The sequence below is a fragment of the Polypterus senegalus genome, chromosome 6, assembly GCF_016835505.1.
Source record: "Polypterus senegalus isolate Bchr_013 chromosome 6, ASM1683550v1, whole genome shotgun sequence".
NCBI lineage: Eukaryota > Metazoa > Chordata > Cladistia > Polypteriformes > Polypteridae > Polypterus > Polypterus senegalus.
This window is the reverse complement of record NC_053159.1, coordinates 14,571,771-14,715,949: the sequence shown is the minus strand read 5'-3', so window position 1 is coordinate 14,715,949 and position 144,179 is coordinate 14,571,771. Positions and strand designations below refer to the sequence as shown.

The 144,179-nt window shown below is 42.0% G+C and overlaps 1 protein-coding gene across 1 annotated transcript; it reads right to left on the bottom strand.

Moving 5' to 3' along the window:
* Positions 1 to 43,667: 43,667 nt before the first annotated feature.
* Positions 43,668 to 140,388, bottom strand: marco (macrophage receptor with collagenous structure). Its single transcript, XM_039755411.1, has 23 exons — positions 140,207 to 140,388; positions 124,653 to 124,754; positions 120,132 to 120,302; positions 120,003 to 120,047; positions 118,594 to 118,656; positions 116,275 to 116,346; positions 113,347 to 113,382; positions 108,497 to 108,595; positions 107,952 to 108,005; positions 96,554 to 96,607; positions 95,124 to 95,222; positions 94,688 to 94,741; positions 91,659 to 91,757; positions 91,503 to 91,556; positions 80,019 to 80,072; positions 74,487 to 74,585; positions 72,064 to 72,117; positions 69,810 to 69,908; positions 69,662 to 69,715; positions 67,506 to 67,550; positions 56,765 to 56,821; positions 46,285 to 46,449; positions 43,668 to 44,063 (listed from the first exon to the last, which is right to left on the bottom strand). Exons 1-23 carry the CDS (start codon positions 140,301 to 140,303, stop codon positions 43,933 to 43,935), a joined length of 1,857 nt encoding a protein of 618 aa, XP_039611345.1. The 5' UTR covers positions 140,304 to 140,388; the 3' UTR covers positions 43,668 to 43,932.
* Between the last annotated feature and the right edge of the window lie 3,791 nt (positions 140,389 to 144,179).

Genomic DNA, 144,179 nt, shown 5'->3' with positions numbered 1-144,179 from the left:
TAGTGTAGATAGATAGATAGATAGATAGATATGTGAGGCACTATATGATAGATAGATAGATAGATAGATAGATAGATAGATAGATAGATAGATAGATAGATAGATATGTGAGGCACTATATGATAGATAGATAGATAGATAGATAGATAGATATGAAAGGAACTATAAAATTGATAGATAGATAGATAGATAGATAGATAGAGACTTTAACCAAATGTTTGTGATGCACCATCTGTTGGAATGACAAATGCAAAGCATGTCTTGGTTATATGCCTTTTGGTATGTGATTAGTAAAAGCAGTATTAATGTTTTTAAGCAATCTTTTGGAATAAACAGAAACAGCAACTGGAGAGACACACGGACGGAAACACAAGCACTTATATTAATGGGGACAATTCTTATAAAACCACACCTTTTATTAAAGCAGAAAAGGAAAAAAATAATCAACAAAGCTCAACTCCATTACAGTTTTCTCAGGCAATAAAATCCTAGAACATTTTCTTCAGAGTTGCTCCGTTAGAGGGGTATGGGGACACCATGTTTGAGACTGATCAGAAAGACAGAAGCCCTGTAAATGTATCATAAGGCTCTGAAAAGTGGGCACTGCAACCTTGTGCGGGACCCTCATTTCAAATCGCATTCAATGAGTCACCAAGCAGAGTTCGTAACTGTGGCAAATTCATAAAGTTCCCTCATGAAATGACCTCTCCCAAAAAATGATAAAACTGTCCAGTTCACTTTTACTGTTTTTTTTTTTATAACTAAAATGAAAATTGACACTATGCAGGTTGAACAAGTCACGCAATGCCCTTCTCTCCTTCCTGTCACTAATGGACCTGTCTTTAATATACGGAGTCAAACATACTCAAAATGAAACTGTTAAAGAAGGCCACATTACACTGCAACGTTGTGTCATAAAACGGCACAAGGCAGATAAATGAATGCATATTTCAAAGTGCTGTCACTGCACAATATGAAATGTAACCGCTGCAGATAGTCACTCGGTTTAATCCTACACGGTACGTTCTCTACATCGCTCCTCGGAGAGTCAGCTATGATGACTTGTTCTTGCTTAAATTTCAGAAATTAAAATTGACATTCAGGACCATTACTTGGGGCAACGTGGAATTCCATGAAGACTGCGCTTTGCTTTATCCTGGCGCATTAGGAAGCTATTTGTACTTCTAACAAAGAACCAGATGTCCCCCTCCCTTGGTGAAAGGGCAATGAGGATGCCTTGCAAGGGAATTGGTGTTCACATTAAATATACAAATGGGCCTCTTAGATTCTTCAATCTGTATTCCCCGTTGCCGCCTGCTCTTTCCAATTCAGATTCAAGGCTGCCTCCGAGTGTCACTGGAGGTGTCAGGCGCTAAGAGGATGATGGATTGATGAGGCTTTGTGAAGGCACAGGCTTGCAGGACTGGTTTGCCCTGACAATGATCTATGCATCTACACATTATCATTGCGAGGACACAGATTTCTGCATCTCAGCAAAGCACTCTTTTCTATTCAAGCTGTCATGTTCCTAATTATCAAGTTGGATTACTCACTCGAAAAGCTTTCTGCTTATGTCAGTTGTATCGTTCACAGGAAATGGGAGGAAAAAAAAAAAACATTTTATTTGTCATGTTGGAAAACAGCCACAGAATTCCTTCACGAAAAAAAAAAGTTGATGAGAAATAACAACAATGGATGTCAAAGACAATAGGGGTAATTTTAAACCCAGTAGGAAAATGCCTTGCAGATTAAGGTTGATCCATTGAAACTTCAGAAATTACTTTTGGTTGTATGTTAGCCACACTTTTTTTGCCCGCTTCAAGTATCGTAATCACGGTTGGTGCATTAAAAAATGTCACCTGAGGAATGGCACATTTTTGCCACCACCCTATGAGACGATACATGTAATCCACATCAACTATGGCTTCACAACGCACAGTAGTCCTTGGCACAATTTACACCGGCGGTTCTCAAAAAAGGGGCCGCAAAGATGTGAAAAAAAGAAAACAAGAATCGAAAATATGAAAAAATACAGTGGTGTGAAAAACTATTTGCCCCCTTCCTGATTTCTTATTCTTTTGCATGTTTGTCACACAAAATGTTTCTGATCATCAAACACATTTAACCATTAGTCAAATATAACACAAGTAAACACAAAATGCAGTTTTTAAATGATGGTTTTATTATTTAGGGAGAAAAAATCCAAACCTACATGGCCCTGTGTGAAAAAGTAATTGCCCCCGTGTTAAAAATAACCTAACTGTGGTGTATCACACCTGAGTTCAATTTCCGTAGCCACCCCCAGGCCCGATTACTGCCACACCTGTTTCAATCAAGAAATCACTTCAATAGGAGCTGCCTGACACAGAGAAGTCGACCAAAAGCACCTCAAAAGCTAGACATCATGCCAAGATCTAAAGAAATTCAGGAACAAATGAGAACAGAAGTCATTGAGATCTATCAGTCTGGTAAAGGTTATAAAGCCATTTCTAAAGCTTTGGGACTCCAGCGAACCACAGTGAGAGCCATTATCCACAAATGGCAAAAACATGGAACAGTGGTGAACCTTCCCAGGAGTGGCCGGCCGACCAAAATTACCCCAAGAGCGCAGAGACGACTCATCCGAGAGGTCACAAAAGACCCCAGGACAACGTCTAAAGAACTGCAGGCCTCACTTGCCTCAATTAAGGTCAGTGTTCACGACTCCACCATAAGAAAGAGACTGGGCAAAACGGCCTGCATGGCAGATTTCCAAGAAGCAAACCACTGTTGAGCAAAAAGAACATTAGGGCTCGTCTCAATTTTGCTAAGAAACATCTCAATGATTGCCAAGACTTTTGGGAAAATACCTTGTGGACTGATGAGACAAAAGTTGAACTTTTTGGAAGGCAAATGTCCCGTTACATCTGGCGTAAAAGGAACACAGCATTTCAGAAAAAGAACATCATACCAACAGTGAAATATGGTGGTGGTAGTGTGATGGTCTGGGGTTGTTTTGCTGCTTCAGGACCTGGAAGGCTTGCTGTGATAGATGGAACCATGAATTCTACTGTCTACCAAAAACCTGAAGGAGAATGTCCGCCATCTGTTCGTCAACTCAAGCTGAAGCGATCTTGGGTGCTGCAACAGGACAATGACCCAAAACACACCAGCAAATCCACCTCTGAATGGCTGAAGAAAAACAAAATGAAGACTTTGGAGTGGCCTAGTCAAAGTCCTGACCTGAATCCAATTGAGATGCTATGGCATGACCTTAAAAAGGCAGTTCATGCTAGAAAACCCTCAAATAAAGCTGAATTACAACAATTCTGCAAAGATTAGTGGGCCAAAATTCCTCCAGAGCTGTAAAAGACTCATTGCAAGTTATCGCAAACGCTTGATTGCAGTTATTGCTGCTAAGGGTGGCCCAACCAGTTATTAGGTTCAGGGGGCAATTACTTTTTCACACAGGGCCATGTAGGTTTGGATTTTTTTCTCCTAAATAATAAAACCATCATTTAAAAACTGCATTTTGTGTTTACTTGTGTTATATTTGACTAATGGTTAAATGTGTTTGATAATCAGAAACATTTTGTGTGACAAACATGCAAAAGAATAAGAAATCAGGAAGGGGGCAAATAGTTTTTCACACCACTGTACATCTATTGAAACCAAAACAAATTAACTTATACTACATTTTGATGCTGGAAAAATAAATCTAGAGTTAGATAAATGTCGATAAAAGTTAAGTAGTGTCACGCACGTGCGCATGGGAGGCAGCTAAATGGCTCGAGTGAAGGCAGTTCTGAGGCATGCTGGGATGTAGCAGAGTACACTGACTCTCTTTCTCACTTCCCTGTAGACCAAACCCGGGAGGCTCCACCTGGCTCTCTTGACATCACTTCTGGGACCGAACCAATGGAAACAGACCTTACCAGCTCCGGCCCCCCTGATGTCACATCCAGGCCTGAACCAATGAATAATGAACACGTGCCCGATCCTTATGACCTCACTTCCTGTCTTCCCCTTTAAAAGCCTACCCTTTTCCCTTCTCCCGCAGTCTGGTTTTGGACTCCATTGTATGCACTTCAGTGCTAGTTGCTTTAAAAAAAAACGACTTTTGCAGCCAGGATACCAAATTATATGGGTGGCTGCCCCAAACCTTTATCTGTCTTTGTCTCGTTTTGTGACAGTAGGTATAATAAAACTTGTACCGGTGTATCGGCAGCAAAAAAAATAGGAATACATTTTATTAGGGTTTCAAAAAAACGTTAGGGGGGGGCTCGATTAAAACTTTTATGAAAACTCAGGTCGCAAATGCTGATTTACACTAACTACTGTAAATGGTGTAATTGCAACAAAGAGATTTTTTCGGTATGTTAGTAGTAAAAGAACAGTCAAGGAGGAGGTGAAGTGTATCAGGAATAGTAAAGGGAAATTAAATATACAGACAGTGAAATAGCAGATGCTCTAAACTCGCATTTTTCACATGTGATGAAGTACATAACCTCCCATCATTGTTAGGGATTACTAAGAAGGTGCTGAGGTATTTGAAAATTGTAGAGAGAGAAGAGCTGTATAGATTAAAAAGCTTGAAATCAAATAAACCACCAGGGAGACTCACTCGAAAGAGGCCCCGAACATTCTGTAATTACTCTGGCTAAGACAAAGCAATCCGAACGAAACAACGTGCAATGTGCTCCTCAGTATATGGAGCTTCAAACAAGCCAGGATGCCCCTGTGTTGGAGCGATGAGGTAGGCGCCGGACAGCCGTCGCGATGTTTAACCTCCATTTGCAACTTCTGGATGCATCCCGCCCATACCCCTTCACCCAGTCACTTAACTTCTCATCAGGATGGTGGTGTACAGTATTGAGCAGCGCGTCTTCGTGGTGCAAAACTATTGGGTCACCAATTTCTTTAAGCAATGTCAGAATCAACTGGATGATCACAAGTTAGCAGAAGGTTACTTCCAGCAAGATAGAGCGACGTGTCACACATTGGCAAGGAGCATGGCAGAAATCGAGTCCTTCTTTGACAACAGGCTCATTTCAAAGGGGCTTTCGTCACCACGGTCGCCAGATCTGACACCACCAGACATCTTCCTTTTTGGTTATGCTCAAAGAAAATGTCTATTGGAACAAGCCTCGCACTGTGGAAGACTTGAAGGAAAACATCCAACATGAAATTGCTGCAATTCCCCCCAAGACGCCTGCCGATACGTTCAGGAACATGGAGTACCGCGTCGAAATGTGTCTGGCAGAATGCAGAAACCACTTCCAGCATCGCATGTAATACAATCGATTACACATACGTCAAGGTATATATCATATTTTTTGGTTCAGATTGCTTCATCCTAACGGGAGTTACAACAGAATATTCTTTTGAATGAATCTCCCTGTATTTATCCTTGAGTTCTTAAGGAGGTTATTGAATATGTTGTGACAAAACGAGACTCCAGACATGATAAAAGGTTTGGGGCAGTCACCCATATAATATGTTCCTGGCTGCAAAGATAAAGAATTGTAAAGCAGGAGTGAACTGAAATCCAGAGGAGGGGAGTGAGGCTTTATAGGGAGTCTGGGAGAAGTGATGTCATCCTCAGAGCTTGGACTGGAAGTGATGTCGTCCTCGGCATAGACATATATTGGTAGACTCTGCATTCACCGTGTTGCCCAGTCGACATGATATGTCAGCACGTCCGCCATATTGCAAGTGGCAAAAGTGCCATTTAAACTAATACAGGTAGATGTGGAAACCGGGTTTTCTGATGAAAAAACAATAACGTTTAAAACAGTATTGTTTACATAAAACAGATTTTGGCGAATCGTTTAAATGCAATTATTTATATCCATTTATACACTGATAATGGCAATTATTAAATAATAATAATAATTATTATTATTATTACATAATTCCTGCCATATAAGTAACATTTCCCGGACTGCCTTCTTCAATCTCCAAAACATTTCTAGACTTCGTCCTGTTCTTACGTAACACAGTACTGAAGTATCGGTTAATGCCCGAGTCACCTCACGTATAGATTACTGTAATGCTATTCTATCTGGCATCCCACAAAAATGTATTCATCACTTACATCCATCCATCCTCTTCCGCTTATCCAAGGTCGGGTCGCGGGGGTAGCAGCTTAAGCAGAGAAGCCCAGACTTCTCTCTCCCCGGCCACTTCTCCCAGCTCTTCCGGGAGAATCCCAAGGCGTTCCCAGGCCAGCCGGGAGACATAGTCCCTCCAGCGTGTCCTGGGTCTTCCCCGGGGCCTCCTCCCGGTTGGACGTGCCCGGAACACCTCACCAGGGAGGCGTCCAGGAGGCATCCTGATCAGATGCCCGAGCCACCTCATTTGACTCCTCTCGATGCGGAGGAGCAGCGGCACTACTCTGAGCCCCTCCCGGATGACTGAGCTCCTCACCCTATCCTTAAGGGAAAGCCCAGACACCCTGCGGAGGAAACTCATTTCAGCCGCTTGTATTCGCGATCTCGTTCTTTCGGTCACTACCCATAGCTCATGACCATAGGTGAGGGTAGGAGCGTAGATCGACTGGTAAATTGAGAGCTTTGCCTTACGGCTCAGCTCTTTTTTCACCACGAGAGACCGATGCAGTGCCCACATCACTGCGGATGCCGCACCGATCCGCCTGTCAATCTCACGATCCATTCTTCCCTCACTCGTGAACAATCACTTACAACTTCTTCAAAATTCTGCTGCCATGATAATAACCTGCTGCTCTAAATCCACTAAACATATTATACCGATTCTCTCTCAACTTCACTGGCTCCCTGTTGACTACAGAATACAATACAAAATCCCGCTCTGAACATTTAAAGCTCTCCACAGCCTCACTGATCTCCTACAGACTGGCACTCCTCTCGCTCACTCAGATCCTCTTCTGCAGCTCGACTTTCTGTATCACACGTCAGACTCTGTGCTGGGGAAGCTCGAGTGTCTCTCATTGTGCTCCTCAACTCGGGAATTCTCTTCCCTCTCATATACGTCAGCTCGATTCAATAACACAGTTTAAAACTACCTTCAAAACTTATCTTTTTAAACTGGCATACCAATTGTGAATTTTGCACTGTTACTGCCAGTTATCTTTGTTTGTTTGCTAATTATTGCTTTTTGATTTATCATTCTTTTGTTTTAATTTTACTAATGTTGTTTTAATTTATTGTAAGGTGACCTTGAGTGCTAAAATTATAAAACTGGATTTTCTAATGGCCAAATATAACCAAAACAATTGTTCAGCCTTATCTATGAAATGTAATCCCCAGGGATCTGGTTTGAAGTGTACAGCGGTTTGCACAATCCCAAGAAGCACATGCGTGAGACGTCTTTATCCATTACTTGACTCCACAGCAGTGCCACTCGCAATATGGCGGTGACATTGACGTATGATGCTGCTGGTCATGTGGTGTCTAGTAATTCTATGTCTATGGTCCTTGGGACCGGGGTCAGAAGCGATGTCGTCCTCGGGGCTTGGACCGGAAGTGACGTGCTCTGAGCTGAGGCACCGGCTCCTGGCAGGATTTCCCAGGAAAGGTCTGCAGGAGACTTAGAAAGAGAGTCAGTGCACCCTACCAACACCTGGGAGGACATGTTAACATTATTCTCTAAGCCCTTCAGCTGCCTCCTATTTGCACGTGTGTGACAATGTATATAGGCCAAAGGACTGGAAAATGGAAAATAATATACCGTTATAGAAAAAGGGTGACCAGGCAGATCCAAGCAACTATAGGCCAATAAACTTAACGTGCATCATAGGAAAATTAATGGGAAGGAATTATTAAGGGAAATATTGAGCAACACGTGGCAAGTACAGGAGTTTTACTGAACAGGCGGCATGGGTTCAGACGAGGGAGGTTGTGTTTTACTAACATGCTGGAATTCTATGAGGAAGCAAGAAAAGGATATGATCAAAGTGGAGCACATGATATCAGTTATCTTGACTTTCAGAAAGCATTTGATAAGGTGCCACATGAGAGTTTGGGCATCAAATTAAAAGAAGTTGGAGTTCAGTGTGAGGTGTGTAGATGGAGGCAGAATTGGCTCAGACACAGGAAGCAGAGAGTGATGGTGCGAGGAACCTCATCAGAATTGGGTGATGTTAAGTGTGGTGTCCAGCAGTGGTCAGTGCTGGGGCCGCTGCTGTTTTTAATATTTATGAATGATTTGGATAGGAATATGAGGGGCAGGCAAGAAGTTCCAGGAATTGTGATATAGCGGAGGATTGAGATATCTGATTACGCACACATTGTTGTGAAGGGGAGCACAGCACATCTGTAGACCAGGTCTGGATTGCTTTTGGCGTGTAATATTGTTTTAATTACCATTTGAGTTAAACGTATGTATAGTCATTCGGCGCAATGTCACAGTTCGACCAACATGCTAACATCAAGTTCGAGTGCAAATTGGAAAAATCAGCTTCAGATACGCTAGCAAGTGATGAACTCCATTGAATCGTTGCAGAAGGACTTGGACAGTATACAGACTTGGGCAGATTAAATTTAATGTAAGTAGATGTACACATAGGAAATCAAAATGTGAGGTTTGAATACACAATGGGCGGTCTGAAAATCGAGAGTGCCCCTTATGAGAAGAACTTAGGAGTTGTGGTGGACTCTAAACTATCGACTTCCCGACAGTGTTCAGAAGCCATTAAGAAGGCTAACAGAATGTCAGGTCATATTGCGCCCTCATGTGTGGAGTACAAGTCACAGGAGGTTCTGCTCAACCTTTATAACACTCTGGTGAGCCCTCATCTGGAGTACTGGGTGCAGTTTGGGTCTCCAGGCTACAAAAAGGACATAACAGCACTAGAGAAAGTCCAGAGAAGAGCAACTAGACTGATTCCAGGGCTACAAGGGATGAGTTATGAGGAAAGATTAAAAGAGCTGAGCCTTTACAGTTTAAGCAAAATGAGATTAAGAGGTGACATGATTGAATTGTTTCAAATTATGGAGGGATGTGCAGTGGATCGAGATGGTGACTTTAAAATGGGTTCATCAAGAACATGGGGTCACAGTTGGAAATTTGTTAAGGGTAAATTTCACACAAACATTATGAAGTTTTCCTTCACACAGAGAACCACAGACACGTTGAATAAGTGACCAACTAGTGTGGTGGACAGTAAGACTTTAGGGACTTGCAAAACTCAACTTGATGTCATTTTGGAGAATTAAGTGGCGACCTTTGTTGGGCTGAATGGCTTGTTCTCATCCAGATATTTCTGATGTAAATGCACATCGCAATAAAAATGAAGGACCTACCACTGTACCATTAATTCAGTTTTAATAAACAGACATTTCACTATGCTAATGTTATATTAGTCTACCAAAGCAGAAATGAGAGCTTTGCACAGAATTAAAATTTTACTGATTGCCAGATTTGTCATTCCAGTTTGAATAAATTTTGCTTCTTCCTTTGTCCAGCTCTGGATAGCAAACTGTGCAAAATATAAAACCACAAAGAGAGTTGAAGTCTGAAGTTAGATGTGCCCGTGGGTACATAAAGCAATATAAGACAGTACTACTAGGGATTACATTTTGCAGAAAGAAATAAAATTTAAGAGCTTTGGCCTCTGCTTTATTGCTCATAGGAGGCATGATCGATACTTGAAATGTGTTTTTCTCACAAACGTTAACCAAGTCGAGCTGGAAACTTCCAAAGATGTTCTGTAGGAGGAGGTATGAAATGTACTGTACCACTGAGAACGTGCGGACCTCCAGAGAGTAAAGGATGACACTAACTGGGATGGTGACTGGGACCCAAGAGTTGTTGCTACTAAAATTGTTGTAACCAGTTATTGAGCTTGAGGGAAAAATATTTTTTTTCACAGTGTTTGCTAGCTCTAACAAAATAATTTTATATAGTATGTTCACTCGGGACTCAGTCTGGTTAAAATTGTGTTGGTTGAAATTATTAGAGCATTCACTACAGAAAACACGTTATAATGTATGGACAGGAGATATTTTGAAATGTTCAGGTAAGAAGCCTTTTTGACTCCTTAGATTGAAGTCTTGTCAATGAACAGAATTGCAGTGCATGCTGGGAAAGCTGGGACACTTAGCAGGGCTTTAGAGGTATTCAATTTTTTCATCTTTTTGTTTGCTTACTGGCTGGGAATCTTAGAACTCTGACCGTGGGCCTTCTCATGATACCACGTAAGAATCACTTTAATGTGCTGCCAATGTGCTCTGCTCTTCTACAGGTGGTGGTATCCTGCAGTGCCAGTCAAAGCCCATATGGAGCCCTAGGCAGGGGAGCACATGCACCTTCAGTTACCAAAACATCGCCCTTCGATGTCCATAGCACAGTCGGGGGTGTGTGAAAAGGTCCAACGCACATGCTGTTTAAGTTTCACTGCCTGAAGACAGATTCACTTCATCATCCCTGCTGATGAGAGGCATTTCTTCCGAGATGCCATTATGAGGCTAGGAGAAGATGTGTCTACACCAGTAACGCTCGGGCCTGATGCTTACGCAAGACACACCAATAGTATTACCCAAGTAACACTCGGCACTAATGCTGTTGGCACTTTTACAGCCCGTGTAATCCTTAGGTCTTATGTGATACGTTTCTAAACAGTTGCTCAAGTGACACTCAGGACTAACGCATGGTTTTCACAGCCTGAGTGACGCTCGGGTCCAATGCTAAGGTGGTGTGGCAGACGACCAGAGACCTTGCCCCACTGGGACGCCTGGATCAGGGAAGGACCAGGAGAGGGGCAATCTCTTCCCTGGATGCAAGAGGGCAGCCCCCCTGATTTCCATCAAAGGCCTGCCTGGATGGTTCCTGAGTCCTGGAGGACAGCACTTCAGCCACACCAGGAAGTGCTGCAGGAAGACCATCACCAAGCACCTGGAGCACATCCTGGGTGGGATAAAAGGGGCCGCCTCACTCCCTTCGAGGAGCCGGAGTCGGGAGGAGGAAGACGGAGCTTGCGAGAGAGGAGTGGAAGCGGCAGAAGAGAGAAAGGACTGAAGAATAGTGTATGCGTAGGTGGAACCAAACTGTAAATAGCAGTGTAAATAAACCTGTGTGTTTTGGACATTGGTGTCGTATCTGTCTGTGGCCGGGCTATCTGTTACAGTGGTTAAATGAATGCAGTCTTCTAAGGAAGAACAGCCTGCACTGCCCTTTCTTCTATAGCTTCTCTGTGCTCCGAGACCAGTCCATTCTGTCATTAATGTGGACCCCCAAGTACGTGTAAGAGTGCACCACATCCACCGCTTAAATTGTGAAAATCCGCACCACTCATTTTTAAGCCTGTAAGGACCGTGTTCCAGTTATGGGATGCTTGATAAATACGGGCTCTGATCTCAGTCCAATTGGGAATTTGTGGCTGGAAGAATGAGCAGTCCTTCCACCCTTGAAGAGGTGGAGTAAAGAAGAAGGGAGAAGTGAAGAAAGTAAGGAAGTGAGTGAAGAGGGACATGAGCGCGGGGTGTCGTTAATGTATATATGCAGGGAGCCAATCACGTGGTAAGTGTGTAGACAGCAGCTGTGCGGAAAAAGGAAGGGGGACCAGGAGCGGACCCATGTGCGTCTCTGCCATGATATAAATCATCTGTGATAAGAAAATAAGGAATGAAACCGCCAAAAGGAGAGGTCAGTTTCGAAAGTTCCTTACGGCATAATGGTGAGAACCGCCATAAAGAAGTTATTTTCGAAAGTTCGTTATGGGGCATGGCATGAAATGAAACATACTTAACGTTTGTAAGTACAGTGTAAAAGATGAGCATGGGAAATTTGAGCTTCCTACGTACGTATATTGGAAGTCACAGAAATAGTGGGGGGGAGTTTCCCCTATACTGTATATACAGTGCATCCGGCAAGTATTGGCAGCGCATCACTTTTTCCACATTTTTCCACATGTGCTTTCTCAATTTTTTTTTTTTTTAATAATTTTGCAAAATCCTCAAGTAAACTTTTTTCACGTTGTCATTATGGGGTGTTGTGTGTAGAATTCTGAGGAAAAAAATGAATTTAATCCATTTTGGAATAAGGCTGTAACATAACAAAATGTAGAAAAAGTGATGCGCCCTGAATACTTTCTGGATGCACTGTATATACAGTTTAGGGGGTACACCCATTTTCCCCCCTTAGGTGTTGCAATAGGACATGAAACATGCCTAACTTTTGTAAGTACACTGCAAGGAATGAGCACGCAAAAATTCAGCTTCCCACCGATATGGAAAGTGGGAGAATTAGTGAGGAGTCAGTGAGGGCTTTGCCTTTTATATATACAGATTCATTTAGACCACTTTACAGAGGTCTGTTTTCACTTTTATGTTACAGGGGCTTTTTTCTGTTAATAAAAAGCCAAATGAAATTCAGTGTTGTCTAACATTAAAATGTGAAAACCTCTGATGGGGTGAATACTGATAGGCCCTGCCCGGGGTTTGTTCCTGCCTTGCGCCCTGTGCTGGCTGGGATTGGCTCCAGCAGACTCCCGTGACCCTGTGTTAGGATATAGCAGGTTGGACAATGACTGACTGACTGGCTATATATCTTTACATGTTGGTCATACTCCGTGTAATACTAAGCATGGCTCCCCCATTTCTGTTGAGGTTTAGATTAAGATTTGGTTTTAGAACTATTGACTATTAAGACATAAGAACAGTTTTTACCACCAGGCCATTCGACTCCTCAACAGCAACACCTGAACACTTACATTACACTTACATTACACCTACATTGAATTACATCTACATTGCACTACTCACACACAAACTGTACCTGCACACACTCGGAATACTCACTGGAACATGCATCTGTACTTTTAAAACATCATCTGTGCAATAACTGTCATTAGTACTTGCTGCTCATTCAACTCATATTGCTCTATAACTTCTTTTAAAATGTACACATTTTATTTTATATAGCTAGTCTATTTTTAACTTGTATTTTTTTTTTTATTATTTTTTAGCTTTATTGGATCTAGGCTGAGTGACTTGTTTTTCTCGTCATACACATTTCATTGTATAATGACCCTGTGTTAACCTATATATGACAAATAAACCTAAACCTATTAAAAGGAGTTGCTTGACATCTTTTTACGTGGCTTAGACAGGCACTACTATTTTACAGGCCGCTGCTTTTGTTTTTAATGTGGGCTGCTTGCTTTTCAATCGCCTTGGTTTTTAAGGACCAAGAATGCTGTGTTTTTGAGGGAACTGAGGAAACAAGTTTTTGTTTTGGGACATGGTGACTCTGCTGGGCCTTTTGACTTGACAAAATCTTTACAAGTTTTTGGAAAAACCTTCAACACCCCCAAACTTAAAAGAAACTAAGTAAACTTGCACACCAGTGCATAAACACTTTAAATACAGTATATAAGCATTTTAGCATTTAAATATATATACTCAGCAAAAAAAGAAACGTCCTCTGACTTTCAACTGTTTTTACTTTCAGTAAACTTAATGTGTAAATATTTGTATGAACACTAAAAGAGTCAACACCATAAGACATAAACTAAAAATGTTTCACAATGTGTCCCTGAATGAAGGGAGGCTCAAAATCAAAAGTACCAGTCAGTATGTGGTGTGGCCACCAGCTGCTTGAAGTACTGCAGTGCATCTCCTCCTCTTGGACTGGACCAGATTTGTCAGTTCTTGCTGTGAGATGTTACCCCACTCTTCCACCAAGGCACCTGCAATTTCCTGGACATTTCTGGGGGGAATGGCCCTAGCCCTCACCCTGCGATCCAACAGGTCCCAGACGTGCTCAATACCTTCGACGATAAACACAAATCCGTCCATCACCCCTGGTGAGACAAAACCGTGACTCATCAGTGAAGAGCACTTTTTGCCACTCCTGTCTGGTCTAGCGAAGGTGGGTTTGTGCACATAGGCGGCGTTGTTGCTGGTGATGTCTGGTAAGGAGCTGCCTTACAACAGGCCTACAAGCCCTCAGTCCAGCCTCTCTCAGCCTATTGCGGACAGTCTGAGCTCTGATGGAGGGATTGTGTGTTCCTGGTGTGACTCGGGCAGTTGTTGTGGCCATGCTGTACCTGTCACGCAGGTGTGATATTCGGATGTACCGATCCTGTGCAGGTGTTGTTACACGTGGTCTTCCACTGCGAGGATGATCAGCTGTCCTTCCTGTCTCCCTGTAGCGCTGTCTTAGGAGTCTCACAGTGCGGACATGTCAATTTATTGCCCTAGCCACATCAGCAGTCCTCATGCCTCCCTGCAGCATGCCTAATGCACGTTCACGCAGATGAGCAGGGACCCTGGACATCTTTCACAGTCGGTAGACAAGTCTCTTTAGTGTCCTGCGTTTTTAGAACTGTGACCTTAAATGCCTACTTTCTGTAAGCTGTTAAGGTCTTAATGACCATTCCACAGGTGCATGTTAATTAATTGATTATGGTTAATTGAACATGCATGGAAAACATTGTTTAAACCCTTTACAATGAAGATCTGTAAAGTTATTTGGATTTTTAAAACATTATTGTTGAAATACACAGTCCTGAAAAAGGGACATTTCTTTTTTTGCTGAGGATATATTAAGGCTCATGAACATTTCAGACGATCAGATTAAAAGTAAGCTGTATTGTGTTAGTTAGGTTGAATTATATAGAAGTTTTAAGAATTGATTATCAAGGTTAGCCCCTGTATTGGTAAGTCAATCAATCAATCAATCAACATTTATTTATATAGCACATATTCATACAAAAAAATGTAGCTCAAAGTGCTTTACAAAATGAATAGAGAAATAGAAGACACAATAAAAGATAAACATAAGTCAACATTAATTAACATAGAATAAGAGTAAGGTCCAATGGCCAGGGTGGACAGAAAAAACAAAAAAAAACTCCAAAGGCTGGAGAAAAAAATAAAATCTGTAGGGGTTCCAGACCAAGAGACCGCCCAGTCCCCTCTGGGCAATCTACCTAACATAAATCAAACAGTCCTCTTTGTTTTTAGCGTTTTCATCGAAGGACCTGATGATGATGGTCACGTAGACTTCTGGCTTTCAGTCCATCAATGTTGGTGCATCATGATGCTTTGAGTAGGTGGTGGCGCAGGCCGCCACCACAAAGAAACCGGAAAAAGAAACAGAAGAGAGAGTAGGGGTCAGTACGGATTTTAGAGCCACCATGAATAGTTATTATGAAGAATTGAACATACAGAGTATCAGGATTAAGATAAAGTGAAGTTATAAAAAGTCCATGTTAAAGTAATGTGTTTTCAGCAATGTTTTAAAGTGCTCTACTGTATTTGCCTGGCGAATTCCTATTGGCAGGCTATTCCAGATTTTGGGTGCATAACAGCAGAAGGCCGCCTCACCACTTCTTTTAAGTTTAGCTTTTGGAATTATAAGGAGACACTCATTTGAAGATCTAAGGTTACGATTTGGAATATAACGTGTCAGGCATTCCGATATATAAGATGGAGCGAGATTATTTAAGGCTTTATAAACCATAAGCAGTATTTTAAAGTCAATCCTGAATGACACAGGCAACCAGTGTAGTGACATCAAAACTGGTGTGATGTGTTCAGATTTTCTTTTCCTAGTTAGGATTCTAGCAGCTGCATTCTGCACTCGTTGCAAATGATTTATGTCTTTATTGGGTGGTCCTGAGAGGAGTGCGTTACAGTAATCTAGTCGACTGAAAACAAAAGCGTGAATTAATTTCTCAGCATCTTTCAATGATATAAGAGGTCTAACCTTTGCTATGTTTCTTAAGTGAAAAAATGCTGTCCTAGTGGTCTGATGAATATGCGATTTAAAATTCAGATTACAGTCAACGGTTACCCCTAAATTTTTTACTTCCGTCTTAACTTTTAAACCTAGTGCATTAAGTTTATTTCTGATAACCTCGCTGAATCCATTATTGCCGCCATTATTGCCATTATTACCGCATGTGGCCGGCAAGTCACTGGGTGATGACATAACTGCCTTAGCTAACAGGCTGCAACATAGGCATGTATATTGTGATGGAGGGCTGGACGTCCCTGAAAGACAAGAATGGAGGAAAGCAGCCTTTTCAGGGCACTGCCTCCCCTGGGACGCTAGGTGGCAGCTCCCCTGGATGACAACGGTTCCCCAGATTCCCTCAGGGCATCCTGGGACATGGAGTCCATTTCCTCAGCCATGTTGGGTGCCGTGGGTGCCGCCAGGGGGAGCTCACAAAGAACCTGGGGACTCCTACTGTTACTACAATCCGGAAGTACTTCAGAGTCACGAGGACGGAAGCCCGCAGTACTTCCGGGCTACTTGAGGGCCAAAGAAAAATAAGAGTCTTTATTTGACCCAGAAGTGCCATTAAATCACATGTACAGAAGGACAGAAGCACTTCCGGGTCAAGGACTATTTAAAGTACTATTCGAGTCCCAGCAAGCAGAGCCGGAGTTGGGAGGTAGGGTGACGAAGCTGCTGGGAGTGGAGGATTGTTGTATTGTTATTGACTATTATTATTATTATTATTGAGTATTGGAGAATTGTGGAGTGCGTGGTGCTTTGTACACTTTTTTGAAGAAAAACATTAAAAATTCTTCTTAGTGCTTTTATACGGGTGTTCTGGGCGTCTGTCTGTTGGGTTTTACGGGGCAACAACGACCCTAGCATCCACAATACATACATTCTAGATAGCATTTAAGTTCCTATGTCAATGCTTCCACATGAATCAATATCTTGATTAATCAAAGCAAAACAACACATATAATATCAGTTGGCTTTAAGCAATATAAAAATTGAAGGGTTCATTAATAAAGGTTTTAGCTCTGTGCTTGGTGAATCAAGGCCTCTCGCCTGCTTCCAACTCCAGCAGCTTAGCTTTTATCAGTAAAGTTGTGTGCTGCGCTTATCAGCATAGCTGCTTATGATTTAAGTTTTACTGGATGCTGGTGCAACAAGCGATTGTTAATTGAACAGTTCAGATTCTCATCCTGGTTCCAACCTAATGATGAGGACTGATCGATTAAAAGGCCTACAATTTTTATTAGCTCAAGATTGGGAATGTGAGGAATGTAAAACATGATCAGATGATGGTCATCTCCGGGCCTGGTGGCAATTATGAGCTTCGAGTCCTAATGATTGTTATGAAAAGACTGATTATTATTAGGGGAAAGAAGTTTACAAGGCGAGGTAATTGTTATGAAAATAGACACAATACGAGGTGTGAAAGACCAGCCTCGGCACAGACAGACACGAACTCCAAATCTTCAAAGCACGCACCCTTTATTGTGCGATACACAACACCAACACAGTGCACAAAAGGGTGCGATACACAACACCAACACAGTGCACAGATCACCACACTAAACTCACTCCTCTTCCACCGACTCCGGCTCCCGAATGGAGTGAGGCGGCCCCTTTTATCTCACCCCGTATGTGCTCCAGGTGCTCCGTGATGGTCTTCCGGCAGCACTTCCTTGCACCGGGAAGCACTCCGGGTGTACAATACAATACAATGCAGTTTATTTTTGTATAGCCCAAAATCACACAGGAAGTGCCGCAATGGGCTTTAACAGGCCCTGCCTTTTGACAGCCCCCCAGCCTTGACTCTCTGAGAAGACAAGGAAAAACTCCCAATAAAAACCTTGTAGGGAAAAATTGAAGAAACCTCGGGAAAGGCAGTTCAAAGAGAGACCCCTTTCCAGGTAGGTTGGGCGTGCAGTGGGTGTCAAAAGTAGGGGGTCAATACAATACAATACACAGAACAGAACAATTCCTTAATACAGCATAATAATAAAAATTTTAGAAGTACGGTTTAACAGTAGATGATATGACATAATTAGGTTTGGATATTTTTAGAGTCCTGGAGACCTCATCCATCTAGCTGCCTCCCCATTTGGCCATGCCACGGCTGAAACGTTGCTCCGATGAAAGGACCCTCTTTCCCATGATTCCTGTGATCCTCCATCAGGGATGACTTTACCATAGGCAGGCAAACAACTTGGCAGGTGGGCCGTGGCACCAATGGCCACATTTGGGTACCGAGAAAAGAAACGGAATAGGTGAGGGTTAGTATTCAATTATAATTATCATGTTACTTATGTTATAGTGCTAATGACTAACAACAGAGATGCAGTCTGTACAGTTAATCAGCAGCTCTAGTCAGGGTGTGCTAAACTGAAGTAGTGAGTCTTCAGCCGGGATTTAAAAGCTGAGACCGAAGGGGCATCTCTTATGGAAGCAGGAAGACCATTCCACAGTTTAGGGGCCCTGTAACTAAAAGCTCGACCTCCCACTGTTATTTTATTAATCCTTGGAATCCTAAGCAGACCGCCATCTTGAGATCTTAATGTGCGCTCAGGTCATGATAAGTTCAGATAAGTAAGCCGGACCTTGGCCATTTAATGCTCTATATGTTAAAAGGAGGATTTTGAAATCTGCCCTAAACAAGTGTACATAGTTCCTGGTTCGGCAGCACTTCCAGGTGTGGTGAAAGTGCTGCCCTCCAGGGCTCCTGGACCGTCCAGGTGCCCCCTTGTTGGTGGCCATGGGTCCCCATTGGGTTGAGCTTCCAAGCTCCATCTCCGTGGCCCTGATGGAATCCAGGGGGGCTGCCCTCTTACGCCCAGGGAAGATAGTGCCCCATCCTGCTCCGTCCTTCTTCCGGGCATCCTGGTGGGGCAGGATCTCTGGTCGTCTGCCGCAGAAGTCATTATTACGAAGATAACGTGTAAAGTGGATGATGAGAATTATGCACGAAATGGGGAGGTTTTGTGATTAGAGCTGAAATAAAAACGTACCGCTCCCAAACCAATGGGCTCACTCCGTAAACTGAGACGGCTTTAAAGTGCTCTGCAATCGTTTCGTATGCTGTGCAATAAAGTCTAAATTCTGAATGCCTTTCTGAAAACTCTCTGAAGATTTCTCCCCAACACTCCCCCCATCTTTAACGCTGTCTCAAAACTGTCAAATTGCTTTTTGCCAATCACCCTGTAGTACAACCTGTTCATCTTAAAGTCAGAGTCATTCTGCCTGTCCACTAAATTAAAGATCGCCATATTTATAGCAACTTATAAAGAACAATATAACAGCAAAGCCCCCACCTACTTTCATCCTGTCTAGCTTATTTGTTGGTTCCTTGGAGGAAATGGGATAAAGTATATTTATGTTTGCTGCCGACACCTGCGTGTTTGTTTGATAGACACTAAATCCCTTGGGGATTTGTTAATAAAACAGTAAGGTGCTTCAAGCCACAAATGTCCTTTGTGACCCTTAAGAATAAATAAGAAAAAAAAAAAAAAAACGCGTCTCATCCCTTGTTTGAATGCTTTTTCTTCAGTCGCTTTCTAAGATGTTAATGAGTGTTATCTATTGAAAAGGAACATTCTTTTTTCTCTTAACCAACGTGTTTTTAAGCGGATAATATGGGACTTCTAGTGTTAAACATGCTTGTCAGATTCTGTGTGCGTCTCATTATTTGAAAGAAACACAAGCATACAAAATGGGCTATTTCCAGATGAAGGCAATCAATGCAATTATAGGACACAAATTAACATCAGTTGATATTGCTAGCAGCTCAAGTGTAAAGCAGAGACGTACACACACATGTATGGGTGCCTCCATACGTCCATCTGTTTGTTTTTGGACCCGTTATCCTTGCCTAAACATGCAGCATACGATACTTGCCAAGAATAATCAGCCCTGCCAGTCCATCAGTCATCACTCTCAAGCAGTCACTCACACTTTAATAACCTGTTATTTAACTCATTTGTTACTTTTCTCAAGCCATTTCATCCAATACAGAGTTAAAGGGGTTAGGAACAACTGTGGCAGGTCTCACATCATAAAGACCTTTTAGAGACTCGTCCTGGACTATATGAGTCCTCAGGTGGTGGACCATCTGGCCCTGTCACAATTTACCAATCGGATAAAGATAGGAGTGAAGGATGCAATGGCTTATTGTCACTTAGGTAAAGCTGGCAACACTGTGAGCATCATGTTATTTGACTTCTCCAGAGCCTTCAATGCCATCCAGTAATCTCTGTTAAGGGGTAAACTCAGAGATATGCAGGTGGATGAGCCTGTGGTGTCCTGGATAATGGAACATCTGTCAGGCTGACCACAGTCTGGGAGACTCAAGGACTACAATATGTCTTTGATCCAAATGTGAGCAACACTGGAGCACCACAAGGCACAGTCTTGTCTCCTCTTCTCTTCACGCTGTACACCTCTGACTACAAATATAAGAGCAGTTCGTGTCACTTTCAGAAATTCTCGGATGATTCTGCACTTATAGGATGTATTGATAACTGGGATGAAACAGAGGAGAGGAGGCATGGGGAAAACTTTGGGAACTGTCAGCTACTCAATGTCAGCAAAACCAAGGAACTGCTTATTGACTTTTGCCATTCAAACAAGCCTCAATGTCCAATCACTATACAGGGACTGGATGTAGAGGTGATGCACTCCTACAAATACCTGGGGTTCCACATTAAAGACAGCTTGGACTGGTCTTGTAACAGAGGGCAGAGCAAGAAAGGACAAAGGAGGCTGTTTTCACTTAGGTGACTACGTTCCTTTAATATGAGTAATGGCATCCGCCACATATTTCACAACTCTGTGATGGCCACTTTTGTTTTCTTAGACAAAGTAGCAGTTTAGATAGATAGATAGATAGATAGATAAGGAACTATATAATAGATAGATAGATAGATAGGAAATGAACTATATAATAGATAGATAGATAGATAGATAGATAGATAGGAAAGGAACTATATAATAGATAGATAGATAGATAGATAGATAGATAGATAGATAGATAGATAGATAGATAGATATGAAAGTAACTATATAATACCTGTAGATAGATATTTTTTATTTTTAAAATGAGCTTTATTATGAAAAATAGAAAAAGAAAAATATTAACAATATACACAGTCAAAAGACAAACAAGCCCAATATTAAAACAAAAAGGTATATATCAGACAACCACCACTACTCCCCCTTTACACTCCTCTTACTCTGCACATAAATAATATAATCAAAAAGTTAACAATTCATTGTAACCCAAAGACCACCACTACTCCCACTTTACACTCCTTCTACTCCACACAAATATAATCAAAAAAAGTTAACAATTCATTATAATAAAAAGACCACCACTACTTCCCCTTTACACTCCTCTTACTCTGCACATAAATAATATAATCAAAAAGTTAACAATTCATTGTAACCCAAAGACCATCACTACTTCCCCTTTACACTCCTCCTACTCCACACATAAATAATATAATCAAAAAAAGTTAAAAATTCATTGTTACCCAAAGACCACCACTACTCCCCCTTTACACTCCTCCTACTCCGCACATTAATCATCAGGGTGCACCTGGAGCACATCCAGATGAACTATAAATGAGACTGCCTCATTCTATTTGAGGAGCCGGAGTCGGGAGGAGGGAGACAAAGCTTGTGAGAGAGGAGTGGTGGCAGAAGGAACGAAGAAGAGAGAAAAGTGAAGTATAAGGACTGAGTTGCTAGGACTATGTTGGGCACTGTGTTGTGTGCAAAAAAGAATGGCAAAATGAAAGAGTGTGCTTTTGGACATTTTGTGTCTTAGTGTCTGTCTGTAGCTATAGCAGTCCAGCAGACAGATCTGAATGTGTCCTAAAAAATAAGTTAAGGTGCCAGCGGGGCCAGGCAGTTTAATACACAAGACAAAGGTAGCTTGGATAAAAAAAGAAACAGGGGTTCAAGGGCGCCACAACAAAAGTCAGTCTCAAAGTTGCCCAGGTACTGGCACTTAATGGTTAGGTTGGGCTTTGGAGGAGCTCTGCACTTGTCATTTTTCTTGTCCAAAAAAGCAACAGCACCTTCCACAGACGTTTACTTTTATACAGTCTGGGCCAAAAGGGGTGGGACTTCTCTGTCTCATTTGTTGTCATTGGGTGTCTGTTCACCACTGTGAGGGATTCAAAAGGAGACAAGACTGTTAACGACAGCACCACTTTTCATCCCAGTGGGGTACTGCGTACCTCAGATTAGCCTGGAAGGTTCTGACATGTCATACTGTACATATTGACACATATGTGTGTTTCAGGGACAGATGAAGGGCTCTGGTTATGGTAAATCTCCCCTGGGCCAGGGGTCACCACTGTTGCTTAATGCCTTTTTCTTCTCCTACCTCTGCATGATGAACGATTAACTCCTGTTCCACCTCCATCACTTCCATCATACATCCTCCTGGACCCAAATCTTCCTGCATGGATTCCATAAAAGAACCTCCTACTCCACATCAATTCAGTCTGATCTTGGACTCCTATCTGAAAAGACATAACTCTTGTTTTTTTTTTTGCTTTCATGTAGGCCCTCCAACCTGCAGGGAAAAACTCCAGCCACCATAAAGAACCTTGCAATGTTTCATTCCATCTGAACTGTGTGGTGCTGAGGTATCACCCATTGCGTGGCTGCACTCAGGTCCAAATCTGGATCCTGAGTTGGTTTGTCGTGTGGTGGGTGCAGCAATGCGCTGTATCAGTGTGTGCTCCTAACCTCAACCTCTCTTAAAAATATATGGGAATCACTAAAGTGCCCTAAACCTTCCTTGTTATGTTACAGCCTTATTCTAAAATAGATTAAATTCATTTTTTTCCTCAGAATTCTACACACAACATCACATAATGAAAATGTGAAAAATGTTTACTTGAGGTTTTTGCAAATTTATTAAAAATAAAAAAACTGAGAAATCCCATGTAAATAAGTATTCACAGCCTTTGCTCAATACTTTGTTGATGCACCTTTGGCAGCAATTCCAGCCTCAAGTCTTTTTGAATATGATGCCACAAGCTTGGCACACCTATCCTTGGCCAGTTTCGCCCATTCCTCTTTGCAGCACCTCTCAAGCTCCATCAGGTTGGATGGGAAGCGTCGGTGCACAGCCATTTTAAGATCTCTCCAGAGATGTTTAATCAGATTTAAGTCTGGGCTCTGGCTGGGCCACTCAAGGACATTCACAGAGTTGTCCTGAAGCCACTCCTTTGATATCTTGGCTGTGTGCTTAGGGTCGTTGTCCTGCTGAAAGATGAACCGTTGCCCCAGTCTGAGGTCAAGAGCGCTCTGGAGCAGGTTTTCATCCAGGATGTCTTTCCCTTTATCCTGACTAGTCTCCCAGTTCCTGCCGCTGAGAAACATTCCCACAGCATGATGCTGCCACCACCATGCTTCACTGTAGGGATGGTATTAGCCTGGTGATGAGTGGTGCCTGGTTTCCACCAAACGTGACGCCTGGCATTCACACCAAAGAGTTCAATCTTTGTCTCATCAGACCAGAGAATTTTGTTTCTCATGGTCTGAGAGTCCTTCAGGTGCCTTTTGGCAAACTCCAGGTGGGCTGCATGTGCCTTTTACTTAGGAGTGGCTTCCGTCTGGCCACTCTACCATACAGGCCTGATTGGTGGATTGCTGCAGAGATGGTTGTCCTTCTGGAAGGTTCTCCTCTTTCCACTGAGGACCTCTGGAGCTCTGACAGAGTGACCATCGTGTTCTTGGTCACCTCCCTGACTAAGGTCCTTCTCCCCCGATCACTCAGTTTAGATGGCCGGCCAGCTCTAGGAAGACTCCTGGTGGTTTCGAACTTCTTCCACTTTTGGATGATGGAGGCCACTGTGCTCATCAGGACCTTCAAAGCAGCAGAAATTTTTCTGTAACCTTCCCCAGATTTGTGCCTCGAGACAATCCTGTCTCGGAGGTCCACAGACAATTCCTTTGACTTCATGCTTGGTTTGTGCTCTGTCGTGAACTGTCAACTGTGGGACCTTCTATAGACAGGTGTGTGCCTTTCCAAATCATGTCCAGTCAACTGAATTTACCACAGGTGGACTCCAATGAAGCTGCAGAAACATCTCAAGGATGATCAGGGGAAACAGGATGCACCTGAGCTCAATTTGGAGCTTCATGGCAAAGGCTGTGAATACATATGTACATGTGCTTTCTCAGCTTTTTTATTTTTAATAAATTTGCAAGAACCTCAAATAAAGTTTTTTCACATTGTCATTATGGGATGTTGTGTGTAGAACTCTGAGGAAAAAAATGAATTTAATCCATTTTGGAATAAGGTTATATCATAACAAAATGTGAAAAAAGTGATGTGCTGTGAATACTTTCTGAATGCACCGTATATATATTTTATATTTTACATTTTAAAAGATTCAAAAATTAAAGCCATAAAGTATTAAACCTGTCTAACATTTTTTTAACTAACTAAATTAGTCAAAATCAGTTTTATGCTCAATTAGTAAGTTTGGTCACAAAACTTTTCAAATTGTTGGGCCATGATGACATCATCTGTCACGTGACAGCTGGAGCTATATCATTAACCAGAAAATGGTCACAGCCGTTAACATAACAGACAAAACATAAAATGACATCAATATCACATTGCTAACATAACAATAAAATGTGTTACACTTGTCCATGGCTGACTCTGGACACAAAATAATTATAACAATTTGAGTTTAACAAGGACTACGTCAAAATCATCTTCCTGTGGCTCTGCTCTCCCTGTCATGTCTTCTCTTATATCTTCTCTTAATGTCAGTTCAGCTTTATTTGTATTAATTATTTAGTGTGACATTAAGTTAGGCCCATTTAGTGTAAAGTAATTCTGTTCTAAGAAATAATAAGATGGTGAATTGTGGGTAATTTATGCATTTCCCTCACCCATGCCCTCCATTGCATTGACTCCGATCTTGGAGGAGGCCTACTAGATTATCTGAGCACAACTATACACTCTGCATTTCTAGTAAGTTCATACGTGCCTTCATCTTCAGAACCAAATGTGTTTATTATCTTTAGTTTTAGCAAAACATCAAACATTTGTTTTTACTTCTCAGGTCATTTTGTTAATAACAAAGCATTTGTTAATATTCTAATTGTCACTAAGAAATCGTTCTCTGTGCTGACATTTTCTTCTCTACAAGACTGTTCAGAAGAGCCAGCCAAACAAATGCAACATACAGAATTTTGTTTGATTTTTTTTTATTAAGTTAAAATGACCCTATGCTGATGTTAATAATGTTAAGTTAACAAAAGATAAGTTCAAGTAAAGACAAAACACCCACCAGACATCAATTTGAAGATATCAAGAAGTGCATGTCAAAGGAGATTGAAGTGCATTGTAAGCCCAGCTATGTGGATGTTTGCCAACGACTTTAATAAAATTTACTGCTCTTTGTCACTTGGCTTCATTTAGTTTGAACAGTGTGTGGATGTTTTGCTGGATGACCACACAATAAAAGATAAAAGACATTGTCAGTTTAGCTTGTCCTCCAACAAATTTATTACTCCCTACAGAGCAAAAGCCTACTTTACATAGACATTTAAAGACTAGTAAATTGATTGTATCCGTACACCAACATGTACTGGCCAAAACTGAAACTAACATAGTGCACTTTATAGACTGGAATGTCACAGAGTGAGAGTGAAGGCAAATGGCGCCTGCAAAATGTATAATGCTCTCCAAGGAATGGAAAAGAGAGAGAAAGACAAAAAAACAGGGAATTGTTAGCTAACAAATAATGTTTTCTGTGAATCCGATGCATTCTGCATTCGATGTTGTCCTTGCTCAGTGAGGACCCTTAGCTCCGCCCCTTCCTGTATTGGTGCTATAAAGAAGCCTGACCACTGGAGTCATCATTCACTCATGAGAGCAAACCACCAACTGTAATGTCGGACTTACTTTCCGGTTTTCGATTCTAATTCTTGTCTCTGTTTCCTTTTCCGGTTCTTTTGTGCTGCCACCGCCACTTGATCAAAGTTCTGTGCAGCCACCCGGGATGCTGCTTTGAATGAAAGTAGCTGCCCTAGCTGTCCACGAGACCTACTGGACGAGGCCTGGAAAAAATGAGGAATAATTTAAGCAGATTTATATTAGGTATAATGCTCGGTGGGGTGCAGGCCAGGTGGTCTTTTGCCCTTGAAACCCCTGCGGAGTTTGTTTTTTTTTTTTTCTTCACCAGATTAAATGGAGGTTTTCTTTTTCTGCCCCCCTGACTATCAGGCCTTATGAGTCATCTTTAGAGACTTACAATATGATATTGTATATAAGGATACTACTCTTCTACTAATTATCCATCCATCCATCCATTATCCAACCCGCTATATCCTAACTACAGGGTCACGGGGGTCTGCTGGAGCCAGTCCCAGCCAACACAGGGTGCAAGGCAGGAAACAAACCCTGGGCAGAGCACCACACACACCCACGCCAAGCACACACCAGGGACAATTTAGAATCACCAACGCACCTGACCTGCATGTCTTTGGACTGTGGGAGGAAACCTACACAGACACAGGAAGAACATGCAAACTCCACGCAGGGAGGACCCAGGAAGCAAACACGGGTCTCCTGTAATTATACATCTGTGTTCATAAAATTGTATATATAATTTTGTTCTTTCTTACTTATTCATTATTATTCTTAACTAATCTTATTTTCATTATTTTTAAATAACTTTCTCTTTGACGTCTTATAAAGCAGTTTGAGCTACAATCTGTGTATGGAAATGTGCTACATAAATAAATGTTGTTACTGTGGTTGTTCTGGTGTGGTGAAAGATTGGTTTATCTCTTTGGGTTTGCTTACTCTGTTTTGTCCTCGTTTCATCATCTGGCCCCATAATAAAATATCATTCTGCTTCGGCAGACCGCCTATGCTGCTTCGTTTTCGTCTCCTGGTTCCCCCATTGTTCAGAATGCCACTCGCACGACGCTTAACGTAATGTCCATTACAGTGTATTGGTAAACAGCTCAAAGTCAATGAGAAGTTGCAAAATTCCCTTGACTTTAGAAAACTCTGAACAAGAAGCACAAACACCAAAGCCTCCACCAGGCAGTGTATCACAGTGTCCTTGACTTAATCTGTTATTTTATAAAGATTAAACTTTGAGGGGTTCTGGCAATCTTGGGATTGTTTAGGAATATGTAGTTACAGAACAAGCTCACAAAATTGACCGTCACAAGTAAAGAGATTCAAACCAAACAGAATCAGGGCTGTCTTAACACATGGGCACGCTGGGCATTTGCCCGGGGGTCCCATGAGCCTAGGGGCCCACGTTTTGTTTTTCTGATGCCTAAGTATTTTTCTGTTTTGCTATCAAAACAGGGGCCCCTTTGCACTACTTTGCCTGAGGGGCCTGTGATGCTGTTAAGACGGGCCAGAACAGAATTGCATAAAATGGGTTACTCTTTTCTTAGCTACTAAGGACCTCACATTAAAGCCATAATCAACGAGATATTTACAGAAGAAGAGAATCTTTTAAATGCTTCTCAATCACACTGAGGGAGTCAGCAGCTCAGATGGAGTTGGGCAGATCATTCCTAGGGTTGCCAGATTGGAAAATTAGAAATATGGGACACTCTTAAAATATCTCTCTATATTACTATTAATATATAAATTCATACATGCCCTTTCTACACACCCAGACCAATATATTATATACAAGGAGAGACATAAGTTAAAAACATAAAGCAAGGATTTTAATGTACTGCACCCTCAACCCATCCTTCTGCTGATACCAGCATAGGAGAGCCATTCCCACCCACAATTACAACAGCCCAGGTGAGCAGAGACCTGAGGAGACTTTGTGCCAGCAAAGCAGTGGGTCCAGATGGAGTATCGCCACAACTGCTAAAGGCCTGTGCGTTGGAGCTGAGGAGTCTTCTACAGCGCATCTTCAACCTGAGCCTGGAACAGGGGAGAGTCCCGAGGCTTTGGAAAACATCTTGCATCACCCCAGTCCCAAAGGTATCATGTTCTAGTGAGCTGAATGACTTCCAGCCTGTCGCTCTGACGTCACACGTGATGAAGATCATGGAGCGGCTGCTGCTTCACCACCTGAGGCCACAGGTCCGCCACACCCTCAACCCTCTGCAGTTCGCATACCAGGAGAAGGTGGGAACGGTGGATGCTATCATCTACATGCTACACCGATCCCTCTCCCACTTGGACAGAGGCAGTGGTGCTGTAAGGATTATGTTTCTGGACTTCTCTAGCACCTTCAACACCATCCAACTTCTGTTCCTTAGGGACAAGCTGACAGAGATGGGAGTAGACTCACACCTGGTGGGATGGATCGTGGACTACCTTACAGACAGACCTCAGTACGTGCACCTCGGGAACTGCAGGTCTGACATTGTGGTCAGCAACACAGGAGCGCCACAGAGGACTGTACTTTCTCCGGCCCTGTTCAGCCTATATAGATCAGACTTCCAATACAACTCGGATTCCTGCCACGTGCAAAAATTTGCTGACGACACTGCTATCGTGGGCTGCATCAGGAGTGGGCAGGAGGAGGGGTACAGGAACCTAATCAAGAACTTTGTTAAATGGTGCGACTCAAACCACTTACACCTGAACACCAGCAAAACCAAGGAGCTGGTGGTGGATTTTAGGAGGCCCAGGCCCCTCATGGACCCCGTGATCATCAGAGGTGACTGTGCAGAGGGTTCAGACCTATAAATACCTGGGAGTGCAGCTGGATGATAAACTGGACTGGACTGCCAATACTGATGCTCTGTGAAAGAGAGGACAGAGCCGACTATACTTCCTTAGAACAATAAGATGCTGCAGATGTTCTATCAGACGGTTGTGGTGAGCGCCCTCTTCTACGCTGTGGTGTGCAGGGGAGGCAGCATAAAGAAGAGGGACGCCTCACGCCTGGACAAACTGGTGAGGAAGGCAGACTCTATCGTAGGCACGGAGCTGGACAGTTTGACATCTGTGGCAGAGCAACGGGCGCTGAGCAGGCTCCTGTCAATCATGGAGAATCCACTGCATCCACTGAACAGGATCATCTCCAGACAGAGAAGCAGCTTCAGCGACAGACTGCTGTCACCGTCCTGCTCCACTGACAGACTGAGGAGACCCCACACTATGCGACTCTTCAATTCCACCCGGGGGGTAAACGTTAACATTACACAAAGTTATTGTCTGTTATACCTGCATTGTTATTACTCTTTAATTTCATATTGTTTTTTTATCAGTTTGCTGCTGCTGGAGTAGGTGAATTTCCCCTTGGGATTAATAAAGTATCTATCTATCTATTGTGATGGACGGCTGGGTTCCATGCCCGGCCGGATCTCCCCTGCTACATATGTTCCAGGGGAGCAACTTTGGACAGCTCAATACCTCCCCCGGGTCACTTGGTGGCAGCCTCCCGGGCCGATGATGATTCCTCAGCCTCCCACCTGGCTCCATGGGAGATGGAGTCCTCCACAGCCTGGTTGGGAGCTGGGATGGCCGCTAGGGGGTGCTGCCGAGTCTCAAGAACGCGGCTGGACGAGTCATCAGCCCCACCCGGAGGTACAATTGGAACAAGGTGGTCAAGCACCTGGAACACTTCCGGGTGGGCTATAAAACGGGCCAGACCTCCACCACTCAAAGGCCAGAATCGGGAGGAAGAGGACGAGGTAGCCTGGGAGGAGTGGTGGTGCAAGGTGAGGAGCTGTTGCTATTGTGTATAAAGTGCTTTGGGACTGTGTTGGGCCTGTGGGAAGACGTGCCTCATGGCTGAAGAGAACATGAAAGCCTGTGTGATTTTACACGTGCCTCTGCGTCAGTCTGTGCCGGGTCGGGTGCCATATAGTGCCTTTATCACACTATCTATCTATCTATCTATCTAATGGGTTATGAGGAAAACAAAAGTAAAATCATTTGAAAATTATTTACTGAAAGTGCAATTACATACACGACAGTTTGCTTCAAAACAGCTTCAGCCTTGTTTGATAAATGTCCATTCGCTGGAATATTCATCACGAAATTTACACTTACATTTTGGCATCTTGGCATGGATGGATGGATGGATAGATTAATTTTTAAGTTAGAAAAAAAGTGGGCCGTGTCAAGTAGTAACAACCCACTTTGTTGACAGTTGCTGTAAGTTGCAATGCTGATCCAGAACTGCACAGCAGCGCGGCTGGAGAGCGAAATGGTAAGAGTGTCGCTGATCTCAGCCAACCGTTGCAACTGAACAAGCTGCAAACAGGCAGCAAACACGAGTTTCCTCATTACATATTTTCATCAAGAGAATCTGAGAAAAGAAAGTATAATTACTTATAAAGTTACAACTAAGTACCGTAAGAAGAAAATTGAAAATGAACGAAATGAACGAAATTTGAAAATGAACTAAATATGGGATGTTTGGGTGTCCCTGAAGGGTCAATCCAATCCAATTCAATCCAATTTTATTTATAAAGCACTTTAAAACAACCAGCATAGGACCAAAGTGCTGTACAATAAATAGTTGATAGGTAAAACAACACAACATTCTTGCACATAAATAAGAATAGAATAAAAATGGCATAATACATAAATAAAACAGCCCTACGATAAAACAATATAAAATGGGATAAAATCAGCTAAAAACAACAAAAGTAAAATGAGCTAAAACGAACTTCTCACAAGGTATCAAAGGCCAGGGTAAAGAGATGGGTTTTTAAAAGAGATTTAAAAACGGACAGAGAAGAGGCCTGTCTAATCTCTAGAGGCAAATCATTCCATAGCTTGGGAGCTGCTACAGCAAAAGCACGGTGGTCTCCTCTAAGTTAGTCCTCGGTACATTCAGGAGGAGCAGCTGATCAGCTGACCTGAGAGAGCGAGTGGGTGAATAAGGCTGTAGGAGCTCAGAGAGATAGGGTGGGGCAAGGCCATGAAGAGCTTTAAAAGCAAATAAAAGAATTTTAAAATGGATCCTAAAAGAAACGGGCAGCCAGTGAAGTGTAACTAAAACAGGGGAAATGTGCTCAAATTTCCGAGTGCCAGTTAAAAGACGAGCAGCAGCATTTTGGACCCTCTGGAGATGAGTAATCGATGAGGCACTGACTCCTACATAAAGTGCATTACAGTAGTCCAGCCGAGTAGTAACAAAGGCATGGATTACTGTTTCAAAATGGTGCCGGGAAAGAATTGGCTTTATTTTAGCCAACTGCCTCAAGTGGAAAAAGCTTGATTTAATGACCGACTTAATCTGGCTATCAAACTTAAGATCAGCATCCACCTTGACCCCAAGATTTGTGACAATTGGCTTATTGTACTGGGCCAAGGAACTTAAATACACTTTAGGGGTCTCAGTGGGGCCACCAAAAACGATCATCTCAGTCTTTTTTTTCCATTGAATTTTAAGAAATTAAAAGCCATCCAGGCTTTATCATCATCAAGGCACTGAAGTAATGGCTGTACAGAAAATGTGCCTTTTCTCTTTAGAGGAACATAGATCTGACAGTCATCCGCATAAAAGTGGAACCCAACACCATGTTTTCTAACAACAACAACAACATTTATTTATATAGCACATTTTCATACAAAAAAATGTAGCTCAAAGTGCTTTACATAATGAAGAATAGAAAAATAAGAGACACAGTAAGAAAATAAAATAAGTCAACATTAATTAACATAGAGGGCGGCACGGTGGCGCAGTGGTAGCACTGCTGCCTCGCAGTTAGGAGACCTGGGTTCGCTTCCCGGGTCCTCCCTGCGTGGAGTTTGCATGTTCTCCCCGTGTCTGCATGGGTTTCCTCCCACAATCCAAAGACATGCAGGTTAGGTGGATTGGTGATCCTACATTGGCCCTAGTGTGTGGGTGTGTTTGTGTGTGTCCTGCGGTGGGTTGGCACCCTGCCCAGGATTGGTTCCTGCCTTGTGCCCTGTGTTGGCTGGGATTGGCTCCAGCAGACCCCCGTGACCCTGTATTCGGATTCAGCGGGTTAGAAAATGGATGGATGGATAATTAACATAGAATAAGAGTAAGGTCCAATGGCCAGGGAGGACAGAAAAAACAAACAAAAAAAAAAACTCCAGAAGGCCGGAGAAAAAAAAAAAAAATAAATAAATAAATAAAGTATAAAACCAAGAGGGAGCAAATACAAAGAAAAAAGGAGGGGGCCTAAAACTGAGCCTTGTGGGACACCACACAAGAGGGGAGTGGAAGAGGACACATAGTCACCAAGACTGACACAAAAGGTTCGCTCAGCCAAGTAGGACCTGAACCACTCTAGTGCTATACCCTGGATGCCCACCCACTGCTCCAAACGAGAGAGTAAAATGGCGTGGTCCACTGTATCAAACGCAGCAGTCAAATCTAAAAGCACAAGAACAACACAGTCGCCAGAGTCAGTAGCTAAAAATATATCATTAAAAACTTTTAAAAGGGCTCATTCGGTGCTATGTTAAGTGTTTAAAACCAGATTGGAAAAGCTCTAAAATATTTTGTTTTTCCCAGAAAGGCCATCAATTGGTTATGAACTATCTTTTCAAGGATTTTAGAAAGAAAAGGTAGTTTGGAGATAGGCCTATAACTTGCAAGAGCTAAAGGATCTAGAGCCGTTTTTTTTAATCAGAGGTTGAACCACTGCATGTTTAAAATCCTTAGGGACCACACCTGATGACAAACCAGTTCAAGAACCAGCGGTCCAATTGTGGATAAAACCTCTTTAAAGAGTCGAGGCGGGACACCATCGTTTGGGGACCCTGCAGGTTTTAAATGACCAACAATATCTCCTGTAAAAATGGCAATGTCACAGGCTCAAACCTGTCGAAGACAGCAGAGCAGGGGACACGGACTAAGGGGTCATGAGCAAGAGGAGAGATTTGAGCCCTAGTAGAGGAAACCTTTTCAGTAAAAAAGTGTAGAAACTTTTCACAGGCAGTAAGAGAGGGCTCGATACAGTTAGTCTGTGGTACATTAAGAACAGAGTCAATGGTCTTAAACAAAACACGGGGATTGTGACAATTTGACACAACAATGTCAGAGAAGTGTTTTCTTTTTGGAACTTTTACAGTTGTTTGATAATGACGCCAACAGTCCTTCAACATCTGAAGTGACACTTGCAGTCTGTCTTTTTTCCACTTGCGCTCAGCTCGACGGCACTCGCGTCTAACAGCACGAGTCACCTCATTTAACCAGGGCTCAGATTTAGTTTTAGGTTGCCTGGTTTTCAATGCACCAACAATGTCCAATGCAGTCCGACAGGTGGAATAAAACCATGAGCTGAACTCCTCAGTCTGGCAGCACGAAAACTCTGGAGTGATACAGTTCTGCTTAAAAGCTGCTGAAAACTGCTCAGCAGTGGAAGAATTAAAAACACGACAGCGCCGAGCAGCAGCGCGAGGTTTAACCGCGGTCCAGGCAAGAGAAACTTCAAATATCACAGGCATATGGTCAGAAAACACAGCGTCACAAATCTCTAAGTTAAAAACAGGCAAACCGTGTGATAAGACAAGGTCAAGTGTGTGTCCACGTTCATGTGTGGGACCAGCCACATACTGCACAAGATTAAAAGAATCAATAAGGTTTAAAAAGCCCTTTACCATCAACATATCAGGGCAACAGACATGAATATTAAAATCTCCAACAATAAGAACACGATCATATTTTGGCAAATATTCCGCCAAGAAGTCAGCAAAATCGTTCACAAAGTCCTTGTTGTATTTTGGGGGGCGATAAAGCACCGCACACCACACTGTGTGAGAGCAGCCCAACTCAAACACACTCACTTCAAAACTGGTGAATAACGGCGATGGTGACAGCTGCTTACATTTAAAGTGACTTTTAAAAATCGTCGCTGTCCCTCCTCCTCGGCCCGACGTCCGCGGGGAATTAAAATAATAGCAATCATCCGGTAGCAGTTCTGAAAAGATGCTGGACTCACCATCGCTCAGCCACGTCTCACACACACAGAGAAAATCCAGTCCTCGGGACGAGAAAAAATCCTTCAGGACAAAAGTTTTATTTGCCAAGGATCGAGCGTTAACCAAGCCAATCCTGGCAGGAAGCGGAGCATCCACGTCGTTAGGCGTCCTGGAAGCCCGACACAGAGGCCGCAGGTTCCCCCCACGCCAGCGGGGAGTGGAAGAGCAGGGCCTGGAACGTCCCATCTAGACCGATGACAGGTACCAGCCAGGCTTCGACAGGATCCAGCGAACGCTGAGAGACAAGGAAACGGGACACCGCTCCGCACTCCCTGGATAAAGGTGTAGAAGGACACCCCAAAGAAGCTTTCAGCTTCACTAGCCAACCACTGCGGCGGCCGCGCCTACGCCGGCGAGGTGAAGCCGGGACACGCCACAGGTGGTACGGAATCCCCGACATGAACGTGGGAAAGGTTTCATGCTCAGCATAGTTCCAATTTGCCAAAATTTTGGCAGAAAGTTTGGTGATCATACACTAAGGGAGCGTTTACATTTATCATAACACCCAATAAAATCAACACAAACAAGCACAACACTGGCAGGGACAGACAGCAAGCCACACACACCGGCGCCATCTTTCACGATGCAATGACGTCTCGGTCACTCGGTACTGTACGGGTCAGTACAGGACAGGGGACAAAATGATCAAATATGGGACATGTCCCGTATATAAAGGACGTCTGGCAACCCTAGTCATTCCACCAACAAGGAGCTACACAAGAAAGGAGTCGTGACTGAGATGTAGAGGTGGTTTCTGTTCATTAGAAAACTTGAGTGGGAGAGAAGGGGCACAGGACCACATAAATAAAGGTGTTGACCCGTTGACTACTCTATAGGTAAGCGTCGAGGATTTGAATTTAATGTGTGCTGAAACAGGGAGCCAGTACTGTATGTGCTGTAGAACGGGCAGTTAACACCGAGATTTTTTCTTCCCTTTCTGTCTCGTATTCCTCAAGATAAATTTATTTGGGTCAGATTTACTCTTGTAATTTACGAGAGTCGGTGAGCTCCACAGAAGGCAGGGTTCTCGATCTCGTTAAAGAGTAATTGGCTGATGGAAACAGTCATTACACTGAGTGAAAAATTAGCAGACACTCGTTTCACGTTTTATTCTGATGATTATAGAAAATGTTGTTTGAGTGCTTTTTGAATAATTTCAAATCATAATGTAGCACCAGGAGGAGGTAAATCATGTATAATTTTCTCACAAAGCGCTCAAGTAATAAGGGATTGATTTACATCCGAGTGACTTTTTAAGCAAGGTATCTTTTCTGCTAGGAACCATCTGCACATTCTAATTCCATCCGCTTTAACTCCAATCTATTATTATTCAGAGGGTTATAGCAGATTAGGAAGCATTTGACACCACTTTTCTTAAATCGTTTAATGTTGCGTTTTCTGGTAAACCTTTTTCCCTTGTGCAGAAGCCGACCAGAATTAAAACGAGCCTCATCATGCATCGTGATGAAGGTGTATTTTCCATCCCGCGGTTATTGTACAGTAGATGTGACGATTCTTTCTTAACCCGACAACCTGTGCTGCGCATTATTGTTATTATTTATTTGAAAGCATTAAGCAGGATTCTCTTCAAAAGTGCACATTAAAGAAAACTAACGTTTTTTGTATATGTCACTAGATTATCTAAAAAGAGTGTGCAATTTGAATTTAATTAAGGTACAGGGAGCCCTGAATATTTTACCCAACTGATATTGCAGTTGATGTTCATGTTTCATAAAAAAGCATCCAGTGTATCCCGATCATAGCGCTGTTGCTTCACAGTTCTAGGGACGTGCCCAGTTACTATCTGTGTGGTGTACCTCATGCATTTTCACGCCATTCTCTCAGGTTAATGGCAGACTTTAATCTGGCCAGGTCTGTGTGAATGTGGTATATGAATGAGCTGTCATGGACACCAAGCACGGACTGGTATCCCAGCCGGGATGGTTCAAGGTTCCTTGCCTTGCTAGGAGGCTAGTTTAATGGAATGGAAGGCAGGTGACCGTCACCAGGAGCCATTTACTCACCCAGTCCAACAGGTGGCAGCAGTTCCTAGTGGGTCTCTGGTTTTCGACAAATTCTCTCCGACAAACTCGCCACGACAAAATCGCAAGAGAGGCCAAGAAAGTGGGACGCCCTTGCTGCAATTCGTCCTACATATTGTAGTGACCCGGCAGCCAGCGCTGGCGGCATGATGCATTGTGGGTAATTTATGTAAAGTTTACTGTTGTGTTAAATTAGCAAGGCAATCGAATTATTGTTCCTGTTGTAATTTGTTGTATGTGTTGTGTTCAACTGGTGGGATGGGTTTGGGTTATTGCCGTCCGGGGTTATTAAATTGTAAATAGTTACCATCAATGAGAAAGGTGGCTTCGTTAATGACCTTGGCAATGGCTATGTAATAGTGATGGGAAGTTCGGATCATTTTACCGACTCGGACGTTTGAGTCTCGTTCAGCAAAATGAACGAATCATTTTTCGAGTCATTTCGTTCAATTCTGTTTCTGGCTCAGACTGCATAGGTTAAGCCTATGGGGCTGTCACGTGATGAACGAACGACTCGAAAAACCCGGAGACTCGAAACAAGTGAATCAATTCCAATACAGAAACTATAGGAAGTTGCGCAAATGCGCATGCGCGACTGAACGAATCACTCCCACGAGACGACTCGTTCTTCCCGAGTCACATTAAAGATTCGTTCAAAATAAACGAATCGTTCAAGAACGACCCATCACTACTATGCAATGAGGTTGAGCTTTGTTTTCTGACTATCTGCTCTAATAAAGAGATACAACAGGACAGAGCTGTGTATTGCTAAGATTTCATCTAAGCAATGATTGCCGAGACACTCGGAGTCGTGCGGTGTATGGGACACGAGTGCTCGCTGGCTTAATGAGCTAGGTACAGCTGCGTGCATGGCGCTGGCATTCGGCTGGCCGACCAGCTTGGGGGAAGTGCACGGCTCTGAAAACTTTAAGACTCAACCACGGGTCGCTACAATATGCAGGGCGTGATCTTAAGGACTATCTGTGTGCCGTGCTGATGGCTTGCCGCGTCTCATAATATTGACTTCTAAAATAAACATTATTATATATGCTCTAAACTAGTAAATCATATTTCATGAAACTTTCACGATTTTGTCGGCACGATTTTGACGACGCATTTTAATTGGTGCTATTTTGTCGGCGAGCATATGTCTATCGCACAAATGTCGGGTCACAGGGTCTCCCACATATAGCCGTGGCCAAAGGTTTTGAGAATGACACAACTATTCATTTTCACAAAGTCTGTTGCCTCAGTTTTTATGATGGCAATTTGCATCTGCTCCGGAATGTTCTGAAGAGGGATCAGATGAATTACAATGAATTGCAAAGTCCCTCTTTGTCATGAAAATGAACTTAATCCCCAAAAACCCATTCCCACTTCATTTCAGTCCTGCCACAAAAGGACCTGCTGACGTCATTTCAGTGATCCTCTCGTTAACACGGTGAGAGTGTCAACGAGGAAGAGGCTGGAGATCACTCTGTTATGCTGATTTAGTTAGAATAGAAAGGATCAATTGCTGTGAAGGAGGCTTCAGGACGCCTAAGAAAGTCCAGCAAGCACCAGGATCTCCTAAAGTTGACTCAGATTATGGGGTCGGGGGGCACCACCAGTGAAGAGCATACTCAGGAACGGCAGCAGGCAGGTGTGCATGAGCCAATAGGGTGTAGGTGGCTTGTTGGCCGAGGTCTCCAGGACTCTGCCCGTGTCTGGCTTGTCTGACTCCTGTTCAACAATCTGGCTGTGGTTCTCCAATTAGCTGATGGACAGATATTGTTGGTTTTCATATTTGTTAATTAGTTTCTATCTTGTTTTTGATTTTTTAAACAAATCTCGATCCTTATATGTAATTGTTCTGTATGTAGCGAGTGCTATCATCTATTCTTGTATTTTGCCTTGAGAGTTGATGTGTTGCTCTGTGTCTGCACTTGGTGAGGACTGCTGTGCAAGAACAAAGCAGTTTGTACTGCTGCCTTGTATTTCTGGGGTGGCCATGATAGACTGGCCATCTAGCTCTGTGAAGAGGATTATTTGGGTTCTGTTTTGTGTGTTAAATTTACCCCATCTTTTGAGACCAATTGCATGCCAAACCTACTTGGAAGGGGGTCTCTCCCTAAACATTTTTTCCCCCATTTTTGGGAGTTTTTTCTTTTTTCTTCTTAGAGCATGGGTGTCGAATTCCGGTCCTGGTGGGGCCGCAGCGGCTGCAGGTTTTCATTCTAACCATCTTCTTAATTTGTGACCAGTTTTTGCTGCTAATTACCTTCTTTTGCCTTCATTTTAATTACTTTGACTCAGGCCTCTTAGTTGTTTCCTTTTTCTTAATTAGCAGCCAAACAATAATGAGACACAAAACAAGACTATGTTTGTGACCAGCTCACCGGTGCCCATCACAAAATATGTGAAAATACAGAAAGGTGGAGGTCTCAGTGAGGCTGATCTCTCAGTTCACCAAAACATTGTGAGGGTGGTCTTAGAAAAAACAGAAAAAATAACAGTTCTGGAAATGTCTGCTGTGGCAAAATGAGAGCACCAACAAGCCATGGAATTAAAAGAATGAGTTTAATGAACTCTTTGAGGGCTGAATATTTTCTCCAAAAATCAGTTTCTGAAACGCAACGGTTTTACACAGAAATCAACATAAAACGTCTGTTGCTGCATGCTGTGGCTGCCAGTTTGCAATGAATATGCAGCAGGTTTGCTGCCAGGCTGTCTTTGATAGATAGATAGATAGATAGATACTTTATTAATCCCAAGGGGAAATTCACATAATCCAGCAGCAGTATACTGATACAAAGAAACAATATTAAATTAAATAGTAATAAAAATGAAAAAAATTAAAATAAAATTAATGTTAGCATTTGCATGGCTGGGGCAGCAGCGGTCACGGTCGCAGTGTATTGCAATGTGGTTTGTACCTCTTATCATTGTTAAGTGGCAGTTCTACCTGGTTAACATTGTCAGTACCACGATTAGCTGGGGACCAATAAGCTGAAGCTGGAACCTCACATTTGTTTTCGATCACTTGTATCAAAATCAGAGTCCGACAAGTCATAGTCCAGTTCAGAGATACTAGGCAAAATGTCGTCTGCAGAGCTTTACGCATTCGCATTGATCTCTCACCAGATGTCAGTACCATTTTTGCCGTTGTTTGCGCCTTGCTACTCATGAAAGCGCAGGAACTCTCGGTTAGACCAATGAATCTAACGTTCCTTCAGATAACGAGAGTCCAACTAAAACAACAGTTGGTTTTGTCACAGTTTACAGTTGATAACCTTTCTTCTTTTTGACAAAAGTCGACATCAGCCCTGAAAGAGTTAACAGCAAGAATCTGCTTCTCATTGTGAAACTGGTTGGAGTCTGAAGCCCCAGTTTAGCTGGTCATCTGTTGGCTCGTTTCATGCCTCATTTCTGTTTGGCTGCCATTTAATGAAGAAAGGAATCAATTCAGAGGAATGAATCCTTAATAACAGGGCTATTAAAATGAAGGGAACATGAGTTAATTAGCAGTGAAAACTGGTCACTAATTAGGAAAAGGGTTAGAATGAAAACCTGCAGCCACTGCGGCCCTCCAGGCCTGGAGTTCGACACCCCTGTCTTAGAGAGTCAAGTCTGGTTGGGGGACTGTCAAAAACACAGCGTCTGTTAAAGTCCATTCAGGCATTCCTTGTGTGATTTTGGGTTATACAAGGAATAAATTGTTGTTGTGAAAATATGCGTTCTCCAAAAAATGCAAATCAGATTTATAAAACCCAGGCATACACACATTTCTGCCTCATTTGCCTTTATAAATCACAATCATCTTGTGAAGTTGAATACACACAGCACTAGGTTGTGTCACAGATGGCTGGGGGGGCGACCTGGCCGGGATGCCCCAGAGGACTGGAGGAGGGCTTAGGCCTCCCCCAGACCACGTGGGGGCATCCGCCCTGGTGACTATGGGGACCACGGGTACATAGCTTTGAAGCTCAGCCCTGTAGGGGCCCGTGGTCACCGACAGGGGGCGCCCCAATGCCTATGGAGCCCTGGACCACAGCACTTCCGCCACACCCAGAAGTGCTGGGGGGAAGAGGATCGGGGACACCCGGAGTGTCGGGAGGCACCTGGAGCACATCCGGGAGATTATAAAAGGGGCAGCCTCCCTCCGTTTGAGGGCTGGAGTCGGGAGCGAAGGAAGACAAGGTCTTGGAGGTGGAAAGGAGGAGGCCTGAAGCGTGAAAGAGGCATTGTGAGGCCTGGGGACTTTGGGGGACTTGGGGGTTGTGTGGCACCTGTAAATAGTGAATATGCAGATTAAATGTGTGTTGGGTGAACTGTTGGTGTCCGCCTGTCTGTGTCCGGGTCATGCTCATGATCCACAGTTGCTACTCTGGAATAGTCCAATAGAGTCCAGCTGCAGTCAGGACAGTTTTAGGCCTCGGACAGATTAAGCAACCTGAGACATTCTGAGGCCCGTAAGATGACGCCCCTGTCAGCTGCATCTCTTTTGACTCCACCCACTTTGCACACCCCCACCCCACCCCCATGTTTGTAGTACACTTTTGTGCTAAATGTACTATTATGGTAATTGGTGGCAAACTGAAAGTGTGTGCAAAAAAATATTTGTTATAAATAAAGAACATTTTCAATAGGATAAACTGTCGTGCTAATGTAATAAACGTCTCTTCATACCTTCTGCGAGGTCACAAGCCATCCCCAATGGGCACACAAAGCATTCTCGGCTAACAGAGAAGATCTTAGCTGGGTGACTCAGACGACTATTTTATATCTCTTTGTGCTTCTTAAGGCTAATACGTCATTCCTCTGGAGCATAAACTCTGGCACAATTAATGCATTGTTAATATAAATATTAAAATTTTGTACACCAGTAAAAATACAGTACTGATGATATGACACAGAGTGGACCACAAAGGCAGCATTCTAAAGAGCTCCTAAACGTCCAGCATGTAGTATAACATATTTTGACTATTTACTCAAATTATTGATTTATTCGATTCAGAGTCTATAAGAATATGTAGTGTTAATCGTAGCTGAGTGCAGCATATTATTTATTCTTCTTCGTCTTCTTCCTTATCTCCTATTTTTATATGTCAGCCTTCTGATTACCTGTGTAGATCTTTATCCACAGAGCCACTACTCCATTGAGTGCAGCATATACCGTATATATTCGTGTATAAGTTGGGTCTTCAAACCCGAAAAATCGATCATAAAAATCAGACCGAAATACGACAATTAATTTCTTTTTTTTCAAATCTTCTTACTTCCTCCAATCTCACAACAGTTTCTCAGACACATCGAATTTTGTTGCAGCAGCGTAGTTACCAATTTCTTTCATCACTTCAACGACATTTAATTTAAAACCAGCTTCATATTTTTTTCTGATCGAACGCTCCATCGGTGATAAGGGATGCTCTTACGATAAATGTGTATGAGGGTGTGAGAATCAAAAAACACAAAACTGTGCGAATGTCGCTGTAGAATAATTTGGGTATTACTGTGTGGGCACGTAGTCACAATACAATACAATACAAAACAAAAGGCCGTGTGCTCCATGGTTACTCTCTCAGGTGGGCGTTAGCATATCACAATCTCTTGGACCAATAGCGTGAGTTTTCCCTCATTTGACTTATACGACCGACATTATAAAATACCGGAAATTATACGGTAAAATCAAGCCCCAAGTTACCCACAGAAGAACTTAAAATGCACGTATATATGGTAACTGAAAAATTAAACATTGCAGTCTTATGAATAAGACGTGGCAAACGCAGATATACGAGGTGTGGCAGAAGAGTAATGAGAGTGGCAACACTGCAAGCGATCTGGCAACACTGCGCTGTTGTCCTTGATAGAGCACGTGTATCAGTACCCTCCCATAGCTCAGTGCGAGTTTCAACTCCTTCCGTTAACTACGTGATTTTTGTGACTGCTATTAGCGAAGTTGTGTTTTTGGTTGTGCGTCACGCAAAATGGAACAGCGGAATTTGGAGCAACGTTGTGCCATTAAACGGCAAGTGTGACGTTTGAAAAGTTAAAACAGGCCTATGGGGAACATTCTTTATCCCGAGCTCAAGTTTTTCAGGGAGGCCTTCAACTTCGAAAACCAATGAAAACATCGAACGTGTGAACACTCTTGTGAGATCAGACCGTCGTTTAACATTAAGAATGTTGAGTGAACAATTAAATTTGAACAGATTTACCGTTCATCAAATTTTGACTGAACATTTGCACATGCGAAAGGTCTGTGCCAAAATGGTGCCGAAAAACCTCACAATTGAGCAGAAGGACAATCGAAAAAACGCATTCCTGTGGTTCCCCAGCCCCCTTATTCACCTGACCTCAGTCCGTGTGACTTTTCCTTTTTCCTAAACTGAAAAATGTCCTCAAAGGACGTCATTTCGGGACTTTAGAAAACCTCCAAAAGAGTGTAACGGACATGCATAACAAGACCATACCGGTTGAAGACTTCCAGCAGTGGGAACAACGTCTCCATCAGTGTGTAGCTGCCCAAGGGAACTACTTTGAAGGGGATAACATTGATGTTTGAAAAAATTAAAAACTTTGGTAAATAAAAAATCAGTCTCATTACTTTTCTGCCACACCTCGTATATAGTACACAATTTAAAGATTGTTTTGTTCAATTTTTTTCTAATATATGACACCAAAAGAACTGCTCCGGATGCAGAACTAAAAGACCTCGATAGTTTAGAAGTTTAATAAATGCAGAATAAACATTTGAGTGTAGGAAGTTAAGGGAATTGAAATTGTCATGAAGGCCGTGTAATATGGGCGTAGTTAGTTCACCAGTGAAACACGGCAGGAGCTCCAAAAGGGAGGACGTCAATTTTTGGACCTTGTAGTGTCTTAAGTGCTCGGATCTGTCCGAGGCCTAAAACTGTCCTGACTGCAGCTGGACACTTCTCGAACAGCCATACATGGACTGTGCTAATCGGCCTCATGCACATGCAATCACGATGCTGACTCTTTTCTTGTGCAGCTCTTAACTGGTGGAATGAAGCGTTTGAAGACTATCATGTTTATTGTAACCTAAGAATTGTCACTCACTCGCATTTAGTACTGAGCTCCTCACTTGTGATGAACTATTTTATCCTGTAACACTTGTTCCCAGGCAGCCCCCCAGATTGAAGTTTATTCAATTATGCTGACCTTTTTTCATAAAAGCATTTGCTCATCAAATAATTGTAAATGAATATATAAATATAAGTAAGAGGACTTATTCTGGATTTGTTGGAGTTAAACTACCACCAGCATGTCTGATGTTACACACTATGTGAGAGGTATGGGTCCTTGAGTTCATTCATTTCCTTAACAGTCGTACCATACATTGCAAAAAGTAAAAAAAAAATACAACTTTATAGGAGCTGACACATCTACAAACAAAAAATTAATCTGACTCCACTTACCAATGTGATAATGTAAGCCTTAGATTATGAGAGTGTCATACATGTGTGAGCAGGAGGCAGCTAAAGGGCCTGAGTAATTGTGATTCCTCAACAGACCAGGGGGTGGCGGTGTGTGCTGACTATCTCTCTTAGTTCTTTGCAGGCCATTCTTGGGAATTCCTGCCAGGTTCCGGCACCTCTGATCCGGTCCCCGATGACATCACTTCCGGTTCCGGGGGCCAATGATGACATCACTTCAGGTCCCCGAAGACATCACTCCCTGTTCCGGCCCCAAATGATGATGTCACTTCTCATTCCGATGACATTACTTCTGGTTCCGGCCCCAATGATGACATCACTTCCTGAACTGGCCTTTAAAGCTGCTATCTTGCCTACATACAATCAGTTCTGTTTTGGAGTGAGATCAGTGAATACCTCTGTTCAGATTTAAACCATTCTGCAGCCGTGGAACAATATACGAGTGGCTGCCCCAAACCTTTATGACATCTTTGCCTCATCATTGTTACAAAAGTAACAGTTTAATAGATTGGATTCGCTTTGGAAAATGTAGCATATAAATGGCAAACGAACTGAATTTAATTTAATGGCAGTTCTTTTTTATTTAATATATTTTCTGCTTTATAAGATATTGGAGTAAGCACTTGCCATTCTATAAGCTTCATAAAGCCCACTCCCCACTTCCCACCACTTTGTCTGTGTCTTCAAATCAGACCTTAAGTTAGTTTGTTAAAAGGCAAGAGCAGAACATTTCTCTTGGATATACAGCATATGCAGAAGCAGATGATAAAATGTTCATTTGACGAAGATGTGAAATAACTGTACAGTTTCCGTTTCATTGACACTGAACCCCAGCGTCTTCACTGTGTTCACAGTTGTGCTTTTTCAAACCAGACGACTGGCAATCCAGAAGTGAGCTCTCTGTTCCCACGCAAGCTAAGTCATCTAGCAGGATGATCCCCGTTCCTGTTAAAAAAGGGCAAATAAAAGTTGAGGGATTAAATAACAAAGTATTATCCAAATGCCCTTTTGAGCACATTCATATTGTATGCCAGAGACTTCATGGTTCTGAGAAGGGCAAAATACCTAACATGGGAAAATGTGTACCCATCTACACAACAGACTTGACATCTATGGAAATCTTCAGATGACTCGTTCATCAAAGACTGCATTAATAATGCAGATGAGTCAGGAGACAGGAAAGTTGTGGAGGACTCCATCTTCTGGTGCAGGGACAACTCAACATCAGCGAGACAAAAGAGCTAGGGGTGGACTTCCGGTGTGCTAATGAGATTCTGAGATTCAGGTAGAGGACGTGGAAGTGGTGCAGAGCTACAAGAAGCTTGGGGATCATGGACTGGTCTGACAAGCACAGTAGTGCTAGACAAGAAGGGTCAGAGCAAATTGGACTTGCTAAGGAGACTCCGGTCTTCTGATGTGTGCAGCAAGCTGCTGGAATTGTTCTACCAGTCCATAGTAGCCCAGTGTGTTGTTCTACACCGCAGACTCCTGAAGAGCAACTTGAGCACAAAAGAAGCACAACGTCTGAACAAACTGATCAGGAAAGCCTCCTCCATCACAGTACCAACCCTGAACACACGAGAAGCTGCTGTGGAAAAGAGGATGGTGGCAAAATAGGATGCCATCATGAAAACTCCCCTCCAGGAGGCGCTGTCTTGGAGCAATTTAGGCTACAGGCACATTCCACAGCAGTGTGCTAAGAAGTGCCCCTGGGGGTCTTTTCTTGCCATTTCAATGCTTCCACCCAATATACTCGTTAAATTTATTTTGATAGATTGATTTACGATCTGTCTGTGAATCTGTATTCTCATTTTCCATGTTTTTGCTGCTTGTATGCCTTGGAATTTATAAAGTTTTTTCTAATCTATCTAATAGAGTATGATGTTAGTTTTGAAGACTATGGTTTCCCTAAAGTTTTGTGCTTTGAAGGCATTTTTGAACACTCCAGCTCGGGCCCTGGCTAAATCCTGGCCTTCTGGTTGCACGTTGTGTGACTCCTCTGTGACTCTTACGGCATTTGACTCTTTCTTGATTTTCATTTATCTTGCACCCCCTGGCCGAAAGATTACTGAGTCCTCCTAGTGGGCCACGGCCCCACTACATATCCTCTCCCAGGCATGCGCAACCTTTCCGCTATTGACGGCCGCACTACAGACTTTTTACTTTAATAACGGCCGCACTACAGACTTTTTACTTTAATAACGGACAAAAAACCGGTACCTGTTTTTCAGATATTTCATTCTGGAAAACGCTGCTTCGCACAAATAAGTGCTTCCGAAAAGAACGAGAATGTTCCTGGCCAGTTCTCGTAGTTGTGGGTATTCTACTGCTGATTTCCACGTATCCAGCAGGTCGCTTTCTTCCGTAAACTTTTCACAAGCTGCTCATTGTTCTTCAACTCTACTAGCTCCATTTGTAGATGTAACAGTGCACTCTCTGTCTCCACCAGATGAGGAGAAGCAACGAGTCTTATTGTTGCTGAAATCTTTTCGAAATCTTGAAAACGGTTAGCGAATTCCTGCAACAGCCCGTCTAAAGTGCCCGAAAAACGGACGGTAGGAATTTGGTCAGGCTTTACTTCTTTGCTGTCAATCAGAGCCGTCACTGGAGTCCAGAGACCCTACACCTGCACGGCCGCCATTACGTACACTTTTATATACACGCCCACGGCCGCCAAAGTCCTTGCCCACGGCCGCATGCGGCCGTACGGCCGCAGGTTGCGCACAGCTGAAGGAGTCTACTCTCTATTCTAAGCAGGGTCGTGGGGAAGCTGGAGCCTATTCCAGCTAGAATCAGGTGCCAGTCAATCACAGGGTGAACCCACAGCCATACTCACACACACGCACACATCAGGACCAATTCCCAACCCACCTAATCTCCCTGTCTTTGAATGGTGGGAGGAAACCCATACAGACCTGTGGAAGAACATGCAGACTTCACATAGGAAGACCCCAAGATATGGACCCGGTCTCCTTAATACCACTAGACCACTTTGGTGCCCCCTCTGTGCCTCCATGGCACTCGCAGTAAAGCCACATTCTATTTTATCAATTATTCTGCTCTCTGACTGCTTTCAAATTTACCAAATATTTCTTTTTCCATTTCTTTTTTTGTGATGATAGCCAACAAATGAATTAAAAAAGGAAACAAAAATGTTGGAACTTACCAGAACCTGCAGTATAAACACTGACTGCAGAAGTATAACCAGCCATTCGGCAGAAAACGGTTCCATCAGTTGTATCCCATGCATCATCACATATTGTTCCCCAAGCTCCTTCAATAAATAATTCAGCACGTCCTCTTGAGCCACCACCAGCAATTCTTGCAATAGCTCCATGAAAAGGAAAGAAACTAACATTATATTCCATTCTTCCACCACAAATAAGCAGGCTTATTATTTTAAAGAACGACACTCAACAATGTGGGGTGACTTTAAAAACTGGGCTGTGATGAGCCTTTCTCAAGGTTGCTTTGCCCCAACAGACTTTGCCCACCATACCCCTGGACTCTGCATGAATATCTGGCTATTTGGCATCTTTTTATCTTGCCCTTGTGAGTGTGGAGTGCTGGAGGGCCTGTTCTTGTCATGAAGTGCGTCTGCAACGTTGAATTTGGACAAATGGCTTTGAGAATGCATGTATTCACCATTAGGTTTATTGAGCATAATTCATTACACCGCACAGTTAAAATTACATCTGATGTTTTGCATTTGCCAGAAAAAAATAGTGTGCCTGAAAGCTATTTTAAAGTGGCATAAAGCATGCATCATATCATTCTTCACTGTTAAGAAACATAACTGAGTACACAAGAGACGTCAAGAGAAAAGAGCTTATTTTGGGGAGTCCCCTTTGAGGGAGCAACAATGGAGATGGCTTAGTTCCTCATATTTTATGGAATTTCAAATTTGAAATGACCTGCCTTTCTTAGACCTACAACATAAAGATGAAAGACGCCTCACACCTGGACAAACTGGTGAGGAAGGCAGGCTCTATTGTAGGCAAGGAGCTGGACAGTTTGACATTCGTGGCAGAGCGACGGGCACCGAGCAGGCTCCTGTGAATCGTGGAGAATCCACTGCATCCACTGAACAGGATCATCTCCAGACAGAGGAGCAGCTTCAGCCACAGACTGCTGTCACCATCCTGCTCCACTGACAGACTGAGGAGACCCCACACTATGTGACTCTTCAATTCCACCCGGCGGGGTAAACATTAACATTATACAAAGTTATTGTCCGTTTTACCTGCATTTTTATCACTCTTTAATTTAATATATATATATATATATATACTCAGCAAAAAAAGAAACGTCCCTTTTTCAGGACTGTGTATTTCAACAATAATGTTTTAAAAATCCAAATAACTTTACAGATCTTCATTGTAAAGGGTTTAAACAATGTTTTCCATGCATGTTCAATTAACCATAATCAATTAATTAACATGCACCTGTGGAATGGTCGTTAAGACCTTAACAGCTTACAGAAAGTAGGCATTTAAGGTCCCAGTTCTAAAAACGCAGGACACTAAAGAGACTTGTCAACCGACTGTGAAAAATGCCCAGGGTCCCTGCTCATCTGCGTGAACGTGCATTAGGCATGCTGCAGGGAGGCATGAGGACTGCTGATGTGGCTAGCTAGGGCAATAAATTGCCATGTCCGCACTGTGAGACGCCTAAGACAGCGTTACAGGGAGACAGGAAGGACAGCTGATCATCCTCGCAGTGGAAGAGCCCGGATCTCAATCCCATTGAGCACGTCTGGGACCTGTTGGATCGCAGGGTGAGGGCTAGGGCCATTCCCCCCCAGAAATGTCCAGGAACTTGCAGGTGCCTTGGTGGAAGAGTGGGGTAACATCTCACAGCAAGAACTGACAAATCTGGTCCAGTCCATGAGGAGGAGATGCACTGCAGTACTTCAAGCAGCTGGTGGCCACACCACATACTGACTGGTACTTTTGATTTTGAGCCTCCCTTCATTCAGGGACACATTGTGAACCATTTTTAGTTTATGTCTTATGGTGTTGACTCTTTTAGTGTTCATACAAATATTTACACATTAAGTTTACTGAAAGTAAAAAAAGTTGAAAGTCAGAGGACGTTTCTTTTTTTGCTGAGTATATATATATATTATCATCATCAGTATGCTGCTGCTGGAGTATGCCAAGCCTAGTATCTATCTATCTGTCTATTATATAGAGCCTTTCATATCTATCTATCTATCTATCTTATACTGCCTGTCATATCTATCTATCTATTATATAGTGCCTTTCATATCTATCTATCTATCTATCTATCTATCTATCTATCTATCTATCTATCTATCTATCTATCTATCTATCTATCTATCTATCTATCTATCTATCTAACGGCCATTTTGAAAAAGGCACAAGAGCGCTTTCACTTTTTGAGACTCCAGGGGAAATGCAGGGTGAGCAATCAGATACAATTAAACACAATTCCCTAACTGTTGTCAATGACAAGACAAGCAGTCACAAAAAGGTTTGGGGCAGCCACCCGTATATTCTTCCTAACTGCAAAATGTTTTGCACACCGATGTGTACAGGGTCAAGTCCAAAACAGAAATGATTTGATAGGAAAAAAGATGGTAGTTTTAAGGCAGATTAAAGGAAATGACATCATTGGGATCCGGAACCAGAAGTGCCGTCATCGGTGCCAGGCAGAATTTCCCATAACTGGTCTGCAGAGAAGTGAGAGAAAGAGTGCACATTGCCTCCCCCTGGTCTGGCATGGCATTACTTTCATTCAAGCTCTTTCACTGCCACCCATGCGCACGTGTGTGACACCATGCAGAGAGTAAGGGTATCATCTCAGAAAACCATTGGACTTACAGCCATGCTAAGATCTGTGAATCCAGGCCATGATTTTAGAGTGTCTGGTATTTTAACTATCTAATTTATTTTTAATCAAATATTTTGTAGGTAAACAATGAAAAATGGTTTTGATTGCTTCATGTGATTTTTATATATTCTTGGATACTGAAATACTGAATTGAATACTGAATGAACTGTAACATCATCCCAACTGACTGGAAAAACAGGACTTGTCATCCCTATCTGGAAAGGGAAGGGTGATCGCCTGGAATGCAGCAACTACAGGGGGATAACACTGCTCTCAATGCCAGGTAAGGTCCTTGCTAGGGCTGTCCTCAATAGGATTTGTGATCACTTGCTCACCTACCAGGGACCGGAACAGTCTGGTTTTACGCCTAAGAAGTCTACCATCGAACGCATCCTGGCACTGAGTGTTCTCATGAAGGGCAAATGCAGAGACTCGGTTGATTGAGCTGCCTAGTGGGACATCCTGAGGGTTCGCGGGATCCCCTCGAGGTTCCTGGATATCATGACAAGCCTGTACACTGGTACTGTGAGTGCTGTGCAGAGTGGAGGCTGAACCTCTGTTTTTTTCCCAGTTGATTCTGGAGCTCATCAGGGGTCTGTTCTGCTGCTACTCTGTTCAATGATTGTATGGACTGGGTGTTGGTCAGGGTCGTGGGGTCCAGCAGCTGTGGGGGCATCTGTTGGTGAAGAAAGATTCATGGATCTTGACTGTGCTGATGATGCTGTGATCTTCACGGAGTCAATGGAGGCTCCAATCAGGGCGCTCGAGAGACTGAGTGTCTGGGCTTGCGAGTGTCCTGATAAAAACCAAGATTCAGGCCTATAATGAGCTCCTGGGCACGGCCATCAGCAGTGTGTCTGTCTGCGGAAAGAGTGTCGACCTTGTCGAGCGGTTTACTTACCTTGGCAGTGACATTCATGTCTCTGGTGACTCTTCCTATGAAATCAGTCGACGGATTGGGAGAGCATGGGGGGTCATGAGGTCGGTGGAAAGGGGTGTGTGGCGCTCCTGATATCTATGCAAAAGGACAAAGGTCCAAGTCTTTAGAGTCCTGGTGCTTCCTGTCTTGCTATATGGTTACGAGACATGGATGCTATCCAGTGACCTGGACTCCTTTGGTACTGTGTCTCTTTGAAGAATCCTTGGGTATTGCTAGTTTGACTTTATGTCGAGTGCGTGGTTGCTCATGGAGCCCCGAACTCTTTCCTGCAGTGTGAGGGAGCGTCAGTTATGCCACTACAGCCATGTGGCACGTGTGGGTGACCCGGCTCGTTAGATCCTCATTGTTGTGGACCTGAGTGGCTGGACCAGGCCAAGGGGGCGCCCACATAACACCTGGCTGTGGCAGATAGAGGGTCATTTCTGGAGGGTGGGACTGGACCGCATGTCTGCCTGGGGGGTTGCAAACCGGGATCCCGAGTTGTTTCGTCGTCTAGTGGGTGCGGCAACGCACTGTACCAGTGCATGCTCCTCAACTTGACTTGACTTGAATTTGAAAATCGAAATCCATTTTCTCTATCATGTAAAATTAAACTCTTTTTTAGCTGTCAATTATCATTTTCATTAATTTCATTAATAATGTGTATCGGAGACCTACACCAGATCTACAGAGCCTCAATTGCAATGACCTGTACACTTTGTGACCGACATATGGCCAATTGGACATTAAGGCAAATGGTTGTTCCCAAATGAAGCAGCAAGTTGGCACAACAGTATTTTATTTCAATGATAATTTGTTTAAGTTGAATATTTTCTAATAATAAAATCTATGTTCGAAGCAAAGCAGTTATTTTATTTGGTAATAAGGTTAAACACATTGAACACTTGATGAGTTGTCAAGGCATAATACAAAAGCCCCAGGCTTTCTCTGTAAGTGAGAGAGCAGAGGCAAGAATTTCCATTGGTTTCATAAGGAATGGCCTGCAAGAAGAAAAAGATTCAGCTTGGTGCCAGCAACATCATCTGCCCACACTTAGTGGATCCATATAATGTGGTGCTACCACCGCTTCATATTCATTTTGGTTTAATGAAGCAGTTTATCAAAGCCCTATCAAAAGACGGATAGGGCTTGTTTGATGGATTTATGCTGGTGTTTTTCATGGCAGAAATTAAAAAACTGATTTCTGAGACAAATTTGAAGTTACAATAAACAACCTGGAATGAGAGGCTTGGGTATCATTCAAAAACGTAACTTCTAAAAAAGATCCAAATTATATAGAAATTGTAAAAAATATGTTAGCTACATTTAAGGAAGTGGGTGGCAACATGAACTTCAGAGTTCATTTTTTGGATTTGCATTTGGAATTTTTTTCCTAAAAAGGGGAACATAAGAAATTTGGCAAATGAGAGGAGAGCATTCTCTCCATCAAGCCTGTTTGTTTAGCTAATAACTATACCACTGGGTACTTAGTGAAGAGCAGGGTGAAAGACTCCATTAGGATTTGAAGGACATGGAAAGAAGATACCAGGGACATTGGGATGACAGTATGAAGGATGGATTACTACTGGATGATTCATAGGGACAAACCAGAAAAAAAGAAACTACAAGCCATCAAACCAAAAAAAACTAAGCAGTGAAAAAAACTAGAGAAGTTACACTTACGTCAGGGCTGTCAGGAATAAAGAACACAAAAATAAAGCTTTGTGGATCCACCCTGTATATTGTAAGAAGTTGTTGAGGAAAAGAGAGAGCTGTGTGATACTCCATCGACTAATCAATTGGGACTGAGTCACCAAAGAGGACTGAGTGCAGAGCAAAAGTGGAAGGTTTTTATAGCTGAGGGGAAGGAAGAGGCGGGTCGTCTGGAGGGAAAAGCAGAAGTGAGGTCATTGGAAGGCGTGTTCTGGAGGAGGAGGAGGAGGAAAAGGAGGAGGCCTAGGTCTTACTGCACCTGTAAGGGTGGGAGAAGAGGCATTAGTACCCCTGATTAGCTCCCAATACCGAAGTTTCAGCATTTGTCCCTGCTGCCTCCCATGCATCTGTGTGTGACAGCACATATGTGATTTCTTTACATATGTTTAAAAATTTTAGACTGAATAGATATTTTCCTGGGGCGGCACGGTGGCGCAGTGGTAGTGCTGCTGCCTCGCAGTTAGGAGACCCCGGGTCCTCCCTGTGTGGAGTTTGCATGTTCTCCCTGTGTCTGCGTGGGTTTCCTCCAGGCGCTCCGGTTTCCTCCCACAATCCAAAGACATGCCGGTTAGGTGGATTGGCAATTCTAAATCGGCCCTAGTGTCTGCTTGGTGTGTTTGTGTGTGTCCTGTGGTGGGTTGGCACCCTGCCCAGGATTGGTTCCTGCCTTGTGCCCTGTGTTAGCTGGGATTGGCTCCAGCAGACCCCCATGACCCTGTATTCGGATTCAGCGGGTTGGAAAATGGATGGATGGATATTTTCCTGTAAAATTAATTAAAAGTAATACTGTATACATGAGGGCGGCATGGTGGAGCAGCGGTAGAGGAGTTAGTTAGGAGACCTGGGTTCGGTCCTCCCTGCATGGAGTTTGCATGCTGTCCCCGTGTCTGTGTGGGTTTCCTCCAGCTACTCCAGTTTCCTCCCACAGTCCAAAGACATGCAGGTTAGGTGCATTGGTGATCCTAAATTGTCCCTATTGTGTGTGCCCTGCGGTGGGCTGGCACCCTGCCCGGGGTTTGTTTCCTGCCCTGCGTTGGCTGGGATTGGCTCCAGCTGACCCCCGTGACCCTGTAGTTAGGATATAGCGGGTTGGATGATGGATGGATGGATTGTATACATGAATAAACTGTGCAATTTGCCAAATTTTCTTTACATTTCTTTTCAGTTTTGAACTTAAACGTGACATGATGGGAACATTCTAATTATATTTTTGCCGTGTTCATGAATGCAATTAAAAATAACTATTCATTAAAAAAAACTGTTTTGCATGCTTGTGTTGGGCGGCACGGTGGCGCAGTGGTAGCGCTGCTGCCTTGCAGTTAGGAGACCCGGGTTCACTTCCCGGGACCTCCCTGCATGGAGTTTGCATGTTCTCTGCGTGGGTTTGCTCCGGTTTCCTCCCACAATCCAAAGACATGCAGGTTAGGTCGATTGGCGATTCTAAATTGGCCCTAGTGTGTGTTTGTGTGTGTCCTGCGGTGGGTTGGCACCCTGCCCAGGATTGGTTCCTGCCTTGTGCCCTGTGTTGGCTGGGATTGGCTCCAGCAGGCCCCCGTGACCCTATTTGGATTCAGCGGGTTGGAAAATGGATGGATGGATGCTTGTGTTATTATTCACCAATCTGAGCATTTTGAAATAAGATATCTATTCAACAAAGTAATCAACACAGTAATTGTGTAGGTGCAAAAATAAGTGCACCCCTTCTCTCTGTGAATTACATCAAGGTAAAACAGGATCAGGTGGGCCAGTTTGAGTGTTAGCCAATTAACTACACTAACCAATGAAATGAAAGATCTGAAATGATGCACTGGGGAGGAACAAACATAAATAACTGCAAGAAAGATGGTCAGTTACTCTTATGAGTTCAGGTTCAGGAATTGAACTAAAGGGAACATCAACATACCGCTTTGAACTACTGGATGCTCATCAATTGAGACAAAGTTATAAAGACATTTGAAAACGACTTAGATCCGATAAATCCACTGTGAGCATTTAACATGGAGGGCATTTAAAATAATTTCCACCATTCCAGGAAGTTGGGTTACAAAGGGAATAATACAAAATACAAAAGGCAATGCAAAAATAACAAGTAGAGATCTCCAAGCCTTCATTGCTGCCACTGGAGTGGTGTGGCAGAGATCAGCAAATATGAAGAACCCTGAACAGAAATGGCGTTTACTAAAAGGTCACCACGAAGAACAGAGCTGTCTGTTTGCCTCCTGGACAATCATGAAGAATTTTGGAAAAGTGTTCTGGATGCTGATGTGTTCTAAATTGAACTATAAGGGCACAACAAGACCCAAAACATCCTTTCACCAAAAAAAAAAAACCCTTACGCCTACTGTCAAACATGGTGATGGAAGTGTCATTATGCAAGGCTATCGTATCTAACTCTGAGCCATGGCAGCTTGATGTCACTAAGAGAATCATGAATTATGGAACTATCAAGGAACTGTTGAGAAGGATGCCAAACTCTCAGAGTTCCAAACTCTTCAACGTGATAGCGATCTTAAACAAGTCCAGCCAAGAATGGCTTAGGAGTAACGAAACAAAAATCCTTGACATGAATCCAATTGAAATGCCACGGTAGAACCTTCTCTGAACTTCTGATTTGCTCTCTGTCTCTTCTTTTTTTTTTGGATAATCTTTTGTTTACATTTATGTATGTATGTATGTATGTATGTATGTATGTACTGTATGTATGTATGTTGTCACACACGTGCGCATGGGAGGCAGCTAAAGGGCTTGAGTGAAGGCGGTTCTGACGCATGCCGGGATGTGGCAGAGTGCACTGACTCTTTTTCTCCCTTTCCTGTAGACCATTCCTGGAAGATTTCACCTGGCTCTCTTGACGTCACATCCCGGACCGAGCCAATGGAAGTAGACCTTACCAGCTCCGGCCCCTGTGATGTCACGTCCGGGCCCGATCCAATGATTGAAGAACACAGGCCCGATCCTTATGACCTCACTTCCTGTCTTCCCCTTTAAAAGCCTGCCCTTTTTCCCTTTTCCCTCAGTCTTGTTTTGGACTCAATGGTATGCACATCAGTGCTGTGTATTGTGATAAAAAAACGACTTTGCAGCCAGGATACCATATTATACGGGTGGCTGCCCCAAACCTTTATCAGAGTATGTCTCATTATTGTGACTATGTATGTATTGTTACAGCTTGTTACTATCAATACTTTAAATGGATTTTTAAAGTGAAGATATGCCACCATCATCACAGACGCAGACCTTTTCATTAGACCTTCTCAGCTCTTTTTTAGGACAAGCTGTGAACTTGAGAGATGTTATTGGGTTGAGCGTAAAGGATTTAATGTCTATTGCACCTTAAACACGTACAACAACTGAAGACTCTGAGGAATGTTAAGTGGGATATATTAAATATTCACAATCTCAGCTGGCAGCACTGCGATCACCACCACCTAAGGTGTTCTGTTTCAAAGATGAAAAGGATAAAAACAAGGTGGAAAGGATTTCAGACTAGCCTGCTCCATAAATGTGGTATGTTCTCCTATGGCATTTTAATGTACTGAGGAGAACCAGCTTAGAACTTTTATTTCAGTCACTGTTTTAATGCTGGACTGGTATCCTCTGATGCAGTCAGAAAGAGTGGAAATAGCAGGAGGAGGACTTGAGATTTATGTAAAAAATAATGGCAAAAACCAAGCAGATTACAATTAAAACCAAAATGTGTTATCCGGTGTCACATGCATGGGAGGCAGCAGCATAAGGGCTCTGGTGATAGCAATTACCCTCCGAACCAGGGGTTGGCGCTGTGTTCTAATGCCTTTTCTCTTTCTCCCTCTGCAGAAAATAGAAGACTGACGGCCGTTCCACCACTGAAGTCACTTCTGTTGTCCGTCCTCCTGACCTGCCTCTTCCTGCCTGGAGCCCATAAGTCCGGAAGTTCGGCCACTTTATATTCAGTTCAAATTCTAAGCTCCAGCCCAAAAAGACGTTATCCACAAGTTATTGCACGTTTTTCATTACTTTCTTATTTCACTTGTAATATTGTACACTTTCAAATTGTTTTGACTCTTCTTTACATCAGCTATTAAAATACTATTTGTGTACGTTACCACCTAGGGAGAAAGCTACATCACCCTTATTAATCTTTATTAGCTCAGCAACAGAAATGATTCACTCTGTTACCAACACTTAAATGATTGAATCATTCTTCACCTGGAATGACTTAATCAGGCGAACATCGGAGCAAACAAAATTCAATTAGTATGACATATTTGTGGAAACAATTTGTTGAAGCTGCTTTATCTAAATGTTAATGTCTTTAAACATAAACCTGAGTCCCTACTGGGCACATCCGACCTCATCTTACTACCATCTACAAGTCTGTTATCAGACGATGGCAGCTCTCTTATTATCCAAGCCAGAAGTTCTCTTGCGTGTTTGGTGCAGGTTGTTGTTTTTTATAATATTTATATTTTTCTTGAGCATCTGTAACTAAGTATTTCGCTACAATTTGCACTGTGTGTATAATTGTGCATGATAAATTGGTTTGAAAACTTGAAATTTTGCTTATACAAGATATCTCATTAACACCTCACAGAACTGGCAGAGTTTTCTATTGAGGAGTCTGAGCGAAAATCCCTTCAGCTAGATGTTACCAATGAATAATTAGTTATAAGAATATATAAGAACAGAATCTCATGTAGGGAAAGTTTTAATTTGGGATGTTCACTCTGCATGTCATTTCACCTTTAATATGGTCTGGTTTCAAGTACTAGGGGATCAGAGCTTCGATTTTAGCAGTTGTCTGTCACCTTGTCAGGGATGTATCTGTAGCCATTAGAACAAGGGCAGGCCAACAATAACATCGGTCCTACTCACCTCATTTGTCCAAAGCGTGTGGGTCCTCAAGCAGTACTCTCTGCAGACTGTGCGAAGTATAGCATTTATCATGTCTGTCACAATTGATTTCTGTTGTTCTTGTGGTTATTTTATCACCGTGGCTTTGAGGTGGCACTGTTAAGAGGAATGACCTTTCCACATGGCATTTCCCACCATTCATCCTGGTCCATCCTGGTTTAGCTAAAGTTCACCGTGCCACTTCTCTAGCATATCTATCAGTGGCAACCAATGTACAGTAGGGACGCCATCTTAAATATAAATACAATACAAACATGGGACTTACAGTTCCTTGATCCTTTCTCTCCACGCTCTCCTTTACTTCCCTTTAAACCAGTATCTCCTGAAATAAGCAATATGAAAAATACAATAATGTGACAAGACAATTCTGTTTACTTTTCTAGTTTCCAAATTACAACAGTCATTAAATGGTCCACTTGAAAATGCAATTAGATGAAGAGGCAAAGACCAGTGGGAATGAATTTACTGGTGTAACTCTCTTCATGTTATTTATCATAGCAGAATGTAGGGTGGCACGGTGTCGTGTTGGTTTATTGCCCCAGCACCCAGCAAGTGGAATCCCAGCCCAGTCCCTGTGTACCATTTTGTCTCCCTTTGGCGGTATGAGTTTTTTTCCCAGCATTCCAGTTTTTCTCCCACATTCTGAACATTAACTGTCACCAAAATAATTTCACTCGGTGGCTGGCTCGCCTCTTACCTTCTCACCCTCTTTGTTCTCCTCAAACTAGCAAGTAGGTTTCTGACATTTAGTTGTAATAGCGAGGGGGTCATATTATGTAGCGGGCTCTGGTTCTCTCAGCCTTAATACACCCACCCATCCTCTTAGTGATCCTGGACAAGCCCCCATTATCATGTCAAGAAATCACACGGAGATTTCTGTCCCACCCTGTTTTGCTCCAATGTCACCTAATGGATTGACCAGCTTTGAGTCCCAGACACTACTGTTTAATAATCTCACCCAAAGGGAAAAGACAAGTAAATAAATTCTGCCTTCTAACTGCAGCGGTGAGGGTGTCATATCACATAATGGATTCTCTCATCTTTTTCAGCCTCGCTACACTCATAACTCTTTGCAGCAACAACAACAACATTTATTTCTAAAGCACGTTTTCTTACAAATAATGTAGCTCAAAGTGCTTTACAGGATGAAGAAAGAGAAAAAAGAAAAAAATATAAAAATTAGGCAATGCAAGTGGAACCTTAGATTGCAAGCATAACTCGTTCCGGACACGTGCTTGTAATCCAAAGCACTCGTATATCAAAGCAAGTTTCCCCATAAGAAATAATGGAAACTCGGATGATTTGTTTCACAACCCACAAATATTTATATAAAAATGATTAATACAAAATATAAAGTAAAAATACATAAAACAAATTAACCTGCACTTTACCTTTGAAAAGAATCATGGCTGGTGTGAGTGAGTTTCTAAACTCTTTTGGGATTCCAAACAACGGGACGACACGCGGAAGAGCGTCCCGAAGGAACTGCAGACTCCCAGCGCTGTAGCAGTTTACCGTGAAAGCGAATCCGAAAAGATCATGGATATGCTATAAGTGCCTGCCGTCGATGGGTGATACAAGGAACATTATAAATGCACAGAGCGCAGTACTGCTTGGCCACGACCCTGCCTGACTGCTGTGTCTGAGTATAGCAGAGTGGCAGATCCCGCTACAATAAATAACCGTGCTGTTCCTGTATTCAAGCTAAATAAAGCTGGTGTTGCTAAAGTACTGAGTCTCAGCTTCGTGTTTTGGGGTGCATGACAGGGACTCGCATGTTACAACCCACACACGTGTCCACCATGCTATAGTATACAGTATACGCTCATATGGATGTTGACTATATGAGTGAGGCATGCCAGCTGAGCCCGAGAATGGGAGACGATTACCCACAATCACGCAGCGAGAGAAAGAAGGACCATCAGCTCAGTTGTGATCACGTGATGCTTGGCAGACAGAGTGTATACATACTACTCGTATTGCAAGACCTCGGTCATTTATCAAGTCAAAACGTATTAAAAATTTTAGCTCGTCTTGCAAAACACTCGCAAACCAAGTTCCTCGCAATCCAAGGTTCCACTGTACTAATTAACAAAGAATAAAGTAAGGTCTGATGGTGACAGAGGGCTGGAGAAAACAAACAAAATCTGCAGGGGTTCCAAGGCCATGAGACCACCCAGATCCCACTAGGCATTCTACCTAACATAAATGATCTCAATCAGTCCTCATGGTTTTCAGGTTTCACGTGGAAGAAGAAGACGATGATGGTCATGTGGACCTCAGGCCTTCAATCCATCATTATTAGGACAGCACAGTGCTTTGATCAGGTGGTGGTGGGGCAGATCGACACCACAGAAAACCAGTAAAAGAACAGCAGAGAAATGAGGGGTTGATGCAGAAATGAATTAAGTTACATGTCGACTATAACTGACTCTGTATTATAAGTATGATGTAACGTGCTATTCAGTCAGGAGCAGTTTTACTCCATGATTATTACCAGACAACCTTTGCTTTAGCCATATCCGAATCACTTATTGTCATTAACTGTGCGGGGCCGGTTATGTCAAACGCTGTTACCGGTATGTGTGGACTGTATAAACTTGCATGCAAATTTAATAAAAATAATGTTAACATACACCAGATTTTCTCATTACAGTATTCAGCTACATTTTTGCAAGATAACACGTGGACTTTATCAAAATATAACGATATAATCTATTAAAAGAGTGTGTGGGATATGGCCGGCCGTTCATCCCGACCAATACCCTCTGGCTGCCAGATGGAGTTCTCCCTGCAACATGGAGGTGCCCCGAATTCCAGCACAGCCTCATGGACATTGGAGTTTTACTGCACAGCCCTGCTGGATACCATGGGGACCACAAGGGGACGCTGCAGGGAGGTCCAGGGATTGCTATGTGCACTATAACCCGGAAGTACGTCCTAGTCAAAGGGACAGAAGAAGTGACGTACTTCCTGGGATGAAGAAAAGGAGTTTTCACCTGACCCGGAAGTGTTAAGAATCACATGGACTGAGGGACGGAAACAATTCTGGGTCAGCAAGTATAAAAGGACTGTGGGAAATCTCAGGAGCTGAGCTGAGTTGGGAGGCAGGGTGACTAAACGTCTGGGAGTGGAGGATTGTTATTTGATTGTGTATTGTTTATGAGTATTGTGGAGTGGAGAGTGCTTGGTGCACATTATTATAATAATAAAATCAATTCGTGGACTTTTATCTGGTGTCTGACATCTGATCCGAGGGTTCAAGGGAGCGATAGCGCCCCCTATCTGTCACAAGTGCAATTCATAATTCATGACAATACCACGACAGTGTGAAATGCGATGAGGTGCCATGTAAAAATTAGCAGGGCCTCTTCTAGAAAACGTACCCAAATTGCAAGTATACTCTGACATGTACAGTTAATTTGACCTTGAAGAGGGATTTTAAAAGGGTTCCTCTTAGAAGCATCTGAAATATATATATATATATATACTGGAGAATATAACTTGACAAATACGCTTGAATGAGACACATGGACCTCAAAAGCGGGGCCCCCTTAGGTGTGGGGCCTGGGGCAGTCTACCCACTTGCCACCTCCAAATGCTACTCTTGGTTTTACCTTCTGTAAAAAGTCCTTAAAAAGTACCCTGGGTTAAACTAGTACCGTGTGAATTGACAAGTCAGTGGTATTTTATCATTTGAGTGATTTGAACACAGCAAAAATTACAAAAGTCCTCCAGTAATAATTACTTCACCGCACCTCGTGGTGTAAAACTGATTCCGTCTGAATAGGGCTTATAAGTGCAAGATCTGGATCTGTGATGGACTAAGCCTTCATCCATGATGTTGAGTTCCTGCCTTGGACTGGGTTCTACTGGGACAGACTCCAAAAACTTTGAACTGCTTCAATCAAGTTTGATAATAAATGGGTCATTGGATAGTAATGCAAATACTAATGCAATACTGTAATATATTTGTGAAGAATCATAACTTAACCATTGCTAAGAGAAACAAGACAGAAGTTGTTTTGCAGGACAAAAAAAATGTCTTGTAAAGGCAGTTGAACTTAAATGTCAAGATGAGCAGACAATCTGACCAACAGTCCAAAATATGGAATACTCAGTCAAATGGGGATAAGCAGTGTGGCCGGAACGCCTTTACTGTGGAAGGACCAGGAGAAACACAATACCTCCCCCGGGACACAAGAGGGCAGTCCCCCTGGATTGCTTTGGGACCACAGGCTTGGAGCTTGGAAGGTCGACCTTGCTAGGGCCTTGGGCTGCCACCAGGAGGCGCCTGGACAGTTTTGGAGTCCTGGACTTCAGCACTTCCACCACACTCAGAAATGCAGACAGATGAGGATCTGGGTGCACCTGGGGTACTTCCGAGTGCCCATGCAGCACTTCCGCCACACCAGGAAGTTCTGCTGGATGATTCTTGGAGAACACCTGGAGCATTTCCGGGTGCAATATAAAAGAAGCCGCCTCACTCTGTTCAAAGAGCCAGAGTCGGGAGGAGGGAGATGAAGCTTGACCGGAGGAGTGGAGGAGGAAAAGGAGAAAGAAAAAGGAATAGATTTGTGTTGTATTTGTGGAAAATGTGGAAGGCGTTTCCCACGGGAAGAAAAATAAAAATAAAAGCGTGTGCTTCCACTTTTGCTTCCTGCGTCTGTCTGTGTCAGGTTGGGGTGGCAATGCCCATCTTGGTGGTCCACAGTAGGTATTATTCTGTAGCCTTATTCTCAGATGAACTCCAATCTTTGCTGTGGTCACATTATTATTGTCTCAGAAATTCCATAAAACGAAGATCGATCTCAGCCTGACTTCTTAATGTCCCAGGAGATCTAAACACAGAGCATTACAGATGATGTCATGTTTGCATGACTACCCCTGAGAGTAAAAGCTCGACATTCCAGATGCTGTTCTCTACTTGCCTTAGCAAAAATTGAAATATGCAGATATTCATGTGTGTCCTCACGTACATTTTGTATCCTTGCTAATCTTGTTTGGTGGCGTAACTAATTAGCGGTGGCCTCAGCTGTCTTTGTCACCTCAAGTACTTTGATCCGTAGCTCAATGAGTCTGTGTATCTGGTATCTCAGCATAGTGTTGGGCTGGGCTTCCTTTCAAAGTCCCATAGTTTCACAGTGGATTGGTAAATTTACCAGTATATGTATGTAGTATGAAATGAGCAGGTTAGAGTCTGCAGCTTCATACTGGGTTATAGAGTGTCCTTCATACTGGAGTACGATACATAGAGTGTCCTTCATACTGGGTTATAGAATGTCTTTCTGTGGTGTATGGCCGGCCATTTATCCCGGCCAATACCCCCAAGCCACCAGGTGGAGCCCTCCCTGCAGTATGGAGGTCCCCCGAAGAGCAGCAGGGCATCATGGACATTGCAGTTTTTATACGCAGCCCTGCTGGATGCCATGGGGGCCACTAGGAGACGCTGCAGGGGGGAAGAACGGTTATTTACCCTATGCCCCGGAAGTACGTCCAAGTCACATGGACAAGGGGAATGATGTGCTTCTGGGGTAAAGAAAAGGACTTTTACCTGACCCGGAAGAGATACAAGATCACATGGACTGGGGATTGGGAACACTTCCGGGTCAGGGATTGTGGGAGCTCCCAGACAGCGAGCTAAGCTGGGTGGTAGGAGGGCAATGCGTCTGGGAGTCAGAGGATTGTGTATTGTTAGTGATTTGTGATTATTGTATGAGTATAGTGGAGGAGAGGGTGCTTTGTGCACTGTGGCGATTTAATAAAGTCATCATTTGGACTTTAACCTGGTGTCTGGAATCGTGGACAGGGGTTCAAGGGAGCGATAGCGCCCCCTTATCAGCCACAGTGGCGTAGCCGGCAGGATACTCCAGCATCTATTGCGGAGGACCTGAACATAAATTTTCTGTGGACAGAGAACCCCGAGAAGACAACGGCGTCAGGCCTCACCACAACATCGCCAGAACCCGAATTTTCCAAGTCCAGAATGGGGAAGAAGAAGGGCAAACAGAGCGACGCCACACCTTCATACTGTAGTACATTTTTCTTTCCAGCAGCAATGACTGGAGTGATATGTGCTTTTTAAATAAATGGCTTTTGAGTGTCTGGTCACTATTTTTAATTTTGCCATGGTTAGTGGAGTGGTGACGCTGTGCAAAAAAAGTGACAGAAACATAATGGCTACCATCACAAGTAAGTGTACTGCTCGCTGTGCTCAGAGACGGTCTCTGCATGGTGGACTAATGGAGTTACTTCTTGAGCTTATGCTACGAAAGGCTCGCTTTTGAGCAGGATGGAGTGGGTTCACAGTGCACCACTGCCTTGCAATGCCTTTGAGGATTTTGAAGACCACGATTAGGTTCTTCCACATTCTCAAACAGGTTTAATTCCATGTCACAGCAGGACATGTCCTCAAGTGCTGGTGTGCACCTAGTTGTTCTCCTCTGCGACACTTCAAGTGCTGCTATATCTTTCTAGTAACATGATGGCCAGAACTGCACACAATACTCCACACACGGTCTTACTAGTAAATTATATAGTTTGAGCATAACATCCTTTGATTTATATCCAATTGTTTTATGATATAACATAACTTTTTATTCACTTTTTTACAATGACAATGAAAATGTTGTGTTAACACGTCCCCAACTCCGGTCCTGGAGGGCCCCAGTGGCTGCAGGTTTTCATTCTAACCCTTTTCTTAATTAGTGACCTGTTTGTGCTGCTAATTAACTTCTTTTGAATTCATTTTAATTGACTTGTTTTTTTTAAGATTTGTTAACCTAAATTTCTTCATCGTTCCTCTAAATTCTCTTAAATGGCACCCAAACAGAAATGAAATGTGAAGTGAGGGAGCCAACAGAAGACCAACTAAGTCAGAGCCTCAAACTCCAACCGGTTGCTTAATTAGGTGTCGAGTCTCATTGTTAATTAAACCCGTTCTTTAATTCCGTGGCTCATTGCTACTCTCATTGTGCAATAGCAGACATTTCCAAAATTGTTGATTTTCTTTTTTCTAAGAGTACTGTTAAAATGTTTTGGGGACTTGAGCAGAACCACATTCATGAGACTTCCACCCTTTTTATTTTCAGGTATTGTATGCTGGACACAGTTTGCTGGTTATGTTTTGGTTCATTTTGTATCTCATTATTATTTGATTGCTAATTAAGGAAAAAGAAACAATTAAGTGGTCTGAGTCTTCAAGAGCAAGTCAAATAAAATGAATTTAAAAGAAGTGAATTAGGAGCAAAAAAAGGTGACAATAAAAACCTGCAGCCACTGTGGCCCTCCAGGACTGGAGTTGGGGACCCCTGCCCTAAATCCTTTTCAGAGGTTGCTTCCTGTAGGACACTGCCCTCTCCCCATCTTGTGTTTATAAATGGTATTCCATTTGCCCCCGTGTAGCACTTTGCACTTTTCTACATTAAACTGCATTTTCCACATATTCGCCCAGTTCTGTCCACTTCTTTTTGAGTTCTTTTCGCTGCCTCCTTAGTGCCTACCATTCCATCCGTTTTTGTAACAAATTCCATAAGTTGACTGCGTCTCACCACCTAAGTTAATAAAGCAAAATACTAAAAGTCCATCCACGGCCTAAATAAAATAGCTGAGATGGAAGATTAGGAAATTTTGAAATTAAAATAACCATTTTTCAGATGCCAAACCACATTTTGTAAATTAAACGGGTCGTAATTTCGAGTCGTTACATTGATTTAATTTCAAATTTCAACCTAGAAAGAGAAAAAGTATACTTAAATGAATGTATAAGAAACAGCGTTGCTTTTATTGAAATGGAGTTCTTTATGTTTGCTACTGTGGACAACGAATGTTTTCTTTGTTCCCTTGTACTAATTCATTGTCTGAAAAGTCAGTTTCACAACACCTTGTAAAAGCCTGCTTTGTTTTAGCTAACAGAAAAATATTTGTGCTAAGGACTCAAGGTCCATGCCTTCCACACATGAGTCTGCCTTATCATTTTGTTCCTTAGCTTACATCTGAACGCCATAACAAAAGGAGCCAAGAAATCAGGTTTTGTAAGGGGCACAAGGATTGTGTATAATAAATGTGTTGACTGTTGCATTTTATAATGATAGTAACTCACGCATTCTAGGGGTATAAAACTGGACCCCACCTAACAGAGGGGGTTCAGAAGAGCCCTGACACTTTTATGTATTGATTGTCTGCTTTTCTGAAACTGTTCTCACTGTGCACCTAACTAATAAATAATAAAGTGCTTTATTGTTTCACCTGCTGTTTGGTTTGAAACCTTCGTCCGCACTACTAATTGTGAATTTTGCACCTCCTATTATTTCTGCGCCTGCTTATGCTGCTTAATGATTTTTCAATTGTAAATCTGATGACTTGTGCTAATAATTTTCAAATTCAGCCCCAAATTATAAAGCTGGTCATTTTGGTCAGATTAGTTGGTGCTCTTAATGCACAGAGGGAATAAGTTTTATTTTGTTCCAATGATAAAAGCATTAAAGAGCCTTCATGCATCCGGGGGTCCACAAATACAGGCTATAGAACACCCAAAAGTACGTATTGTACAGGAATTAAATTTGGCAACTTGTGACCAGTCATCAAAAGTACTTTTGTGTTTTCTTAAATGATGATCTTAGAGGGATGAACAAAATACAAATATGTTGAATCGTGAGTCGGCCCACTGATTATTGATCTGCTGAGTTAAAAAGATTCAGGCTTTATCTTAGACTGTCCTGCCCCTACCCCAGATCCTACACTTAAAAATAGTGGGTTTGGGCATTTATTTTTTTTTTACCCTAAATCTTTAAAATGACTTCTTCTTCCCTAATCTTAATAACCCTATTTTCTCTAATCTGAAAAAATTGTTTCCTAACCCTAATCTTAAAAGATGGAATTGGGGCCCTGAAGTTAATCAATGATCCTCGGGGTCACACTTAAATTTTGATATGCACCTTATAGAAATATTGTTTAATAACCCCAATTTAAGCAAATAGATATAGGCTTGGGCGGCACGGTGGCGCTGTGGTAGCGCTGCTGCCTCGCAGTTTGGAGACCCGAGTTCGCTTCCCGGGTCCTCCCTGCGTGGAGTTTCCATGTTCTCCCCGTATCTGCGTGAGTTTCCTCTGGGCGCTCCGGTTTCCTCCCGCAATCCAAAGACATGCAGGTTAGGTGGATTGGCGATTCTAACTTGGCCCTAGTGTGTGCTTGGTGTGTGGGTGTGTTTGTGTGTGTCCTGCGGTGGGTTGGCACCCTGCCCAGGATTGGTTCCTGCCTTGTGCCCTGTGTTGGCTGGGTTTGGCTCCAGCAGACCCCTGTGTTCGGATTCAGCGGGTTAGAGAATGGGTGGATATAGGCTTTTAAATACTTTATTTACTGTACTTGGTTGTTCTTAAACTTGTTTAAAGATTTATGGGGTGTGATCAAAAAGTATGGTGAATGTTGATGCAGACAATTCAATGCCGGTTCTGACAGGTCCATCCTAGAGCCAAGTTTGTGATACGGTTCAACGTGTTTGGTACTGTCAGTCGTTTGTAAGCCACTGTTGAGTTCAAGTGTGTTCTTTAAGTTTGTCGTTAATATTGGATATCGAGCAATGCCTTAACATGAAATTCTGTTTCAAATTGCAAAAAGCTTAAGAAACCCATCAGATGTTAAAATGGTGACACTGCACCGACAATTACGACTGTTTACAAGTGGTTTGATCGATTTCAAAATGGCTGAAGACGAGAAAAGATCAGAAAGTCCGTAAACATCAATAACCGAGGAAAATGTTGAAGCGGTTTCATTCTTCATCATGACAACGCTCCTTGTCACACATCCTTTCTAGTACGACAAGTCTGTCGAATAAAAACATTACGCTGTATCTGCATCTACCTTGTTCGCCGGATCTGGCACCGTGCAACTTCTGGCTGTTCTCTACATTGAAAATGACCACGAAAGGCAAAAGATTTCAATCTATTGAGGACATCCAGGCAGCCATGACAGGCCAACTAAAGACACACTCGAAAGAAAACTTCCAGAACAGCTTTGCAAAGTGGCAGGAGCGTTGGGATAAGTGCATTCAAAGTGGAGGAGAGTATTTTGAGGGTGACTCATAGTTGTAAATCTTTTACTGCAATAAACATTTCTTTTTTAAAACATTCACTGTATTTTTTGACTGCGGTGGGTTGGCACCCTGCCCAGGATTGGTTCCTGCCTTGTGCCCTGTGTTGGCTGGGATTGGCTCCGGCAGACCCCCGTGACCCTATTCGGATTCAGCGGGTTAGAAAATGGATGGATGGATGTATTTTTTTGATCACACCTTTTTCTAGCTGTCTTAGTTTTGCACCTTTCAGTAAATAATAAACTTCCTACAGAACCTTAATATAAAAAACAAATAAGATATTTTTCATGAAGGTTTTATTAACAACATATTTCAGTTTTTTAAGGTTATTATATGCCTTTATATTTTAGTGATGGAATTGGATGGTGCCCAGGGTTTGTCTCCTGCCTTTTGCCCTGTGTTGGCTGGGATTGGCTCCAGCAGACTCCCGTGACACTGTAGCTGGGATATAGTGGGTTGGATAATGGTTGGAAGGAAGTGGATGGTCATAGATACTTTGGATAATGTTGGTGGGCCTCATTCTTGGCTTTATTGAGGTATGCAAGAGGGGGCCACTATCATTAACAGTATCATCTTCTTCTCTTCCCCCATTGTGAAGAAACTCCCCAGTGAGGGCACCTGACTCCGCCCCTTCCAGATCAACCCCCATAAAATCCTGAACATCCCGGAAGGAGGAGTCATTTCTGGCAACAGCGACCCACCGAATGGAGCTCCTCTATTGAAGTGACCTCGCTACCGCCTAACCAGCCTGACTATTTTGTTCTGAGTTTATTGGCTGTTTTGCGGGACATGCATGTCAAAGAGCGTTGATTTTTGTTTTGTGTTGGCCAATAAACGGGAGGATCCAGTTGGTGCCCCAAACTTTCATGAACCTATCATTCCAGCACCCAGCCACAAGGATTAATAAAGTCAGCTTTACCTTTTTCCCCTTTGATTCCTGCGGCCCCAGCCGTTCCTTTCAAACCTTGAATAGAAAACAGAAGAGAAACAAAAAAATGAAGTCATGGATGACCAATCTGTCAGAAGATTATTAGCAAGCCAAAAAAATACACCATAGGCAGCAATGCAATCATGGCAGCATTAAGGATACCAAATGAAAATTAAAAGCTAGTTAAATGGATGGCGAGTGGGTTTGCGCTACTGCGTCACAGATTCAGTGTTCTGGTTCATGTCCTTCAATCAGATGTTGTCTGCATGGAGTTTAAACATTTTCCTCATGTCTGCATACTGTAGGTTTTCCCCAGTACTCCTTGTCACACTTCTGAGATCATCTTCTGGGCTCGACTGGGGTAAGCAATACCACCCTGTGATGTTAACAGTATCTTCTCTTTCCCCTACAGCTCCTAGAAGTTCTGAGCTACAAATATCTGGGGGTTCACATAAACAACAAACTGGACTTATCTGACAACACAGTGGACCTGGACAAGAAGAGCCAGAGCTCAATGAACTTGTGATGTGAGCCAACAAGCTGCTGGAAATGTTCTACCAGTCCATAGTAGCCAGTGTGGTGTTCTATGCTGTGGTCTCCTGGGAAAGCGAACTGAACTCAAACGAAGCACAATGCCTGAACAAACGTCTCGGGAAAGCCTGTGCAATCACACGGCCAACCCTGGACACACTGGAAGCTATTGTGGAGAAGAAGATCGGTGGCAAAGTTGGGTGCCATTATGAAAAACCCCTTCCAGGAGGAGCTCTCTTGGAGCATTTTTAGCCACAGGCTCATTCCATCATGGTGTGCTAAGAAGCACCTCTGGTGGTCTTTTCTGCCATACTTTTAGCATGAAATTCAATGCTTCCATCCAATGTGCAGTACTTGTTATATTTATTTATCTACCACTAACGGCGCGCTGCACAGTAACGTGCAGTGAATACACTTGACTTATAGTTTTCATCCTCTTTCTCTGTACGTTTACCATTCGTTCGCTCAGAGGTTGATACACTTGCTGCATCCTGAGCAGCTCTTCTTTTCTCCACCCTAGCGGCCCGATTCTTCTCTTCATTCGTCGGCATCTTTTCACGTTAAAACTGATTAAGTCAGTGTTTGAGTTGCAATTTCTTAATACGTTTTCCTTAATTTTTCACTTAAGCTGGCACTTAAGTCTTCAAGCTGCCTCAAGAATGATTTAAGATATGAGGAGGTAGAGGAAGTGACGGCAAAGGTGGTAGGGACGAAAACCCTGCCCTGCAGTCGAGTGTTGATTCTACAATAAGATAAAATAAAAATAAAAAGAGGAATAACCTTGGAAGTCAATCAACCCGAAGTTGGATAGTAGACGTCACATAGTATATGTGTACCCAATTTCAGGTCAATAGGCCAAACGGTTTGTGAGCTACAGGTGATTTAAAATCCTGGACAGACAAACAGACAGCCACGGCTGCGTATTATATAAGAAGACTAGCTGAACCCCGTGGATCTGCTCGCGTAGTAGTGAAACAGGACAAAGTTTAAAAATCAATGAACAAACAAGTATCACTAGCTAAGTGGAGGCAAGGTATACTCCAACACGTGATGAGAGGTAGACCGACTTGAACGGAGGCTGGCGCATAAGTGAGGAAGGCCCCGTCCGGCTCCCCACTCCTGACGTCACGCTTCACCCTCCCCTCAGCCCTCAGCCTCTGATTATCGCGAACAATATGCTACTCGATTAGCACGAATAAATCGTTCCTGCAAGCGAACTATGATACTCATCACGATTGACAGAAGTCGCAAAATCAACTGGAATGTTCAAGCACATTCTAGAAAAAAACACGATCTAAATCCATTAAGTAGTTCTTGTGTGAAAAGCAGGCAGACATACAGACAGACATTGGATTTTTTATACACTATATATATATATATATATATATATATATATATATATATATATATATATATATATATATATATACAGATTTATCAATCGATCAATTATTGATTGGCTGTATTACCTGACCTGTGAGTCTGTTTTTTTGCTTTTTATGTTTTTGCTGTTGTATGCATTTCAGTTTCCCCACTGGATTAATAAAGTTTATCTAATCTAATGTAACCTAATCTACTGGATGATCATGAAGATGGAAAACTAAAAAGTGGATTACCTGCCTCTCCTTTAGCACCCTTGTCACCAGTTCTTCCTTGTGCTCCTGGGTTTCCTTAATGAAAATAAAATGTACTTGTTAAAAAAACTGGGCAAAATAAACTATAAATGCAGACATGTATAACACTAAACACAACACGTTCTTCTACCTGGAAGCCCATTGACACCAGTGTCTCCTTTGCTGCCTTTCAATCCGCTTGTCCCAGGAGGACCTGGAAGCCCATTTGCTCCATTTGTTCCAGGAGTACCTGCACATATCAAGCAGTCATTTGGTAAGTTTGGACTGGAAACAGTGAGCACAAACGTGATGTAGGAGGGGTGACCCAAAATGATTATAGAAATTGACAGTAATTACCTTTTAGTGACATTCAAAATACTCTCTTTGATATGCAACTACAAAAATGTCCCAGCACTTCTCCCATTTCTGTTAACTATTCCTGTACTTGTTACTCTGTCTAAAACCTCCAGCGTTTTTTCCCTGGATTTCCTTCATGACAGCAAATCTTCTGCCTTTCAGTCTCAATTTTAATTTTGAAAACAAAAAGAAGTCACATGGAGCGAGATCCGGTGAATACAACCACATTATTTTTGGTCGAAAACTCTTTGACTAATACCACGGTGTGTTGTCAGGGTGCAAAATAAGGTTTTGGATGCATCACTTCTCCAGATATTGTTTTACCTGTTGCTTCCCATATACACCTACAGCATTTCTGTGTAATGTTGCTGATTAACATCTGCCCATGGAGGACAAAATTCTTTAGGAGCAAGTTCGAAAATGTTGAAAAACGTGATCATCATTGATTCTCGAAAATGTGTCATGCTGCCTGGGAGAAACAGATTGCCCAAGACACATGCATGATTATAGAATAAACGCCAGAAACACGCATTCAATCGACTCAGCATGATGCCACTCGGCAGACTGACTAACCAGACCATAGGCGTATGATACCTAGTGGCATATTTGAGAGCTAAACCCTACTCCTGTGCTCTACTGACCGATTACAGGAATTTTTGGGTCCCTCCTTGTAAATGATGCATAGATAAGTAACTGTATTAAGTGCCATTATTAGTACTATTAGTAGTAGTAATTATTAGATACTTTCAGTCTATCTATCATATAGTTCCTTTCCTATTTTATTATTAATGAAACATCATGTGTTTCCTATTTATTTATGAAATGGTATCTTATCTCTCTATCGGTCTATGATACAGTGCCATTACTACTTACCTATTAAATAAAAATGCCTTTATTTTTTATCTAACAATTATATAGTGTCTTTATTAAATGTGATCATGTGCTATGTGACACTCAGGGTGCGTACAGCCTCCCTACCTGCAACAGACAGATGTGACATCCCAGTTCTGTGCCGCACACACCTTTATTTCACGTGGGGAAGCGCCTTTCCTTTGCTCTCCACTACATGGCACAGTACACATACCACCAACGATAATTCATAGTCCCTTCTTCTCTCTCCTTCTCTTTTCTTCTGCCGCCCCCCACTCCTTTCCCACTCTCTCTTCGTCCTCCTTCTCCTGATTCTGGCTCCTTGAATGGAGTGAGGCAGCCCCTTTTATAGGGCATTCGGAAGTGCTCCAGGTGCTCCCAAACCTTCTTTCAGCAGCACTTCTGGGTGTGGTGGAAGTGTTGCAGCCCAGGGTTCAGGAACTATCCAGGCACCTCCTGAAGGTGGCCACAAGTCCCAGCAGGGTTGAACTTCTAAGCTCCAAACCCGTGGTCCCACTGTAAGCCAGGAGAGTGGCCCCCTCTCATGTTCCGGAGGAGGTATTGCCCCAAGAATGCCCTCTCCCGGCATGGTGGTGCAGTGGTAGCGCTGCTACCTCGCAGTTAGGAGACCCGGGTTCGCTTCCCGGGACCTACCTGCGTGGAGTTTGCATGTTCTCCCTGTGTCAGCGTGGGTTTCCTCCGGGTACTCTGGTTTCCTCCCACAGTCCAAAGACATGCAGGTTAGGTGGATTGGCGATTCTAAATTGGCCCTAGTGTGTGCTTGCTGTGTTTGTGTGTGTCCTGCGGTGGGTTGGCACCCTGCCCAGGATTGGTTCCTGCCTTGTGCCCTGTGTTGGCTGGGATTGGCCCCAGCAGACCCCCGTGACCCTGTGTTCGGATTCAGCGGGTTAGAAGATGGATGGATGCCCTCTCCCCCAGTCCACACATTAGTGGGAAGAACCGGCCGTGGCCCCAGCTGCCACTTCAGTCTTTATTCAGTATGCTGCATAGTAATCTACTGATCTTAAATCATCATTCTTTCCCTGCACAGTGTTGTTCTTGTCTTTTGCCCAGGGATGCCAGGAAAGTCCATGGCCGTTGTATCGTTAAATGAATTAAGCGGGTCTAAACATGGATTAATAGAATTGCATTATGTTTAAAATGTTAATGAATGTTACCTTTTTCACCTGGTATGCCCAGTTCTCCTTTTGATCCTTTGATTCCAGGCAACCCTTATAAAAATATAAAAGTGGTTATGAATAAACTTGAAGTAAATAGAGAGCCACTAAAAACAGGCCTGGATAGATGTGTTAAATTTATTGGGTAATTATTTTCACTCCAAAACTATACGTGAATTGTATAAGAGTTTAGATGGGTGATTATGGATATATTTATATATCATAAGGTGATGCTCAGAAAATAAAATCAATTCATTTTAATATAAGGGATTGAAAATCTCTGAACACAAAATAGAAATATAATAAAGTTTAACACAGTAAACACAAAATAATATTTAGTAGAATTAAATAAAAAATAGAAATCAACATAATTTGTCGTTTTAAAAAACACAATATAACAATGATGTGTTTATTATAAATAATATTGCACAATTGAGAGATAACTAGGGACAGCACACAAACTGAAATTAACTGAGGAAAGCTGCGAAAATTACAAAGCCAAAAATCACACCCAAAACCTCAAAACCTAAACAATAATCACAAATGTTAAATCCTTAGAGTTGAGTGGAAAGACCACACACTTACTAAATTAAAAAAGAAAAAAAAAAAGAATAAAGTAAGAGGAGCTGTTCTTTTATTCCTTCTCTATGTGTTCTCAGTACATGTTAGATATGGAATATGGGGTTTTAGATCTCAAGGAAGGAATGTGATCTGTACATCAGTTCCTTCCTTTATGTAATATTTAAAAAGTTTAATTTTCTTCTTCTTCTTTCAGTTACTCCTATTAGGGGTCGCCATAGCGGATTATCTTCTTTCATACCTTCCTGTCCTCATCATCTTGCTCCGTCACACCCATCACCTGCATGTCCTCTCTCACCACATCCATAAACCTTCTCTTAGGCCTTCCTCTTCTCCTCTTACCTTTCAGCTCTATCTTTAACATCCTCCTCCCAATATACCCAGTCTCTCTCCTCTGCACATGTCCAAACCAACGCAATCTCGCCTCTCTGACTTTGTCTCCCAACTGTCCAACCTGAGCTGACCCTCAAATGTCCTCATTTCTAATCCTGTCCATCCTCGTCACCCCCAATGCAAATCTTAGCATCTTCAACTCTGCCACCTCCAGCTCTGTCTCCTGTGCCACCGTCTCCAGCCCATATAACATAGCTGGTCTCACTACCATCCTGTAGACCTTCCCTTTCACTCTTGCTGATACCCGTCTGTCACAAATCACTCCTGACGCTCTTCCCCACCCACTCCACCCTGCCTGCAATCTTTTCTTCACTTCTCCTCCACAATCCCCATTACTCTGTACTGTTGATCCCAAGTATTTAAACTCATCCACCTTTGCCAACTCTACTCCTTGCATCCTCACCATTCCAAAAAAAAAGTTGAATTTTAATAACATCTTATCATGACACCATTTTGTTTTTGAGTAAAGCGTCACTATTTTTTAGTGACCACACTGGCTGTTGCCACGACCATCCTTCCCAGAATCACACATAATGGAGCACCTGCATAAAGGGTGCCACATTCTACATTCTAATGCAGAACATCCAGTACTGGGTGTGGGTTCCTTTATTTTGATGTCTCTGTTTCTGGTTATTGTGGTGGGCTGGCGCACCGTCCAGGGTTTGTTTCCTGCCGTGCGCCCTGTGTTGGCTGGGATTGGCTCCAGCAGACCCCCGTGACCCTGTAGTTAGGATATAACAGGTTAGATAATGGGTGGATGGATAATGGATGGATGGATGTTTCTGGTTACAAAGAAATATTTTTCTGGATTTCTAGACTTTGATTTTTGGTTTGTAACTTATATTTGACACCTGATCGTTTGTATTTTCTGGTTAGGACCTTTGCCTGTAATTATTTGTAACCTAATCTAATCTCCTGTTCCTGTCAATTTAAAACCTCTAGTGTCTCGTGCTGAGTCAGTACAATTAGTGGTACTGTAATTATTTAGCACAAAATCAAAAGGGTAAAAACAACAAAGCAAATGAATAACAAAACAAAACAACAGAAAACCCAAAGGAAGGACTCGGCTAAATCCTAACTCTATTTGGCTTTTCAACCACCTTGAGGTTTGCAATTCCAAACTAACAAACTCAATTCTTTGTTAAACTGCCCCGCTTGAATCCGGTGTGCTGTTAGTGGAGTTTAACAAATACATGAAATGGCTGGGGTGCCCCAAGACAAGAACTTGGAACCAAATCTGTGTTACTCTACCAGCCTCACAAGACATCAACGGAACAGACTAAAAATTCTTGTTACTTTTTATTGTCTATTTGTGGTTTATGTCATGTTACGTACTGTTTTAATTAGTGAATAAACACTAACTGCTCAACGAACTATACTTGTAATGGGTGGGCTTAGACTTCTGCACAGTTTTTTATCAATAAGTAATTCAAGTCTCAAATGAAAGCTACCTGTTAAGCCTTTCACTCCCAGGTCTCCTTTATCTCCTCGTTCTCCTTTGATTCCAGGGGGTCCACGTTCTCCGTTTGATCCAATATTCCCAGAATAACCTGTCAAATAGAAAAGACAGCAGTGAATCAGAAAGCTATATATGGCTCCTGTTTTTGATGTCATGTTTAATTAAAAGAAATAATATCCAGAAACATATAATGTGCTAAAAATATTAGGAACATTTTTGAATGTTTTAATGACGTGCTTATGGTCTGTTAGGTGCAAAACATTCTTTAATTAACGTAACACAAGTTGACTAACACTAAGAGATTGTGAATTGAGGAAATAACAGCCCTGCTGCTTAAAAGAGCTGGGACGCTGTGCAAAATGTAAAAATGATGATATGCAAATCATGTAAATCCTATATTTAATTGAAAACCGTACAAAGACAACATAGTACACGTTCAAACTGAGAAATCTGATTATTATTTTTTTTAATATATGCTCATTTTGAATTTAAGGCTAACAACAAATTTTGAAAAGAAGTTGTCACAGGGGCCCGTTACCCACGTCTTCTTTTAACAACACCTTGTAAACGTTTGGGAACTGAGGAGACCAGCAGCTGAATTGAAGTCCAGTTCTTGCCTGATGTAGGATTTTAGCTGCTCAACTGTTCAGGGTCTCCTTTGTCGGATTTTCCGTTTCATAATGGGCCAAATATGTTCAATGGGTGACAGGTCTGGACTGTAGGCAGGCCCTTTATGGATTAAAGGCCAGAAGTCCACGTGACCAGCATCATCAAGTCCTTCCATGTGAATCCTGAATACCATGAGGACTGATTGAGGTCATTCATGTTAGGTAGATTGCCTAGAGCAGGGGTGTCAGACTCTAGGCCTGGAGGGCCGCAGTGGCTGCAGGTTTTTTATTCTAACCCTTCTCCTTAATCAACAAGCAGTTTTCACTCCTAATGAACTCCTTTTCCCTTCATTTTCATAGGCCTGTTTTTAAGGATTCAGTCCTCTGAATTGATTTGTTTCTTCATGAAATGGCAGCCAAGCAGAAATGAGATGTGAAACGAGTCAACAGATGAGCAGCTAAACAGGGATTTCAAACTCGAACCAATTTCACTCCAACCAATCTATTAATGAAAAGCTGATTCTTGCTGTTAATTAATTAAGCCAGTTATTTAATTTTGTGGTTTGTTGCTGCTCTCATTCTGCCACAGCAGACATTTCCAAAACTGTTTGGAATTTCTGTTCGTCAAACGTTTTGGCGAAGACACATGATATCCAATATGGTGTTCCACAAGGCTCTATCCTGGTTCCGCTGCTCTTCTCAATCTACATGCTTCCGTTAGGTCAGATTATCTCAGGGCACAACGTGAGCTACCAGAGCTATGCTGATGACACACAGCTGTACTTATCAATAGCTCCTGATGACCCCGATTCTCTTGATTCACTAACACAATGTCTGACTGGTATCTCAGAATGGATGAATAGTAATTTTCTCAAGTTAAATAAAGAGAAAACTGAAATTTTAGTGATCAGCAATAATGGATACAATGAGGCTATTAGAAATAAACTGGATACATTAGGATTAAAAGTCAAGACGGAGGTAAAAAGCTTAGGGGTGATTGTTGACTGTAATCTGAATTTTAAATCACATATTAATCAGATCATTAGGACAGCATTTTTTCACTTAAGAAACATAAGTAAAGTTAGACCTCTTATATCACTGAAAGATGCTGAGAAATTAGTTCACGCTTTGTTTTCAGTCGACTAGATTACTGTAACGCACTCCTCTCAGGACTACCCAAAAAAGATATAAATCGTTTGCAACGAGTGCAGAATGCAGCTGCTAGAATCCTAACTAGGAAAAGAAAATCAGAACACATCACACCAGTCTTAGCGTCACTACACTGGTTACCTGTGTCATTCAGAATTGACTTTAAAATTCTGCTTATGGTTTATAAAGCCTTAAATAATCTCGCCCCATCTTATATATCGGAATGTCTGACACCTTATATTCCAAATCGTAACCTCAGATCCTCAAATGAGTGTCTCCTTAGAATTCCAAGAACAAAACTTAAAAGAAGTGGTGAGGCGGGCCGCCTTCTGCTGTTATGCACCTAAAATCTGGAATAGCCTGCCAATAGGAATTCGCCAGGCTGATACAGTAGAGCACTTTAAAACACTGCTGAAAACACATTACTTTAACATGGCCTTTTTATAACTTCATTTTAATCTTAATTTAACTTAATCCTGATACTCTGTATGTTCAATTCATCATAACAACTATTCATGGTGGCTCTAAAATCGGTACTGACCCCTACTCTCTTTTCTGTTTCTTTTTCCGTTTCTTTGTGGTGGTGGCCTGCGCCACCTCCACCTACTCAAAGCTTCATGATGCTCCAACAATGATGGACGGATTAAAAGGAAGAAGTCTACGTGACCATCATCATCATCAAGCCCTTCCGTGAGAACCCTAAATCCAAAGAGGACTGTTTCATTTATGTTAGGTAGAATGCCCAGAGGGGACTGGGCGGTATCATGGTCTGGAATCCCTACAGATTTTATTTTTCTCCAGCCGTCTGGAGTTTTTGTTTTTCTGTCCCCCCTGGCCATTGAACCTTACTCTTATTCGATGTTAATGTTGATTTATTTTTTATAATTATGTCTTTCATTTTTCTATTCTTTAATATGTAAAGCACTTTGAGCTACTGTTTGTATGAAAATGTGCTATATAAAATAAAAATAAATGTTGTTGTTGGTGACCTGAGAGATCAGCCTTACTGAGACCTTCACTTTTCTTTATTTTCAGATATTGTGTGACGGGCACAGGGGAGCTGGTCATGTGGCAGCTTGTTTTGTGTCTCATTATTGTTTGGCTGCTAATTAAAGAAAAAGAGACAACTAAGGGGCCTGAGTCAAGTGAATTAAAACTAAAGCAAAAGAAGTTAATTAGCAGCAAAAACTGGTCACTAATGAAGAAGATGGTTAGAATGAAAACCTGCAGCCACTGCTGTGGCCTAGAGGGAACCGGGTGGTCTCATGGCCTCTGAACCCCTGCAGATTTTATTTTTTGTTCTCCAGCCGTCTGGTGTTTTTTTTGCTTTTGCTGTCCTCCCTGGCCATTGGACTTTACTTTTTTTTCTATGTTAATTAGTGTTTCCTAATTTTATTTATTATATATTTTTTCTTTATCTCTTTCTTCGTCCTGTAAAGCACTTTGAGCTCCATCATTTGTATGAAAATGTGCTACATAAATAAATGTTGTTGTTGACTCTTTTACTACAGAGTAATACCTACAGAATACGGTTTGGTGTTGTTTTGCTGAAATAAGCAAGGCCTTCTCTTGTCTGGATGGCAGCATATGTTGCTCCAAAACCTGTAGGCCTATATATTGGTCAGCATCAACGGCGCCTTCCCACATATACAAACTGCCCATGCCAGGAAAACACTATTGCACTCCCATGCCATCACAGATGCTGGATTTTGAATTGTGTGCTGATAACAAGCCGGATGGTTTCTCTCCTCTTTATTTGAAATGTTGATTTGTCAGACCGCTGGACAGATTTCCACTTCACCTCAGTCCATTTTAAATGAGCTCAGGCCCATAGAAGGTGGTGGTGTTTCTTGATCACGTTTATTTATGGTTTCTTCTTTGCATGGTTGAATTTTTAACTTGAATTTGTGAATGAAGCAACAAATTGTATTCATAGACAATGGTTTTCAGAAGTGTTCTTGAACTCCTGCAGTGATTTCCACTGTAGAATGGTGTCTGCTTTTAATGCAGTGAAGTCTTGAAGATCACCCAGTATTGGCTTTCAGCCTTCTCTGTGTACACAGATTTCCCCAATTTCTCTGAGTCTTGTTAATGTACTGTAAGTGATGAAATCTCTCATTTAGTTTGCAATTTTAAGTTAAGTATTCTTAAATTATTTCACTATTTACACGCGCAGTCTGTCAGAGAGTGGTGAGCCCCTCCCTGTCTTTTCTTCTGAGAGACTCCGCCTCTCTTGGATGCTCTTTTTTTTTTTTACCCAATCACGTGACTGGCCTGTTGTCAATTTACTTAATTAGCTGTGAGATGTTCCACCAGCTCTTTTTTCTTACCATTGTCCAACATTTCCAGTCTTTTGTGGTCCCATGTCCCAACGTTTTTGAAACGTAGTGCTGGGATCAAATTCACTCTGAGCGTATATTTTTCATGAAACAATACAATTTCTCAGTTTCAACATTTGATATGTTGTCTTTGTTATTTTTTCAATTAAATAAGGGTTTCAATGATGTGTAAATCATCACATTCTGTTTCTATTTGCTTTTGAATACCTAGGCATTGTATATAATGCCTAAAACTAGCCGGCAAAGTATGAAACGATTCATATTTCACACATTTCCTAGGCATAGTATGAAATGCATCTCCGATTTGCTTCGAATATCACGTGACTTTTAACGCGCGCCTCAGGCTTAGAATTTGTCAGTTGCACTTTGCCGTTTGTTCGGCAATTTTACTTACTTTAATTTGTTCAACAAAAAATTAGTTTTTTACTGTGCTCCATGAAAATGGAGGAGCAAGCTGTAGTGCTGGAGAAGGAGTCACGGTCTATAGACATGAAACAATGATTTGACAATGAACTGTCCGAAATTCGAGTTAATGCTGCAAAAAACATTTTAAAACAAGTATATGCGAGATCACAATTCACTTTATGCCCTAAGAACTTGCTTAGAATTGAACATATTCCTGACCATGAAATTCCTTTCCGGTCAGTTGCAATTGCTCAGTCCAGTGGAAGTGGCCAAGGATTCGTCAAACGTTTGTGTAAAACAAAGTGCCAAAATATGAAATGTCTTTGCGTGAAAAATGTAATGAAATGTAATTCAAAATGTCATTCAAGCTTACCATGTTGCAACAAGTAGGTTAATTTTAATTTCTTATTTTTTATATGAAAATTTTGTTTCCCTTAATAAGAAAGGCATACATTTTGTTTTGTACTCCTTTCATTTTTCTTTACGTATTTTGAATACATTTTTTTAATGGCACTCTCATTATTTTTTCAGAATAACATTTGTATTTTTGAGGAATGCACGTCATTTATATAATAGCCTTATCAGGACCTTTTTTCATACTTTGCCTAAATAGCATTTGTCATTCTATACAATGCCTAGGGAAAGTGTGTAATAATTCTCATATTTCATACAATGCCTAAAAACGCCGGGCATTATATACAATGCCTAGGTATTCTATAGAATGCCGGCTTTCCATACATTGCCGGTAACATATATAATGAATTATCTTATATTCAGACAGCTGTAAACGGCAACTCGTGTGATTTAGAGACAATGGCCGCCACTCTCGGTCTCATTTCCAGCATCTCCTCCATTTCTTTTATTTCTGGCCACTTTTGCGCTCCACCGATAAACTTAAAGTAGGAAAATCAGAAGGACATGTGGTTCATTACGTGTTTTATATCCACCTAAGTACAACACAGAATGGAAAACCATGATATTTTTTTCTCATTTTTACATCTGTAAAAGTTAACGTGACATTACCTCTTTCTCCCTTATCTCCCTTTATGCCAGCCACACCTTGTGCTCCTGTGGACCCTGTAAAAACAGCATTATTTATTAAAAATTATGAATAGAGAAACAAGACAACAACATTTTGAACATTTGTTTGAACTTTTTTTAATGATTTCCCCCCCTAACCAATAGGGGGCTACACTACCTGCATACGAGAACTTTTCACAGGAACTTACTTTCTTTGTGTCTTTCTACACCGGGGCATTTGCACACTAAGTGACTCAGCAGCTCAGGGCAGCAGTTGCCCTAGATGACCTCTCAAGGGGCATCTTCGTTTAACAGCTGCCATGCCTGAGCCTGAGAATATGAGATTGATGGATATAAACTTTAAAATGTGTGTGTGAAAAATCCTTTCCCTGTCCTTCTGGTGTTTAGATTCTTTTCTTCTGTAATTTGTCCTTTGATTTTTGGTTTCCAATTTCAGCTTAGTCCTTCTGATTGGTTTGATTTCTGGCTTTGACCTCAGCTTGTTTTGACTATGTTTATTGTCCAGTCTTATTCCTCAGTAAATATTTAGCCAGGTGTTATCTCTGACTTATGTCAACTATTATTTTATATAATATGTTTTGCTTTACTATATACTAGGGGGAACCCAAAAATGAGACTTGTTTGGCTGGAGGTCCATTAGTTCCGATGCTTGCCGTCAGATGCGCCTGCTAGACTGCCCTCTGCATCATTTGGCCAAGTGGCCTCCTTAGGGAAAGAAAGGTCTGTAAGGTCAGTGTAATTTTTTTTCTTGAGCTTCTGTTACTGTCTTTGTCGATTTTGTGATGGCAGACTTGAAAGAATAACGTGTTTGCATCAAGCAGAAGCTGCCACGATGCTTTGGGAGGCTTTCAAAGTAGAAGCTTTGAGCCAGGTAAGCAACTGCGTGATGCAGTGTGGAGAAAATGACCCGAATTGCGGTGATCAGGCGAGTGGCTTCTGCATCACTACAACGCATTGAGTGTGCAGCAGTTTCTCATAAAAAAAAAACGGGATGACGATGGTTCCCCCCTACTCCCCGGACCTTGCATCCTGCGATTTATTCTTATTTCCAAGAATGAGGAGGGACCTTAAAGGAAATTGTTTTCAAGATGTAGAGGAGGTCAAAAAGCAAATGATGGAGGCACTGAAGGCTATCACTTTGCAACAATGGAAAAAGTGGTGTGACAAGTGTATTGTGTCTCTGGGAGAGGGTGATTAAATTTTGGAAATGTTCAGAGAAATATACAATTTTTTTCAAAAAACATTCTCGATATTTTTAGGTTCCCCCTCGCATTTTGTATATTGAATGTTGATTATCATTTACTTCGATCCTTATGTGTGGTTAATTATGTGTTGTCACGCATGCACGTCAGAGGGTCACCTTCCAAGTTCTTGCTTAGGTATGTGATACCAACCTAAGCTGAGAGGGGACGCTACCTGTGCTAACTACCTTCTCTTCCTTTTGTTTCAAAGCACAGAAAGACCATCCAGAAAGGGCAACTAACCCCACTTCTTCTAGTACCTGTGCTATAAAAACGAGACAGCGTGTAAGGAGGCATCACTTATGGCTTAAGAGACCCAAGGAGAGGAGCTCCACAGTTGGACAGAGAGTTGTTGTTCAAAGCCTTTGATTAACCCAATTGCTAAAAGACAACCTTGTTGGGTGTAAAACTTTCCTATATGCCATAGAGCATTATTTTTCTTTAAATTCCTATAAGTAAACGGGTACAGCTGGGTTGGCACCCCAATATTTTGCAGTTCTACCAGCCTGTTATTATTCGGATGACCACAGTATCCTGTACATTTAAAATTAAGATTTCATTTTGTCTTTCTAATGAAAAAATCCCTCTTGAGGACAAGAAAGTATAAAGTATGTTCTAATTTTGGGTAATGACTTTAAGCTGGGGCGGCGGCATGTTGGCGCAGTAGTAGTTATTCTACTTCACTGTAAGGAGACCAGGGTGTGTGTCCTGGGTCCTCACTCCGGGAGTTTGCATGTTCTCCACATGTCTGTGTGGGTTTCCTCCTGGTGCTCCAGTTTCTTCTCACTGTCCGAAGACATGCAGGTTTGTTGAACTGGTGATGGTAAATTGGCCCCAGTTTGTGATGTGTGTGTGTGTGTGTGTGTGTGTGATCACCCTGCAATGGGCTGGCACCCTGTCTGGGGTTTGATCCTGTGTTGTGCCCTATGCCAGCTGGAATAAGCTCCAAGGCCAATAACCCCTGGCGAACCAGGAGTGAATTAAGCAAGTTAGAAAATGACATGGCTTCAGGCTGGTTTTACCTAACAACTGTCATATTTCAACACAAAAGAGACGTAAATGTGATTACCAGCAATCTTGGGCCTTAATTCTTAAACAAGAACACATAAGGGTTATAAACAAACTATAAAAAGTAGATTTTAGAAGTGAAACTGGCAGGTGGGATAGACATTTTAAGGTATTGCAAGAATGTTACGATTGGATGACAAAAATAAAAAATGGAAAGTGACATTTGTTCACTTGGTGCAAGTGGATGTATAGGAAATAGCTTAGTACTGGTTAAAAGAAAATGTTCTGCTACTAAATCAAGCTTCCCTTATTGATGTCAACATTTTTTAGGGCAAAAATAACTGTTTAACTCCTGAACCCAAGGAATAATGGGAAATAGCAACTTCTGCCTCATTGTCAAGTTCCTGTTTAAACTCATGGGCTTCATAAATACGCTGTCAGAAATAACAGCCAGTTTTATTGTCAGCATCTTATAGATTTTCACAACCACATGCTTCCCAGCAGAAGATTCAACATATTAAATATGGAACACACCATTTCTTCTTTACAAATTAGAAACTTTCTAAGAAACAGTCTGCCTAACTTCTCAAAGCTTTTGTCAATACCTACGTTTGTACAGTGCATCCGGAAAGTATTCACAGCGCATCACTTTTTCCACATTTTGTTATGTTACAGCCTGTGTTGAGCACAGTGGCCTCCATCATCCGTAAGTGGAAGAAGTTCGAAACCACCAGGAGTCTTCCTAGAACTGGCCAGCCATCTAAACTGAGCAATCGGGGGAGAAGGGCCTTTGTCAGGGAGGTGACCAAGAACCCGATGGTCACTCTGTCAGAGCTCCAGAGGTCCTCTGTGGAGAGAGGAGAACCTTCCAGAAGGACAACCATCTCTGCAGCAAACCACCAATCAAGCCTGTATGGTAGAGTGGCCAGACGGAAGCCAGTCCTTAGTAAAAGGCACATGGCAGCCCGCCTGGAGTTTGTCAAAAGGCACCTGAAGGACTCTCAGACCATGAGAAACAAACTTCTCTGGTCTGATGAGACAAAGATTGAACTCTTTGGTGTGAATGCCAGGCGTCACGTTTGGAGGAAACCAGGCACTGCTCATCACCAGGCCAATACCATCCTTACAGTGAAGCATGGTTGTGGCAGCATCATGCTGTGGGGATGTTTTTCGGTGGCAGGATCTGGGAGACTAGTCAGGATAAAGGGAAAGATGACTGCAGCAATGTACAGAGACATCCTGGATGAAAACCTGCTCCAGAGCGCTCTTGACCTCAGACTGGGGCGACGGTTCATCTTTCAGCAGGACAACGACCCTAAGCACACAACCAAGATATCAAAGGAGTGGCTTCAGGACAACTCTGTGAATGTCCTTGAGTGGCCCAGCCAGAGCCCAGACTTGAATCCGATTGAACATCTCTGGAGAGATCTTAAAATGGCTGTGCACCGACGCTTCTCATCCAACCTGATGGAGCTTGAGAGGTGCTGCAAAGAGGAATGGGCCAAACTGGCCAAGGATAGGTGTGCCAAGCTTGTGGCATCATATTCAAAAAGACTTGAGGCTGGAATTGCTGCCAAAGGTGCATCGACAAAGTATTGAGCAAAGGCTGTGAATACTTATGTACATGGGATTTCTCAGTTTTTTATTTTTAATAAATTTACAAAAACCTCAAGTAAACTTTTTTCATGTTGTCATTATGGGGTGTTGTGTGTAGAATTCTAAAGGAAAAAAATTGAATTTAAGCCATTTTGGAATAAGGCTGTAACATAACAAAATGTGGAAAAAGTGATACGCCGTGAATACTTTCTTAATGCACTGTATGTATTTACTCAGTCATGAGAAGAATTTCGGTAGAACTTCTATACTTTATCAACTAATTTCACCATGTGAACCTATAGTCGGTCTTAAGAAATGTTGGGAAACGGAACTCTAAATCAATATACTGTAATAATAATAATAATAATAATAATAATAATAATAATAATAATAATAATAATTCATTTTATTTATAAGGCACTTTACATTTGTAGTAAACCTCAAAGTCACTCAGTCAGTCAGTCAGCCATTATCCTAACACAGGGTCATGGGGGTCTGCTGGAGCCAATCCCAGCCAACACAGGGCACAAGGTAGGAAACAAACCCCTGGGCAGGGCGCCTAAACCTCAAAGTGCTGCATAAAACAACTTAAACAAAGACACAACAAGATAAAAATAAAGATAAAACAATAATTAGAAGCAATTTTGTTAATATGCTTTCCTAAATAGCAAAGTCTTTAACTGTTTTATAAAACAGCCCACCATCTGCTGTGTTCTCAGGTTCTCTGGTAGGGCATTCCGGAGCTGTGGAGCAGCAACTGCAAAGGCTCGGTCAACTATTGTGCGAAGTTTGGTCATGGGGGGGGGCGAAGGTTTTTGCAAGATGGAGGTTTCTTGCAGTGGATTGTAATATAAGAAGTTCCTTAAGATATTGTGGAGTATTTCCATGGATACACTGGTGAGTAAACAAACAGAATTTGTATTCGATACGGAGGTGAATGAAGTGACCAAAGGATTGGTGAAATATGTTCATATTTCCGCACCCTCTTTAGGATCCTTGCAGCACTATTTTGGATTAGTTGGCGCTTTTGAAGGGTCTTGCTGGGGATCCTGATGAGGAGTGCATTAAAATAAGGAGGAGGAGACAAAGGCATGAACCAGCTTTTCAACATCACAGAGAGAAAGGCAGGGACGGAGTTTGGCTATGTTTCGAAGATGAAGGAATGCAATTTAACAGAGGTGGTGGACATGTGTATCAAATGACAGATGGGAGTCTAATTTGACACCCAAATTAGTAACAGAATTGATGAAAGTAATGGTATGGCCAGAAAAGCAAATAGAATTTACAGAGGAACGAAATGGATGGGGCGTACCAATTAAAAGAGCTTCTGTTTTGGTGCTGTTCAACTTAAGAAAGTTCTTGGACATCCAGGCCTTAATCTCATCCAAGCAGGAGGAAAGGGTTGATGGAAGTGTAAAAGAAGTCGAATCCAGTCTCACATAGAGCTGCTTATCATCGGCATAGCAATGGGATGAAACTCCATGTCTGCGGATGATGTGACCCAGGGTTAGCATATAGATATTACAAAGGGTCGGCCCAAGGACTGATCCTTGTGGGACCCCACAAGTGACAGTGTGGGTACGAGATTTATCATCCGCTAAAGGCCATATACTCAGCCCTATCTGTAAGATAGGACTCGAACCACTCCAAAGGAATGCCAGAAAGTCCAATTATATCGTGAAGATGATGGAGGAGAACATTATGATCTACCGTATCAAATACAGCCGTGAGATCCAGAAGAATAAGGTGTGATGGAGAGCCCTGGTCAACAGCCATCAGGAGGTCATTGGTGAGTCTGACCAGGGCTGTCTCTGTACTGTGGGAAGATCGGAAACCAGATTGAATTTTTTGATGTGATCCTGAAGCTGAACCAAAATCTCAGGTAAGGAATGACAGTCAATCATTCAATGTGTACTGTAAAGCAAGGAGCAATTCAACTTCGATTAGACTAATTCTTATTATATCAGAGACTGGACACTAACTGTGACTGTGATGTCCTCAAGCACTGGCCTCGCTAGGTCATATGTTTTGGGTTTGTCCTAAAATAAGCTAACCAGAAAACGCTGGGTTCACAATTATTCTTAATTTATTTAACCTCCTTAGCATTAGACCCAAGTGTTACTCGGGCTGCTAAAAGCTCTAGTCCTGAGAGTCAACAGTTTTGCTGAAGTGTTAGATCTGAGGATTACTTGAGTTGTAAATGTTAAAAACAGCATTAGTCCTGAGGGTTAACTAGGCGATGGTATAGGCATGTCATGTGTAAGCGTTAGGCCTGAGCGTTAGCTGAGCAAAGGTATGCACACCTTCTCTTCTCACATATAGGAATGACTAGTAATAATGGTGTCTCGTAAGAAATGTTTTTCAGCAGCCTCGATGTTGCACGTTCTTGAGAGTAATACAAGCAATGATTTTGAGGAGCCTTGTGGTGTAGCGGGTCTACGGCTCGAAATGAAAGGCCAGTTTTTAAATAATACATTTGGCCATGTCAGTCTCAGTAGGTGCAATTGTGCAGCCGCGGGGAGCTGATGAGGTAATTGGGGCGAGTCGAACCTGCACGTGAGGGTGCGATCGTTCTCTATTGCTTAATCGGCTTCATGCTGTGCATGATTGAGGCACTGCGCCCACGGAGCCATATAAGTACGGACCGGCACTGGAGAAAGGGAGGAAAAAAAAGAGAGAGGCTTAGAGAACGAGAGTAGCAGTGGGGGTGAATGAGAGGACAAGCCAGCCAGATTAACGAGAGAGGTCAGCGTGGTCAGGGGTCCCGTGTGTAGTGAAGGATCGCCACTCGAGGGACGGATCTCGCCCACTGAATGTGAGGAGTGGATTCAATCGAAGTGGAGATCCGAGGGACGACTGCGTGTACGAGAAGGAAGATGGGAAGACAACCGACCACGAGCGATCTGGCAGATGTCAGGGGTGGCAGCCAAGATGGGGGTCGGTAGTGTGAGGACTGCGGTGGCTGAAGTCTCTCCAGGTGAGCGAGCCATGGGTGAGTTGGAGTGACAGGGAAGGAGCTGTGCTTGGCTGGTTTGCACCAATGACGGCTGCAGGTTTTTATTCTCGTGTTTTAGCCTTGTTCAAAATATTTGGGATTATTTATTAACATTTTGAAGCAGTGCACTTTCACTATGGACAGTGTTTGCAATTGTTTTTTGTTTTAATAAAGCCACTTGCACCTTTTCCACCATCCCCTTGCTCAGTTTGGTTTGTCCCCATTAGACCACCTCATTCGGTTACATTACTGACCATGTTGGGTTCAAGGGGCTCCTAAGTCTGGAAGATGGAGCATGGAGAAGGACCTGCACCATAATGCCGAAGTGAATCGGTCTTCAGGCAGTGAAATGGAAACGGACAGTGAAACCAAAAAACGATTCTGATGAATCTGAAAGTGTTGCTCGTGTCACTCACACATATGCAAATGTGATGTTTAAAAGCTGATCAGTCTGGAAAGAAAATCCGCAAGGAATCGCGCTACTATTATCCCGACTGTGATGATGGATTGTGTATTTCACTATGCTGCAAGATATACCACACCAAACACGTTTTGCAGTATGTACCATATTTGCATTATTATTATTATTATTATTATTTGTATCATTATTATACTTTTTTTTATACTAAGTATTTTGCACATTTCACATTTCACAGAAAGATTAGCTTTAATAAAAATGTCATTTTCAAGCCAAAAAATGCAATGCTTTTTACATGATTTTTCGAGAAAAAACACTAATGAGGTTAATAAAACTGACAAAGTAACAGTGGATGGGATTGGCCTATGTCATGATAAACGCATTAGGACTCCCCACACTACATTTTTTATTTCACCCACCTTCCAAAACTGAATGAGAAAGCTATACCTTGTATTATCTACAACCAGTAATGGCGCACTGCACGATAACGTGTAGTGAATCCACTTGACTTGAGCATTCCTGGTTTTCATCCTCTTCCTCTGTACGTTTATCATTCGTTTGCTTAGAGGTTGATGCGCCTGCTGCTACCTGAGCAGCTCTTCTTTTCTCCACCCTAGCGGTCTGCTCCTTCTCTTCTTTCGTTGGCATCTTTTCACATTAAAACGGATTAAGTCAGTGTTTGTGTTGCGATTACTTAGTACGTTTTTCTTAATTCTTCACTTAAGCTGGCACTTAAGTCTTCAATCTGCCTCAAGAATGATTTAAGATGTGAAGAGGTAGGGGAAGTGACGGTAAGACTGGTAGGGATGAAGCCCTCTAGCTATCTGCCTCAAAAATGGTTTGAGAGATGTAGAGGTAGGGGAAGTGATGGCGAAGCTGGTAGGGATGAGAAGGACGCCCGTACACATGTGCCGCATGGCCGCCCTACTGCCAAGAGCTGATTCGACAACAAAATAAAATAAAAACAAAAAGAGGAATAAAAATGATCACCCCGAAAGCGGATAGTAGACGTCACATAGTATATGTGTACCATATTTCAGGTCAGTTGTTCAAACGGTTTGCGAGCTACAAGTGATTTAAAATCCTGGACAGACAAATGAACAGCCATGGTAGAGTATTATATAAGAAGACTAGAAAAGTAATCACATTTTCTGGTGCAAATATTTTTCAGAAATTTGACAAGAATTTATTAATTTGTCCTGAAATGAGCCTGCCAGGCAACTGTCTTTATTTTGTTATTTTCCGGTGTTTAATTATATGTGTATGTAGTTTATATTGAGCTCTCTTTAAAGATCAAACTCTAAACTGGTCAGGGATTGGGTAGCCTATCATCTCGTCTCTAATTGGCTCTCTCTCTCTCTCACACCACTTCACCCCCTAATGGCTCATGTGTGGTGAGCCTACTGGTGCAAAAAATGACTGTCGTCATGTCATCCAGTTGGATGCTACACATTAGGGGTGACTGAAGTGGCTTTCCACTCCCTATGAATAAGCGCTTTGAGTAGTGAGAAAAGCACTATATACATGTAAATAATAATAATTATTATTAAGGTGTATTATTATTATTATTACCATGCTTATTTTAACTTCATCTGTTTGTTGTATGGTACAAAGCTTGTAATCGATAGTTAATCCACTTCCTGTTGTCCAAATGACTTGAAATTTTCCACACTTACTCATTTCTGATGTCAATACACGAATCAATGATCAGTTTCACTAATTGATCAATTAATCCATGTTAATTAAGAAATAAAATTTTCATATGAAGAATAGTTCTAGATTTCACCAATAGATGGTGCTAGTAACGGATAGAAATATTAAAGGAAGTGTTAAAATATTGATTACAAAATTATACTAAAACAGACCTAAGACTAACAAGTTGAAAATAATATATACAGTGGTACCTCAGTATATGTCCGCTTTGGAATAAGTCCAACTTGGTATACGTCCTGTTTGGACATGAAAAATTTTGCTTGGCATATGACCTTTGTTTGGAATACGACTCGCGTGTTAGAACATCGCCTTGTTTACCTCTCTCGAGACAAAGCCACGACTGCCCACCTGTGTCAGTACGGCAGTTGCCAGCATTCAGTGAACAACCCGCGCTATAACTCTCTGTGAATTGTCACGTGATTTTGTGTTTTTTCGTGTAAATTTGAATTGATTGTTGAAAGGTATGAAGGTGGCATGCGTATCCGGGACTTGGCTGCTGCATACCGTATGCCGAGAATGACGGTATGTACGATTGTGAAAAACAAAGATGTTTTTAATAAGGTTAAATTTACATTTATTTCATCTTATTGCTTTTATATTTATGTATTTTAGTATTAAGCAATGTATAATATGCCAATAACAATAGGATTTATTTTCATTGGAACGGATTAATCATGTTACCTTTATTTCTTATGGGAAAAATTTGTTTTGTATACGTTCTGTTTGGTATAAGTCAAAGGATCTAGAACAGATTTAGGACGTTCACCGAGGTACCACTATATATATATATATATATATATATATATATATATATATATATATATATATATATATATATATATATATATATATATAAATGCTTTTTAAAAACCACACTTATATTAAGTTAAAAAGTGTACTAAAAAGTAAATAATAAGTCTCTCATCATCAATCAACATTCAAAAAACACTTCTTAAAAGCACCCACCTTTTATTTAAAGAGTGATATATACTCGTCCCTTTTATAGGACTGTGTATTTCAACAATAATGTTTTAAAAATCCAAATAACTTTACAGATCTTCATTGTAAAGGGTTTAAACAATGTTTTCCATGCATGTTCAATTAACCATAATCAATGAATTAACATGCACCTGTGGAATGGTCGTTCAGACCTTAACAGCTTACAGAAAGTAGGCATTTAAGGTCACAGTTCTAAAAGCAGGACACTAAAGAGACTTGTCTACCGACTGTGAAAGATGCCCAGGGTCCCTGCTCATCTGCGTGAACGTGCATTAGGCATGCTGCAGGGAGGCATGAGGACTGCTGAATAAATTGCCATGTCCGCACTGTGAGACGCCTAAGACAGCGCTACAGGGAGACAGGAAGGACAGCTGATCGTCCTCGCAGTGGAAGAGCCCGGATCTCAATCCCATTGAGCACGTCTGGGACCTGTTGGATCGCAGGGTGAGGGCTAGGGCCATTCCCCCCAGAAATGTCCAGGAACTTGCAGGTGCCTTGGTGGAAGAGTGGGGTAACATCTCACAGCAAGAACTGACAAATCTGGTCCAGTCCATGAGGAGGAGATGCACTGCAGTACTTCAAGCAGCTGGTGGCCACACCACATACTGACTGGTACTTTTGATTTTGAGCCTCCCTTCATTCAGGGACACATTGTGAAACATTTTTAGTTTATGTCTTATGGTGTTGACTCTTTTAGTGTTCATACAAATATTTACACATTAAGTTTACTGAAAGTAAAAACAGTTGAAAGTCAGAGGACATTTCTTTTTTTGCTGAGTTATAAGAGACTTACTTTTTACTTTTTAGTACACTTTACTGCGGTGGACTGGCGCCCTGCCTGGGGTTTGTTTCCTGCCTCACACCCTGTGTTGGCTGGGATTGGCTCCAGCAGACCCCCGTGACCCTGTAGTTATGATATAGCGGGTTGGATGATGGATGGATGGATGGATAGTACACTTTATAATTTAATATAAGCATGGTCTTTGAAAAGTTTTTTTATATATATATTTCATTTTGTCAGCACTCACAGTTGTACTCTGCTTAGATTTTGGGCCTTTTATTTATAACACATGATGAATAAATGTGTAACTTTTTCTCCTGTTTGTTCTGGTACTTTGTCTAATTGTCTGTGGCTACAGTTGTGAATGAATGGGAGTCTATTGAAACACAGTCACAGTCCACAGTTAAAGTGTGGTAAGAGTATGGGATTTGGGCCATTTTGTTTAGGTCTAAGTAATAAAAAGTAACAAAAGGGGAAAATAGGCTCACTTTAGGACTTTAGCATGACAAAACAGAAACCAAAATCTTGTAAGAGCGCAAAATCAAACACAATCTCAGGTACTGCAACACAGCCAAGATCTAAAGCTTCAGAAGAACTGTGAGGGTGGTGGCGTCGACTGCATCTTTGCTGTGCTGATCAACTCCTGCCCTGAGTGAAGTTGTGTCAAGATGGAGTGAAACTGGGCTATTAGATTGAAATGTGAACCGTGGATTACCTGCCTCTCCTTTAGCACCCTTTTCACCAGTTCTTCCTTGGCCTCCTGGGTTTCCTTAATGAAAATAAAACACACTTGTTAAAAAAAATTACAGTTCAAATGAGGTAAAAGTGCAGGCATTTATAACACAGTAGGCTAAACACAACAGACTCCTACCTGGAAGCCCATTGACACCAGGGTCTCCTTTGCTGCCTTTCAATCCACTTGGCCCAGGAGGACCTGGAAGGCCATTTGCTCCATTTGCTCCCGGTGTACCTGCACATATCAACTGGCCAATTAGTAAATTTGGACTGGAAGAAGTAAGTGTATATTTACTGCACATTATATCCAGATATTTTATATTTGTATACTATATGTTATATAGTGCCTTTCCTATTGATCTAACAATTACATCATGATGTTCCTAGTTTATCTCTGATACAGTCTCTCTATCTCTCTCTATTTATCTTTTATTAAATATTGGATTTTCACTCAGCCTACAGCATCTATTGTCAGAATTGTGCATGAATGAGTTCAAAAGAGCGCCTTCATTCAACAAGCTCATTTTTCTATGAACGGTGAACTTAACGCAACCTATTTGCCAGTGAAGAACTTGAACGTGAGCGAGTTTAATTTTAGGTGACATTCTGGATCTGGTTTATGTCCAGATTAAACGTTTTGCCTTACCCTGTAATGTAGGAGGTGGAGCCGAATCCAAATACGATATTTGGATAAGCACAAATAATGGATTTTTACAAATATTTATTTTGTATGAATGTTTTGCCATTTATTTAAATTCGTAAAAAAAAAAAAAAAGTCAAATCAGATCGGCCCTGTCTGTGTCTGCCTGCTTGTGCTTAAACTGTACGGCCGCTGACACGAGCACGTGGTGAAGCTCCGCTTTCGCTTTTAGGAAAATGTTGGACTTCGCGAAGTCACTTTATATTTTTCCCCATTGGACATGCAATATGTGACGTAAATTTTGACCGGCAGCGTAATCAGTTAGTTATACACTGGTTCCACAGCCACCATTTGTTTGACACAGTAAGAAATAGAGCGGTAATTTATATGCATACTTGCATCTATTTAATTAAATTTAATTGAATTAGCATATATGGTTATACATGTGTGTTGCTGGGTATAGCTCAATAGACTGTATTAAAATTAAAAAGTCTTTATAGTTATTGTATTTTATTCAAGAACACTGTGGTAGCCTAACATAAGGCACGCAAAATTGAAAAAAGTAAACTCATGGGTCATTTATTCTCACTCCTTAAAAAATACAAAATGAGCTGAACATAAACTAGTTCAAAATTGAAATGGTGAACTATGAACGTGAATTTATTCATTTCAATCTGTGTAAACTGAACTTTGAGCGACTTCTTGTGAGGTGTGAACTTGCACAACGCTGACTATTGTACAGTGGCATTACTAGATATCTATCAATTATAAATGTATTACTGATTAATTACAATTGCAAATTGTTGCTTATATACAGTATTATATTGTGACGTCCAGTCGAATAAACACACTCAGGAGCCGCTTGTCCGGGGAAGTCTTCCAAATGCCGACTGGCTTTTTATTCAATATGCCGCGACATAAACGGTGCCCTACAGCAGCCCGTTGTCTGGGTTACGGGGACACCTCCAAAATAATAAAGACAAATCACCTTTGTCCTGTCTACCTCTCTTAAAAACATTTACTTCCCTTCTGTTCTCCTGTCTTTCTCCAGCCCCTCCAACTCACACTTCCGGCGACCACCTCCCCTTTTTATCACGCACCATTAATTAACCCGGATCCCTGTCACTCATCTCTCTCTAGGCTGGTGCCCCAAGCCCTTACAAACAATGTTCCCCCAAAACTCCACCCCAACACTGCTTCCCTTCCCTATAGCCCATGCAATGGCAAGACACGTCACAATATTATTATAATACAGTATTTCTTGAGCTTCTGTTAAAAGACTAAATTTCCCCTTGGGACTAATAAATTGCTATCTATTTTATATTGCCTTTCCTTTGCACCTTTTAATGAAATGACGTGTTCCGTATGCATCTATCTATGCCTTATCTCTCTATCCTTCTCAGGCCCGTCGCGACAAGGCAGGCAAACCAAGCAATTGCTTGGGGCCCTGAGCTGGCCTGGGGCCCCAAGACAACGACTGGTTAAGAATAAAATGCAGCGACAAACTGTGTGAGCGCCCCATTGATAGTGAATGCAGTAAAGTGCAATGACACTGTTATCGGGATCCCCCTCAAGGGGGCCCCCCTCGCTGACAGCTGCCGGCAAAATACAAAACTTCCTCGGCAGTCATGAAGCGGAATTATGCTTCAGGAAGCCAAAAAAGAAAGAAGAGAAAGGAAGAGGAGGATAAGAAAAAACAAGACAGTGGTAAGTGATAAATTACACACATAAAATAGCTCTACTTGTCTTGTACAAATGGTGCAATTTTGCAGCAGGTAGGCTAGCAGAAATATGTACAGTATGGCTATGCTGTGGTTCCTTTGCGTGCGTGCGTGCGTGGGGGCCTCCATGTCCATTTTGCTTGGGGCCCCCAAATTCCTTCAAACGGCCCTGATCCTTCTATTATATAGTTTCTTACGTATTTATCTATCAATTGTAAAGTTAATCAGTCATTTTCTAACCCGTTTAGTCCTGAACAGGGTCGTCGGGGTCAGCTGGAGTCTATCCCAACTAGTATAGGCTGCAACGCTGGAAAAAACCCTGGATGGGGTGCCAGTCCATCGCAGGACAAGCACACACAAACACACACCCCAACCACACACTTGAGCCAGTTTAGGAAATGCCAACCCATTTGGACTGTGGGAGGAAACTGGAGCACCTGGAGGAAAGCCACCAGACACGAGGAGAACATGCAAACTTCACATAGGGAGGACCCGGCGATGCAAACCCACATCTCCTACCACTGTGCCACCCTCAATTATAAAGTGCCTTTATTATTTATTAACCAATGACATAGCGCCTTTCTTAAATGTGAAAATATGCATTCACTTCAAAGCTAATCAGTATGCAGAATTTTAATCTGCTGATCTTAAAATGTGACTCATTTCCCAGCGAAGTGTTGGTTCTTGTCTTATCCCCAGCGCTGCCGCGATAGTCAATGGCCCATGCGACGGTAAACTGGATTAAGTGAGCTCAGAAATGGATTGATGGGATTGCATAACGTTAAGAATGTCATGGGAAATTACCTTTTTCACCTGGAACGCCCATTTCTCCTTTTGATCCTTTGATTCCAGGCAGTCCTTATAAAAATTAACAGTGGTCATGAATACAGTTGAAGTAAGAAAAGAGAAACCTAAAATATTAATTTATAATATCGTTACTTTCTTTATAAAAGAAAATGCAGTTTGTAGAGTACAGAGGAGATCGAGAGGCTTATTATGATAGTTACTGTGAAGTGATCCTCGGAATAGAAAAAATATGCTCAATTCAATACAATTTATTTTTATATAAATCATTAAAAATCTCAAATCTTTGAAGACATTTGCAAATATAATGAATGTAAACACAGTAAACACACAAAAAAAGTGTTTCTATGAGTGAATAAATGCAAACTACATGGAACACAAGCTTTAAAAACATTTGGCCAGCCTAAGACTTATTTATAATTAAAAAGAAGACTACCTGGTAAGCCTTTCTCCCCCAAGTCTCCTTTATCGCCTCCGTCTCCCTTGATTCCAGGGGGTCCGCGTTCTCCATTTGATCCACTAGTCCCAGAATCACCTGTAAAACAGAAAACAGAGAAATGAAGCAAATAAATAAATATCCACCTTAATAAAAGGAGAAGTGTCTGTGTACCTGACTGGTTGCTGTGACTCTGTCATTCCAACAGATGGCGCCTCACAAACATTTGTAGTTAAAAAAAATGAATTGGAATTTGTTATTCAACAGATGGCACATCATGAACATTGACACTTGCTTTAAAAAGCCGTTGTGCTGTGAGGCGCCTGTGATCACACAGAAACTTGTCTTCTGATTGGCTTGTGACTTTGGCTCTGCCAGATCTTGTCCTATCAGAGCTTTCTCCAGTTTACAATTACCTTTGAATTGTGTAGGACACCACTGGACTCACTGACATTTTGATTTGTTTTTGCAAACCTACTTCTAAGGGTAATACTGCTCTGTCTCACTTCATTTGTTAAGTGCTATTTTCTTTCCATTATCACTGGAATATTGCAAAAATCGTACTTCAGAGGGTGTAGTAAGACAGTCTGCTCCAACTCTGCTTTAAGACACACGGACGGTTTTTAAGTAATCAACAGAAGTTAGGACACCTGTGCAAATTGTTTGCTTCAACGTGCTAAGCTTCATTTACTTTAATTACTTTAGAATGTCTGTAAGTTGTAAGCAATTAGTTGTTTCCTGAAGAAGGCCATTTCTGAAATTTCCATTTTTTTCAGTTTTTGCTACCCTAAACTTTAAATGTAACCCTCTGGCAGTTTACTGCTTACCTTTTCACCATTTTAGGTCATTCATTGCATTTCCACTGATTACATGTGAAGGAAAAGCAAGATGTGCTAAACCTTTTGACTGGTAGTGTATCTCCTTTGGACGTGTAGTCCTTCACTTATGAAAATCTGTTTAACTTAAGGAAATAACTTCCAGAAACAAAAAAATGCGATAGGATTAAACTGAATCTAAATATTTTAAAGACATTTTAATGATTTATATTGTCTAATGATGTAGAAAACATTCTCCTATGAAACAGCAAAGTTAAATTAATGAAAGTTAATGAGTTAATGAGTGTTGATAAGTCGATTAACACTAGGGGGCGGTAAACGGAGGAAACAATGATATATAATTAATTGTCTAATATTCACTTTACTGTAAAAGTCACACGTGTGGATGCCACTCTTTGTCTCCTTGCCTGTCTTTCATCCAGTCCTTGCAATTCTGGCCACGTCTGCTTCCCACCAATAAGCTTAAAGTGGGACTATGAGATGAACATGTGGTTCATTGTGTATTTTATTTCAACCTAAGCAGATCCCAGAATGGAAAGTTGTGAAAGTTTGTTTGCCTCTTTTTCAGATGTATAAATGTTTATGTTACATTACCTCTTTCTCCCTTATCTCCTTTTATGCCAGCAACTCCTTGTGCTCCTGGGAACCCTGCATAAACAGAATCATTTATTAAACCTTCTGAACCAAAAGACAAGACACCATTTGGAAAACTAAGCATTGTTTCTATTTACTTGTTTAGGGTGCCTTACTGCCTGTATGCTAGATATTTTCACAGGAAGTTACTTCTGACATTCGTCTTTCTGTTTTTCCAACACTTGGCGCACACTAAGTGGCTCACTCAGCAGAACCTGCTTCAGGGCAGCTATTGCCCAAGGTGATCACTCAAAGGCCGTCCTATTTAACAGCCGCTCTTCGTAAATACTTTATCAAAACTATAGTTTTGTATATTCATCCATCCATCTATCCATCCTATACATCCATCCATCCATTTATTTATTTTCCAAACCTGCTATATGCTGAGCAAAGTCATGAGGAACCTTGAGCCCAGCCCAGCAAGTACTCCTTCATTTTTAATCTGTTCTGAAGCGATTAGGACATTTGAACAATTATGACAAGAACAAGCCATTCAGCCCAACAAGCTTGTCCAGCCAATTCACGTAGATTGTCTAAAATAACATCAAGTCAAGATCTGAAGCTCCCTAAAGTTCTGCTCTCCACCACACTACTTTGTCATTTATACCAGGGGCCTATGGTTCTTTGTGTGAAGAAAAAACTTTTCAACGTTTGTGCAAGATCTGCCTTAAAAGAAATACTCCACCATAAAATGATATTTTTAAATATGTTACTTACCCGATGTGGTTTGTAATGATGGCCATGAAAAAGTTAAATCTCATGTTTTCATAGAGAATGGAGATAAGACGTATTCTGACAAAATGAGAGCTCATGGTGTCCAACACTGGACAGCAGTATAAACATCCATAAAAAAATCTCATGATTCTTGTATTGTATAATCCTCATGTGAAACCCTTCAATCTAAGCAAATGAACTCAAAACATCCCAAACACATACATTTCTGCTAAAATATTGATAATTAAGTCACTTCTGAGAAATGCTCTCGTGAACTAAAATGGAACGAGCTGAGACGCGAACGAGCATTTGAATTGAAGAGCCGCCGGCCCACCTCATTCACTGGTCACGAGGCTAACCCAGTAACCGCTTATTCATCGGCGTGATAGCGAGACGTGTACAGCTAATGGTTATAAAGGATATTGCACAATCATAGCCATTCATCAGTCTGCTCACAACATGAAATTGTATTTTTTGGCTGAAATATTGTTAGATAAACACCTCCAGAAAATGAAATTACGCCACACATAGGAAATCTGTTCACCTGGGATTGGACTTTTAAAAAATGAAGACAGGACTCTCTTACCAATGAATGAAGAGGAAAAAAAATGTCGGAGCCTCCTTAGTGTTGTGTTTACCCCCGGAAAAGTGAGCCAAAAATGTTGAAATTTTGTCAACAAGAAAAAATGTTATTACATGTAACAGAAGCAAGTAAATTCCAAAACATCAAGATGAATAGAGTAGGAAAGGTATGTCTAGTGTCCATTCATGCAGATTTACCTTCATGCGATACGTTTTGCGACCGTCACCAAAGCACAGCCCAAAATTGCAATCGGCACAGTAGAAGCGTGATTCCTTTCACACTTTTCTAATATTTGTTTCTGTTGATTGTGGAGTTTGCATGTTCTCCCCGTGTCTGCGTGGGTTTCCTCCCACAATCCAAAGACATGCAGGTTAGGTGGATTGGCGATTCTAAATTGGCCCTAGTGTGTGCTTGGTGTGTGGGTGTGTTTGTGTGTGTCCTGCGGTGGGTTGGCACCCTGCCCAGGATTGGTTCCTGCCTTGTGCCCCATATTGGCTGGGATTGGCTCCAGCAGACCCCCGTGACCCTGTATTCGGATTCAGCGGGTTAGAAAATGGATGGATGGATGGATGCACACGAGAGGGTAGAATGCCATTGCCTGATCGATTGATCAGGCGATTGATCATGACTGATGCGCCCTTTGTGTTATTGTAGGCTGCCACCACACAAGGCTCAGTGACTTCCACATTTTCCCAAATACGAACATTGACATTGTCACATTGTGAACAGCATTTAGGGGATAACGTCTTGCTTGTCTTTGGACTTGATCGCAGTCATTTTGCCTTTTTGTCATCCAGCTACTGCAGCTCCACGCAACTGACTTCAGCGGACATATCATCGTGTTTTGGTCGTACACCACCATATTATGCATCATTTTCACTTGCTGTGTCAATGTCTGATGACCAGTTATTGCTTGATTCAATCAAAGGTTCAGTTTCATTTTATTCTAAAACTGCCTTAATAGCTTTTCATTTGCCATTGTGTTTGAAGTTTTAGGCTCCACCCACTCATGAATATTCAATTCATACAATTTTTCATGATATTTTACAGCATGATATTATTTCATCCACTAGGTTGCATTAGAATACTGCAAAGTGGATCATTAAACGTCAGCCTAACTTGGAGTTAACCGTAATTGCATAGAACTCTAAGCCTGAGTCACACTTCGGTTAATGCCAAGAGGTCCACCCAAGTAATGCCTTTTCAAGGATATGAACCCAAGACTCCAGTGCAACTGAAGCAGCAGCACTAACTACTCATCAGCCATACAGAACACTCAGTTTGCCACCTCTAATCATTCTCTGCCAACTCTTCCTATGAAGTCAGCAGACAGATTGGGAGAGCATAGGGGGTCATGAGGTCGCTGGAAAGGGGTGTGTGGCGCTCCCGATATCTATGCAAAAGGACTAAGGTCCAAATCTTTAGAGTCCTGGTGTTTCCTGTCTTGCTATATGGTTGCGAGACATGGACACTATCCAGTGACGTGAGACAAAGACTGGACTCCTTGAGTATTGTGTCTTTCCGGAAAATCCTTGGGTACCGTTGGTTTGACTTTGTATTGCTCATAGAGTCCCGAATGAGGCACATTGCCAGCATTGTGAGGGAGCGTCAGTTATGCGGTGCGTTTCCCGAGGGTGAGCTGGCTCGTAAGATCCTCATTGTTGGGGACCAGGACAAGGGGTCGCCTCGAAACACCTGGCTATGGCAGATAGAGGGTAATTTCCGGAGGGTGGTACTGAACCGCGTGTCTGCCTGGGGGGTTGCCAACTGGGATCCCAAGTTGTTTCGTCGTGTAGTGGGTGCGGCAACGTGCTGTACCAGTGCATGCTCCCCAACTTGGCTTGACTTAACCTACTGCATTTAAATATGAAATATAATGTAAATGGCTGCTCTGTGGGATAAGCTCTACCCCTTAAGCCCTGCAGTGTCATTTGGTGTTCTGTAATGTAAACTTAGCTATCTACCCATCCATCATCCAACCCGCTATATCCTAACTACAGGGTCACAGGAGTCTGCTGGAGCCAATCCCAGCCAACACAGGGTGCAGACAAGGGGAGGACATACAAACACCATGGAAATGAACCCAGGTCTCCTAACTGCGAGGCAGCAGCGCTACCCACTGCGGCACGGTGCCGCCCAGTGCATGCTCTCCAACTTGACTTGACTTGACTTGACCTACTACATTTAAATATGAAATATAATGTAAATGGCTGCTCCATCCAGGGGGGCATTCCTGCTCCGTGGGATAAGCTCTACCCCTTAAGACCTGCAATATCATTCTTTGTTCTGTAATGTAAACTCAGCTATCTATCCATCCATCATCCAACCCGCTATATCCTAACTACAGGGTCACAGGGGTCTGCTGGAGCCAATCCCAGCCAACGCAGGGTGCAGACATGGGGAGGACATGCAAACACCATGGAAGTGAACCCAGGTCTCCTAACTGCGAGGCAGCAGCGCTACCCACTGCGGCACCGTGCCGCCCAGTGCATGCTCTCCAACTTGACTTGACTTGACCTTCTACATTTAAATATGAAATATAATGTAAATGGCTGCCCCAAACAGTGGGGGATTCCTGCTCCGTGGGATAAGCTCTACCCCGTAAGACCTGCAGTGTCATTCGGTGTTCTGTAATGTAAAAGGTGCATTGCCACACTGAGGCACTTGGCTATTTAAACGCAAACACATCAATGTCTGTTACTTTCTCAAGCACTCGTTTTCATAACCTGACCTTCTGCTATTTGCATGGCACAACTCTGAAGTTTTTTTGTTTTTTTTCTTTCATTTTTAATACTAAAATGACCTTTGATCATTATTATTTTATTTTTTGGCTGTTGGTCATGTTAGATTCTAAAAACATTTCCTGTTTTTCTTTGATTTTTCAATCATTGTAACCTCATAAAACCTGCCTTTATAAGTTAATCTGTGAGGCACGTGCTATCCATGGAATTAAGCAGGGGGAGCCAAAATTATGTTAACATTTGAATGGAGGAAACAATTCATTCACAAAACATACTTTATATGTGCAAGAAGATTTACAGGAATGTCTCAAACTGTTTGCCATCTTGTTCAACACACAAAAACCAATGAGTAACAGCACCATTTAAAGCCCGGGCACACATTTTGCAGGGAACAGATGATACCACAGTACATATTCTGTCCTTCTGGTCATTGATATCACAAACGTTCTTGCTATACACATGCACTCCTTCACCATACCCTATAACCAGAGATCAAAGGGTGTCAAATCAGGAGAGTGTGGAGGCCATGGCAATGGCCCACCATGACCTATCCATCGACCCGAAAAGGTGTGGTCGACATAAAAATAATCCAATAGTGTTAACATAATTTTGACTCACCCTGTATTTATGGAATAATTACTCTTAGACAGCGTGTACATTCTGATATGCACCGATCAGCCACAACATTAAAACCACCTGCCTAACATTGTGTGGTCAAACATCTCTGACCCACTGACGCAGGGACTCCTCAAGACCTCTCAAGGTGTCCTGTGGTATCTGCACCAAGATGTTAGCAGAAAATCCTTTCAATCCTTTAACTAAAGCCGCTTTTCCACTGCATAGTACAGCATGACACGGTTCAGTACAGCTCACCTTGGTTCGGCTCAGTTCAGCTCGGTTTGCGTTTCGACTGCAGTTTAGTAGCGCTTTAGAGTGGGCCGGATTATTCACGTGTCGTTATAGTTGCGCCGCCTCTACTGCCGTGACACCATGGAACTTTTACAACAACACGCAGACAACGACAACACTTTAGCTCGATGACGCGCAAGGGTAAGCATCTAAAAAAAGCACATCGCTAGCTAACTTTTATCACTGTTGCAAAGCATAAAATGAACTTAACTGCCAGTGTAACATTAAAATGCTGATTCTGTATATTACAGATCTTCCACATTTTGCAAAAAAGTCGCCGCAACAGACCATCTGTTTGGACATTTAACCGTGCTTCAGAGTGGTGGGATGGGATTGTTCCCGGTTTTACAAACACTCAGTGGCTGGATAACTCTCGAAACTTCCGTGTGTCTGTACCTTTAAAGAAAAGAATAGCCAGTGACGCAGTAATGACAATTTTCTCCGGTCAATCAGTGACCAGCAGAGTTTACACGTCACATTTTGGTAACGGTTCGGCACGCTTGGAACCTCGGGCGGAGGTGGTACTAAAAAAAGGACCAGGTACCAGGTACTGTTCCCAGTGGAAAACCCCGCAAAAGTGAGCTGAACTGAACCGTGTCGTGCCGTACTATGCAGTGGAAAAGCGTCTTTAAAGGTGGGCCCTCAATAGATGGGACTTGTTTTTCCTGCACATTCTACAGATCCTTGATCAAACTGAGATCAGGGGAATTTGGAGGTGAACAACAACATCATCATTTATTTCTATAGCACGTTTTCATACAAATGATGGAGCTCAAAGTGCTTTACAACAGCGGTTCTCAAACTGTGGGGCGCGCCTGAAGCTGTACAAGGGGCGCATCGAATAAATGAACAAGACATCAAAATTATTTTTTTACATTTTTATTTCAGATTTAAATTTGCAAGCATATAATCACAACGAATGCATTATAACTAAAGTTAAAATAAAACATTTCTAAGGCATCGATCTAATGACTAACTGACGAGCGGTGCCGCTGTTGCTACTTTTATAGTTATGTATTTTCAATCCAGAAAGTTCGAGACGTATCGGTATCTGTCGAGAACATTCGGGTAATAGTATAGGGTGGTCCAGATCTAATTATGCAATTTTCATTACGCTATAACTTATTAAGTTTATTACATAGAAAATTACCCAAAAAATCCCAGACCATTGAGAAGTGTACGAGCTGACGACATGAAGAATCGTCTTCAAGCCAAACTGGAATTGTCCCCGGATAAATCAAAGTCATCCAGACGATCTGGATCTGCATAATTAGCTCTGGACCACCCTTTATAGTAGATCAGGTGATAATGTGGCGCGACTGCACCACATTGGCAGCGTAGCCAATACTGTATTGCCAAATTGAGTTAAATAATTTACTGCGTATTGGGTTATTTTCATGATATAACTAACAGCGGTATAATATTTGTTGGACGAAAATACGTTCTTCTCATGCAGATTGACTTCATCAGTGTCCTCGTTTATGAGATTTTTAAAAATTAAAACATATTTAATCGTTTCTTTACATAAAAAAATAATTAAATAAGAATAAATAATTTATTTGTTTTTGGGATTAGAATTACTACCAAAAACCACACAAGGCATTTTAACAGTTATTAAAGCGCTTTAAAAAAATAAATTGCAAATATTTCATCAAAGTTAGCCAAACCCATGCAAATCTTATGGAAGTAAAAATGATAGGATATCGCGACACTGCATGAGTATCATACCTTTGTTAGTTGTATCATGGGTTATTCTCATCTATTTTATATTATGCAGGGGGCGCGAAATACGAAAGTTTGAGAACCGCTGCTTTACAAGATGAAGAGAGAAAAATATAAAAATAAGATTAAGCTATACTAAGTATCAAAGAATAAAGTAAGGTCCGATGGCCAGGGAGGACAGGTCATGTCAACACCTTGATTGGTTTGTCGCAGTCCTCAAACCATTCCTGAACAATTTTTGCAGTGTGGCAGGTCACATTATCCTCCTGAAAGAGTCCAAGCCGTCAGGGAATACGATTGCCATCAACAGGCGTACGTGGTCTGCAACAATCTTTAGATAGGTGGTAAAGTGGTGAAGTGAGGTCTGTGGCTGATTGCAAATTTAAATGAATAATCGCCGCACTCACGGCTTTAAGGGGGGGATGGAGGAGGGGTAGCGTGGCGAGAGTAGTTCACCATGTGCGACCCGCACTTAAGTGCACAGGTGCAGAATCGTAATCGGTGCCATGAACTGCTAATTGTCACAGCTGTGTCACATCCCCCATTTTAAAAGGGAGAAGTGCGAGTGTGAGGGGAGTAAAAGAAAAGTTGCTGGTGAGGGAGTGAACGAACGAACGAACGAACGAACGAACGAGCGAGCGAGCGACGGACGGACGGGACGAGCGAGCGAGCGAGCGAGCGAGCGAACGAGCGAGCAAGAGGGAGAAGGCTCGTGAGAGAGAAAGCAGGCAACTGGGAGGAGAGCCCCGGTGTATGGCTGACACTCGGGTTGCTCCTGTTGAGCAGTTCCAAGCAGCAGGAGTGACCTGGAAGGTGAACGGCTCGCCGCTTAAGGCCGGGAATGTAGCTGGGGTCGAGGAGGCTGGAGAAGGGGAAAGGCAGGCCCCAACATAACTGCCCTGGCCATTGGAGACTTGAGTCTCAGTCCAGCGAGGCAGCCTGTATGTAGTCATGGGATGGAAGGTAAATGGACCTGTGCAAGGTCAATAGGGCGACTCCTCTGCTGCAAGGCCCGTATGAGATAAGCAGAGGAGCCACCAGATAAAGGGAAAGGCATCAGGCTTTAAAAGAGGACTGTTCCTGCCAATATTTTAACCTCTTTTTTTTTAACGGAAATTTTTGTTTGATTTTTAACCTCCACATTCCCCAATTTTATTGGATTATTTATTTGACAGTTTATGGATGTGGTGAGAGAGGACATGCAGGTGATGGGTGTAACAGAACAAGATGCAGAGGACAGAAAGATATGAAGGAAGATGGTCCGTTGTGGCAACCCCTAACGGGAGTAGCTGACAGAAGGAGAAGAGCACTGCTCTTTCATTTTGGACACTGTTTAGTTTTGATTGCTTTAAATAACAGCACTGAACTCTTTTTCACCTTCCCCTTGCTTCATGTGGTGTCCTCATTTGTCCAGCTCATCCCGGTCATGACTATCGACGGTGTCGGGTTTAAGAGGCTCGTGAATGAGAAGGGGGAGTAAGGAGCTGACCTGCAATGTCACAGGTACGTGTCCAAGTAACATCCCCATGAATGTCAGGACCCAAGGTTTCTCAACAACAATGTCCAGAGCATCACACTACCTCTGCCAGGTTTCCTTCTTCTCATAGTGCACCCTACTGCTATCTCTCCCTCAGGTAAATGACACACACACACACTTACCTTCCATGTGGGATTCATCAGCTCAGGCCACCTTCTTCCATTGCTCCATGGTCCAGTTCTGATGCTCACATACATATTGTAGGTGCTTTCAGTGGCAGACTGAGTTCAACATGGGTACTCTGACGCTATGTAGCACTATTACAGTGCTGGCTGCAATGCTCTGTGTTTTCTGGCACCTTTTCTGTCATGGCCAGCAATAGGTTTTTCAGCAGTTTGTCCTACAATTACTCTTGTGTGGGATCGGACACTCGCCATGCGCATCAGTGTGCCTTGAGCACCTAAAACCCTGCCGCTGGTTCACTGGTTGACCTTCTTTTGATAGATAGTAACTACAGCATGTGATAAATGGTCCATGGCACTGGGCAGATTTTAAATTAAAAGTCATGCCCCATGAGGTACAGCTCAGATCAGACGGAGATGGGAGCAAATGTGCTTCATTCCGGGGACAGTTGGGGTACCTGGCTGATTGTGCACACACGTGCGAATGCTTCGTTATTGTCTTGGAGGGAGAGACGCATCACACCTGAACTCAATTAGACAGGTCATGATAAGAGGAGCCTGAACAGCAGAAGGGAGAGTAATGGATAAAAAGAAGAACACAAAAGAAAAAAGGACAGAAGTTTAAATAGGGAGACAAAGGAAGGAACGGGAGAGAAGGCAGCATGGAAGAAAGGAGGGAGGCAGTTGGGAGGAGAGCCCCTTGGGGAACATGAGGCCTACACCCAGGAGCTGAAGATGGCCACTCTAGTTGAGTGTCTTGGTGTAGCACTCCTGTGTAAGTCGGGGTAGAGGAAGCAGGAGAAGAATGGAGTGAAGTGCGGTTCAGATTGGGACCCTGTTGAGAGCCATGGATGGCAGTGATCTGGGCCTGTAAATGAAGGTTGGTGATGCCTGTCGGTTAGTCATGTCCTCTGCTGCAAGATCCGGTGCGGGATAAGCAGAGGAGGTGTCGCTTTTTAAAAGGATGAACCCGTAACTGAGATTTTAGAACTGTCACTGCCTTAGGATTTTAGTCTCATTTTTATGGATTTAGTTGTAGCATTTTAACCTTCAGAATAATCACTGATTGGTTAATTTATTTACTTATTGAACTTTTGCACTGCACCTTTGTATCACTTTAGGTTTTGGTATTGCTTTGAATAAAAGCACTTGGCACTTTCCACCTACCCTAAGTGTCCTCATTTGGCTGACTCATCTTTTCCACCTACCACTTGTCTGGATGTATGTGTCCTCATTTGATCGACTCATCTGGCTTATGACTATTGACAGTGGCGGGTTCAAGAGGCTACCAAATGGCAGAGGGAGCTTGGAGCCTATCCACACCATCACACTACATACTGGGAGCACCACATAAGGCCTGCCATTTTGATGATGCTTTGTCTAGCCATCACAATTTGGCCCTTGTCAAAGTCACTCAAATCCTTACACTTGCCCATCTTTCCTGCCTGCAACACATCACCTTGAAGAGCTGACTGTTCACTTGCTGCCGAATCTATCCCACCACATGACAGATGCCATTGTAACCAGATAACCAAAGTTATTCACTTCACCTGTTGGTGGTTTTAATGTTGGGGCTGATCGGTGTAAATACAATAACATATATCTTAATATGCGACTATTTGTCATTGTAAGAATCTCAATTTTTGTACTTGTTAATAAAAAGTGGGTTAGAAAATGAATTAACATGAGATAATGTAGTATGGTGTCACACCAGCTCCTGGCATACTGCATGATTCTGGGCATGATACTTTATTTGACGGTCCTGTATTTGGAACATGTGCCTTCCATTTTGTATAAATGTAAATGTAATGCATTTTAGGGTACGTTAATAAAGCCATCAAGTAAAATGAAAATGACCATAAGCATAAATGTTTTGTTGTTTCTTGTCTGGAATCCGAGTACACTTTCATACCTGGGAGGCACAGGTTAGTCCCGGACTTCCATTTCTGGCCCAGGAGCTGTCTTTCTGGGGTTTGTGAATTATCTTTATTTCTGCTTGGTTTTCACTTTAGGTTTTCTCAAGCATCAGTAATTTCAGGTAATTACACATATCAAGGACATGGAATGAAGGCACCTGGGATGGGGGTATGGGGATGTCAGTATAATGGTGGATTATTGCTGGATGATTCATAGTGGAGCACCAGATAAAGTCTTCAAACATCCCGCCATCAAATGAAAAAAATCAATTAGTGACAAAAACTAGAGACGTTATATGTAAGCTGACGAATTTGTAGTATTGTTTTCTAGACATATATGTTTAAAAAGAGCAGATTGACTAAATAGTTTATGTAAACTTGACTTGGAACAATACTGTATACATGAATAAATTGTGTAATTTGTTTAATTTTAATTACATTTCTTTTTTCACATTCTTAAATGTGATGTGCTAAAAACATTCTAACTATTTTTGCTTTGTGTCCTCCCCTACCATAACCTATCGTCTATGGAGGAGGAGCGAAAGCTTTAGATTCATCAAAAATTTCGATATCTGGTTTTCGACGGCTCTCGATGTTTTAGGGTCCCCTGATATTGAAAACATTGAAATCTAGATGATAGGTGCGTGTCTGTGCGTCACAGTTTCTTGAGCTAAAACGACTGGACAGAAAAATTGCAAACTCGAAACTTCAGCCTGTTATGAGATGCCGACATGCTGATTAGTGTTTGAGCCAAATCGTGCAAGACAAAGTGGCACTGTGGGGGAACCTCCAAGTGCCGTAATTCTGCAATTAATGATGAATTCTTCTTGTCAATTGCTATCGTAAGGACCTATTTTATGATCAGAAATATCAGCATCAGAGCGGTAAATAATTACTGAAATGTTATAGAATAGTTCAGGTAATTTGGTTCCTAGGGCACAAAGACTACTGACCCTCATGTCTGAATTTTTCTTATTGTATTCTTGAATTCAAATAAAAAATTATTTATAATTAAAAACAATATTTTACTTGTTAAATGTTTCAGACCAGTGTATTGTTGCTCAGATGGGCAACCTCACAGCATATCAGATGGTAAAATACAATAGGATTGTTACCTCTTTCTCCTTGGCTTCCCTTTTCTCCTGTTGCTCCTTCAACTCCCTGTATTCCTAGGTGTAAAAATTAAAAATTGTCAGTAATCTTTAGCCATCCACTTTCTGTTTCAACCCAATTACTTTGAAAGTGAGAATGGGGCCAGTTATTTAAGAAGACTTAAATGATTGCAGTGCTTAAAATATTCATGTAGTCTCTGGAACTACTGCGGTTCTCACTGTAGCTTCATGGGACGGGTAGAGCCTAGCATTGGGTACTTTGATGAAAACAGTATGGAATGTCAGGTGACTGCATGACTCAATAATTGGTCAGTTATTCTGGGACAGTTTAGTGTCACCCATCAATCTAATATGCACAGCTGTAGGATATGGGACTACTCAGAAAAGGCCCACATAGCCATAGAGAGAGTATAAAAGCTCCTCATGGGGATTGACCGGACCAGAAATCTTTATAGGACCCCTGGCGCCATGAGGCAGGTGCAACATTTGTTAAGCCATCACTTAAAAGCCATCAATTAAAAGTATGTATAATGGCAGAAGACTTTTACCTGGCAACCCTTTCTCTCCTATTTCTCCTTTAATTCCAGTATCACCCTTCTCTCCTGGTAGTCCTTGAAGTCCTTCTTCTCCTTTCGTACCTGAAATTCCTAAAATTTGCAAGAAAACAATATTGTGAAAAATTAGAAACTAGGCATTTACTCTCCATTCATTTGACTATTCCTTCAACAAAAGGTATGCACTTCGATAGTAAATATTTTTTTAGGGACTCTCAACTGAAAATGTTATTTTATGGTTGTAACATTTTTGAGTAGCTTTGAATTCTCAGGCATACAGTGGTTAGACATCTAAATTTTATAATTTTTATCAAGCGACAGACCCCAGACAGCAAAAAAAAGTGTTTCGTGAAATTGGTGGGCTAAAAATAGCCCAACGCATGGTAAGGGGGTCACACCCTGGTTTTAAAAACATCAAATTTAGTCTTGTGAAGCAAGTAGGAAATCCTTGTTGTTACGAGACATGTAGCATGTTTAGAATTATTGTGAGAAACCGTAGGTCCCAGAGATAATTTGTTAGCCAAAATCATTTTCAGAAACAGAACAGGGCCAAAACTGAGAGATCAAAAATAATCAGGAGACCAAGAATCTAAGAGTGACATGTTTATCGGAAGCTGAAGGAATAATGAAAGTGAAAAATCAACACAAACCTAATACTTGGGCCTGCTTTGAAAAATAAGCTAACTGCACTAAAATTTGAATCATAGAAAATCCACTGAAGGTTAAGGTAGTGCAGCGTTATTTTTATGAACTGGTTTCTGTTCTTGGTGTCTTTTCAGGGCCAATTTCATAAATTCGACACTCATTTTTGGGGTTGTAAATTATGACTCTGATGTTGATTTTTGATTTCTTCTTTTAAGTTTTATTAGGACAAGGTTGCTACAAAATTCTTCAATGTCAGTCAATGTTGTCACGACTCTTTTCTTGATAGATGTTGCTGCATGCTTGTGAACCAGTTCTTTTCCAGGTAGCCATATTGCATAGCTATGCCACTGTTTGCTGTGTCAAGGACCCAAAACCCAATAATGTGGGTGAAGGAAGGCTGGACCTCAAATGCTTTGGACATATATGACTTTCTGCCACACTTAGATTAAATGACTGGTGTTTCTGATGACTGTGGTGGGCTGCCGCCCTGCCCGGGGTTTGTTTCCTGCCTTGCGCCCTGTGTTGGCTGGGATTGGCTCCAGCAGACCCCCGTGACCATGTAGTTAGGATATAGCAGGTTGGATAATGGATGGATGGATGGGTGTTTCTGATGAAAACGATCAGTCGGCCTGTACAATGTGCTTCACTGTGAGCAGAGGTAACTGCAGTTCTTTTTCTGTCAGTAATGCCACATGCCCTCACAGCAGTTTCATTTCCTGTCAGCTGAGGCACATGACCGTTTGCTACTCTCGTTTGTTACGGTAAGAGCAGAAAGTGCAAGAGCTACCATTTTCAGAGTAAAGTAGATTAAAACATAATGGAAACACCCTAATAACGTCAATTTCCTGAATTCCTATTTGAGCATATTGTAGCAAAATCCAACATGGAAAGACTGAAAGGACACATACAGACTAACAGTTAATCCCAAAAACATTATACATTTCAATTTCAATTTACAAAGCATCAGTAATGCGATCATTCACCTTAGTGCAGTGTGGCATATCAACATGTTGGTAAAATTAATACTGTTGTGATGTGAGATTTTTCATATAACTTGATAAATGTTTTGTATGTCTTTATTTGTAATTTAGGCAAAGCAATGTAATTTACATTTTAGTTTACGACTAAGTCTCTTTGTAATTTTATGACAGGATTTGGGGGATGTGTCTTAAACCAGTTTGGCTAGTATTTCTCTGTTGAAGTCTTTCAACCCCCGCAAGGAAGCCAGGTTACCTTAACATATGGTCTTGGGGGGGTGGCAGGTGTTAAGGTGTTCTATTCCCCCATTGGTCTGAGGTATGGCTGTTTGGAATTGGCTTGTCTCAGAGGCCTTTAAGTACTATGATGTCCTATTGGCTCTAGGGGTTGGACAGAGAATTTATAAATGTACTTGCTTAACCTCACAATCTCTCTCTTGCTAACCTGTGATGATGAAGAAGTATCTTTCTCTTACTGATCTGATGAATAAGACCATCACACCATGAACTGAAGGCAACACAATGAAGAGCACAGATTCAGCCATATTGAACAGACATGTGGCTGAAAGCTGAGCACCAATGATGCCTTAACTAGAGACATTAAGTAACTACAAGTCTGTGTGCCACCTGAAACTACACATCACCATTTATCTGTTTGTATGGTTGCCAATATTCAAATGTACTTTGCATTTTGTTATAATTTATGAATATTATCAGTAATGCATTATTTTATGTGTAACTTAACTCCTGCGTGTCTTTTTACTGCATCTAACTGCCTGAGGTTATAGATATAGAGGGGACGGTGGGGATAAGTTATATACGATAATACCTTATAAACAGTGGTAAGTCTGTGAGATTAGGCATTCTAAGGCTACATATTAATAATACAATAGGGGAAAGTAGAGCAAAATATATTATTCTACCAAGATAAAACAAATACGAAGGATTCACAGGCCTTATATTCAGAAATACAATATTTAGAGAAACATGTCTTAGTTAAAGTATGTCAGCTCATTCCAATGTGAAGTTATTTCAGTTAGCCATATTGAAGAGATGAAAAAACACCTCATTGATGCTTTGTGTTATTAAGATCAAAAGAAGTGCTTGTTAATATCTTTCTACATAATGGTAAGTGATTAATACAGGCAGTCCCCGGGTTACGTACGAGATAGGGACTGTAGGTTTGTACTTAAGTTGAATTTGTATGTAAGTCGGAACAGGTACATCATTTTAATAAATGCTATTGTTGACCGACTGTAACCAAGTGCTCTGCCAATGAATGATGGAGTTTCACCTCTCTCTGACCTTTTTATTATTTCTACTTTATTTTCCATGGTGATGGTTTTTCTCTTCTTTACTGTATCACCATCACTTGCATCAGATTTGTGTTTCAGAGACATTGTTGATGGGTGAAGACAAAAGGATAAGATGAGCTCTTCTGTCCACGCTATCACACCAGGAAGGCACCCGTTGTCAACTGGTGTACTGACGAGAGCCAACTTCCTGCTGTGTGCGTAACAGTACAAGCAGGCTTGCTATTGAGAATGAATGGGGGTGACGAGGGGGGTTCACCACTCGCCCACTACACAGTCACCTCCACTACAGTATGCTGCCTGCAGCGTCCGCCCACTGAGAGTGAACAGGGTGGGGCTAAAGGTGGGTAGTGAATCACCCACTACTGCCCCCATTCAATAGGCAGCCATCCGATGCACACTACAATGCTGTCCCCCGTCACCTCATTCACCCTCAATGGCCTCCGTTCAGCCACAAATGGGTCACCGCTTGCAGCATTACCAGTCGCCCACCGAGAATGAATCGGGTAGCCGTGTGTGATGGGTGGGCAGTGAAACGCCCCCCTCCGCTCCATCCACCCTGTGTCCAGTCAGGAGCAGTAGCTGCGGTGGCGTAGTGGGCAGGCAGCGAACCGCCCCATCAAGCCTCCGTCCAGCACACAAGCGATAGCTGTGGCCCTGGTGACTATGGACCACGGGTCACCACTTGCTGCTAGGAGCCACCTGAGGGACACTACACTGCGCGAACAGCGAAATCGCCCCCCTCCAGCCACCCCTTGCAGCATCCCCAGGCCGAAGATGATGGAGCGGCAGTTACTGAGGCGCATGTGTCAGATGTCTGTAACCTGGGGACTACCTGCAGATGCATTTTTGCAGTACCTAAAACTAGAGTGTTACTGCACCGTCATATACTAAAATAATGAAAAACAGTTTGGTTTTTTTTACATGCCAAGGGATGAGTCACCCATAGTATGAGCTGGCATGCCACAAGACAAATAAGCAGCTTCAATGCCCGCTGCAGAGGAGCTGATGAAAATGGCAATGCTGCCAAAGTCACCTTAGAATTCCAACTATGAGTGAGCTACCTGAAAGAGCGATATAAAAGAGCAATAATGCATCAGCACTACACTACAGCGGCCCAGTAGTAACAATATGAAATAAGCCAATCGCAATGAGTGAGCCTTTGGGACGACGTTTTAAACAAGCACGCTGTGTTATAATTTCTGAACAATTTAACATACAGACGAGGTGCATACACTTTAAATGTATAGTTTAACAAGATAAATAACATAAGTAGTAGATCATTCCATTTTTTTGTGGACCAGTAAAAGACCCTTCATGGACAGGAGTCTGAAAACCCTTGACCTGGGCATCTGTTTTTGGTCAGGCACCCCGGCCCCCGTTTAAATTCTACTTGCACACCATGGTTTATGATTATCAGATGGCCACTTTGATATAATACGGAGTCAAAAACAAATGTCTAGAAAATATAGCATTAATTACAATGTTCATAATATTAATGGGTCTTTTTCAATTGTTGTCTTCAGTGCCTGTGTGCCAAGCACCCTTTGCACCCGACTTGTTTCAAACAAATACAGCAAAGGTTAGAAAACATGGAAAGTTCTTGTTTACATTGAAAAAAGAAAGTTTTTTTTTTTTTAGTGAATTCTTTTTTGGGTATTTTACTTTAGTAAAATAAACATTGCATTACATTACTCGTTACTTAAAAGTAATCTGAGAACATACACATGTCACTTTTAATCTGTTTCGTTTAACATCGTTGGTGACTGCAGTTGTTTTCCACATACGTCCTACTCAGACATCTCCAAAGGTTGCCTGTTTTACCTTAAAAAATGCTCACACGTTGAAATAAAACCAAAGAAGGCCATGAAAGAAAAATAATTTGTAGCTCAAAATATTCGAAACTTACCTTTCTCTCCTGGCAATCCACTCTGTCCTTGCAAACCTGCAAAAATGATATGAAATTGTTTCAGCTGTTGAAGTACTAAGTGCTGTACAAAATTCATCCCAAAAAGGCAGCCTCTGGTCCTGACAAAATGTGAAGATTTTGGTAAGATTTTAGAAATAACTGAGTGGGCACCTCGATGTATTGACATCCATTTCGGAGTTGACTTACTGATCTATAGTTACTCGGGTCTGCTTGATATAATAGGATAACATTTGCGTTTATCCAGTCCTTAGGAATTTACCCAACGTGCAGTGACTTTCAAAAATATGTGTCAAAGATTAATATAAGTGGTCACTAACCTCTTTAAAAACTTATAATTATTATCTGGCCCTGGTTAGGTTTTGGTCTATTTAGTCTACACAGCACTTCTCCCTCTACAATTTACAGTACATCCGGAAAGTATTCGCAGCGCATCACTTTTTGCACATTTTGTTATGTTACAGCCTTATTCCAAAATGGATTCAATTCATTTTTTCCTCAGAATTCTACACACAACACCCCATAATGACAATGTGAAAAAAGTTTACTTGAGGTTTTTGCAAATTTATTAAAAATAAAAAAACCGAGAAATCCCATGTACATAAGTATTCACAGCCTTTGCTCAATACTTTGTCGATGCACCTTTGTCAGTAATTACAGCCTCAAGTCTTTTTGAATATGATGCCACAAGCTTGGCACACCTATCCATGGCCAGTTTGGCCCATGCCTCTTTGCAACACCTCTCAAGCTCCATCAGGTTGGATGGGAAGCGTCAGTGCACAGCCATTTTAAGATCTCTCCAGAGATGTTCAGTCGGATTCAAGTCTGGGCTCTGGCTGGACTACTCAAGGACATTCACAGAGTTGTCCTGAAGCCACTCCTTTGATATCTTGGCTGTGTGCTTAGGGTTGTTGTCCTGCTGAAAGATGAACCGTCACCCCAGTCTGAGGTCAAGAGCGCTCTGGAGCAGGTTTTCATCCAGGATGTCTCTGTTCATTGGCTGCAGTCATCTTTCCCTTTATCCTGACTAGTCTCCCAGTTCCTGCCGCTGAAAAACATCCCCACAGCGTGATGCTGCCACCACCATGCTTCACTGTAGGGATGGTATTGGCCTGGTGATGAGCGGTGCCTGGTTTCCTCCAAATGTGACGCCTGGCATTCACACCAAAGAGTTCAATCTTTGTCTCATCAGACCAGAGAATTTTGTTTCTCATGGTCTGAGAGACCTTCAGGTGCCTTTTGGCAAACTCCAGGCTGACTGCCATGTGCCTTTTACTAAGGAGTGGCTTCTGTCTGGCCACTCTACCATACAGGCCTGATTGGTGGATTGCTGCGGAGATGGCTGTCCTTCTGGAAGGTTCTCCTCTCTCCACAGAGGACCTCTGGAGTGCTGACAGAGTGACCATCGGGTTCTTGGTCACCTCCCTGACTAAGGCCCTTCTCCCCCGATCGCTCAGTTTAGATGACTGGCCAGCTCTAGGAAGAGTCCTGGTGGTTTCGAACTTCTTCCACTTACGGATGATGGAGGCCACTGTGCTCATTGGGACCTTCAAAGCAGCAGAAATTTTTCTGTAACCTTCCCCAGATTTGTGCCTCGAGACAATCCTGTCTCGGAGGTCTACAGACAATTCCTTTGACTCCATGCTTGGTTTGTGCTCTGACATGAACTGTAAACTGTGGGACTTTCTATAGACAGGTGTGTGCCTTTACAAATTAGGTCACATCAACTGAATTTACCACAGGTGGACTCCAATGAAGCTGCAGAAACATCTCAAGGATGATCAGGGGAAACAGGATGCACCTGAGCTCAATTTGGAGCTTCATGGCAAAGGCTGTGAATACTTATGTACATGTGCTTTCTCAATTTTCTTATTTTTAATAAATTTGCAAAAACCTCAAGTAAAATTTATTCACGTTGTCATTATGGGGTGTTGTGTGTAGAATTCAGAGGAAAACAATGAATTGAATCCATTTTGGAATAAGGCTGTAACATAACAAAATGTGGAAAAAGTGATGCGCCCTGAATACTTTCCGGATGCACTGTACAAAGTACTAAGTATCTCCTTAGTAGTCCCTGTTAATGCTGAGAGGTTATTCACTCCCTCACACGTGAAAGCTTCGGAAAAATGTCAGTTTAGAGCATTTGCCATTTCACTGTCTATATATTTTAATTACCTCATTACTATTCATCTTGCATGTCACCTCCTCCTTGCCTGTTCTTTTACTACTAAAATACTAAGGAGAATCTCTTTGTCTCATCTTTTGCCTTATCTGGAATATTTTTCTCCAACTGCCTTTTAAGCATGGTGGCGCAGTGGTAGCGCTGCTACCTCGCAGTTAGGAGACTCGGGTTCACTTCCCGGGACCTCCCTGCGTGGAGTTTGCATGTTCTCCCCGTGTCTGCGTGGGCTTCCTCTGGGTGCTCCAGTTTCCTCCTACAGTCCAAAGACATGCAGGTTAGGTGCATTGGTGATTCTAAATTGTCCCTAGTGTGTGTGTGTGTGCCCTACGGTAGACTGGCGCCCTGCCCGGGGTTTGTTTCCTGTCTTGCGCCCTGTGTTGGCTGGGATTTGCTCCAGCAGACCCCCCGTGACCCTGTAGTTAGGATATAGCTGGATGGAACTGCCTTTTAGCATCCCTAATATTCTTGGTAACAGTGGCTTGGTGTTCTTTTATGTTTTATGCACGTATTTTTTTGAGCTTCTTTTTCATTCCTTTATTGTTTTTCTCTATTAATTCCAAATTTTGAGATATTCCAATATTATCTGTGTAAACACTCTGATCTTGTACTTGGTATACAGCACTCATACAGTAGGAATAAGCCGCACTGAATTGCATCCAGAGGGTCAAAACAACTGCCATCCTACTTTATAAAATATCAATTGTGCTATTCTTAAAAACGTGAATTACCTGTAAGGCCAGTGTCTCCTTTGAACCCCTTCATTCCCGGCACACCTGTGCTTCCTTTTGTTCCTGGAGGACCTATTATATAGATAGAACCTGTATTATCATAACATAATGTTATCTGTAAAACAACAAAAATGTAACACTATCTATCTATCTATGTGAATTTCCCCTTGGGATTAATAAAGTATCTATCTATCTATCTATCTATCTATCTATCTATCTATCTATCTATCTATCTATCTATCTATCTATCTATCTGCTCAGATTTTATATAATTTCATTCATTCTCAAAACCACTAATTCCAATGCAGGGTTGCTTCAGCCTATCACGGTTGTGCTGGACGCAAGGCAGGACAGCCATGAATGTTGCACCAGAACTTTGAAGGGAAAATATTTTAATGACATGAAAATGATGTTAAACAGTACCGACCATTTTTCAGTACATCTGACTAAATATTCTGCACAGTTTTTACTTAAATTGAAATAAAACACATCATTTAGAATTAGACTCGAAGGGCTTGCTGTAATTCATTTTTTACTTGTTTATGTTACCTAACAAATTAAATAAAATGGAGTATTTGTTACATAGCAGTAAGTTACTAATACAGGCACTGTACATAGTTCCTGTTCTAAAGTGTAACTGGAATGCATGTAACAATGTATTTCTATTGCTATTAAAGTATTACATTTTGTATTTTATATAATACATCATTCACAGGAGCACAGGTGTAGATTTAATCTATTAAAACATGGAAAAGATTTATGTAACTACAGTAAACTGTGCTTGTTTCTAATACTAAGAACTCAAATAAAATATCATATATATATACAGTATATACATATATATATCGTATATATTCACGTTTAAGGCGGGTCTTGAAATACAGATAATCGATTATAAAATCAGACTCCCACTTATACATCCAACTTATCTGTGGGAGAACTTAAACACGAGTATATACGGTATAATTTATATATATATATACATTTAATATACGAGGTGTGGCAGAAAAGTAATGAGACTGGCAACACTGAAAGCGATCTGGCAACGCTGCGCTGTTGTCCTTGATAGAGCACGTGTATCAGTACCCTCCCATAGCTCAGTGCGAGTTTCAACTCCTTCCATTAACTACGTGATTTTTGTGACTGCTATTAGCAAAGTTGTGTTTTTGGTTGTGCGTCACGTAAAATGGAACAGCGGAATTTGGAGCAACGTTGTGCCATTAAACGGCAAGTGTGACGTTTGAAAAGTTAAAACAGGCCTATGGGGAACATTCTTTATCCCGAGCTCAAGTTTTTCGCTGGCAGAAATCATTTTTGGAAGGCAGAAAACACGTTGAAGATGAACACCGTTTAGGGAGGCCTTCAACTTCGAAAATCAATGGAAACATCGAACGTGTGAACACTCTTGTGAGATCAGACTGTCGTTTAACATTAAGAATGTTGAGTGAACAATTAAATGTGAACAGATTTACCGTTCATCAAATTTTGACTGAACATTTGCACATGCGAAAGGTCTGTGCCAAAATGGTGCCGAAAAACCTCACAATTGAGCAGAAGGACAATCGAAAAAAACAAGTGTCTTGATCTTCTTGACAGAATCGCTAATGAGCAAGATTTCTTTAGTCGTGTGATCACAGGTGATGAATCATGGATTTTTGAATACGATCCTGAGACCGAGAGGCAAAGTCAGGAGTGGCACACTGCAAACTCTCCTCGACCAAAGAAAGCTCGAATGAGCAAATCGAAGATCAAATCAATGCTGATTTGTTTTTTTGACAAAAAGGGAATCGTCCACAAAGAATTTGTTCCTCCAGGACAAACTGTCAACCAAGTTTTTTATAAAGACGTCCTTGAAAGGCTCAGAAAAAGGGTCATTTGTGTGAGACCAGACATTGCAGACAAATGGATGCTCCATCATGACAACGCCCCATGTCACACTGCCCTCTCCATAACAGAATTGTTGACCTCAAAAGGCATTCCTGTGGTTCCCCAGCCCCCTTATTCAACTGACCTCAGTCCGTGTGACTTTTTCCTTTTTCCTAAACTGAAAAATGTCCTCAAAGGACGTCATTTCGGGACTTTAGAAAACACCCAAAAGAGTGTAACGGACATGCTGAAGACCATACCGGTTGAAGACTTCCAGCGCTGCTACCAACAGTGGGAACAACGTCTCCATCGGTGTGTAGCTGCCCAAGGGAACTACTTTGAAGGGGATAACATTGATGTTTGAAAAAAATAAAAACTTTGGTAAATAAAAAATCAGTCTCATTACTTTTCTGCCACACCTATGTATATGTTTAGATTGTTAAATCTTTTTACCTTGAGGACCTAGGATACCCCGAGTTCCTGGACTGCCCGTATCACCCTTTGGACCGACTTCACCTGAGAATGAAACATTTTTAGGTTTACACACTGCATATACACACAGAAAGTGTGCTCCATGTCATACGGTAAGCTTTATATAAGTTCACATTACAATGAAAGAAGTTAAACAAGATTGGTAATAATAATAATAATAATAATAATAAAACTACTTCTACTGTATGTAATGCACTAAGCTCCCCTATAGGAACATTTTCAGCTTCAAATGCAAAGCTCAGGGCACAATCAAGGTCAGTATAGTCCGCAATGAGATAAGCTACACGTGGTCAGACTTGTGGGATTTTTATTCATAGGCTCTTGTAATGTAACACACTTTTCACCATAATGCTTCACCTTGGATATTCTCAGAAAACCTTTGCCTTCATTTTCCCAGCCAACAGTTCTGGATGGGATGGCAGGCCATTATACACCAAAGTCAAGGAAGAAGGATAGCCACTTATGTCAACATGCACATCTCAACAAACCTAACAATTGATATCAGGATGTAAAAACAATGTTTGCATATGGGTGGAAGTTGTGAGTATTTGACGATCTCCTCATTTATTTGCATACATTTCTTGGTTGCTCTCATTCTTGCATTCTGAATCATAGATTATGTCTGGAATGTCAATGAGCCACAGCATTAACCAGCTGCTCAGTGGCTCTGTATTCAGGCTTATCTCTCTTCATTCTTTGTGCTTGGCTTGATGCTCAGCAGATGTCTCTGCCAGTGTTCTTTTCACGCCATCACAGTTTGTGCCACTGTATTTTACCATCATACTGATGACGCTGTTGTATGGACAAGAGCACAGGTGGATACGCATAGGCATTTGTCTAACTTTGAGTTTGTCGCAGGTTCACTCTGGAACCCTTACCTGATACCCAGCAGACTGCGATGGTGTGGTTCTTCTTCATATTCAATCATGTTACCTTGTTGAACAGTTCGCCGTAAGAAATTTGAGAATCATGAGTACTTTGTCAACGTTGACACTATCCTTTTTTTTTTTGCTTCATCAGTTCATATCATGCTATAAATGATCAATTCAGACCAAGATCAAGTGGTTTGTGGGTAATTGCATATCAGATGAACAAACCCTTAGTATTTTATGTACAGTATTTAGATATACCTGTATATTGGAATTTCAATGAGGCAAGCGAGTGATTAAAACCACAGGATTAAAGTGTGCCTCTCATTTCATTTTCAACCTTGTGAGTGTCCTTTCCCTGTAAAGGTTGATAAATCTTTAGTCATCTGAAAGTCCTACGCCCTTGTGTACCATCTAAACCACAGTGTGACTCATCTTTGAAATATGTAAATCCCTGTTCTTTGGCTCTCATTATTGATTATCAATATATCAGTGGTTTACCTTTCATGCCAGGGGCTCCTGCAATTCCCTTGGGTCCCATAGGCCCTGGAAGACATGAAAAAAATTGATTACCATTAATGTATAAAGCCATCTGAATAGGTTCAGTTTTTTAAAGCTGTTTCAAAATACCTTGTTTGACAGTGATATTCTTTATCATCATCTGCAAGTCTGCGTGACTCCTCCTGACATATTCGAGGTGAACGTAGTACGGGGTTGTTTCATTGAGGTGGGTTCCTTCAGTGTATAAAGCTTGAGCTGAGGCTGAATTCATATCACGTATCACATTGTGTAGCTGGTAAACTGTGAACACAAGTGGGCGACATTACATCATCTATTAAGTCACAAATCAACCCTGTACAATGAAATTCTTTCTTTGCTGTCCACACCAAATGACAAAACCAACGTATTAAGATAAACTTAAATAATAAGTAGCAGATAGATAATAAGTAACAAAGGCAGCATAAAGTATAAAAACAGAACAGAAATATAAAGTGTAATGTGCAGGTAGGTGTGTGATGGACAAGTCAACTACAGTTGTGTGAGGTAGACAGAATAAGGTGAACCGTGGTTATAAACTCCAGGCAGTTATTTAGGAGTTTAATGGCCTTGGGAAAGAAAGAGTTCTTTAGCCTGGAGGTCCTGCATTTCATACTCCTATTCCTCCTGCCTGAAGGTAGAAGTGTGAACAGTCCGTGTTGTGGTTGGGTTGGTCCCTGAGGATCGAGGCAGTCCATCTGTGGACTCTGCAGTTGTAGATGCTCTTTAGAGAGGGCAGTAGGATCCTGGTGATCTTCTCTGCAGGAGTTTGCGGTCCATAGCAGTAGTGTTGCTGTACCACACGGTGATGCAGTTGGTCAAGATGCTCTCAACAATGCAGATGTAAAAGTTGCAGAGGATCTTAATCGACATACCAAACTTCCTCAGAAAGTATAGCCGCTGTTGAACCCTGTTGACCAGCTGTGCGGTGTTAAGTGTCCAAGTGAGGTCCTCACTGATGTAGACGCCCAGGTATTTAATGATGCTCACCCTCTCCACTTCAAGCCCTCGGATGAACAGTGGCTGGTGAGGTCTCCTCTCCTTCCTCATGTCCACTATCATCTCCTTTGTCTTGTCTGTGTTGAGGGTGAGGTTGTTGTCCTCACACCATGACGCCAGACTGTCCATCTCCCTCCTCATCCCCACCAGTGATGCGTCCTATCACTGCGGTGTTGTCCGCGAACTTAAGGGTGATGTTATCTTTGTGGGAGGTGACACAGTCGTCGGTGAACAGGGTGTAGAGGATGGGGCTGAGGACGCATCCCTGTGGGGTGCCTGCGTTTGTGATAATGGTGGCTGAAATCCTATTACCAATTATCTATTCATTCATCCGTTATTAAAGACAATTATTAAAGTTTTCAATTGCTGAAAATCAGGACCAATTCTGGCAACAGCAACCGAAAACCAGCACTGGAGTAGGTGTCACTTGGTGTCACTTGATCACAGGGCACACTCACACCAGGTGTCACACAGATGGAGACCAGGCCAGGATTTAGGGGCTGTAAGGCCAGAATTCAAACAGACCTACTGCATCTTTACATTGAAACTGATTAGCATCTCTTGCCATCCACACACCTCAACATCTGGCAGATCACCACAACTTTACATCCACACCGGACAGTTTCTTTACAGCTTAAGAATATTAGGACTCAATCTCTGATCTGGAAGTTGAACCTCATGTCAATGTTGATTTTGTTAGGAAAAGTTGCATTTTAAAGTTTGAAAAAGGAAAGTGCAATCTTTAGCTCTTTATCAAAGTGTGACTCATATCTCTATTGTGTCAAAGTTTTTTTATATTTTCTAAATTTAAAAAACTTGATCCGGAACGCTTTGGAGGGTGAAATTACCAGCTGCTGGGGAAGTCATGCAGTCGTGAAGAGACTTGGCCAAACCTCCAAAACCACAAACTGCAAACCGCAGTGGAGGATCTTACATGGCATCACGGCAGCAGATTCTTTAAAACATCAAATTCAGAGTTGTTTTGAGGATGTATGTGCTTTCTGTGGGCAAAAAGACACCATTGTTCTTGTATTTCTGCTTTGTACAAAATTGCAAAGTTTGTTTTTTTTTATATTAATGAATTGTGCAAAAAAAATTAATGTTACTTTTTACAATCAAAACTTAAATGTATTGTTGCACATCTCAGAAAATATAAATGTAAACTTCAGCTTTGAAATTTTTTACTTGGTGAAGGAAAGTTAGAGATTTTTAAAAAGTTGAAATAATAACCAGACTGGCTCGCTGGCAGATGATGTGATTCTGATTTTTCTCACATCACGGTGGCGCATTGGTAGCCCTGCTGCCTCGTAGTTAGGAGACCTCGGTTCGCTTCCTGGGTCCTCCCTGCGTGGAGTTTGCATGTTCTCCCCGTGTCTGTGTGGGATTCCTCCCATAATCCAAAGACATGCAGGTTAGGTGGACTGGTGATTCTAAATTGGCCCTAGTGTGTGTGGGTGTGTTTGTGTGTGTCCTGTGGTGGGTTGGCACCCTGCCCAGGATTGGTTACTGCCGTGTTGGCTGGGATTGGCTCCAGCAGACCCCTGCGACCCAGCGTTCGGATTCAGCGGGTTGGAAAATGGATGGATGGAAGTCGCCTCACATATAAAGTTAGAATTTATTTATTGTAAACCAGTATACAAAATGGAACAATTTAGAAATATGTAGGGAGCGAGGGAGGTGCTGTGCTTCATTGTTGACGGACAACTAAAAATTCATTTATGACCAAGGAAAATGTTTTAAGTGCATATTGGAATTTAAAGGAGGTTTGTAGTAATGGACGTTTTAATGCTATTATATTTGTATAAGCCGGTGAAATTAAAATGTGTAATACTTAGTATGGTGAGAGTAGACACTTTAAAGCTTATTATATTATATCAACTATTTGTTCAGAGCAGGAGGAGATGTTCAGTTTGGAAAAAAACAGTTTTAAGTTATTATGGTATGTTAGAAACTGCTTGTTTGAAAACTTGAACTGAGTTGGACAGGATGTCTAATGTTAGGGAAGGAGTTTAAAGTTTTCTTCTTTTTCTAATATCTGACATGCTTATCTCAAACTCTTCATGGAGAAAATGGAGTTGTGTAGTGAGAAGAGCGCTATATAAATGCAAAGAATTATTTAGTAAATTGAATTGTTGGTTTTTTTCAGACGATAAAAAGTTATTGAATCTTTATTGTCCTGTTTTTCTCTATCTATCTATCTATCTATCTATCTATCTATCTATCTATCTATCTATCTATCTATCTATCTATCTATCTATCTATCATATAGTGCCTTTCACATTTATCTATAGCAATTTCATATTTATCTGTTATATAGTGCCTTCCCTATCTATCTATCTATCTATCTATCTATCTATCTATCTATCTATCTATCTATCTATCATCCTGCCAGCTATACCAAAATTACCATCTATTGTGGCGGATGGCTGGGGATTTTGCCCAGTCGGGATGCCTGGAGGATGCAAGGACCAGGAGAAGAGCAGTATCTCCTCTGGAACAAGAGAGGGTAGCCACCCTGGTGGATATTGGGGCCACGGGAACAGAATTTGGACGCTCAACCTTGTGGGGGCGCCCGGATGATTACAGAGCCCAGAGCCTTGGACTGCAACACCAGGAAGTGCTGCCGGAACAGGAACCAAGAACACCCAGAGTGCTTCTGGGTACCCGGGCAGCAATCCGTCACACGAGGAAGTGCTGCAGGAAGGTCATCAGGGAGCACCTGGAGCACATCCGGATGAAATATAAAAGGGGCCGCCTTACTCCATTAGAGAGTCATTCGGGAGGCAGAGGACGGAGCTTGCAAGTGGAGGAGTGAATGTGGCAGAGAAAAAGGAAAGAAAGGAGAAGAAAAAGACTGTGAGCAATAGGACTGGTGGGCTGAGTACTGTGTGTGCTCTGCAAAGGACTGTGCATTGCGAGAAAATAAAAAAAACATGTGTTCAGACTTCGTGTGTCCTGGTGTCTGTCTGTAGTCGTGCTGAACTTTCACATTATCTATCTATCTATCTATCTATCTATCTATCTATCTATCTATCTATCTATCTATCTATCTATCTATCTATCTGTCTATCTATCATTTAGCACCTTTCAAATCTATCTATCTATTAAAAACTATTTTTCTATTAGTGTCCTCTAATTATTCAAGATGGTGGCACAGTCACTACTGTCTCATAGCTCCAGCTCATCAAATGCTGGCTTGTTGACAGACTGCAAGGCCTCTGCTTGTTCTCTGTGTATTTTGACACATTTGATTCATTGACCCTTTCAGCGCCGGTGTGTGTGTGAGTGCACATGTGTGGCTTCACCAGACACCCACCCTCCCCACTTTCAGTTCCTTCCTTGCATTTCACGCTCAACTTTGCCCCCATTCCCATTCTCTGTCTTGGTGGCATAATCGACTGAACAGAGCCTGCAGACGATTGAATAAGGTAATGTTCTGAATCTGGCAATAAATATAAAAGAAAATATTCACTTCAAAGAAGCTGTTGTTTGAGTATGCATTGAATCTGCTGGTAAATGTTTAATTTTAAACTGATTTGCAGTCTGAGAACAAAATGTCTTTATTTACATTTCATGATTCTAGGAATACAGTATATTTTAAATCAGAGACCATACCTTTAAAAGCCAAAAAAACATTTCCTATTGTGAGCAGCACAAGGTAAATGATGATTATATATTGGCACGTTTGCCTTTGTTTGATTTCCTTTTTGTTTTCTCCTAAAATGAAAAACAGTACAAAATTGTAAGCATACTTAGGTAGTCTGCAAACGTGTCCAAAATGAGTTGTTTTTAACATTAGTTACAATCAGATACAAATACACACCTTAAATTATTTTAAACTCTTTGAGATTAAAATTTCATATTATTGCTTAAAGAGTAGCTTTGCTCACTAACCATACATTTTCCTTTAAATTACACTTGACACAAATAATAATAATAATAATAGTAGTAAAAATTGGCATTTCAAGCTTAGTTATTGAGGACACCAAAGATGAAGGGATATCAAATACTGAGGTGGCAACCAAACCAATTCCACAAGACCTGTTAAATTTTCAAAACTGGGCAAAGAATTGCAGTTCAACACAGACGTGCTGTCAAAAGGCTGAAAATCTGTAGAGATGAAGCAGTAAGGTGTCTTTTTGTCTCTCTGTTTATTTGCCAGTCACACAAAAACATTTGAAGAGTCTGTCTTGTAGTGTTGTCCATGTGTTTTCATTGGTCCAACTTAAAATATACTATAGGCTGGACGGCATAACAGGGATAGGATTGTAATGGGAGGGGTCAATACAAAAGTCAGTGCTGACTTGTGGACTACAATTCCTATCAGGCAGCAGGAGTGTGTTGGGGCTGATGGTGTGGATGCCTTTATAAGTTTTTTTTGTAGTGGCCAAAGCACAATCTCTTCTAAGACCACAGGTGCAGCGTTTTCTTCTCAACTAATCTGGATAATAATTTGGATGATACCTTTTGTCTATGGGTGTGTCATTTTGTCTCATTGTGGGATTTGTTTAACCATGTTGAATTTCCAAAAGACAGTTGTTGCCCTTTTTTTACTTTCTCGTACACAACATATAGGGAAAGTATTGTAATCATCCAAAAATTCAACATCAACATTTTGATGAATCTCGACATTTTAGACCTCGCTGACTTTCTCGTATACAAAATATAGGGAAAGTATTGGAATTCTCCAAATATTCCGTTTTGAGATTTTGAAGAATCTTGACGTTTTAGACCTCCCTGAGTCCGAAAATACCATTTTTAGAATTATGTCTGTGTGCCTGTCTGTGTGTGTGCGTGTATGTAAACATGATAACTTGAGTACGCTTTAATTTAGGTCAACCAAATTTTACATACAAGTATTAGTTACAAAATGTAGATTTCTATCAGATTTTGGGTTTTTTCTGCTACCCGGAAGTTGTACTTTACCTCAGCGGTTCTCAAACTGTGGAGTGTGCCCCTGGGGGGTCGCTGAAGCTGTACAAGGGGGACGTCGAATAAATGAACGAGACATCAGAATTCATTTTTTACATTTTTATTTCAAATTTAAATTTGTAAGCATATAATCACAACAAATGCATTATAACTAAAGTTAAAATTAAACATTTCTAAGGCATCGATCTAATGACTCAGGTTTGGTTTGATATTCGAGATACGACACTCTGAGCTCCTTTTCTATTTGAAGTTTGTTTCTATGACGAGTTGCGCCGCTGCTTTTATAGTCGCGTATTTTCAATCCAGAAAGTTCGAGACATAACAGTTGATCAGGTGATAATGCAGCATGACTGCACCACATTGGCAGCGTAGTCAATATTGCCAAATTGAGTTCAATAATTTACTGCATATTGGGATATTTTCATGATATAACTAACAACAGTATAATATTTGTCGGACGAAAATACGTTTGTCTCGCGCAGATTGACTTCATCGGTGTCCTCGTTTACGAGATTTTTAAAAATTTTAAAAAATTTAATCATTTCTTTACATAAAAAATAATTAAATAAGAATAAATTATTTATTCTTTGTTTTGGGATTAGAATTACTACCAAAATCCACACAAGGCATTTTAACAGTTATTAAAGCACTTTAAAAAAAAAATTGCAAATATTTCATCGAACTTAGCCGAACCCATGCAAATCTTATGGAAGTAAAAATGACAGGATACCGCGACGCCGCACGAGTATCATACCTTTGTTAGTTGTATCAGGGGTTATTCTCATCTATCTTATATTATGCAGGGGGCGCAGAGTTATTCCAGGTAGAAAAGGGTTGGGGGGGATGCGAAATACGAAAGTTTGAGAACCCCTGCTTTACATTTTATTCATGCAGCTGAAGAGTCTGATTTATTCAACTCTACTTTTATAATAATCGTTCAATATATTATTAATTTGATTTGTTTTATTGTTGATGATTCTTTAATGTACGTAATATAAAAAAAAATAATAATTGTCTTGCAGTTTACTCCTCAAATATCCATCCCCATATCTGAATGTACGAGAAAGTCTAGGGGAGACCATTCCCAATTATTTTTCTAGATCCATCCATCCATTATCCAACCCGCTATATCCTAACTACAGGGTCAGGGGGGTCTGCTGGAGCCAATCCCAGCCAACATAGGGCGCAAGGCAGGAAACAAACCCTGGGCAGGGTGCCAGCCCACTGCAGGGCGCACACACACACACACACCATAGGGACAATTTAGGATCGCCAATGCACCTAACCTGCATGTCTTTGGGAGGAAACCCACGCAGACATGGGGAGAACATGCAAACTCCACGCAGGGAGGACCCAGGAAGCGAACCCGGGTCTCCTTACTATGAGGCAGCAGCGCTACCCACTGCACCACTGCGCCGTCCATTTTCAAGATCCACTTTTTGAAAATGATACACATCCAAATGGGGTGCACAGTGTTACCCTTAATAAACAACATTACTTTCCTTCAATCCCCAAAAAACTTTTAAAGCGCCAAAGCACTCCTTTTTAGTGAGTTTTTCATGTTGTAAAGTTGCCTGTAAAACAAAGTTGAAAGTGAAACTTTTCTTGAAAGTGTAGGCAATGAGAAACTCGTCTGTTTCACTCACAACTGCCTAGCTTTTTGTGATGTTAGCAGGTTTAGAAAATGGATGCTGGGCTATGATTTAGAATCTGGTAGAAGTAGAATGAATGAGAATGGCGTTAGTAATTTTTACTGTTTCTTGATGGTAGACATTTATCAAGTGCATTTTATGCTGGTGCACTTCTAATTTTTGGCTTTGAAGGAAATACAGCTTCGTAAATTGTAACGATTTTAAATCAATGTTGAATGAACCTCCTTTGAATCATCCTTCTAACATTATCAAATACCTTGCCTGGTGATCTCTCCTGTAATAATGTGAAGAAGGGCAGTGATGTCTGTGAACTCCAGTCCCTTCACCAGTGAGTTGCCCTACTGTAGATACTTTCCTTAGCCCATGGATTTAATTATTTAACAAGCCATCCAGTTTATTAATGGGAATGAAACATCAATATGTGAAACAGCACTAAACTGGGAAAACACTAAGAAGTAGCATTCCTGCTTCCAACCCAGCAAGGAGTTACTCAAGTTTGAAAAATTTATAGTGACGTAAAGTAGACCATGAATGGGTCAGAAAGCGATGGCAAAAGGGTCAATGTTGAAAAAGTTGCTTTTTCACCTTCACCCATGTCACGCACGCATGCCAGAGGGCCACCTATCTGGCTAGCCTAAGGTATGTGGTACCACCCCAGAATGAGAGGGGGCGCTGTCGCACGTGGTCTTGTTTCCTTTTTCCCTCCCAGAACCATGAAACCGCCCCTTGAGGGCAACAGAGTTTGGGAAGCCCCGCCCCTTCTGGTTAGGACAATTTAAAGGTGGCGTCTCATTTGGGTAACAGGAACTCCACTAAAGCCTGATCTACTCAGAAACATCGATAGAGTGCGATGATTTTGTTTGATAGCGCCATCATGTGTCTGTTATGCAGAATTAAACAAGGTTTGCCTTGATAACATCCCAACACTCTGCCTTCTCACTCTCCCACACTACGCTCATTATACAAATATATCTAGGCAAAGCTGGGCTTTTCCACTACTTTAACAATATATTAATTCATTCATCATTTTTTGTTGCCTTTCACTTTCTGTATTTCTGGATTTTGTGAAGGTCAGCCTCTGTGAGGTAAGTATGATTTCGTTTGGTTGAGTCTGAACCATACACAGTTTGTGCTAGGACGTGTAACCACTTGGCTCTTAAATGTCGATGAGGCATCCTCACTGACAAGGCGATCATCTACACTACGTCTCTATCCATTGTTCTGCTCTCATCAGTTAAAAATTTGTTCCTTTTGCTTAGGATTCCGCATTTAGATCTGAGTGCTGCATTTGACACCATTGATCAAAATATTCTTAGAAATCGCCTTAGTCAATGGGTGGGCATCTCTGGCAGTGTCTTAAATTGGTTTGAATCCTACCTGGCAGGGAGAAAATTCTTTGTGAGTTGTGGTAATCAAATCTCAAAGACACATGATATCCGATATGGTGTTCCACAAGGCTCTATCCTGGGTCTGCTGCTCTTCTCAATCTACATGCTTCCGTTAGGTCAGATTATCTCAGGTTACAACGTGAGCTACCACAGCTATGCTGATGACACACAGCTGTACTTATCAATAGCACCTGATGACCCCGACTCTCTCGATTCACTAACACAATGTCTTACTGGTATTTCTGAATGGATGAATAGTAATTTTCTCAAACTAAATAAAGAGAAAACTGAAATTTTAGTAATTGGCAATAATGGATTCAGTGAGGTTATCAGAAATAAACTTGATGCACTAGGATTAAAAGTTAAGACGGAAGTAAAAAATTTAGGGGTAACCGTTGACTGTAATCTGAATTTTAAATCGCATATTCATCAGACCACTAGGACAGCATTTTTTCACTTAAGAAACATAGCTAAAGTTAGACCTCTTATATCATTGAAAGCTGCGGAGAAATTAATTCACGCTTTTGTTTTCAGTCACCTAGATTACTGTAACGCACTCCTCTCAGGACTACCCAAAAAAAGACATAAATCATTTGCAACGAGTGCAGAATGTAGCTGCTAGAATCCTAACTGGGAAAAGAAAATCCGAACACATTTCTCCAGTTTTGATGTCACTACACTGGTTGCCTGTGTCATTCAGGATTGACTTTAAAATACTGCTTATGGTTTATAAAGCCTTAAATAATCTCGCTCCATCTTATATATCGGAATGTCTGACACCTTATATTTCAAATCGTAACCTTAGATCTTCAAATGAGTGTCTCCTTATAATTCTAAAAGCTAAACTTAAAAGAAGTGGTGAGGCGAGCGGCCTTCTGCTGTTATGCACCTAAAATCTGGAATAGCCTGCCAATAGGAATTCGCCAGGCTGATACAGTAGAGCACTTTAAAACACTGCTGAAAACACATTACTTTAACATGGCCTTTTTATAACTTCACTTTAACTTAATACTGATACTCTGTATGTTCAATTCTTCATAACAACTATTCACGGTGGCTCTAAAATCCGTACTGACCCCAACTCTCTCTTCTGTTTCTTTTTCCGGTTTCTTTGTGGTGGCGGCCTGCGCCACCACCACCTACTCAAAGCATCAGGATGCTCCAACAATGATGGACTGAAAGCCAGAAGTCTACGTGACCATCATCATCAAGTCCTTCTGTGAGAACCCTAAATACAAAGAGGACTGTTTGACTTATGTTAGGTAGATTGCCCAGAGGGGACTGGGTGGTCTCGTGGTCTGGAACCCCTACAGATTTTATTTTTTTCTCCAGCCTTTGGAGTTTTTTTTGTTTTTTCTGTCCACCCTGGCCATCGGACCTTACTCTTATTCCATGTTAATTAATGTTGACTTATGTTTATTTTTTATTGTGTCTTCTATTTTTCTATTCATTTTGTAAAGCACTTTGAGCTACATTTTTTGTATGAATATGTGCTATATAAATAAATGTTGATTGATTGATTGATTGATTTCAAGTAACTCCTTGCTGGTTTGGAAGAAAGAGTACTACTTCTTAATATTTCCTCATTTAGTGCTCTCTGACAAAGTGACTTTAATTCCATATTGATAAACTGGATGACTTGTTAAATAACTTCATTTAAAGGCAAATAAAATATTACTGTATATTGCAAAACTGTTGAATGTTCAGTGTATTAAATTAGTATTCAGATCCCTTCACTTATTTAACATTTTATTGTGTTGTAGAGTTCTTTTAGAATGGATAGATTTGTGGGTCACCAAAATGTACAGAATACGTTAACTGCTGGTACAGAGTGACGCAAACAGATCTTCATGTTGCAATGTTTCGTAAGTTCTTGTTAAAGCCAACAGTGGGTTATGGGTTGCAATCACTGGTTCATGAGTGGGTTGCAGTGAGTCACCTGTCAGTGTTTCTCTACCACTGGGTCACAACCCCCCTTGCCACCTACTGGTTGCTGGTTGATTGCTGGTTGCTAATTGCAGGTTGCTGTCATTGGTTTTTAAATCGGTCCTGCTGGGTTGCAGTGTGGGTGCGATCAGGAGTAATAGGTTTCCCTGTTTCTATTTGAACTCGTTTCACAAAGGGGGTACTCTGATCATGCTTGTTTCACCAACAGGGAGGTTTGCAATTATTGCTGGAGGGTTGTCAATGAAAATGAAAAGGCAAAACTGGGGTGTGAGACCATAAAGCTTGAGAAACACTGGATTAAAAATTAGCTGATCTGAAAACATATGAAACCCTGTGAAATATTATTATCATTATTATTTATTATTATTATTAATAGTGTTGAGGACTGCCGGCTTCTCATGCCGGTCAGCACCCCCAGGCCGCCAGGAGGAGCTCTCCCGACAGCAGGATTGTGCCCCGAGGTCCAGCAGGGCCTTATGGACTTTGTAGTGTCTATACACAGCCCTGCTGGATACCTTGGGGACCACCAGGAGTCGCTGTGGGGGCTTATGGGCCCTGTGAGGCCGTATGACCGGAGACGCCACGGTCCGCGTGACAGGAAGAAATGTCGTGCTCCCGGGTTGAGTAAAAGGACTGATTGCCCTGACCTGGAAGGAATTAGGAACTATGGATTGATGGGACAGTACAACCTCCGGGTCAGGGGCTACAAAACGACGGTGCCTCAGTCCAGACACTGAGCTGTGCTGGGAGGTAGAGGAGCAAAGTGTCTGGGCGAGGAGGAGAGATTATTGTATTAGTTATTGATTTATTGAATGAGTAGTGTGGAGGGTGCTTGGTGCACTGTGTTAAAAGAAAATAAAAAGGTCGTGGACTTTTACCTGGTATCTGGAGTTGTACCTGAGGGTTCAAGGGTGCACTACTGCCCCCTACTGCCACAATAGTAATAATGTATTACTGTGGATGGTTTTGAAAATTTCTTGAAAATTAATACTTTATTCTTTTCCTATGGCTTTCTGGTGTGATTATGAGTTGCCATAACTCATTCTGCTGCGCATTAACTGTATGTTTATATATATATATATATGTATTCTTTTAAATATATATATATATATATTTTATATATATATATATATATATATATTGTCACACACGTGTGCATGGGAAGCAGCTGAAGGGCTTAGACAATACTGTTTATACATCTGCCCAGGGGGGTACGCTGGCGCTCTTTCTGAGTTCTCTGCAGGTCTTACCGGAAATCCCACCAGGAGCCGCCATTTCCAGGAAGGACACACCACCTCGGTTCCGGCCCCAAGAATGAGGTCACTTCGGTTCCGGCCCCAAGGGTGATGTCACTTCCAGTTCGGCCCAGAGGGCGACATCATTTCCGCCCTCTGAGCTATAAAGCTCACTGCCTTGCTTAGGCAGGCAGTTCTGTTTTGGACTCTGTTGTGTAAACTTGACTATGATGTCCTCAAACTTTGCAGCCAGGAAACCGATTAAGCGGGTGGCTGCCCCAAACCTTTCACGCCTCTGGTCTCTACTTATTACAGTGGCGTAGTCGGCAGGATGGTGTCCCTGAAGAACCGGGACACGACCTTCAAGGAACCAGGTGGGTGAGTACGGGCCGAGTTTGGGGCAGGGAGTGCGCGGGGGTCAGGAAGGGCGGTGCAGGCTCTGCTCCACGAGCATAACCGGGGCTACCAACCCATCTCGTGGAGAAAGTAGAGGGGACCCACAGGCGTGGGCTGGCTTCTGGGGAACACACAGTGGCTCAGTATGCTCTTCCTGGGCAGGAAAGCCGAGCCCATCGGGACCAAGGTCCCTGTTAATGATGGGTTATCCCCAGGCCAGCAGGTAAAGAAATATAAACTGGGAGTTTAACCCAGTAAAGGGCTGTCAGAGCAGGCTATGGCTCTCTGGCAGCAGGTGGGTGAGTGGCTACGCCATTTGATTAGCCCCTTACAAATAGTGCAGCAAGTGGCCTGTTTTTGCTGGTACAACACCTACCCCAGGAATTTGCCCAGCCGGCCTGGGGAATTCCATTCAATGGACGAGCTGCTACAGCTCCTAAAACCCAGAGGCCGGCTGTGAAACCTGGGAGGGCAGAACAGCTGCTTGTGGACTACCGGGAGTTATGTCCCACTGAAGCAGTCCCTTCCACGCAATCCAGAGCCTGTTCCGAAGTCGCCGGGCCGCCTGGCTTGCGACCTGTCGGGAACAAGGCGGACCGTAGGGGACAATGGCGGGGGTGGTTGTGGGGCCTTAGCAATCCCCTGGCGGATAAACATACGGGAGAGCTTATTATTAATGGACATAGGTAACAGCGCTGTTTGATTCCGGCAGTAGCGTGTCTGTCGTTGCTCGCCGTTTTGTTCTACCGCAACAATGGATTAAGAAAAGACCAGTCTAAAATGTATACGGAGATATCCGCTCGTACAATACCGCCGGTGTTACGTGTGTCTCGGAGGAACCTTCGGCGGCTTACGTGGCGGTACACCGGATCCTCCGTTTCCGTAATCCTCGGGCGGGACTGGTCTGACAGTAACTGTAGTTTAGAAAGCATTCCCCGAAAAGCTTTTGGCCTCGTTATAGATGATAAAGACTCATCTCAAGCTGCTTCCACACCGTGTAATCAGCCGACAGGGAGTGGGCGGTAGGCCAAGAGAGTGCGAAGATACTCCCGGACCGTCGCGGGCTACTACGTCATCCACTAGCGCCCGGCAGCGAGGGAGGATTCTCCGCCCCTTGAGGTCAGACCGACCCGCTCTCTGAGTTGCACTTTCAGTTTAGAGCGACTCCGGCTTCTTTCAAGAGAACAGTGGAATGACGACTCTCTGAAGCACATAAAGAATGCAGTGGTTCTCGTTAACGGCCAACGCACGCATTTGCCCATGCCACAGGGACCTCACTTTGTCATGGATAATGAATTATTGTATCGGGTTGCTGAACATGAGGGGAAGGTCCGAAGTTGTTGCTAGTCCAGCGGACCTACGGCGGCAGGTTTGCGAGTTAGCCCACTCTCACCTTCTTGGAGGCCATCTCGGCTCCGATAAAACATTAGAGCGCATTAAGCTCCGTTTTTTGGCCGGGGATTAATGAGGAGGTTCGCGCTTTTGCATTTCCTGCCGGAGTGTCAACTGCGGCAAATTCCTAGGAAGGACCGTGCTCCTCTGATTCCCCTTCCCCTTATTGACGTTCCTTTGACAGGATTGGGGTGGATATAGTAGGACCCTGGAGCCCTCAGCCGAGGATATAAATATATACTCGTCCTCGTGGATTATGCAACCCGATTCCCTGAAGCCGTTCCATTGCGCTCGGCTACCACTAAAAATATTGCACGGGAACTAGTAGGAGTCTTTTCGCGTGGGCATTCCTAGAAGTCCTGACGGACCAAGGAACGCCTTTCACCTCGGAAACGTTCAAGGAGACTGCCAAGTTACTGAAAATAAAGCATTTAAAACCTCGTGTATCATCCTCAAACCGATGGGCTAGTGGAGAGATTCAATCAAACTCTCAAGCAAATGCTACGTAAGGTAGTCAGCAAGGATGGGAGGAATTGGGACCAACTCCTCCCCTTGTCCTCTTTGCCTACGGAAGTCCCTCAAGCCTCTACGGGTTCTCTCCCTTTGAATTACTATACGGAAGACAGCCCGGGGCTTATTAGATATTTTAAAGAGGGCTGGGAAGGGGAGGCACAGCCCTCCACTAACATTTTGGAGTATATAGCCCAGTTGCGATAGATTTGATGTAATAAGACCTATACTAAAAGTCATATCGAGGAGGCACAATCAGCACAGGCCGCCTGTATGACCGTGTACGACTCTCCGGGAGTTCCAACCGGGGATCGCGTCATGGTATTGGTTCCTACTTCACACTCTAAACTGCTCGCACATTGGCTAGGCCCCTCTGAAATTAAGGAGAGGAAGGGATTGGTCGACTATTTGGTGAAACAGCCCAATCGCCGACCAGCTGAGCGAATATATCATGTAAACCTGCTGAAACCGTGGAAGGAGAGGGATCGATCCCTCCTCCGGACAGCCCTGCTCTCTCTTCGGAAGTAAGTGCCCTTAATTTGAACAGCTATCTCCCAGACAGAGACAGGAGCTCGAAGCAGCTATCCGCTCGGTCCCAGAGGTGGTAAGTGAACAACCAGGTCGGACCTCTCTGATTGCGCGACATAGTGACTGACCGGGGTGATCGTCCGTGGCGACCCTACAGACTCCCGGAGGCAAAGAAAGTAGAAGTGGAACTGGAAATCAAGCGAATGCTGGCACTAGGAGTGATCGAGGAAAGTAGTAGTCCCTGGTCCAGCCCCATCGTCTTGATTGCTAAGCCTGACGGCAGTTGGAGGTTTTGCAATGACTTCCGTCGGCTCAACCAAGTTTCCGATTTGATGCTTATCCCATGCCTCGCGTGGGCGACCTCCTCGAGACTGGGACCAGCCAAATTCTTGACTACACTTGACATGACAAAGGGGTACTGGCAGGTTCCTTTAGCGGAGTCCGCGAAGGAAAAACGCGTTTAGCACTCCTAGCGGACACTGGCAGTATCGTGTCCTTCCATTCGGGTTACGGGCCTGCGACTTTTCAGCGTCTGGTGGACAAAGTGCTCCGGCCCCATAACTCGTTCTGTGCTGCCTATCTGGATGACGTTGTCATCTATTCCAGCACCTGGAAGGAGCACATACAGCAGGTCACAGCAGTATTACGGACATTGGGAGAGGCCGGGCTCCGCATCAACCCCAAGAAATGTTACTTGGGTTGAGGAAGCCAAATATTTGGGCTACCTAGTGGGCGGGGTACTGTGAGGCCACAGTGTTCCAAGTTGCAAGCCATAATGGCCTGGCCCGTCCAAAACCAAGCGGCAAGTCCAATCCTTTCTCGGTTTGGCGGGTACTACCGCCGGTTTGTGCCTCGCTTCTCGAGAGCGGCGCCCTTGACCGACTTGACAAAGAAAAGAGCTCCTAATACGGTGGTATGGTCTGATAAAGCGGGGGCTGCATTCAGTGACTTAAAAAGGGCTCTGACTTCAGCACCTATCTTAATCTCCCCTAACTTCTCTCTCCCTTTTGTCCTCCAGACGGACGCTTGGACACAGGCTTGGGAGCCGTGTTGAGCCAAAGCGTCGGCGGTGTTGAACACCCGTTATGTACCTGAGCGGAAACTGTTGGACGGAGACCAGGTACGCGGCGGTGGAGAAGGAGGCTCTGGCGATCAAATGGGCGGTGGCGCAGCGGTACTACCTCTTGGGTCGCGTGTTCACTCTGGTGACGGATCATGCGCCTTTAAAGTGGATGGCCCTTCACAGGGAGTCGAATCCGCGGGTCACGAGGTGGTTTCTTGACCTGCAGCAGTACAAATATCAGCTCGTTCATCGACGGGGTCCCTTCATGCCAACGCCGATGCCCTCTCCGGGCCCACGACCTCTCGGTGCAGGTCGCCCGACCCACGGGTCTGGGCTGAGGGGAGTCTTGTCACCTGCGTGTGCATGGGAAGCAGCTGAAGGGCTTAGACAATACTGTTTATACATCTGCCCAGGGGCGGGTGCGCTGACGCTCTTTCTGAGTTCTCTGCAGGTCTTACCGGAAATCCCACCAGGAGCCGCCATTTCCAGGAAGGACACACCACCTCGGTTCCGGCCCCAAGAATGAGGTCACTTCGGTTCCGGCCCCAAGGGTGATGTCACTTCCAGTTCGGCCCAGAGGGCGACATCATTTCCGCCCTCTGAGCTATAAAGCTCACTGCCTTGCTTAGGCAGGCAGTTCTGTTTTGGACTCTGTTGTGTAAACTTGACTATGATGTCCAAAAACTTTGCAGCCAGGAAACCAATTAAGCGGGTGGCTGCCCCAAACCTTTCACGCCTCAAGTCTCTACTTATTACAATATATATATATATATATATATATATATATATATATATATATATATATATATATATATATATATATATATATATATATATATATATATGCAGTTATATATAGCTGATCAAAAAATCCTCTAAGAGTCTGAAAACATATGAGACCCTGTCAAATTATTATCATTATTATTATTGTTTATGGTTTATGGAAAATTTCTTGAACATTAATACTTTATTCCTTTCCCATTCCTTAAGTCTGCCACAAATTGTCACATTAACTGTATATATATATATATATATATATATATATATATATATATATATATATATATATATATATATATATATATATATATATATATATATACATATATACACATACATTTATACAAATATAAAAAATATACAGTACATAAGAAAACATTCCTGGTAAATTTTGATTCACAATGTCAGAAGTGTCTGTAACAAGGATAAAGAAATTAATATTTTAACGATCACATATATATCACCTAGAAATAAATATATATATTTTTTACCATTTAAATGCATTAATATTTCATGTCATTTTACAATATTCTGAAAGGTCAAGGTGATGCTCTTTACAGAAACTTTGACTGTGTGCTCAGTATGTCCTCCACTTCAGCAGCTCCACTTGTCTTGTAAGAATCTTGCAGTTCTGCGGATGTTCAGAGTGATTTATTTTTAATATGCTTTTTTGCAAAGTGACTTACAAAGGACAGGTATGTGATGAGATCTCTGAAGGCACTCAAATGCTCATAGCAGATGTCAGAGTCTCAGTTATTCATAAGCTGCAATACAATTCAACCCCATTGAAATGAGTTTCTCATGTTGATTTGTAAAAATTACTTTAATTTATTGTTTTTACTTAGTTATTTCACAGCATTTAACTATTTTAGCCAATAGATGTTTTTTCTTGTAAAAAAGAGTGTTGCATGGTTATCACACTTAAACCATTATTAAAACAGTGACATTATTATTATTATTGTTATTAATAGTAATAATGTATCACTGTGGATGGTTTTGAACACTTCTTGAAAATTAATACTTTACTCTTTTCTTCTGGCTTTCTGGTGTGATTATGAGTTGCCTCAACTCATTCTGCTGTGCATTAACTGTATGTTTGTGTATATATCTATACTAATAAAAGGCAAAGCTCTCACTTACTCACTCACTGACTGACTGACTCATCACTAATTCTTCAACTTCCCGTGTGGGTAGAAGGCTGAAATTTGGCAGGCTCATTCCTTACAGCTTACTTACAAGTTGGGCAGGTTTCATTTCGAAATTCTACACGTAACGGTCATAACTGGAACCTATTTTTTCGTCCATATACTATAATAGACTTCTGCTCGATAGCCGTGGGAGGCGGAGTTGTGCCTCCCACGTAATTAAGTGCCCGCCCATATAAGGCCGTCCATCAGCGGCAATCCAATAGAAACACTGCCACGGGTAAATATTCACGGGTGAAGGACTGTGCTTATGCAGAGGAAGATGAGATGGTCAGGGTGGTGTTTGGCACAAACTCTGCGAAACTGCGAGAGAAACTTTTAAGTGCCGGGTCTTAGCTAACATTAAATACAGCCGTGGACATCACACAAGATGGCACCAGCACAGCTGGGAACCTTCGATGTATGTACTCCGAGCGGCTCACGTGAACTGACGCAGTGCACAGACAAAAAGCAACAGTTCCAAAGAGTGCTGAACAAAAACCGAATTACACAATTGAGAAGGCAGCAAAAAAATATGAAGCGTCTGACACATACAAGCATATTCATAAATCCAGCTACTGCGGAAACAAAGCACACGGTGGAAAAAGTCAATGTCCCGCTAAAGGAAGACAGTGTAAAAAAAAACCTGTGCATGCAGTGTGTCAGGTCTCAGATAAAGAAGAAGACGAGCTGTTTATTGATGCAGTAAGAAACGAATCGATGAATGAAACCTGTCATCTTTACAACGATTGACAAACACGGAATGTAACTTGAACACAACACATCGTACAAATACGAACCTGATTGAAAGAAATAATGATAATCAAATCCTTGATGACAGCAACACTCAGTAACACTCACAAAACAATTACTGCATATTGACAATCATGTTACGTTATTTTTAAAGTGTTCCCTTTTCTTTTTCATAACTTCTTTAACACACTACTTCTCCGCTGCGAAGCGCGTGTATATATATATATATATATATATATGTATATATATACTCCGATCTACATACTCTCAAAAAGACAAACCACACACCGTGGCGCAATGGTAGAGGCTTTGTCTCTAGCGCTGACGTCCGAGGTTCGATTCCCGAGAGGGGGTGCATTGAGTATGTACGTGCGCTTCCCGATTCATTTTAGCCTCGCATCCCCTTGGTTTGAGATGTATGAAAAATATGCGTTAAGCAGAAAGACAGATCATCAATTGAAGCTTTATGAATAATGGATACTTTATTCACCATCAATGATTGTTTTGGTAAACCCATACTCAGTGTATTCAGTAGATAAACGGTAAAAAAGTAAGAGCGAGGGGAAGGCACACAGGCAAAACTACAATAACACGCGGGCTCGATGTACTGTAGTGCGCGTCAACTCGATCTGAATTGCGCAATCACATTCGACTGTATATATGTGTGTATATATATATATATATATATATATGTGTGTGTGTGTGTGTGTGTATATGTAGATATGTATATATATATGTATATATGTGGATGTATGTGTATATATGTATATATATATTTGTGTGTGTGTGTGTGTATGTATACGTATATATGTATGGATATGTATATATATATGTTTATATGTGTGTGTGTGTATATATATATATATATATATATATATATATATATATATATATATATATATATATATATATATATATATATATATATATGCCAGCAAAACTCATGACAATGACAAAGCAATTACATTGTCAATCATGTTATGTTATTATTAAAATGTTTCCTTTTCTTTTCATTACTTCTTTAACACACTACTTCTCGCTGTGAAGCTGGTATTTTGCTAGTATGTATATATATATATATATATATATATATATATATATATATATATATATATATATATATATATAAAAATATATGTGTGTGTGTCTGTAGTTATATATAGCTGATTAAAGCATTTAACTATTTTAGCCAATAGATGTTTTTAAGTAACTTTTCTAAAGTAAACAAAGTTTTTTCTTGTAAAATAGAGTGTTGCATGGTTATCACACTTAAACCATTATTAAAACAGTGACATCCTAAAACTTTGCTATATTTTGTAATGTCATACATTTGTAACGTGAAGATAAATATGACTCATTGATCAGTGATGAGTAAGCATGGCAAACAAAAAGAAACAAAAATCACTTACCAGGATTTTGAATTTGAAATTGTTCATCAAAATTATTTTTATGGCTCTCAAATAATTCATTTTTAAAATCATATTTTTTTGCTTCTGGCAACTCCATTTCTTTCCCTGTGACAAAATTCTCCTGTTCCACAAACGTCTGATTTATAGGGTGGTGTTTCCCAATCTACAGATTCTAAAATTGGCACTAAAAAAGCAAAACTAAGCTGAAAAACAAAACGAAGTGGTAGTGTAACAAACCCAACCTACTGGTTATGCTCCAATTGAATCAAAGAAATGATTCAAACTGAAACTACAGTAGGGGGCTGAACCTTCAACTAAGAGGCCCCCAAATTCAGAAAAGATTGATCTGAGAATATTTAAGGAGCCCCATTGATGTTAGTATTTAAAATGAGGAGACGTCTAAGCATAATGTATAAGCTGTATACTGTACATTATAAAGGGCAAAAGTGACAAAACAGGCTGAAGTGTTGGGGTCTTCAGGGAAGTCTCCTTTGAATTAATATTGAATAAAACAAAAGAAATAAAAAAGAAAGAGCACTAGTGATTGTGGATGAGGTGGCTCCTTTAGACAGTCTGGCTTTGATAATTGTTGTCAGTAATGAACACCACCCTCTGGTGCAGCTGTTTCTTTAATAGTGGGGTGACTGGAAGGAGGGAGCTTCTGGGGTGGTCAGCAGTCTTCTGAGTCCCCCCGCACTGTAACGCTGGAAGATGAAGAGAGCTTAGTGTCTCACCCAGTTTACTTTGTGAGCATATACAGTATATATATATATATATATATATACATTGCACATATACACAATGCAAACGGCAGAGACATGAAGTAGCTAGCGTGAAGCGTGCCCCCGGGGGTGGGGGTTGTGGGTGGGCACGCAAAGCAAGTAGGAAGCACAGCCCCTAATGTGCATATATATATATATATATATATATATATATATATATATATATATATATATATATATCAGTCAGTCGGTCAGTCATTTTCCAACCCGCTATATCCTAACACAGGGTCACGGGGGTCTGCTGAACTCTACCTACCTAACATAATTGTTCTTATTTGTTCCTCTTTGTCTCAGAGGACTCATCGCAGTGGGTGCCATGGGTATCTGGGGCACGCGCCTTTATTCGAGCATCACAGGTGGCTGCACAGGATTTTGATCAGGTGGCGGTGGTGACACAAAATGCCACCACAGACAAACTAGAAAAGAAAGCAGAGAACAGTAGAGATAGTAAAGACTGCAGATCCCTGAAGATTATGATAATTCTCTGCATGTATTGTCAATTAGGAGTCCAACTAAAATGTATCTACTAAAAAGGCAAATTAAAAAGGCAAGTATTTCTGAGTATTTTTTGAAATGTTCCTCAATATTTGCCTGGGATATCACTATCAGTAAACTATTCCAGATTTTTGACCTTTCTTACTCACTTATTCCTGTGACACAATTCCTTTTCAGTGTGTAAATCATAGGCAGGTTAGTGTGACAGGAGTAACAGAAGCAGTCTGGTTACGTCACAAATGAGGAGTCAAAGCGCTGGAGCATTAGGAGTCCTGGTGTGGAGTTTCAAATCATTTCTCTACATGTGAAACTCTGAACCTTTGACTTTGACTTCCAATAAAAGTTGAACTTTAAGGTTCTTTTTTTAGCTTGCAAAACTGTAGCCACATGTCTACTATTTTCCTGGGTGAAAATCCCCTGATGCAGTGCCACATCATCACATGTGCATTTCCTTCTAGAGCAAGAATTAGCAAGTAGTCCAATGGCGCCGTCAAGCGCTGCAGTAAAGCTCAATTGACTGTAATGCATCTCTTGTGATGGCTATGAGGAGGCCATAGCTCATAATCCTCTTTCCTTTTTTACGGCATTAATGTGTGTCAAATTTTGTGTACCCCAGCCAGGATGCATGTTTTATGAAATCTCTGTGACAAAGGAAGTTAACTAAAAACTAACAATAACATATTTCTCGACTTTTTAATTCATGACTGCTATTTGCAGGGTTTTATAAATTGGGTCTGCCAAATTCATAGCTCTTCTGCTTCATGTTTCCAGTGTCCTGGGATCACATCCCATGCTCTCTCATCTCCTTGGAGTTTGTGCCTCCTCTCTGTGTCTACACGGATCCTTCTTCTGGTACTCCATTTTTCCTCTCAATGCTGAATATTGGTGGGATGGGATGGACTGTTAATATCCTCTCCTTGACTTGCACCCAGTGCTGCTTAACCCTCTGCAATTCTGAATTTCATTTTGCAGATTTGGTATGCTAATTAACAAACTAAAAAAAAAAAAGAATAAGGCATGTGAAAAAAAAAATTGTCACCCTATCAGTAGACAGTGGTGATGTAAATGAATCGGTGCTCTTTCCATCACTCTTGCTGTCCTTAAAATGATATGTCTCTGCTCCTGCACTAACTGGAATTACATCTGACTTTGTCAGGCTAGCTGTTTTTTTATAGGCTCCCCGTCAGCGGGCACTGCAGCTGCTTATTTCAGTGTTGAAATCCCAGCTCCTACTGTTGGTGGCTCATCTCAGGACTGATGCATCTTGTCAGCACCGTTACAAAGCCCTCCATTTGAAGCTGCTGTTTGCAGGGACCACTTTCAACTCTTTGAAATAGCACACAGGGTCTTCAGAATGATGGTGTGGTCATTTTTTCTACTGCTGTCTTGTGGCCGGATATAAAGATACTTAAGCAGGGGGTCGTGAACGTTTCATTGTCAAGGTGGCATAGCAGGGATGTTGAGTGTTGCGCCATCATACGATGCACCAGAGGTGTTTACCCCTGCACTTTTGTGTGGTGATCTCTCCATTGTATATTGGTAGGCAGACCTTCTTTTGTGGAGATGAAAATGTGTACCAGTCTGTTGGAGGTCTTCCATCCCTGAACTGACACTACAAAGTCCAGATCTCAGCTTTGAAACCCCGCTCCACAGCTGATCTGTAACGCCACTATGATTTGTCCCGTCCTATCCATTTTATGTTTGCAGGCATACCTGCCTCAGATGTACCAGTTTCTTGGTGGTCTTCCATCCCTGAACTGACGCAGCAACAGTGTTCTAGGTCAAGATCTCAGCTCTGAAACTCTCCTCTGTGGCTGATCTGTAACACCATTATGATTTGCCACTCCTTTTCCTACACAGTCTCATCGCCAGCCTTTCCTCACACCGCTCATTTGGGGTTAGTGGCCACACGTTTTCCAAACTCCATGAGCCTGAAGCTCTGCTCTTGGCTGTGCATCCAGGCCAATGGACCTTAACAGATGGAGAAGCATTTCCTGAAGCAGTGAAGCTGAAGAGCTGGACGTCTCTTGACTGTCTACCTTCCTGTTTTAATTCTGCAACTGCCATTCCAGGTCCAGACTGTCTAACAGATCCTCAGAAGAGCCCAGAGAATCCATTTTCGGTCCCCAGGCCACCCTGGACCTTGGCGAGTCAGACGATAGATCCTCTGTTTGTCCTGTTTTTAATGCCCTGCTAGTGCCAATGGATCTTTACTTTTCACAACACATTTTTTTTTAGATAGGTCACTGTCCTTAAATGAATGTCTTGCTCTTGCTGCACGAGTACTTAGTAACCCCTCCTTTTGTTAAGCAATCACTATTTCTAAAATACTTCTTGTATTTTTTTTTAATATTTAAGTATTTTTTTTTCAATTTTTCTTACAGAATCCATCTATCTAATTCATTTTTTAGATCTTTTTACATTATGCTGTGTACATGAGCTTCATCCCCACAGATTTTCAATGATGCTCAAATGTGAAGAATGTGAAGAACACTCCAAGGCCTTAATCTTTTGCTCCTATGAGTACTTCATTATGGCTCATGCCACATACACTTCAGAAGGTGTCATCCAACTGACGCTAAGCATGTTCAGGCCCGGCCTGCACTCGGATGGGAGGCCAAACAGGCAACGCTTGGATCACTGCTGGATGAGGTGTTGGCAAGTCCAGCAGTGGGCACTTACCCTGTGGTTTGAAT

Bases quoted from the DNA above. Each gene is read 5' to 3' on its own strand.
- marco (XM_039755411.1), bottom strand. From the start codon at position 140,303: ATGGAGTTGCCAGAAGCAAAAAAATATGATTTTAAAAATGAATTATTT. The intron at 96,608-107,951 runs GTAACAATCCTA...CTGTTTATGCAG, and splicing joins GGGAAGCCAAGGAGAAAGAG to GGTTCCCAGGAGCACAAGGA. The intron at 44,064-46,284 runs GTAAGTTCCAAC...CTTTTTTAACAG, and splicing joins TGTTTATACTGCAGGTTCTG to GAACGGGGATCATCCTGCTA.